At 34.3% G+C, this 144,179-nt stretch overlaps 4 protein-coding genes across 6 annotated transcripts in view; 3 read left to right on the top strand and 1 right to left on the bottom strand.

Moving 5' to 3' along the window:
• LOC136979767 (proton-coupled folate transporter-like) overlaps positions 1-13,281 on the top strand; it is a 29,690-nt gene extending 16,409 nt beyond the window's left edge. The window contains exons 4-6 of the mRNA XM_067275799.1: positions 1-88; positions 2,855-2,910; positions 12,832-13,281. The exon at positions 1-88 is cut by the window's left edge and continues 57 nt beyond it. Of these exons, the coding sequence (XP_067131900.1) occupies positions 1-88; positions 2,855-2,910; positions 12,832-12,866 (179 nt within the window). The 3' untranslated portion in view covers positions 12,867-13,281. The remainder of the gene's footprint in view (positions 89-2,854; positions 2,911-12,831) is intronic.
• Positions 13,282-14,720: 1,439 nt separating this feature from the next.
• On the bottom strand, positions 14,721-32,640 carry LOC136979765 (protein LLP homolog). Of its 2 annotated transcripts, XM_067275797.1 has the most exons (4): positions 32,544-32,640; positions 29,358-29,506; positions 20,934-21,062; positions 14,721-15,118 (listed from the first exon to the last, which is right to left on the bottom strand). In XM_067275797.1, exons 2-4 carry the CDS (start codon positions 29,500-29,502, stop codon positions 15,000-15,002), a joined length of 393 nt encoding a protein of 130 aa, XP_067131898.1. In that variant the 5' UTR covers positions 29,503-29,506; positions 32,544-32,640; the 3' UTR covers positions 14,721-14,999. The 2 variants fall into 2 exon arrangements, with proteins under 2 accessions (XP_067131898.1, XP_067131899.1); XM_067275798.1 differs by lacking the exon at positions 14,721-15,118 and having other exon boundaries at positions 20,895-21,062.
• Positions 32,641-42,627: 9,987 nt separating this feature from the next.
• Positions 42,628-45,957, top strand: LOC136979738 (uncharacterized; the record flags this gene model as incomplete). Its single annotated transcript, XM_067275759.1, has 3 exons — positions 42,628-43,256; positions 43,663-43,748; positions 45,657-45,957. Coding segments are annotated over 3 exons (954 nt in total), but the record flags the coding sequence as incomplete, so codon positions are not given.
• A 6,298-nt stretch (positions 45,958-52,255) lies between these two features.
• Positions 52,256-143,458, top strand: Hmgcr (HMG coenzyme A reductase). Of its 2 annotated transcripts, none has more exons than XM_067275790.1 (22): positions 52,256-52,385; positions 60,855-61,029; positions 71,794-71,905; positions 72,156-72,243; positions 75,090-75,174; positions 79,158-79,263; positions 79,963-80,069; positions 83,150-83,269; positions 90,361-90,515; positions 101,358-101,581; positions 117,459-117,721; positions 123,149-123,343; positions 126,669-126,827; positions 128,468-128,553; positions 131,123-131,194; positions 134,721-134,826; positions 136,802-136,908; positions 139,535-139,598; positions 140,503-140,643; positions 142,260-142,418; positions 142,969-143,123; positions 143,185-143,458. In XM_067275790.1, the coding sequence occupies exons 2-22, from the start codon at positions 60,868-60,870 to the stop codon at positions 143,240-143,242; spliced, it is 2,724 nt and encodes a 907-aa protein (XP_067131891.1). In that variant the 5' UTR covers positions 52,256-52,385; positions 60,855-60,867; the 3' UTR covers positions 143,243-143,458. The 2 variants fall into 2 exon arrangements, with proteins under 2 accessions (XP_067131891.1, XP_067131892.1); XM_067275791.1 differs by lacking the exon at positions 52,256-52,385 and adding an exon at positions 57,562-57,580.
• Positions 143,459-144,179: the final 721 nt, after the last annotated feature.

The raw sequence follows: 144,179 nt of genomic DNA, 5'->3' as shown, positions 1-144,179 counted from the left end.
TTTTCAATGCTATTTATCTTCATACTCCAAATTACTTTTGTTTTGAATTGGTTGCAGGATTTCAAGCAATAGCATTATGCATATTGATGTAAGTATTTTCAATTTTTAATTCTTTTAATATAGCAAACTGTGGATAAATTTAAAATAAAGAATCATTGATATACAGATGGATATGTGGTAAGTTGTAATCAATGTGTCATCATTACAAATATTAATTGAAACAAATCAAAGTCCAAAATGTCAAAGAGAATGGTCCTTGCATCAGAGTTCATAAAATATTAAACACTATTAATCTATAAATGACAGTACTGAGCTTTCTGACGGAAAAAACAAAATTTATAATAATTAACTTCAAAGACACCTAAATTCGGTAAACATAATTTAATAACTGAACTAATGTTTTTGACTTTGTTTAAAGATCATCATCTTCGGGTTCTTAGGATAGAACAGAAAACAACTTTAAAGATACAAGTGATTGAATGATTTAAAACCTTTAATCAGCACCAATTCCATAGCTAAACTTGAAGTTTAGCTTGCTATATCAGTTTGACAAGTCTTTTTATACATTGTTAATTTGCATATTGAGCATGCTTACAAGTGAACAAAATGTTTCCTAACTAGTGTTTTTACTATTATCTGGTTACAAAATATAGTACAGTATTATTTACTATTTTAATCATTTTTAAATCTTAAATTAGTGGGATACAGTTCTATTCATTATGGAAATGAAATGAAGTATTAGTTAGAAATTGTTAAAATAGCAGTTTGAGAATTAACATAACTTAACTAAACCCCAAACTAGAAATAACTGAAACAAAATGGAAAGTAAACAACCTAAATAACTAAATATAAAAAATAAAGTCTCTCTTGCTACTACCCCATGAAAACCATTATATTTATTTTAAATTAATATGAATTCATATAAAGAAATACAGAATATATTTCATAAAGCTGTCAGCTAAAATATTTATTCCTTAAGTTCTGTCTATTTAAAAATAAATTATATCTCAAAAGCTGAGATTTGTGAGATATAATGGTTTTAAAATCATAAAAATATACAATCCAAATAATAATAATAATTGTTATTGTGTAAGGGTAGGCTACTATTTAAATCACTATTTAAATCATATAATTAAAAAGTCATACTGAATAGAAAATGATTTGTGGTATATTGAAAATTTTAACAATTTTCTGATTCTCTGAAAAAATAACTGTATTACTAATTGGATACAAATAAATGATTAAAAGAATTTGGTGTTAAAATTAAGCATATTACTAGTTGTCAATAATTAAATTTAAGTTTTGAACTTATATTTTAATTAAATTTAACTTAAATTTAATTTAATTATTTATATTTAACACTTTTACTGCCATCATTAAAAGAAAAAGATGCACTAAATATGTCAATTTATTTTTTTTAATAAAGTAACCTATGTCACTGCTACAGACAGAATAAAAATATAAACTTTTTCATTTCAAGCAATATTTATGAATTGTGAGGGGCTAGCCGGGGATAGAGAGTTGGGAAAATACTCTTTATCACTTATTCGGCAGTTAGTCTGAAAGATGTTTTCTTCTAATTAGAGATATCTGTGACGTCCGAGCGACAACGTTCGTATTAAATCGTAGGAGGGTTATTTCGAGTGGAGCGTTACGTGAGTGGTAAATCTTCCGAACTCGATTAATGAGACCGTGTTAAAACAATAACAAAAATTTAATAAAACTAAACTAATGATTGAATACAAGTAAATACAAATGATATACAGCTTATGGGAATTACTAACGATATATTCGAGACTTATCTCTCGAAAAGATCAAACTATCTAAACTTAATCTTAATTAACCAATTATGCAAGAAATTAAATATCGAGAGAGAGAGAGAGAGAGAGAGTTGCATCAATCTAACATTATACTACCTTCATAGCATGAAGCTGTTCTTGTCTTCGCTTCCTTTCGGAGATTGTATGGAGTAGTTTTACTTACGGCCAGTTCTGTCTTCAAAGTGCGACGCAATTACACGTGGCTACCTACGTATGGAGATCTACCAAAGAGCCTTCCTATGGCCATCTTCATAGAGATCTGCCGGGTAGCCTTCGTCGTACGATAGTTTCTTCGAAGGACTATCTTACGTGCCGAAACCTTCCCGGTACGGAACTACCCCGACGGCGAGGAAAAGTCCCCTATTTATACCTTTTAATTTCTCCAGATCTCTTCCAATGGAGATCGAGCTTAAGGATCATCTGACCGGGTGTGGTTGATGCGTCTTTCGGATTTAGTCACCCTTTTAGTCACGGGAGATAAAAATCTCTCTCGGGAACTTAAACCACGGATTTCACAAAATTGTGTGTGCAAAAGTGAGTCACTGGCACCTACCCAAGGACAAATGATGAAAAATTATTATATTAATAATTAAACTTGTTATGAGAAAGTATGAAACCAAACAATACAAATGTAATCTCTACAATGTTTCTTACACTTCTATATAGAAAGAAAGAACATCCAAAAAATAATGCATGCAATTTACCAAAACTTTCAGTGTCCAAATGATGCAAAAATTACATCATTGCCATATGTGGTGAAGGTCACAACACAAAATTGCATTAATTGGTAGTGAAACCAAATTTTAATGGATAAGCCAGTCCATTAAATTTTGATGTATAGGTGTAGAAGAAAAAAGTGCTGATTTCAGAAATGCTTAAATTTATTTGAATACAAAATAAAATAAATTATTACATTTTATCCATACAGGTATACTTTTAATGATAAAATTTAATTTAACTTTACTAAACTGACATGTAGTTATATGTAAATTTATAATACTTCATGAAAATAATCTGTTATATTTATATTTCAGTTTTCTTCATAGGAATTTGGAACAGGAAAATATTAACTATAAAGAAATGAATGAAGGTAAGAAAAATATCAGTCCAAAGTAAATATATCTTGCTAAATTTATTAATTTATTACATCAAAATTGTGTAATAATATAAAACTAACAAAGTAATATTTGACAATTGTAAATACTATCAAATAAATTTAAAATTTTTAAGTACAAAACAAAATACGTACATTTGAAACAAAGCTAACGATTGCATTTACTGTTTAGTAGTTATTATTTTGAAAATAAACTTTTAAAATTCATTTATTAAAACTACATTTAGTAAAATAATTTTAATGAGTTTTACTTGACAAATTGAAAATATATTTTTGAAATTTTAATGAATTGAAAATATTTTACTGTATTGATAAAATTGCCAGGACATCAAGTATAAACATAGAAAATTTATAAAAAAATTCTCCAAATAAACAATACTTAAAAATGTCTTCACGTTATTCTGCCATTTTTTGTACATTTTTAATTGGTTGTGCCATTGCCAGAGGAAAGGTTTTAACATTTTACATATAGAGGTGAACGAGTAGCCTCTAAAGAAATGTTGACTCTGACTGCGAGACCGTTATTTCCCGAGATGTGAAGACACTTTTAAAGTATTGTCTATTTGGTGAATTCTTTATAAATTTTCTACATTTATTTTTAATATAGCTTATGTATTAATAAAACCAGAAATTAAATTTCATTAAATTGGGAATTCAAAATTACTATACTGTATTATAAAAAGTGTAATAATTTTTAATAATTTCTTTAAAAAGATAGTATTTTGAAGGTTAAAGTTATTATCTCAAATATAACTTGGATATCATAACTCAGATATTGAATGTTTGTATTAGATGAAATCTGTTCACATATATTTGCTGTATTTTATTTGCATTTTGTTCCAATAGTTGTTGATATATTATATACTATTTTATCTACAATACAACTCTTATAATACAAAGAATGTTAGCAAAATTTTTTCAATAAATCATAACAGTAATGTATGAAAGAATATGAAGTGTTTGAACCAAATGCTACATATCTAAAAATGTGTGTGTTTGTGCATGCATTTACACTCCTGCAAACTGAAATTGCAACACCATAAAAGAATGTGCGTAGCCACCTGCAAATTGCAGGACCAGTAGAACTGACAGAAATATGCAAATGATTAAGTTAGCGTATGCTTCGGATATAAAGACCGGCAGCTGGCTCGAGTCGTAAATGCTATCGACGACGGTTCGTAGCAGTCGAACTTTAGAAGAAAAGTAGAAAATGCCTCGGAGGTAACTGCAGACTGAATACTACCAGTTAACAGCTGGGAAATGAGATTGTATTCCAGAACTGCACAACCTTGGTTTGTTGATGTGCACGGTTGCCACGTGTGTCGGGCGCAACACGAGTACCATCTGGCAATGACATGATGGACACGGGAACATCTGCAAACATACTATCAATTAATCGCCTATTTGATAGTAGGCCTTACCATACAGTGACCTTTATAGTTGCCTGTGTAAGTCGTATTCATTACCAAATAAAGAGGTTTCTGTTACATGTCATTGTTTCTTCTTTTAATTATTTTCATTTCTCTGTCACCTCTACCAGTCCTTCAGTGTGCCCTCAAAAGTGCATTCCTTCATGGTGTTTAATTTCACTTTTGAGGAGTGTAAAAATGGTTGGAAGATCAAATATTCTGATATTAGATGACAGTATATTCTTGATTATCCATAAATGTTTTCATCTTGATAAAAATTGATGTCAGGAAGACAAATATTAGCATTAGAATTAAAAAATCTGCATTGTTAACTGTTGCCATTTAAAATGGTATATTGAACATCTGAACTACATTCAGAAAGTCAAGGTTTAAATTAAATGGCCTAACAAGTACAGTAAATGCAGTTGATTCTTGAACAATACAGCTTTACTTACATGTATACTGTATTTTTTCTTTTCATTAAATAAATTGTAAAATTTCCTGAAGAAAATACTTTGAATCATTTCCTTTTCAATAAATCATTAATATCACAAATTTAACGACATTTTACAGTGATATCTAGCTGGCACCTGCATTCTCGGTTAATAACGCAAGAAATTCATAGTTAACTGCAAGGCAAAATTCAACAAATTCTTCTGAATTTTCTGTTTATGTTGAAAGTTTTATTCAACTCTGATCACATCTAAAGCTTATTAATGAATTAATTATCTTTCTCAAAATGTATTTTATTCATAATATATAAACTATTATATTAGATTTAATATGAAATTAAAAACTAAATAAAAGAAAAATCAATCAGCTGTCATTAAAACAGACTTGTAGATTATCTGTGTTTTCACATTATCCATGCCTCCATTACCAGTGAATTAAATTAAAATACAAATACAATAAATACTACTGCACTCCCAATTACCCAGGCATTAGTCTGGGTAATTGGGAGTGCAGTAGTATTGTATTTGTATTTCAAATTTAATTCTGTTTGAACTCCAAATCATTCAAAGTCCAAATTAGTTTTTCCCATTAGAAATAATGGAAAGTCAATTAATCCATTCCTAGACCCTGAACAATACCCATTTTGATAAAATTAAAACAGCAAATTTGCATAATTTAAGGTGGAAATAACACAATTAAATACCCTAATAATAAATTAAAATGTGAAAACAAGAAATAAAATGTGAATACTGTATAATAAAATGCAAATACTGTACAATAAAATGAAAATTGCATTTACTGGTCGCACACAGTCAACTTAGGAATCTTAAACATTGCTGCTAGATCTGCCACACACTGCTTTCACACTTTGTGATAACTTTCTTTTTCACCAAAATCATTCATATTACAACCTTCCTTCTTAACATAAATGTGGATTTAATTATAACAGTTGTGAAATTTAACACATTATTGCTAAGGTGAGATTGTATTCTTTGTGTAGAAGGTTATTTTAAACTTTTACTTCACATTTTATTTGAATAAAATAAAGTTGAAACGTCTTCAGATGAAAAGCATATTGGACATATTATGCTTTGAGTTTTGGAAAGGAAATAATGTTGTACAAACAGTAAAAAGAATTGTAATGTGTATGGGGAAGATGCTCCTAAGCTTCAAAGATATCAAATATAGTTTAAAAAGTCTCATTTGGAAATTTTTAAACTAGAGGATACAAAATGTACAGAGTGCCCAAAAACTGTCTACAAAGAAAAATTGAGGGAGAAAATTATCAAAACTTGACAAATGACACACAATATACAGGGTGTTTTTTTTATCTCGAGACAATGAAATAACTTAATTGGATCTCATTATTTTGAGAAAAAGGTATAGACAAAAGTAGGATTTCGAAGGGCCAATCAAATGGTGACCTTGACCTTCAAGTCTGTTTTTTCAATGGAAACATATTTTCGACCCCAGCAATGGAAAGAGTGGGAAATTTCACAACCGATATACCTTTGACCTTATGATCTAGGTCAAAGATAAAGATTATTTTAAGGTTTAAATTATAAGCTTTTTCTAATGGGAAACCATACTTTTTATTACTGGAATAGGCAGGGAGGTAAAAGCTACATTTTTTCGTGACCTTACTACTTTGAACTTTAAAAGCATTCACTACTTTCAGCACTACCCAGGAGTAACAATGTGGACATAGTAGTTTTCTGCTCCTTTTGAGATGCTTATTTTCAGTCCCCTTGCCTCTCACTATCGCTGTGCTTGTTTTCGGTGAGTCACTTTATTTCTCATTACTTTTCTTACTTTACTTTTCTTTACTGTTGCTTGAGATGTTTGTTTCGGGGAAAAATTTTATAACAAATGTTCAAAATGATGCCCTTCCACTTTGATGCATTTGTTGAGCTGCGCTTAAAATTATCATGCTCGAGATGACCTTCAGAGGTCAAATTTGGGGTACTCGAGGTCAGGGCCGATTGTGAAATTTCCCACTCTTTCCACGTAAATGTAACTTTTACCTCCCTGCCTATTCCAGTAATAAAAAGTATGGTTTCCCATTAGAAAAAGCTTATAATTTAAACCTTTAAATAATCTTGACCTTTGACGTAGACCATAAGGTAGGTCAAAGGTATATCCGGTTGTGAAATTTTCCGCTCTTTCCATTGCCTGGGTTAAAAATATGTGTTTCCATTGGAAAAACAAACTCGACCCCGAAATGACCCCGAAGGTCAAGGTCACCAATTGATTGGCCCTTCGAAACCCTACAACTTTTGTTTATACCTTTTTCTCAAAATAATGAGATCCAATTAAGTTATTTCATTGTCTCAAGATAAAAAACTCACACTGTATTTTGAATATCTGTTTTCATATAATATAAGAAATATTGTACTGTATAAAACTTACTAACTTATTAAAGTCACGATTTACGATAAATTATTCTTTGTGCCCAGATATTTTTACGTTCCTTCTAATAAATTCCCTTTTCCCTTCGAGAAAGCAGACATTTTGTCCCATCAAATCAATAAAACAAATAATAATATTAAACGGCTTCAATCACGTGTCGTTACTGCAAATATATATTTAATCAATAAAACGTCATATTCATTTCATTATAATCTTGTATGTTTAATTGCAAAGAAAAATAAATTTGGACATTTACAAAGTATTAAGAAAACTTTTTCAATATTGGACAGACCATACTTTCTGTTACCACAAAGAAATATTACCCGCAACGTACTGTACCTAGAATTTCGAAACTTTCCCGAATAGGACCTCCAGAAACTCCGGTTACAGGCGAGCATTATACTTAGGGTTGTTGATATCAAAATACATTCATTCATTAGTTTTATTGTACATTTAAAACAAGGTACAAAGTCCTGCCCTGCAGTGAGCATTACAGGAGCATATCCGTTACATAGTTCCACCAAGTTACAGTATGCACTAATGAACAAAGCAAAAGGGAAAAGAAAAAAAATAAAAATAAAAAAATAAAATAAAACACAAAATACAGATTCAGATTCAGATTTCACATTTTTTATTAAATAAAACATACTACAAACAGTATATACTTGGTGCCGCTTTCACATAACCAAGTGTTGGTACAGAACAGGTGCACAGGATTTGAACAGTTGGTGTACAATGAATAAAAGTTACAATAAAAGAGTTGAAAAAAAAACAAAGAGAATAAATGCAGAATTAAACTAAGACTAAAACTAATAAGCAGAACATGAAAACAGTACATAAACATAAAAGACATAAAATACAAAAGAACAATGAAAATACAATATGTACATGACTAGCTTGTGGTTACAGGTAGAAGGGACATGAATAGGACAGACTAAACAAAGTATACATGTATATTACACTGCAAAACTAGTAGCCACTCACAGTGGTGCGGGAGAAATACATAGAGATGAGGTTAAGGAAGGCCTCATAAGAGTCTTTGTCGCGTAGGCAGGAGTCACGGTCGGTCCAGTTGTGCCCATGGGAGTCGATTGTCGTCCTTAGAAAATGGCGTTCTAGTTCGAGCATGGGGCAGTCATAGATGTAATGTACACTACTGTCACCGACACCACAAAGAGAGCAGGTAGAGTTGTTTGCACCAGCAAATCTGGCGAGATAAGACCAAAAACGGCCATGACCGGTGAGAAACTGCGTGATGTAATGACTTGGTTTGTACCAATTGAAGGACATAAAGTTACTGATGCAGAGAATGAATTTGTGGGTGACAGGATGGTTGTGGAATTTGGTTACTCAAATCTTTTAGTTAATATGTTCGTATTGAACATATTAACTAAAAGATTTGAGTAACCAAATATATCAATATATCAATTAAATCAGGAAATAAATTGTCTATAGAACTCAAAATTTCATAGTTGGTACTTAGTGTTGCCACCTTTACAAAATCGCTGACCCAGACGGCAAGTCAGGTTTGTTCTAACAGAAGTACCCGACACATGCGCAATGTCATTTTACAATGCAAAGAATAACATGCATGCCAGTTCTAAATCAGTTACAGTTAGGGACTAGGGACTTGTGTAGGAGTAACATATGTAACCTAAATCAAGAAAGAAAGACTAGATAATTTAGCTCCATAGAAGACGTGTTACGTACAAGCGAAAAAAAAAAAAAAGGTCGAGAGGCAGGTTGCATGTCACACGTCGGCGTAAACAGAGTAATGTGGTGGAATGATGAGTGTGAGGTCTTTCGTTGTTCAAATGGTGTAAATTTATAAAAGTATTTGCAAGAACGTTGTTTCGTCGTAATTTCACAATTTCTACGAAATTCCCAGACAACATTAATAGTTCACCCAGACAGTGAGTCAATTCCCAGATGTCTGGGTGGTAACACTATTGGTACTTAACTATTCAAAGGCTGGAAACTCAGATTATTTGTTTTTTTTTATTAAGTCTCATTTAAAATGAAAAGATTCTACATGCAAATAAAATTGAAAAGTTTTTATGTCATGATAGACTTATTTTTAGAAGGTTAAAAATGGTATGTAATAAATAATAAATGTCATGACCTTGACATGTAATGTCAAGGTCAATTTTCTATTTTTCATTTATGTTGTGAATATAAAGATTTACAAGATCTTAGAATGTAAATTTTCCAGTGAGTTGTGATTGCTTAAAAATGTAATGATACATTTTTTGTTTCAAAGAAGTTCAATCTTGAGTTTTATATATATATATATATATATATAGTGGGTGATAGGATAACAAACACTTTCGCGAAAGATTTTTATGTTCGGACAACGAACACCTCACAGAACAAACGGAAGAAGTGTCGTAAAATAACGAATATCGATTGGTCTTCCCTCGTCTTCGGGCAACAATTCGAAACTTTTCGGAGTGTGGGAGACGTCGACATCGACGCTCAACCCGGTATATACCGATCGGATAGTACTCCTCCGAACTTTGAAACTCTCCCTTGTAATTCCAGCCTTTTATTTTTCTAACAGAAACAATATTTTTATAGTATTCGCAAGACTGTCGGGCAGGCACTCATTAAGTTTTGCATGGGTTTTTCTTTTCGAAAGGTGAGAGTAAAATAGCAAAGGTAGAGTGGGCAGAAGATGCCCAATGTTGCTTGGCAGTATGGCACGAACAGGTTTACAGTAGACTGCAGTTTAATCTTATTTAAGAAAGATACAGTATAATCAAGAAGACTCGAGCAGCTAAAGGAATAACAAAAATCACATCTGAGAAATAATGAGCTCATAATGGGACCTGAAACGGATCTGACGAGAGAAGAACGCCAAGAAACTTGGAGAGATATGTTTTTTTAGGAGGATGTCAGAACAATGATCTTAGATTGGCATCCAAACCAGGTTGAGGATTGGAAATTTCTACAATTATAATACTATTAATTACTTCTGAAAAATCCTGAAGAAGAGAGAAAAGCAATCGACATTAGACAGATTGTTTAACCCCCACAAACAGAAAAAACATGACTAATAAAAAAGCAAGACTGTGTATATATATATATATATATATATGTAGTTTTATTATTACATATAAATAAATGTAGTAAGAAAGTATATATTTTTTATTTTTTGGGGTCTCCAGAACGAATGAATTAAATTCCCATTAAAACCCATGGTAAGTCGATAATCGGTTAACAAACAGTGTCTTGGAACGGATTATGTTCGTTAACCGATCACCCACTGTATAGTATTTTTTTACTGGTTATGTTAAAGTAGTTACAGGACCCTTGTTAAAAATAAAAGAAAAACCTCATTGTCTTAATGACAATGAGTAAGAGAGATTTCTTGTTGGGTTTTGAGTGGATATGCAAAGTAAGGTTTGTTTTTGTATAGTACTCATTTCTACTTTTAACTATTTTATCATGGTATAAAACAAAATTACATTGGGAAGAACAATTTGCTGATACAAAAATATTGGGAGGATATGTCTTCCTCTGTGAAATAGGTATAATAATAATAAGAAAAATCAGTTTATTGATGTCAATTAGTAATTCATTAATAACATTTGTTATTAATAAATTGCTAAATGACATCACAAAACAATTTTTTATCAGATTTATACATATTGCAGTGTAGTATTTGTAGTATACCACCAATACTATATACAGGTACTCCTCACTTTACGGCAGAGTTCTGTTCCGACGACTACGTCGTTAAGCGAATTGGTCGATAAGCGAGGAGCTTGCACCGGGAATATAGGATTGTTGTAAAATTATCCAAATTATGCGACAAACTTCAAATTTATTTATAAAAAGACTATTATAGTACGCTTAGTGCACGTGTCACCAATCGCCACTGACGGACACTTAAGCCGAGAAAGGGGATTCCCCGAATTGCAGGTCGAAACTCGATTGGTCATAAGTGCGAGTGGTCGTTAAGCAGATAGGTTGTAAAGTGAGGAGTACCTGTACTACAATTGATGTGCATTTTCATACCTTCATTTTCGAATTAATGACCATACCACATTAAATACAGTAATTCACTAGACAAGTAATTTAAGTTTGATTTTTGCAAAAACAAAAAAAAAAAAAAAAATAGAAAAGTTTAGTTTTTGTTCTTTGTTTAAAAGAAAAAAAACATTTAATTGTTAGGTTAAAATATTTGTAATTTGAAGATGTAGTAAAGACAGTAATTTTTAATTATTTAAAAATATTTTTATATAAATTATATTTTGGAGTACAAATATTGAAAGTATTAATTAACTAGCAATCTAACTAGCAGTTGTGTGCTCTGTTAACACTGTATTGGAAATCATGTATGTTTATTTCAGCACAGACCCTGAAATTCGTATTGCATTCAATAGACTAGTGACTAGTATAATGTTATTTATATAATCATTGTACGATATACGATATAACGAATGAAATATCTAATTACTAGCATGTAGGCCAGGCATTGCTCGGGCAAAAGTAACAGTAGCGAAGATTAAGATTATTACGTTATAGTCAACCTTACCCGTTTTCACAGAATGCAAGAATTGGGACCTCTGTTTCCAGACTAATTAGAGAATTTTTAGATGGGTCTAAAATTATGTTCAATTTCCTGCAAAAACGAAAAAACTGCATCTGCGTCTTGCACGTCGCTTTCTCTTAACACTTCCATTGTCGATATTTCCATTGTTGACACTTCCATTGTTACTTAACACTTCCATCAACAATGGAAGTGTTAAGACTTAATCCTGTCCCTCTCCTCCGGTGGGGAGAAATTTCGAAAAATCCCTTCTTAGTGTGTGTCCTCGTGACATGTACCAAAGTTCAACTTTCAACTCCTAACTGTTTGGGCTTTATTATTATTATTATTTTAATTATTATTATTATCATCATCATCATCATCATCATCAACAACAACTCGTCTCGATTACATATATATAGATTCTTAATATAATGTTTTGCTATATCTCCCAAAAAACTGTTTTTTGCCCCCAAAATATAAATTGTTACTAATCACCCCCAACATGGAAAATCGCCCACATGGGGGTGATATTGCCCCATTGAGAAACACTGGTTTAGAACAAAGTATCTCCATGCTACAAGAGAACAATAGACCAAGAACAATACTAATCTGGGCAATATGGCTTTGCTTTTATGGTATTATTTACATATTTTTGGGTGTCACCTTACTCACGGAGTACATTTTTGTTTCTCTTATCTCTAAAATACGGCCGGATTTCGGGATTGCAAGATTGGGCCGAGTAGCAGATCGAGATATTTGTAGGACTGTAGGCTACTATATTTTGGTCCACTTTAAATGTAAATCTCCGATAATTTGAAATCGCAATTATTTCATCCTTTGAATTTTGAACCAGTGAGGATTTCCTGTATCTCTAAATGTTGTTTTGTATTTATAACATTGATATAAGTAAAACAAATAGTACAAATGATTTGCACTAGTTTTTAAAAAGCAAAATTCTTTTTTAAAGTGAAGATTTAAAATATTTTAATTATGACTTTACGGTTTTTATGATTAATTTTTAATAAACTGTTTTGTTTGTATAATGTACAATATTAATTTCACAAAAAATTAATTTTTTTCTCTTTATAGAAATTGAATCTGCGCACACGGAAGAAATTTCTTAGACAACTGACTGAACAAAAACCTATGGGACCACGGTGTTGCAAAGTAGAATTCTATCTCCAATCAAGAGTTGTGAAATTGTGATTCAGATTCATATTAATAAGGTTGTTGTGATGGTATATTTTAAATATTTTTAAATTTTTAGTGTAATACTTATAGAGCTAGTGGAAGGAACGGCAAAACTAGATCTAGGTGCCTCTAGCGGCGATGCCGGGTAACGGAATCGGGGCTACAAAGGCGGCGCCAGTGTTGTCCCACCTAGTACTTTTGTACTAATCTAGTACCTTTTTACTTGTCCCAGTACCAAGATACCCAACACCATTTTCCTAGTACCATTCATGAAATCCTAATATCTTTCCTTTCAATTTAGTACCTTTCAAAACATTCATCTTTTTTTCTATATTTCTATATTTTTCACTTTTATTTTGGCAGTAAATAGATGTTTTTATTGCTTCCTCATTCATGTGCAGCAATTGAACATATTTTTTGCAATTAAATTTAATAAAAACTAAACTACAAAATAGAGTTCTTACCGATTCCCGTGAAGCACCAATTAGCAAAGAAGCTACTTAAAAGCAACGACGATAAAATTTTACACTCGGAAACCGTCGTCTGCTTCGACCGTACAAAAACATTCCAGTGAGGAAGATTCGGACAACGATGTCTTATCGGTGATTTTCCGACGTGATAATTTTAAAGTTTAGTACTTCGTGTTCATTACTTTTGTTTCGACATTTTGTTCATTTGATTGTCGTTGAGGAATAATAGCATTCTTGCAATATATGAATTTATCCTGTATGAATTTTGTATGTTACGTGTAACACTACATATATTTTAATAAATAGAAATTTGATAAATTATAAATTTATATATTATTTATAAGTATATATTAAAAATAATATATAATATATACATACATTCGGCAGTTTACGGTCAAAGTAATGCCTGCATTAGTCAATACAATCACTTCTCTACTTATGACGGGTTCGGTTCCGCAACTTCGTACGTAAGTCGAGATGCGACTGTACTTAACAACAGTTAGCCATCTTACACAAGCACACGCGAAGGGTAACTAACTGCAGAACAAAACTAAAGATGCTGCAATCAATCGCCAGAAATGTGCAAGATATATATATGCATATGATATATATTTGATGAAAACTATAAAAAATTGATACATTTTAAAAATTTTTTTATGAAATTTTTTTGTCGTAAGTGCAAATGGTCGTAAGTCGAGGTGGTCCTAACTCGAGAAGTGACTGTAGACCATTTTGATTTAATGTATTGATTCTGCACGTACGTATGTCGTATTATCGATATTAATATCAATTTAAAAAAAAAAAACTATCACACATTACTGGTTAACTTTGTACCTGGCAGTGCAGTAATATAGGTAACACTACAACCAAACATACAGAATGAATAAAACAGCTACCATAATAGATATTTCATACAACAGTTATTTTTTGAAGTTTTGTGTGGCAGAAAGCTGTGATTCATTATCACAGAGTTACAGAGTAGGAGGCTGTCTGGTAGACTTAGCCTGGCGAAGGATGGGGGAGAAGGATGGGAGAGGGTATAGGTGGAAAGTAAGAAAGGAAGGGAGTGGGAATAAGATCTCCTGAGATCTTACATCTCAATTATTTATGAAAATAATAATAAAATACATTTTAAGTAAAATTAAAAATGTATTATTGTGATTGTGGCTAGGACACCAGATGACGCTTTTATCATACTTTACATATTTTACTACGGAGGCAGTAGCCTACAAGGAAAGTCGTCTCCGTGAGTTTTGTGATTTTATGAACTGCGGATGGTGCAAACAACGGAATGAAGGACCGAAGCAAAGTTTAATCTTTGTTAAAAGTTGTAATTATATTTATTATATTATTAAAAATAAAATACATACAAAGTGCCAATTTGGCAGAGATGAATGTTGGTACACTTACATACAATATATGCAATCAGTACAGCGAGTTACATAATCCAATAATACATTGTAAGGAAGGAAGTAATACAGGAAGAAAATGCGTGTACAAGAAAAATTAAAACTGTAATATACAATGAGAACAAAACAAGAGTTTAACGGCTGGTACTGTACATGCATACACAGTATGCCGTAGGCCGGTTCGTTATCACGGGAAGAAAACAAGCATCGCGTTTCGGTGCATATCCAACCCAAAGACGCACATGTTTTCCCGAAGCAGTTTTCTTTGCCTGCGTACAAGTAGCGCTCGACTCGGTTCCACTAGCTCTATAGTATAAAAAACATACATAAATGTTGCTTAATTTATTTGAAGTAGACATTCTATTCCGTTATTTTAAAACCAGTTGATTATAAAGCAGAATGGCTCAAAAGCATTTCTGATAAAAGGACTTCTGTATTTGAATCTGTTTTGAGTTAATTAATTACATATATGTTGTACGGTACGTATGCCGTCTGTATAGTCGATTTTGTTTATGTCAAAAATATATTCTGTAAATGGAATATGATAATAAAAATACAAATAATCATTTCCAGTACAGATATATATGCAGTCATTCCCTATCTGTTGCAATAGGGGCATATCCAGAGAGTGCTTATGGTGTTGCAGTACCCCCCCTCGATATCAAGGCACTTGGGTTTGGTATTTTAAAATACAAATAAATATAATAATGTATATTGCATGACTTCAATGGCAGAAAGTAACCTTAAACAAACAGGAAAAAAGCAAGAAAATTTAAACTATTTTTCAGAAACATGTTGAAAAATGTTGAATACGGACTAAAGATAATTATGTGAATTCAAAATAACTGCAATTTCAGTAATTTCCAGTGAAACAGAAACGTAATGATTTTATACCGTTTCTACTCCTCTTTTTGAATTACACAGACGAGGAGAGGGTCAGATATTTGGGTCTCCGATTCGAGCAGAACTTGGCGAGCACGTAGTCATTAACACAAACTGCTGCTCGTCCAAATAATAGACTCTCGATCGCTTCCAAAAAACTTGCCTCTAAAAATTGAGCATTTAGCTTATAAGGCTTTGGAAGTTTCATATTCCCTTGGAGTGACAATAACGAAATAAACATTTTTTTTTTTTTTTTTTTGCTCTTTCTGCCCGTGGGCACTAAGGGCACAGGCCCACGGCCGTTAAAAATAAGCAAAACTTTTCACTCGAGCTAATATAGCAGGAAACAAATTTAACAAACATTAGCATTATAAATTTGAATTCCACAATTTACAATGCAGACATAATGCAATGTGTACTTCTGAGATACTTAGAAGCAAGCTTTTCTGTAAATCATTCACTGTTTTGTTTGACAAAGTCCATTTTTTGTGTTTTTGATTTGTGTAGTGTGTATAAACATTATAAGAGATCTGAGATAAAGATAATATTAATTATAATGTATATAAAATCAGGAATCAAGTAATACATTATTTTAATAAATAATTTTAATAATTACCGTGTCCTGTTTGTATTTGAAATTTATTTTTCAATATTTCAATAAACACTCGGAGTTTTGAATATTTTGACTCAAACACCTTATGCCTCCGAGAATTAGTATTTATTACTATGTTAAAAATTTATTATTTTAGAAAAAAATTTTAACACCGTAAAAGCATACGGCGGATAAATTTATTATTAAATGAAAACATGATTTTGAGGAAATTATAAACGGTGGAGTGAGTACAAGCGGTTGTTGTAATGTTGCTTCAAATGCATTTCGTACAGAAGACAAAATTAAATACAGTAAAATAAAGAAAATTAAATAGGCAATATTTGGACATGGAAATGCCCCTTTACTACAAAGCACTCAAGTCGTGCTTCGAAAACTAAAGATTATTTCAAAAGATTGTTAACCAAGTAAAATATTTTGCAAAAACTCGTAGCCGAGTTAAATGCCGTAAAGTTAAAACCACATACCGTAGCTAGGGTGACCGACCGTCCTCTATTTCTGGGGACGGTCCCCGTTTTGTCGTTTCCTCGTGGTACGAATACTGTATAAAGTACAAAGAAAATCATAGTATAATCTAATATAAAGGAAATCAGTTTTCTTCCATTCGTACAGACGTTTTTGCCAATTTGACAAAAAACTTCCTATTATCACGCAAAATTTCTTCGTAAAATATTTTATACATTTAGATAATTCTCAATCGTAATAGATAAACTCCAGCAGTATCCGGTGTGATATTTTATATTCTTTTGGGCTTTTAACCGATAAATTTTTATCCCGTTATGTTACGTTCGTACAATTTGTATTTATGGCCGACGGCGAAGTCGTCGTAACGTATTAACCAGTAGTCGAAGACCGATCGACGACGTATTTTTATTTCGATTCTTATCGGAAATTGGTCGTTCCGGACTCGGAATTACGTCACTAGGAACGATTACGCACCGAGCGTCGAGACGGTTCCAATCGGAACTACCGATGCAGTCTTCGTTTTGTACTTTTACGAATACGGTTTTTCGCGGAATGGCAAACTCTACTTCTATCTCTATCTGGATTTGTATTCGAAGTAAATGAAATGTTCCACGAGTTATTAGGAATAATCAGATTTGTTTAGAGTATTTTAAAACTTTATATTTTTATTGGTTTGAAATTATTTGTTTTGTTAGTAACTACAAATATGTCTGGCATTGCATGGCCACAGTCAAAAAATGTATAAAGATGGCTAAATGTTAAAACAAAAACAATAATATAAATTTAGTTATTTTAGCCTATATTTGTTGTTCTTTTTATCATAAAATATCAAGCAGATCAAACTCAGGAAAGGGTAGGGTATTTTTCTGAGTCCCAGAGAATAAGTATGAAAAATATGATGCAGATCAGACAAAGGGTTTAGGAGTTAACAAGGAATGAAATCAGGAGGGGATAAGATGTTCAGGTTTCGTGTTAGTCCCTACTTTCTTCAGAGTCTGAGTTAAGCAAGAATAATTTGAAGCAGATTGGCCAAAAAGCTAAGAACAGAGAAAGAGAAACATTCTAATTATATACATAAAACAGACAAGGACCATCTAGCCTAACTGTTCCAAAGAAACTGCCTGGTTCAACAGTTCCCAAATTTATGCCCACAGACCCCTTCTCACAGCAAAAACCTGGCCAGGAACTCCTGAGTGAAATAACTCTACACATCTACATAATAGTAAAATTACAAATTTAACTTTGATGTCTTGAATGGTTATGTAAAAATAAAATATTTTGATATTTAAAGTAATATTTATTGAAATTACTAGCTAAAGCTTGTCTGTTTAAAAAAATGGGTATAATGTATTGAAAACAAAAATATATATATATATATATATATAATTTATTTGTAATTGAGTTATTAATTACATTACAAAAATATAAAATTTATTATTTATGTATCTATTCTTTATGGTATGGTATAGTTTAATAATGACTACTTATTTATTTTTAACTTTCATAATAATGAAAATGAGTCTCAATCATTTTATTTTTTATTAAACCTTTTGCAGATATTGTCCGTGCATCCCCAAATTAATTTTAATTTGCCACGGACCCCGTCGACGGTTCCGGTGTTCTGTAGGAACCACTTTGGGAAACGTTGGTCTAGTCCAGCTGTTCCCGGGAACAGTCTACTGAGCAGTTCCTCATTCAGATCAGTTCCAACAGTTCCAGTTTCGGTTCTGGACATTACATTAAATCAGAATGAGTGATTTCTGTCTCTAATTCTAATTAATGTTATCTTTAACGTCTGGAATTTCTTTTGTCGATGCTTCTTAATTTTGACACTATACTATTAATTAAAGTTTACAATAGTCTTATTTTATATGGGACTGATCCTCTGAATTCTGGCATTCCAGAATACTACTAAATGCCATTTGGAGAGGCGATACCCTGGTTTGCATGTATTTTTATTCAGTGGCATACTCAATACAGTATAAGATTTTGTTCTGTGTATTCAAAAATGTTCTTCATTATAGTAAGAACATATATATACACATATTATAATTTTAGAAAATACTGCCAAGATGAGTATGTATAGTGTACAGTATACTGCCAAGCGGTGACCAGATTTCCACGAATGGAGCTCTCGATCATCTCGACGCTTGCCACGGCGAGGCAAACTTCCATTTGTACCATATAGTGTTACTATGTTTTAACCTCATTTTAACATTTTTGTTGATCGTAAATGGTTGCGTCTGGCTAGCCGAGAGCAACCCGCGGCCCGCGGGCTTTGCGTGGCTCCGAGATCTTAACGTGCAACCCCGGGGCTTTGGCAACAATTTCGTTTTCGTATTTTCTCCCCCATGACATTATATAATTCTAATTAACTAGATATTTCTAACAAAGAACATTGAAATTAATCTTGACCAGTAAAAAAATGAGAATGAACTATATACAGGGTTCCTATCAAATTTTTGTTTCAAATTCCACAACTTTGACTTCTCCCGACCCTTGCAGCCCCAAATGTATGGCACATTGACAAAATAAAACAGCATTTGATTTACTATGCACATAGGCTATTGCTTTTCCAACTTTTTAATTATCATTTATATATTTTTTATAATTGCCAAATTATTAAAACTAATTTAATAAAACATTTTATTTTCAAAGTAGTTTATTCTAGTGTTGCAACAAATAGTATATTCGGCCTCGGGCCGAATACCAAATATTCATCCAGGAGTGTGGCCAAATAGCCGAATATTCGACCAAACTGTTCGGCTTGATTAATGCACGTACGAAAATTGGCACACAAACCGCATTATGGCAAGGACCCTGCTCTCTATTGACCCGCTATCACTACGCTTCGTCAATCACATTAATTCTTGACAGTTGTAGCGGATAAACGAGCGTCACGGCAGTATGTTATAAGTGATGATATCAAATGTGGATAACAATGAAATGACCTACACGTGTAAATAATGGAAAAAGAACAGAGAAGGACCGCAAAGTGAAAATGTGAAAATAAATATGAAATTGAGTTGATAACATAATCGAACGAGTCGAGGCAGCTTACTGGTGCAAAATTTGCGGCCGTCAATGCCAAATAATTGTTCTCGTAGACTTCGGAAAGCTACGTGCTTGTAATAAAAGTCACTTCGAATGCACGGGCGAAAGCCTGGGGCCAATTAGGCTACCAAGCTGTCTCGAATCTGTGAAATCATAACTGTGACTTATACCCACGTCCTATCTGTCTCTTTTCTCTGTTATCACCAAGCTATGAGTCACGTAACTGTAAAATGGGAAATCTATGACAGAAAAGTGACGAATCAAAAGTATCGTGCGCACGCATTATGATGTATGCATAGGCATAGGTGGACTACAGCGATAGAGGAAACAGAAAGGGAAGAGCGCTTAAAAAGAAGGATAGGCAGGGTCAGATCCTCAGATGTGCGACAATTCTCGAACGAATAGGTGTGGGTGTGTGTGTGCGCGTGTGCTGATCTTTGTAATTATAAATTGTGAATACATGTGACTAATATTATTTTGTTTTTTATTTTATGCAGGTTATAAGTTATAAATAAATATAAACAAACACCACTAACCCGATAACATTAAATCTAAATACCAAAATGATTAATTTACTGTGTTTTTGTTATTTCTTACTCCCGTTTTTAGGTATTCAGTATTCGACCGAATAGCGAAAAACAGGCCAAATACCGAATAGTAACCGAATATTTGTTGCATCACTAATTTATTCTGTTATTAATTCACAACCATAAATCTAAATGGCTTTAAAAAAAACAATAACCAAAAACCTTTATTGTTGCCGAGAAAGTTTATTTAAAACAAACGCTTTTGACCTATTCCACAGGCCATCGTCAGGTTGAAAACCCTAACGATGGCCTACGGAATAAGTCGAAAATATTTGTTTTAAATAAACTTTCTTGGCAACGATAAAGGTGTTTGGTTGTTGTTTAATATTTTGCTGAGCACGTTCTATTTAATTGAATAAATAAATAAATAATGACTTTTTTCTTTTTTTTTTAATGACTTAAATCCCTCTAAAATTTAATTTTATCCGCAATAAATATGTAAAGTAAGATTTCAATGACGACAAATTCAAACACAAGAACCAAGCACAATTCTCATTTTTCTTTTATTTTTTTGCTTTTTTACCAGCTTTCTTTTTCCCTTTTAACTTTCTGATGGCTCTCTGATTCATCCAGACGGGATAGGTTCCATACTCATCCCGTTTTGTCTTGGAACTGTATTTTCTTTTGGAATCATCTTCCATGGGAACTGCCACTGAAAAGTTATTCTTTATAAATATTTTTATAATAATAAAATTGACAAATTAAAATATAAGTTAAAAATAAATTTATGAATAATTTTGTTTCATTGTTAAAAATTCATCAAGTATTAGTCATTACTAGACTTCATTCTAGATGAATGGGAAAACTTCATTGAGCTCTTAAATTACAACTAGCTATGTAAGTCTGATGTTGCTTGAGCTTTTGAGAGGGTGGAAGATTGGTTGGGATGAGTTGGGAGAGGGTGATAAAAACAATGGTCTTAGTAACTAAAATGTTCATTTACAATTTTTTAACTGCAAAACATAAAAAATTGCTTGGGCTAAAGTTAGCAGGAGGTGGGACCCCGACATGATTGTCTTGTAGATTTAACATTCGTACATTTGCCACTTTGTCACACCTGAACCATTGCACCTTTCTCAAATCTCTTTGGTGGCATTATATACAGGATAAGAGCTTTATTTTCATACCCGAACTGTATTTTTAGTCCTAGCAATTTACTCAAAACAAGTCGGACAAACTGAAACCTTCTTTCAATTAATACACTCCTCAAAAGTGAAATTGCAACACCACGAAGGAGTGCGTGTAGCTATATGCAAATTACAGGACCAGTAGAGGTGACAGAGATATACAAATGATTAAGTTTGAGTATGCATCCGATCTGATCGTGTCCAGTTTTGGGCTATAAAGACCAGCGGTCGGAACATGCCATAAATGCTATCGGTGATGGTTTGCAGCAGTCAAACTTTTGAAGAAGCATAGAAAATGCCTCGGAAATGACTGCAAGCCGAATACCACCAGTTAATGTCTGGGGAACTCGGGTAACTGAGGTCGTGTGGCTCTCGGATACAGAAGTGTGACCTTGGTTTTTCATATGCACAGTTGTCACGTGTGTTGGGCACAACATGATTACCATCTAGCAATGTGTGACACAATGGATGCAGGAATCTCTGCAAACACATCAAAGTAGGAATCCAAAGTGGATTGCATCGGTGCACAGACCGGCAGATTTGCCGAATGGCCCTTCGGGACCCATTGGCCTCGGCACGCGATGTCCGAAGCCACTCGTCACCGTGAACGGACGAATCTGTGTACACCCAAACCGTTCGCAATGGGATGCACAAAGTCGGGATGCATACGCGGTAACCAGCAATGGGTGTCGTCAACTGCACGTCCGGTACCACCAAATGTCATTGGGTATTGTTTATGGATGAATCCCACTTCCGTCTGTGGAGGAATCATGGCCATTAGTGGGTGTAGCAGTATCCCCAGGAACACTACATACTGACCCTTTTCACCAAGCATCACACAGGCCTCACACTGGGTATCCTTGTTTGGGGAGGCATTGTATTTGGTTGGCGGATAGCCCCGGTGCACATTTCCGGTACTCTGACAGCAGACTAGTACGTCACAGAAATTGCGAGGACTGTGGTTTAGCCACCAGTGTAGGCCTCATCTAACACGGTGTTCCAGCAAGACAATGTCCGACAGCACATCACATAGCAAATTTTCACCAGCCCGAACAGAATTCACATCGTTCCCCGACCAGACCTCTCTCTCGTCTAACACCCACGGGCAGTAGTCCCCGGCGACCCTCGTCCGACACGGAGGTGCACGGGAGACTGCCACCACATATCATAGGCAACATGCATGCCACAGTGGACTCGGCTTGGCAAGGGATAACTCGGGCACCCATTAATTGCCTCTTTGAGAGTATCCTTGCCATATAGAGGCCCGTAGAGCTGCCCACGGGGATCGTATTCATTACCGAATAAACAGGTGTCTGTTGCATATCTGTCACCTCTACTGGTCCTGCAATGTGTACGTGGCTACATGCATTCTTTTGTAGTGTTGCAATTTATTTTTGAGGAGTATATATAAAAGATAATTGGTAATATTGCAAGAATACAAATATATTTTGATTTTTGCAACGTCATTCACAATACAGGGTGATTCAAAAGTCACAGAAATTTTAAAAAATTAATAGCTCGCTAACTATTTACATTAAGACGATGCAGTTTTCACAGAAATGCTTAGAAAGAAGTAGGATTTTTTTTGTGTGTAATAAAAATTTTAGGACCAAAACAGTTACATTTCTTGCCATAGATAGCACTTGATAAGATTACATAATTTGTGAAGTTGTTACTAGAGCTTACACTAAGAACATTTTTATTTTTTATTCTTACTTTAACAAATTTACAAATCATTTCAGTTTTTTACAGCACCATCTACGGCAAGATACGTAACTATTTTGGTACTAAAACTTTTATTACACACAAAAAAAATTCCACTTTATTCTAAGCATTTCTATGAAAACTGCATCGTGTTACTGTAAATAGTTTGTGAGTTATTAATTTTTTAAAAATTTCTGTTACTTTTGAATCACCTTGTGTATGATGACTCCAGAACAAGAATGATTCAGAGATTCATTCCTAATTTTGAGATAATTAACAAAACCTCTTAAACAATATTTCCCAATTTTCTTCTTTTTGGGTCTGGGATATAACAAATTTGCTCGATCTGTTAGACTTTAAAAACTGAACTTGAATCACTCTGAAGTTGCCTTATATGGTTTCATCATATTATATAATAACCAAAAAGTGGAAATTAATTATTATTAATTATGTAATTAATTATATTCTAATCATTAAATTTACTACAAAATGGCAATAATGCCTTAATACCAAATCGTTTAATAAGTAATCTGAATTACAATGTAAAAATAATCTGTAATTTCTAGCTACTCAATAGACTATTGTTATAAATATCAGACTATAACCATTGTTCTCTATGGAATCATACAATACATTAATCCCAAATGATATTTATTTAAATTTGAAATATTAAATAATTAAAAATATTTATTTATCCGAGTCCAAAGGAACAATCACACGGGGAGGGCACGACCTGGGAAATTCACTTCGGGATGAGGCTTGGTATATAGGTAGTACTCCTTAAGAGTGTTCAATCCTCAAAACAAGAAAGTGCAATGGCCAGCCAATTTTGAGAAAAAAGCCTTTAAAAATTCAAGCTCAGCTTATGTACTAATAAGTTTTGTTAGGCCGGCAGCTACCGAACAGCTTGGTCGATAGCGTTCTTGGGTATTGCCAAGTCGTTCGGAGTTCAAATCTCGGTCTCTATTATTATTATTTTTTTTTTTCTTTCTAATAGTTTTTTAAAATAAGTATTTTTAATATATAAATATTAAAATTTTATTATTATAAATAATTTCATTTAAAAAATGTTTAATACATATTACATGTCATTTTAATTGTAATAATACAAAATAATTAATAAGTGTATTAATAATAATAGTTATAAATGGTTATTATAGCAAGTAAAAAGTTTAGATTGTGCTATTTGTTACTTTTACATATATTTTTTATTACATACAAAAACCTGAATGATAATTATCATAGAAACATGGGAAACAATACATTTTTTGGCATCTAGCACAACGAATAAATGACGAACACTTATAAGAGCAATGTTCTTTTAGAAGATCAGTTGGAAAGCAAACTTTATTCACATTCACAAATATCTCTCTGTTTTCGGCAAGTTTAGCAGCGTACCAAGCATTTCTAATCATTTTATCAAAAACTGGCAATGACAATTGATGATGAACTATTGGTTGTATTTTAATACGGTCTTCTTCAGAATTTATTTCTCGATTTTGTTCGAATAAATAAGCAGAATTTTGAAAATTTTTGATTAGATTTTTTACTTGTCTATAAAAATAGATGCCAGAAGATTGAACGAGAGGCGTACACTTTGGAGTAATCACTTTAATCGTACGAGTAGGTAATTTATTGTCATCCTGGACGATTTCGTCATATAATTCAGGTTTTGTTTGTCCTCCCCAAGAGTTGATAAGTAGAAGAAACTGTTTTTTTCCCATGTAAAGTTTTAAACAGTTTTGAAGGAATTCAATATATAATTCTGTCGTAAGTTTTCCGGACTTTGATGATGTTATTATAACATTTTTATATTTTTGTGTGTATTCTTCTACTGTTTTCTGCACTCTTGGACCAAATTTACCGGTCGATTCTTGAAGACGTACAAATACCCGAGGCAATAGTTTTCCAGATAAGGTGAGTGCATATTGTGCCGTACGTGAATGTGTCACTTTATTCGTATCGTGTCGTTTAACAAATACAGTTTTACTACCTTTTTCTGCAAGAGTCCTATTAAAAGTAGATTGGTACCGGCACCCTAAAAACGATAATAGCATGAATTATATAAAATGGATAAGTGTACAATTAAAATTGAGCATAATTTTAATACTTATTATTTTGTATCATTATAATTAAAATGACAAGTAATATGTATTTTAAATAAGTCGAATTTGTAAATTGCTTAAGTGTAACTACGTAAATAACAACTCTATACGATATTTATTATTATATGTGTATTGTACATATATTATTTGTTACTTTTGTAAACAATTCTTTTATACATAAGAGTGTCCAGTACACTTGTTTATCTGCTTGCAATTAGACTGAAAAGTAAAGGATTAACAGTGCAATAAAGTAATAAATTGGTAAAGTGCAAAAGAAAGAAAGGAAGAGAGAGGGAGAATGAATGAATGAATGTTTGAAATATAATAATTCTTTGTAAAATTACATGTTACTCTACTCAGATTTTTTTCCAATTTTTGAGATTTACATTTTACGTAACTGCAAATTTACATAAGTCGCAAGTTACATCACTCGGGGTATTGCCGTAATAATTGCAATAAGCACAATTTGACTATTTTGACTGAGACAAAGTCAAAATTGGAATAAGCCACTGCAGAAAGAGTAACAAAGAAATGCAGAACTGTGTTAAAAAAGCCTGTATACCAAAAAAGAAAGAGTCAACATTAGAAGACTAAAAAGAATTTGTCCAAGATAGATTTCATTCAAATTAAATGAAGATTGTCGTCGACACTAAATACGGAACCCGTTACTGGTGTAAATCGTGCGAAAAAACCTTTCCTCGCAAACATTTTCAAACTTTTTACCGAGGAAGAACTATTTTAGAAAGTTTGAAAACGTCTGCGAAGAAAGGTTTTTTCACACGATTTACACCGGTAACGGGTTCCGGATTTAGTGTTGATTTCACCCTCCCCGGTGTTAAGGTAATGTTGAATTTCTTATTGAAGATTGTCATATTCATAATCATAAATTTAAAATGGCAGATACTATTTGTTAGATAAATGAAGTGTGTTTTGGATTTGGAAAGTTAAAAAAAAATGAAAATTGATAAAGAAAAATGCACACATTCAAAATGTTATGGATACAACTCCACACATGCTTTCACCTGCAATTTTTGCATTTGATATGACAATGATGGATTTTGTGTTTTGTTTCATAAAGCAAGTTTTGTGTTTATTATATAAATACATTCACAGTCAAAATAATCTCAAGATATACTGGAATGAAAAACTATTTTACAATGAAACACGCCTTTTCATTTCCGGCAGTGTTTTACTAAAATAAAAATGTTTCGACCAATTCGTAGGTCTTCCTCAATTAGGACTAGTGCAAAGAACACACAATACCATTTTTAAAATAAAATTTGAACACAAAATTACAAACCTGGATGTTCTAAGACTTAAATTACATAACTGAGGAAGGCCTATGAATAAGTCAAAAATGTTTTTATTTTAGGAAAATACTACTGGAAATCAAAATGTGTTTCATTATATAATAATTAGTGATGTAACGAATATTCGGTTACTACCCGGTATTCGGCCTATTTTTCACTATTCGGCCGTATACCGAATATTTAAATCACTATTCGGCCGAATACCGAATATGTAGTCACTATTCGGCCGAATACTGAATACCTCAAAACAGGAGTAAGAAATAACAAAAACACAGTAAATTAATCATTTTGGTAACTTTTATTAATGCTGAAAATTAAATTATAATTATTAAAGTTAATAAGAAATAGCATCTAACTCTAGTATTAAATTATTTCATAATTAAATAATATTATAGCCTTTATCTAGCCCAATATCTTATGGCATTGATGGCGTGTAGGTTAGAACGTATCGGGCATTAATGTTATTGTTTAGTTAATTATGTTATATTCGTATTCGCGTATATTTTTATATTTTTTACGATATTTTAAAATGATTTACGAAACGTTTTATTGAAACTTATCGTATTTAATGAAAGAATTATTTATCTATTTCTAGAAGATGAGTAACTAATATATAATTTATTTTATATATAAAACAAAGAACGAGCATTTTTCATTATATGCAAAAGATAACATTTGAAATCGTGTTAATTTTAAAATATATTGACAAAAACGATAGCAACAAAATATCACAAAACTTCACAAATAGAAAACCCCGAATAATATATTTGAACTGTTCCACATCTGGGGAGAAACTAGACCATACGTCCCCACTAAAGTATATCCTTAAGGCACTATTCAGTCTACAAATACGTAGTAAAAACAAAATTTTAGTGCTTAATTAAAAAGGTTAAAAAGATCGATTGCAAATAAAATAACTTATAAGTTATAACTTACATCTAAATACCAACAACTGCCGAATCGTATCGGGCTATTTACGGCTATTACATAAATTATAAACCAATTTGGCCCTGGAGGTAGACGTTAGGCTCCATCTCGTATTAACTTTAATAATTATAATTTAATTACTTAATTTAAATAATTTAGACCTACCGGAAGAAAAAATCGTAGTGACAGCGGACAAATAGAGAGCAGGGTGCGCGATCCTTGCCATAATTTTTGCGCACCAATTTTTGTACGTGCGTTAATCGAGCCGAATAGTTTGGCCGAATATTCGGCCATTCGGCCACGCTTCTGGCCGAATATTCGGTATTCGGCCACTCTCCTAGCCGAATATTCGGTATTCGGCTGAAGTCGAATATACTATTCGTTACATCACTAATAATAATAAATACATTATTTGGTTTTATATTTTGTGTTACTTTATATATATATATTATTGGGGTACTTAGTCAGTTTTCCTAAATAAACATTGAAAACCTTTCATTAATTTTGTGAAATTTAGTAGGTTATGACAGCATTATTCTAATAAGTGGGGGACCTGCCCACAATATAGTCGTCATCCTCAAAATTTTTCTTTGTGGGAAAAGTGTTAGCACAACTTGCTATGCCTTTTTATGGGTCTTAAATGAAGGAACAGATCACATGTTTATACAAAATTTTCTGCGCCTGCACTATTAATATTTGGTAACGACAACTTTTTCTATAAGAGTGGTGCCAAAATTCCACTTTATCCTTACTTAAATAGTTTCAATTTGCTCCATTTTGCTTATTTTATAATTACATCAAAGAAAAAAAAAAGATTTGAGAAGATATCTTTTAAACTGCATACTGATAAATACCATGTTTTCAATCTCTTCAGAGATGTGAAGTATATAAATAGAATCTTGATTTAACAGATTGTGGAACAATGGATTTCCTTGCAATAACAGATTTTTTCCTAGTCCCATTTATTGTAAACTTCACTTTTTTCTTTTTTTTCGACATTTAGTTCATATTTGGATGTTTCTGGGAATTTGCAGAGTTCAACGAAGTACTTGTTACATCTGGGATATGTACAATTGAAGAATTGTACGAAGAGAGTCAGAAAACTAATAGAATCGAGGAGAAGCCATCTAGCGAACATTCCGACGTCGGTCCAAATTTAGTGCCAAAATTTATCGAGGCCGTCGGGTCTTTCCGGGTTGCGAAGACCTTCCCGAAGAGTTTCACGTAAACAAACAGGCTGTACTGTACGTGACATTGCCAATATCAAGCAGTTGTTGTATTCAATAGGCAGAAAAGAGACATCAAAACAAACCAAGGTGGATAAGTTTTTTTTTAACAAATTGTAAAGGGAAGTGCTAGTGAGCACATGTACTTTGCTTCTTTTTGTGCTTACAGTGTGTTTTTCTGTCAGCTTTGTCTTACACACATTTGACATAATATACAATCTTATAACATAAGTGTTTCTATAGCATAAAGGATAGAGATCTCAAGAGACTGAATAATTTCAAGTAGACATTTTTAATATGTAGTGTTGAATAACAGAATTTTTTATGAAATAATGGATATTTTTCCAGGTGTGTGTAAAATCATTGTTTGCAATATAACATTCTCAGAACAATGGATGATTTTTGGCAGCCCGAGCAGTTCGTTAAAACAAGATTTTATTGTAGTAGTGTGACTCATCCAAAAGTTTTGGTTCAGTTTTAACAATTTTCGAAACTTTACCTCATTCGTACTAAAATAAGATAACTTTCAAATATAACAAAATTGGTACCCGAATCAATATCTTTCATCAAAGTGTCTCTTGTTTCTTGCAAACTTAGAACTTTCTTCAGAGCCACCAATTCCTTCTGCGCATATCTCTCTCGTTTGATCTTTTTCATTTTGCGCTTCCATTTACTTCTCAAACTCTTTGCCATATTTCTGTAAAATATCAAAATTATTTAAAATTTTACTAAAATAATAAACAATCTTACGTAAGCCCAATAAGAAACCGATAAAGTCTCGGAAAAAAATTTTCTACCCTTACCATTTTTTACCCGTCTTTGAAGGGTAATAAACGGATCTAAAAAACATCAGTATATTTTCTAAAATTTCATTTGAGAAGAATGGAAAATTTGGAATAATGAAAGTGTCTAAAATTTAAATTCAAAATCAGTTTTTGTTTTCTTACATCACTTATCATCTTTTATAATCAACTAATCCATTTAAAACATACCACTACGATATTTGAATCGGAATACCAACACAAATACGTCGGCATCTCGATCGTCCATAAAACACAAAATAATCGGAATTAAAACGGGCAATCATATTATATTTGAAGCAGAGCATTAGCAAAGCCTCTTCTACATAACCTATGATGTTGCATTTGATCTCAAAATTTAATGGATCAAATTTGATAAAATCTTGCCACGATCCGGTCCGCCTAACGGAATTTAGGGGAGAAAAATAAAAAACGGCATTGCGTGCACCTAGCAGGAAACGGGTACAAAAACAAACGAAACACGAGGATCTACTCGTCTCGATTCCATCGCGACACGACAATGTTTCGGTACGGGTATTCCTCCTATATCCCGGTAGTTACATTCCGAAAAAATGCCACGTTATGCAAATCTGTGCTATACAGAACAAAAGACTAGTGCAAAACCTGGAGTTAGGTTCCAAAAGTTAACAAAAGTATACTCTTCTTTTTTGTTACATACAGACATTATGTTTATTAAAGAAAGTGATGATTTATTTCCAATCAATAATTAACTAACAATCACAATTAAAATAATATATTATGCGTCGATATTAATTTTAATTAACGAGGGCATTTTGTTTTTACAAAGTATCGTCGTTTTACGAGCTTTTGTCGGTCTCGATCAGAAATATCTGCACCGTTTTCGCATTTTTTATTATCCGCAGCTTTCTCCGCAGACGGATCGAACCGCATTATTTCGCCAAACCGCCTAAATTTTGCCAAGCATAAATATTTTTATTTCGCTAGCGTTTCAACCTATTTTCAATATGTCATCCCGGTATTTTCTTCTTATAAAATCTCTACAATGATTTATAAAAGAGCACCCAATATTTATAGCTCGCTACGCAACGATAAAGACTGTATAATAAAATATCATTTGAGAACCAACATTTACGAATTGCGAAGGATTATGCGGGTGTGACTAGACGAAACCTTGCAGTAGGTCTGCCAGAACATAGATACGACTTCGAAAAAGGACACAACCGTGCAATCTTGGCAATTACGTCACAGACCGGAGGGGCCGTCGTAAAGCGGGAGGAAGCAAACGTCGTTAAGACGACGCACTCGTCACCCATTGCATCGGATACGGAAAAGGAAAAATTTACAAAAGCAAAATAAAAAACCATTGCCTAAATGCTACGGATGCCAATGTGCTTCCAACAGCACAGGAACACAGGAACATACAATAGGAAAAAGAATGGGACTTAAAAACCGTTAAATCACGTATTTGTTGTGGTTAATTTTGTTTACTATATTTTTATTTGTTTATTTTAGTATATGTAGTTCTTTTAATTTGTTTTAAATTACATTTCAAATTTAAAAATGTTATAAATTCAAAAAGGGTACATTCCATTCCGAAACATTTACATTTTATTCTAAAATCCGAGGACGACGTATCGAAAATAGGTCGGAAACGTTAACGAAATAAAGTCTACGCTCGGCAAAATTTAGGCGGTTCGGAGAAACGACGCAGTCCGTACTTTTATTTTTTGTCATAAAAACATTTTTACGGACGACAAAGTAAAAATACGTTATTAATCAAAAATTTGTTCTAGAGGAACGCGTTCATTTGGTCGAGGACCGAGCAACTTTACCAAAATTTGAGTTCGAACACCGAATCGTCGGAGTCTCGGGAACGATTCGAATACCGAAATACTGCCGTGTTTCTTACCTACCGTTAAAAAACATTTAATAGCACTTACTTAAGAACATTTAAATAAACTTTACCGACACAAAGATTAATCTATAAAAACAAAACGCGATAGCGGTCTTAAAGGCTAACGTCCGAAAGCAACGACGGCAAAACGCCTCCTCTTCAATTTCCGACCGCTTTTAATGCAATTTTTGTTTCGGCACGGTCAAATTCGTTAGTACGTCGTCACTGCCGTCGTCGCATCTAATTAAGTGTTTCGGTGCATTCCGACAGATCTTCGACCGTAACGAAGAATCGGCCTTCGCCGAGGCCAGACAAATATATTAAATCGGCATTACGCTCCCCGAACCGGTCCGGTCCGTTACAAAATAAGCACGACGGACTCGTAAGCCGTCGAAGTAAAAAACGACGAGGGGGAACCGCGCGTCGTCCGGCGCTCTAAGGCAGTCGCGACTCGGCGACGCGTCGGGTAGCGACCCGCGGATCCGAACCGGACCGAGGACACACGCCCCGGGCCACCGTAGATTCTCCGGTGCCGGGAACGGTTCCTCGGACGCAAGCCAAATCCCGTCGTTCTCCACCCGCACGTCAACAAACATCGCAACAAAATCCGACGAATCCCGATTCACCACTCAAGTGACAGTTTTTCCAGTTAGCAACAAATTCAGTTTGCAGTCACGGGCAAACAGGAAAAAAAAACTCTCGCAGTCGGCAAACTGCAACAGTGACGTGCGAGACGCGTAACAGACATCGGAAACAACTCTATGCTCGATGCAACAATTTCAAAAAGCGACCAGGCGAAGACGATCTTCGTCAGATTCTTATCCCGTTCTCTCGTCCGACGTTAAGGCAATCGATCCTCGGCATTTTACTTAATAATCTTAACGGCGTGGGAATTACTAAACACCTATTTCCCGACACCACGGGTCTCGCCTTCTTACTCTTACCGGAACACGTCCAAACAATTAGTACAGAATGCGATTAATTAAGCCTTACCGGCGTTATTTTCTACTCGAATCTACAAACGCAATTCTAATCCCAATTTTATATTACATTATTACCTTTTCGACAAGGAACACGTGAATTCTCCCGCAACGATCTCTAGCGCTTTCTGCAATGTTGCCAGCTACTAAAAATGTAAAATTGGCATTAAAAAAATTATTTACTACGTGTATTTTTCTCAAATGTCTTCGATAATTTATTGTTGTAAATTTAAAACCATCGTTAATAAACATCAACGAAGATAGAAAAAACTTATCGCCATTCGACTTGGAATGGAGAGGTTATTATTAATAATTATTTCGCCGAGTACGTCGGTCGAATTAAAATAAAATACGGAATAAGAATTTCTGGTAGGAATACTGGACCGTCTCCGAACGAACACGGCTCCGCCGAAGGCTTTCCTATACTCCAGCTGCCTAAGCGACTCGCCGGTGTGCCCTAATTGCGGCACAGAAGAGAGATTTTACCAATACCGGCTCCACTACGAAGGGCCCGGACGTACCCTCGGCAAGAATCTCTCCATAAATCCCAACTTTTCGTAAATAAATGTCGCTACATTTTAAAATAAAAGTCGCCGATTTCGCCACAGATATTTTGAAAAGTCGCTACTCGATAAAAACCAAATTTTCAAATCGTCGAAGGCTTTATTAGAAAGCAAAACTTATCGATACAATACAAGGACGACGCCAGCCAATGGGTAAGGGGGGGCAAGATGATGTAAACTGATAGAAGATATGAATTTTATGTAGGTAAAATAGAAACGATTCATAAAGTTTTAATCATTTACTATGTACCGGAAAAGAATTATCTCAAATAAAACATTTTCTTTAACTTACAAGAAGCCTAAGATTATTTTAATTAAAACTTAGCATTTAAATAACTTTTTCGAATTTCTAGGGGAGGGCAACTGCCCCTCTGCCCCTCCCCCTGGCGACGCCCTTGATACAATACAAGAAAAGTTGTATACATAATAGTTGTGTTAAAAAACAATTAACAAAAATAATTGAATCGTTAACAACACGAACGATACATAATTATAATACATATATAACAAAAATGGAAAAACGAAAAAGTAATAGGTTTTAAAACAGACTTCAGACAGAGTTACTTTCGTCTTCCGACGACTGTATGCCAGTGTCGGCTTCTCTTATTTTAAATGAATACCGTACATAGTTTTGTTGATTTTTTAAATGTTCTCGAGTAGTTTCGTAATTAGTACAACACGAATTTGTACTATGTAACTCAATTTTAATTCTTAACAATGCCGAAGTTAAATTAACTGCGAGACGATTTCTTTTTTTGGTTTTAATGTCAGCCAACATTGAAAATACTCGTTCCACACCAGCGTTTCCGTGCGAAATAACGAAGGCACTTTGTGCCACCCGTACGATGTTTTTAAACAAATACTCGTCGTTGAAAATTTTTAATTTCTGCTATTTGGGTCCGTAAATAATATGTATTATTAGGAGCTTCATCAAATTTTAAATAAAGTTCAAGTTTTTCGTATTCATTTTCAAGTATGCGGACATTAAAATTAATGTCAATTTTCATAATTTCGGTAATCGGTTTTAAGTTGCATATTTTATTGGCATTAATAGTATTGTTTTTATTCAAAAAAATTAAATTTTTATTAAAAAAGATTTCCAATCGGAAGTCTTAAACGCTTCACTAACTGCTTTTTGGTAAAACTTTAGACATTTCAAAATAAATAATTCGGTGTCAGTTTTACTTAAATCATTGATCGGTGCTCTCGTGGTTATCCCAACATTAATTTTTAACAATTTGAAAAATTTCCGGGACAGGTTTATTTTTGTTACAAAATGTTACTTTTACAGATTTTTAGCTTTGTACACCATAGAAAAATCTAGAATTACAGTTTTGTTTATCGTGATAATATTAGCGTTGCCAGAGAGAGCTATAAGTAGAGAAAAGTCTGTAAATTTGAAAACTATAAAAATAAATTTATATTTCTGAAACAAAAAAAAAATCAAAAATCGCTATTTTTGGCTGATTTGTTTGCAGTCGCCGCTACGTCGCTACGTCCTTCTAAAAGTCGCTATTGTTGGGAATACTGCCAGTACATTACTTCCGATCTACTGGCCGACGGCCGATATACCGGCGAGCCAGCAAGTGGCTGCCTCGGAACAGTATACAGCGGAACCTCGCTTAACGAGCACCCCGCGCAACGAGTATTTCGCATAACGAGCAAAACAACTTCTAAAAATTTACCTCGCTTAACGAGCGATGTTTCGCGTAACGAGTAATAAAGAGAGGGGAAAATCCCGAATTGTTCGCACGCGGCATGCTCCATCAGTCTGTGTTTAGCACTCCTTCCGGTTCCTTGTTAGTGTCGCTCGCGATCACATTTTTCCAAACTTGTGTTCACACATATTACGTATAAAAATCGACGACCATAGCCCGTTATATAAAAACACGCCAAACGATACGTTACACACACGATACGTTACAAACACGCCAAACAATACGTAAATAATGACCGATTCCAAATTAAATTTTAGAAATGTCTGAGTTAAAAATCACGTATTTATAATTATTAAGTTTAATACTACACGGAAACAACTGCCTACCTTTAGTCAAATTAATTAATTTCTAATATTTAATTATAGCCAACCCAGCTTTCTTTCAAAAACTTAATAAAACACTTAATATCGCCGAGAAAACTTATTTAATCACGTACGTTTTCGGCCTAATGGAATAGGCCATCTTCGGGTGACTGGCAATCGAACGTATTTCAAAATTGTATTAAATTGTATTTAATACAATTTTGAAATACGGTTGAAATTTTGAAATACGATATTAGGTGTTTTATTAAGTTTAAGTTTTTAATTATAGCCTTTACATAACCCAAGAATTTGTCGTATCGTTTGAAGCGTTTATCAAACATATTAGCTGTGATTTTTTTTGTTTTTTTTTTGTTTCTGCAAATCGAATTCTCATTCCAGGATGGTTCGTTCCGCGCTAGAAGAAAAGATGACGACCATTCACGCTCCTTACCAGTGTATATTGTACAATTTTTTTGGATAAACGTTATACATAAAACATTTGAGTATTTTTTCTGCGTGGAACGCAATATCGTATTTCACGTTAATTTCTACGGGAAAAATTCTTTCGCATTACGAGTAAGACTCTGGATCGAATTACGCTCGTTAAGCGAGGTTCCACCGTATACGACAAACGGGCCGCTTCCAATAACCGCCGGGCGGCGATCATCGGAGAAGATAGCCAAAATGGCCGAAATCTCCAGATAAACCCAATACAAGATAGAAAGAATTTCTGGTATTTTGGCGAAATACGAGTCGGTGTTAATAAGAATTCTCACCCCGTTTTTACAAAAATTTTCGTTTTTTGCCCGTATTATTTTACAAAATCTTTCGTTTTTCCCTCTTCGAATTGGATGGTTAAAATACAATCTCCGGCTACATTAGTTACCACCGGACAAACGATTCCGATAAAATTAGATTTTAAAGTTATTTTCGGATTTAGACTTCGGAGATGTACGCAAATGTCTACTTATATTTGGTAACAAAAAAACAAATTCTAAAAGAAATGCCCGTATTAAATCGACGGTCGCCCGCATTTCGGCTCCTAGTCGATTTTTCTACGTCGGTTACCGTACAAAAACAAAATTTGGCTTCGGCATTTGTAAGATTAAATCGGCTAATTTACTCGTTTGAAAATTCCGATCGGTTTATCCAATTCTTTCGTACTTCCGACATTGCTCCGCGTCACTTCAGAAAAGTAAATTCGATTTCGATCGAATCGAGTTCGAAATAAGATCGATACGTTAATATATTAATAAATTTAGCTAATTAAATTTTTATATTTCTCCATTCCGTATCGACGTTATAGCAATTAATAAATAACAATTTTCCTGCCGTTTCGAAAATGGCGTTTACCAACCCAACGTATATCCCGATATTCCGGATAAAGAAGAAAAGGAAAAACTATCGAGGCCACCCGCATACGTAATATTTCCACTCATTCGCGGTAACGAAAAATAAAGTCGAATTTTCCAATTTTTCTTTACCCGTTTAATTCGAAACTTGCCACAAAAAAGGGGAATCCCCGCGACCATCGCAGTCGTTCGCCTCGCTCCCGTCCCGGATAACCGTCGGTGGCAGACGGCCGGACGCCCGAGCGGTCGAGGTGGCAGCCTACCGCTCCGGGGACCCGGAATCGAATCTCCGGGAATTTTTCGGGGTGGTCCCGTCCCTCGCCACCCGGCCAAACCCTTAACGGGCTAGCTAAAAGAGGCCCTCTTACCGCCCGTAAGGCGAAAAGTTTAAAAAACACCGTCGGTGGCAACTCGAGAGAAAATCTACTCGGTTCCCGTGTTGGAAAACGCACGCATACCCCGTTAACAGGTATACGCGTGATTTTTCTATTTCTTAAATATCAAATTATTTCTAGAAACTACTTAACAAAAACGGGAAACAGGACGGCGTGGCACGACGCAGACGGTACTTTTTCGATAGGAAGATATCGAAACCTCGGTCGGGTCTTCCTACAATTTTTTGATCGAACATTGTGTTTAGAGACGCGACTCCCGAGAATAACGTTGGCTTTTACGTCCGACGAGATAGTCTCTCGTCTCGAATGTCGAGCCTTCCGTTTAATCGTAAAGACGAATTTTTTCGTAGTCGTCGAACCGAAACCAATCCGTTGCCGTCCGTCGGAGAAACGTAAACGATTGTCATTTAACGAGTTTGGCTAAAAATGCAGAAACGACGAACGTATACCGTGCCCGTCGCGCTTCGATAAGTCCTAAGCCCCGTAAACCTAGAAGGCGCTCTCGGTGGCAACGCGGGGACCATCGCTTTTATACGAGTCGAAATATTCCAGCCGGTTGCCTTTCCTCGATAAAAAGGCAAATGGCCGACGCGCATTCCGTTTTCTGTATTCTAGCTCGTCGGTTTCCGAGAATTCTACCGAAATCTTCGGATCGATTCGGCCACTCGTTACAAAATTGCGAGTTTCGAGTGATTTATACTCTTTCGTGCGGTTAAAGAGTTGAAAGTCGGGTTATTAAGACGAGCGCCGCCGTATTCCGTCTTTGGCCACGACGTGCCGCACGATTCTCTAAGAACGAATTCGAGTGATCTTACGGATCAATTCCACCATACGGTTTTACATTTTTACGGTAAGAGTGGTTAAATAAACTGGGTTTTCCGTCTACAGGTAATAAACGATCAAACTATACGCGCTTCTACGAACGGCGCGGCGCGGCGCGGCGCGGCGCGGCGCGGGGCGGCGCGGGAGGCGAAGCCGCGACGTTCGATCGCGCCGGATGACGTTCGTCCGAGTTCTCTATAGACGGCGCAGTAAAAGAGTAGACTCCAGTCGGCGGGACGGAAGGAATGGAAGGAGACGCGGGAAAGTCGAAACGCGGATCCGATACATTTCGGCCGTTTTGTTTTTTTTACGTTTTAAAACTATCTTTGTCGTAATATTTTTACAAATATTACTGCAATCCACGTGTCCACGTGCAATTCCGGGACGACAAATATCGAAATACGACCCCGAAGATGGTTTTAACGAAAAGACATTTTTCTCCGACGTTACAATTACACGGACGGCGGGCGAATCCGTCGACCGCTTCCTTTATCCTCCCTCTCTACGTAAAACACTTAGACGACACCGGTTACGAAAGAAGAAAAATAGCCACCGGAGCCGGCGAGGAAATTTTCGAACCGGCGGGCCGAGCCTCCTTAATTAAAATGCATAAAACATTACCGAAAACGTTCAAATGTTAACAAAGTCGCGGAATCCGATTTTTTTCGGAATTAAAAAAATATTTACTAAACGAATTCTTTTTCATTCCGAACTTCGGTCCACGGCGGGAGGACGTTTCGCTTATAAATAAGTCGATCGCCGACGTAATCGTTTTCCGCTTATTTTAATATCGATATTAAAAATTTCCGCGGAAAATTAAAATAAAAGAGGCTTTTTAATTAACGCCGAGAAGGGAAACGAAAAGGCCGAACAATTATTTTAGCGAAAAATTATTCGCGCGGCAATTTTTTCCCAGTAGAAACTCCTAAATTGGACGCGGTCCTCGGCCTCCTCTCTCCCTATCGCGTACGAAAAAAGGAAATAGTCCTTCCACTTTCTTAAGACTTTTTTCCATCCCGCCGGACAAAACTTTAAAAACGAGCGACCGGGCCACCTAAACCATTTTCTTACGATAACGGGTTCCGACGGGCTCGTACGAAAGAAGACCGTTAGAAGATTTCTTCCAAAAAGTAGAGATTCGGCTAATTTCGGTCGACGAAACTTTAAAGACGACCGAAAATCACGCGGCGACGAATTACGTAACCTTCCCCGCGACAAGGTTAAAATTGTGTGGCGCCGTCCGTTACGAGATTTCGTTTTACAAACTTTTTGTCTCGTCGATTATAAAGCGGCAAAAAGCTCAATTTCGAGGGTAGAAGCGAGTTTTATAACAAAAATATTAAGCGCTAATAACGAATAAAACCTTGGTTAAGTCCTACCCCACCGGAGACACGATCGGCGACTTTCCTTTATCTCCCCATCCCCTCGATTTTTAACTCTTAAAATCGAATAGCGTAGCATCCGTACGTACAGGAATCCCCCCACACACTTTTTGCATTCGTCGACATTTCGAGGTGTCCGGAATACAAAAATGTCGAAATCTCGGGGATTTCCCTCCATTATATAAGAGAAAGTAAAAATGACCGTTAATAAGGGACCTCGCGGACCCTCCTTTTTCGGATATCCCGAAAAGCGCCATCCGAAATACTCGTAATAATTGTTTCGAGTGCGACGATCAGTATAGCCGTATCGTTTGCCGTCGGCATATACGGTCCTCGACAGCGCGCGCCGGATAATCTCCGCGGTGGCGAACGATTTAAGGGTGCGGCTCCGCGGAAGCCAATTTAGTGACCGAGGAAAACGAGAAATATCGCCGGCCGGAGCCAATTTTCGACTCGGACGTATCCGACGGGATTTGATATTTATCGACGACCGTCTCGAATCTTTCGTCTACCGTAGCCTATATATAAAAATATTTGTTTTTCCAAACTACAGATGTACTTAAAGTCGTATAGATTCTGTTTTATTAACGAATTATAATAAAGTTCTTTATCCTTTGGCCGTTCCAGAGAGGAGGAACGTCCTTTTTACGCGTTCCTTACGAAGTAGGGCTAACCCTAATAACGAAAATTTTTCTCGGCGAGTAGTAGAACCGTTTTCGTATTTACTTCCGTACGGTGCAATAATTCGGGCTTCTCCGCCACCGGTTCGACGCCGACGTGCGACCTGGTCGTCTCCGCTCCAATTTTGCTCGCGTCGGTGTTGTCGTATTGTACTGTACGTACCGCGCACCGAGAGGTAGTTACGGACCGCGCTCGAAGGTGTAACCCCGGAACTAGAAACGGAAAAAGAGGCTGGAACGAAGGGGAAATAAAGCGCGATAGGATAGTGGGAAAGAATTCGAGGGATCGTCGTATTGTACCGTAACCGGGCGAGAAACGTCGTCGCCTCTTCTCGCTCGGTAAATTTGCTGGCTGGCGTCCGCGTAGTCGCGCCCCAACGGTTTGACTTTTTCCGACGAAACCCAGACGAATAGACGGGTGCATCCTTTGACATAAAAATACAATTTTCTCTCCGCTAATTTTCGCAAATTTGAAAATAAAATATTTTCCAGTTCGTTCGTCAATTTATGCCATAGGAGAGTTTACCCGGCGAGAAACGACACCCACCCGTCCGTCGTCGAGATAAAATCCTCCGTTCCCGCGCGAATCACGAAAATAACGATTCGGACCGTCGGGACCGAACTATTATTTCCGTTCGAAAAAATACTCCGTGGCCTATCGGAATCCCGAGAGGCGCGTTCTCGCGCGTAAGACACACTTCCGGTTTTACGTTCTTCGGATAAGAGAGGTTTTCTTCAGTCGTCCCGACGATTTTATCATTCCCAACGGTACTAGGACAAATCTTTATTTAATTAACTCTAATTGCCTCGTCTCTCGCACTCGACTCGGTAGGTCTTCCACCGTTGTTTTTCAGTTGTTTTTTGAATATAACTGTAGGCAACGGCGCGATGGTAAAATATCAATTTGTCCGCATTTTTTCTCCGTCGGATCTATCCCTTTTCCCATTTTGACAGATTTTATCGTAAATAAATAAATATATATATATACAGATTAGCAACGAGCAATTATTTACTGCCACGCGATCGCGATGCCGGGCTGCAATTTTTAATCGTACTTTTAATTTATTCGACTTAAAACATATACTCTCTACCTCGAATTAGTACCGAAGGACACGTCGTACTTTCCTTTCGACGATCCGAATAATGTCACTTCCGATTTGCGCGGGAAGTTCGTATATAGTTGATCGGGGGCCTCCTGCCCCTAAGCTTTCGGTGTGTGGTCTCGCCTTTCGTCTATCTAACTCCGTTCTCGAGATTAAGGAAAGACGGAGTTTTGTAAATTGCGGACCAATCGCTTTACACCAGTGCGCATCCTTAATTATTTACATTTACGTAAACATTTTCGGCGGTTTAAAGTTTCGTCGGCTTAAAGTAGCCTTTCGGTATTGCGCTTTCTTAAAGCGTACGATCCGGACGCAACCAATAATTCTAATAAAATTGTTTAGGTAAACTCGTTGCCAGCCGTTTTAAGCGCTCGGAGGCCTCCGGCCCCACCACGCGGAACAAATGTAGAACGAAAACGCGAGTAACGAGCGGCCGGTGGCGAGAATATTTTTAAAGCGCGGTGGCGCGGTCGTTTCTCTGAGTTTATTAACTTTATTTACGCGAAACTTTAATTTAACGCTAGAAAATTATACTCCGTTCGTTTCGTGGTCTTATTTTCCCCGACGTTTAGCCACGGTTTTATCCAAACAGTCGGGAGATTTGCGGAGAAATCGAACGTTTTCCTATCCGTCGGAAAACGGACGTCCGTTTCCCGCGCCGGAGGAGGGAGATCGGCTAAATTCGGGAAAAACGAACGAGCCGAAGAAGTGGAAAACTGCAGCCCGGCGGGAGAAGAGCCCGGTTACGGGTGGTCGCGCCTAGTGGGAGGCGGAGAACGTTTTCGCCTTCTCTTTCGGAAGAAATCGCGCCCCTCGACGAACGATAAAGGCGAACGGTCGGAGACCCTTCTTTATTAGTCGAAAAGCGGAAAGGGACGTCCGAAGTTGTTACGCTTTTTCGCTCTCGGCCCGATTTGCTTTCTTCCCGTCGTTGTTGGGACGGGTGTCGTCTCCGACCGGCCGACTCCGGTTTAAATTCTGGTCGACGCGCCTCCCATTGGTCTAAAAAAGCCCTTCCGGCGCGCCGCCTCCCGTAAATTACCCCGACGACTTCTTCTCCGCCGTTTTTCCGGTAGCGCCCGACGAAACCGGTTACGTCGCGTCGCTTCGTCGCGGTCTCTACCCGGAGCGGAGGTCGCGCCCCTAACGTACACCGGCTTCCAGTTTCGGCGTCCGTTGGAGCCCGGAGAGGCGTCCTCCCGCCATTGGCGGATCCGGTCACGTGGTGGCCGGCGGCCACCGTTTCAACGGTCGTCGGCGGTACGGAGCTCGCGCGCGGTGGTCTGGCGCTGTCCCCTCGTCCCTTTAAAAGGACCTCAGGTGAGCCCTTTCTCTCTTTCTTCGGACTTTCTCCCCAGCGCGCTTTCCCCTCTCCCTTCTCCGAAGGAAGCGAGGTCGACGGTCGATTCCTACGGGTGCTTTCCTTCGCCTTTACACTCGGGTGGAAGAGTCGGGAAAATCCCCTCTTCCTCTTCGCGGACACCCGTTTTTAAATTCGGCGGTTCTTTCTCTCCCCTCGCCTCGCCCACCCGGGGCCACCGGAACCGAAACTCCGGCTTTCCGATCCGACCGTTGACGTCTACCTGCACGCGCAAAACTATACCTTTGTCGAACGCGGCGCGTCGGATCCACAACCGGAAACGGTTCTCCGTTTCGCGGACTCGTCGTCCGCCAATCTCGGAGTCGGTTAATTTCGCCGCATTCTTCGTCGCACCGCCCGATAACGATCTTTCGGATCGCGACCGGAAGCGGTAAACTATAAACTTCCGGCGGCGGGCTCCCTTCTCTACTTTCTCCTTTTAGAATAAAACGGGAAATTTCTTTTGCAGATCGACGGAAGAATGAAAGATTTCGGGCGGAAAGGATCGGGCGCCGGCCGGAGGACGAGCGCGTGGTAGGAAGACCCGGCAGCGCCTCGGCCGAGATGTCGAGCAGCGTCAGTCTGGAGGCTTCGGTCTCGCCCACTCCCCCCTCGCACAAGATGAACGGAGGCCTCCCGCATCGATCCGATTTGAACGTCGGGTCTCTGGGCGCCTCCAAGTACAGCCTGGGCACCGGCACTTTCGACGCCGGGCCCCCTCACGACGGCTCCTGCCGCCCCCTGCTGGACTTGTCCGTGGCCGGGCTCTATCCCCCTCGCTGGCCCGGAGGAAGACCGGGATCGGGCGGCCGCCCGAATCCGAGGAAGAGGAGGAACGGGGAGTGTACCGGACTCTGGCCTCGCTGGCCCTGTTGTGTCTGCTGTCTCTGCCCCTGTCTTTTCTGGCCCTCTTCTTCCTGCAGAGGGCCGGCCCGGCCCCTTCCCCGGACGGCTCGGAAGCCACCGTTTCGGGCCGGGACGGCGCCACCGTCCACCAGGTGTCGGTGGCCCTGGGCACCCTGACCGTGTGCCTGGACCTGTGTTGCCTCTTCGTCTGCTGCCTGCAGTTCCTCTTCGCTCTCAAATTGCTGCAGACTCCGCGCGGAGTGGACAGGTGAGTAAACTTCTCCGCTACCTCTTTCCTACCCACGTTTCGAGATCCGTCCCTTCCCTCGGGACGAAAGACAAAGCGCCCTTCTCCTTTACGGAACCCGGCGTCGGTCGGGCAAAAGTTTGCTTTTTCTTTCTAGCCCGGAAGCGGAAGGCGTTTGCGGTCGGAATACGGACGCCAATTTCTCCTCGTCGTCCGGTTTTGTAATTTTCGTTGTCGGTCCGTACCTTCCACCGGTAATGCCGAGGGTCGTAGTGTCTTTCCTCCCGTTTCCGTTTCTAACGTCCCGTCGATTTTCGCTCGGCATTTTCTTTTCCGCGGCGGTCTTCTTAGAATTTTCACGCTCGAAAAGCGGGATTCGGGCCATTTTTATTTTTTTCTTCGGCTAATCGGTGGTTTTCTTCCGCAGGACGGACAGGTTCCTGAAGAGAAGTTCTCACACCCGTCTGCTGGCCATCGGAGGCTTCTTCCTATCCATTCCCCTCTTCTTCACCGGTAAGTCTCCCCCGCCGCCTCCTTTTAACAATTTCTCCACTAATTAAGACCTTTATATCGGTTCCTTTTCGGCGGTTCGGATTCCGTCCGAGGCGAATCGAAAAAGAATTCTTTTAAAATTTATTTTGTATACTAGTACTTTCTATATATTAACAGGACTTATTATACTGGAAATTATGGATGCAGATATTTAGTCTTACAGATCAAAAATAATGTTCTTTATTTAGTTCACCCGAACACGTACACTTTAAACAAGTGTTTCGGACTCGTTCGTCCCTGCTCGGCAGGTCTTTAAACGACACTTTCTACAATTAAGAATAAAAACAAAAAAATTAAAGGCCTGCCGAGCAGGGACGAACGAGTCCGAAACACATGTTTAAAGTGTACGTGTTCGGGTGAACTAAATAAAGAACATTACTTTTGATCTGTAAGACTAAATATCTGCATCCATAATTTCCAGTATAATAAGTCCTGTTAATATATAGAAAGTACTAGTATACAAAATAAATTTTAAATAGAGTTAAAAAGGACACAAAGGCATAATAATTAAGCATTCTTTTAATTCCTCCTTTTTGAGGAAACGTTTCTTCCCTGCCCGGTCGCGTAGGGAAGCGGATCGTCCCGTACGGATCGTACTCCACCCCGGTTAACTCTAACCGGTAAGTTAATTGTATCGTTTAGCGTATAAACCTAATTTTACGGCAGGGAACGGCTTCTCGAGTATTTCTTTCGCGGTCGATGTCGACGCCGGTTGTCCGCGTAATTACGTACCCGATTCTTCCGGCCCGGCGTTTCTAAAACCGAGAAGGTTTAGGAATTTGCGCGAGATTCCCCCGCCTCCGTCTTAGATTTAAATTCCTTTCGTTTCGAACTGATTCGAAATTTTCCGACGTCTAAACCGGGAAATATACGGATTACGGGTATCCACCAAAGTCCGTGGCGACTTTTAACGGCAGCGATCGTATGTTTATAACTGCGGGATTAATAAAGGAACGGGCGGCTCGGCCACGCGTTTTAAAAGTTCGGAAGAAGGTCGTGGCGGTTTCCGTATCCGAACAAAGCCGAGTCGTACCTAAGAAAAGTCTTTAATGGCATTAAGTGTCGAGTGGGCTTCCTCTTTCTTCTTTGGCTTCTTCCTCCCGACGCTGAAGGCGACGGGAAATCTTTAATCCTCTCGCCTCTATTAAATAAATTAACTTTAAGCGACGATAAATGGATTTACTGGAGCGTCGTCGCCGTTTCTTTACGTTTTAAATGGCCGGGTAATTACCCTAATCTTTAGGGTTTTTTTACTGTCGTAACCAATGTCTTACTTCCAAAAATATCGTTTATCGTTACGACTTAATTTACACTTCGAAGGAATATAAGTCGATTTCTTTTGCCGAAATATAAATTAAATACGGGACCGAAAATATATCTTACGTCTGCTGCTATTTGGAAACGGTTACACGTACCACCGTAAATACTATAAAATAGAAGATAGACTTAATTTTAACCAGCAATTATTTATTGTGACGTGGTCGCGACGCCGGACTGCAATTTTTAATCCTATTTTTCATTTATTTAATTTAAAATACGTGCTCTCCCCTCAAATTAGTAGTGGCTTGCCCCGTACATTATACTTTTCCCGTCAGCAATAGAGTCGCGCCGATCGTCTATCTAGCACCTTTCGGGGGGGGGGAATTTTTTAATTGAAATAACCCGGCTTCCGGTTTGCGTGGGAAGTTCGTAGATAGTTAATCGGGGCCTCCCGCCCCTAAGCTTTCCTATTGCCGTCTATCTAACTAGGATAATGCATTCGATAAAAATGCGTTCGATATTTAAATCGTGATGGCCGTACTTACGCGCAGTCGGAGTTTCGCTGGAACGAAACGAGACCCCGATTTAACGTTGTCTTTATCGTTGCAGGCATCATCCTGTTCGGCTTCGTCCACTTCCAGGAGCTACCGGCGGCGGTGACGGGAGCGGCGGTGGGAGCGGGCATCGTCTTCTGCGGGGTGGCTTCGGTTCACGACGTGTATCTGTGGCAGGGACACAAGACCGACGCCAGTCGAGCCCTGATCGAGAGCAGATTGAGTCGAATCAGAGAAGCCAGCCTCCCTCCCGATTCGGGCCCGCACGTGGCCGAACTCTCCACTCTGGTCTGAACCGGCGCCGGAGGACGGAAAGACATTTTAATAGCGAAGTCGAGGCCGAAGTTTTCAAAGCGAAAACGTGTACGTCGGACGTTCGACGCCGCTTTCCCGTAAGCCTAGAAGTTTGGCAACGGCGTTTTGAATGTCGAGCGTGAATCGACCGACTTTCCAAACGCCATTGTCAAACTTCTAGGCTTAGAGGAAAGCGGCGTCGAACGTCCGACGTACACGTTTTCGCGTTGAAACTTCGGCCTCAAACCTCGCTAACGACATTTGTAAATAGTCGTCGAATAAAACCTTGTAAATTTTGTCATTTTTCAATTCTGAAATTAAAAATCCTTTATTAACGCGTCAAAACCCTGGAAAACCGAACACTTTTTCCTCGGTCACTTTCCTAAATCGCTGCAAAAATCTCGCGGTTTTGCCTAGGGTAAATTCTGCCGACGTCGCGAATCCCGGATGAAGTAGAAGCAAACACCGGAAAACATTTGGAATGGGAAACGAGAGTTCGAACGTCCGAAAATTCGGCCGTTTTCGAAATGATCCTGCGGCCGTACTATAGATTACCACCTACGAAATTTCGGGACTCGGAGTTCGACGGTACCCTACTTTTGGACCGGAGACGAAAAATAAGAAGGTCGTCATACTTTTTAAATGCTATCGTGCGGATGGCACCGTAGTTGCTCGTACCGTCTCTTGCGGTAAACTCCGCAAACCATCTCCCGGAAGGATAGGTTAGGTTTGTTGGACGAGCCGCGAAAGCCCCGCGTAGCACTAGCCGACCGCCAGCGACAGCGAGCGTGTCGGCGGCCGAGGGGCCGTAGGCTCCGAGGCGGAGGAGCGCGAGAGTGTGCGAAAAGAACTTAACTCCGACTACAGACGATCGGCGTGCTCGTGGATCGACATCTGCCTCTGTCGAAGGTATATATGGCCGACTTGCCGGACTGCCTGTTAAACACGCGATAGGCTTAGCGGAGAGAGCGACGCGACTCCCGATCGTCGCGCGATGGCCGAAAAAATACGGTAACTTTATTTTTCGTCTCCGGTCCAAAAGTAGGGTATCGTCGAACTCGTCTCGGTCCCCTCAGTTCAGACATATACAAGTCCCGAAATTCCATAGGTGGTTTTCTATCGTATCTCCGATTCTGCTCGAATGAAAAATTTGCCATTTCGACAGAATTCGCCAATTACAATACAGCGAAAGTTTATAAAATTGGTTTTAGTCGTAACCTTAATAACGAAGCTTCGGTAGACCAACTCCCGAACATAACGCGTTTGCCAGATTCTTGTAATTAAGGGACGAAAACCATTTTTAAGACGGTTTATTCTCTTTTTGAGTCAATGAAATCGCGCTAAAATTCCACATTTTTAAACGTACTACGTCAACTGCGTAACGGATATTAACACGAAGTGATTCCGAATTCAAAAATTGTACCTCTGATTCCGCGGAGTTAAACGGATTCAGTAAACGTCGAGTGCGGATTCTCCGTTTTCCGTTTCTTTGGTAAACTTTGAATTTTTCAAAACATTCAGTAAACATTTGTAACGAGTCACACAATAAATAATTGTTTAATCGGTACGATACCCTGCGCTCGGCTCCCTCCCGCACCCCGTTGGACATCGAAGTTATTAAAACGAAATTTGAAAAAAATTATAGACCTATAAATGAAGGACGTGCCCGCTAGGGGCAGGGAGGATCAGCCGCCCCTACAAGAAAAATTAAAGTGTAGTGATTGACGCGCAGACAAACAGAACAGACGTATCAATTTAGTATCGGTTTGAATAATGAATATCGTGACTGGGCTAGAGCCTAGAGCCATCTGTCGTAAAATCCTAGAACTATTTCGCCGTTCGCCGCTATCGCGTCGAAAAGAAACCGAGTCGGCCCGCTCTAGTTCGGATCCTGGGTATGCCGCTCTGTAAATTCCCACTGTCGTCCGTCTTTCCTTAATCTCGAGAACGGGAGTTAGACGGATGAAAGCCGAGATCAAATATTTCCATATCTGATCGGGGGGAAGCTCGGGGGCAAGAGGCCCCGATTAACTGTATACGATCTTCCCAGGCAAACCGGAAGTCACGTTATTTCACCGAATACCAACACTTACTCGTTAGTAGTCGGAATAATTATTTGTAACCGGAGCCGGCGCTACAGTTTATCTCCTCCGAGGCAAGACACGCATTTCGTGTCTCTAATCCCCCTATATAAAATTTAAAAAAAACAACAAAATATTTTAAAAAATAATACGCCTAAAAATTTAGCGCGCATTGGTGAAAATTTACCATCCTTGGCAAATACAGGGATTGAAAAGTCGCAGAAATTTTCAAAAAATTAATAGCTCGCAAACTATTTACGGTAAGACGATGCGGTTTTCACAGAAATGCTTAGAAAGAAGCGGAATTTTTTTAGGTGTAATAAAAATTTTAGTACCGAAATAGTTACATTTCTTGCCATAGACGGCGCTGTAGCATTTGTAAATTTGTTAAAATAAGAATAAAAAATAAAAATGTTCTTAGTGTAAGCTCTAGTAACAATTACACAAATTATGTAATTCTATCGAGCGCTATCTATGGCAAAAAATGTAAGTATTTTGGCCTTAAAATTTTTATTACACAAAAATCCCGCTTCTTTCTAAGCATTTCCGTGAAAACCGCATCGTCTTACCGTAAATCGTTTGCGAGCTATTAATTTTTTGAAAATTTCTGCGACTCGAATCACTCCGTACTTAGTTTGCCCGTACGGTAACGCCGACCCCGTTTGCCACTGCATTTGTATACGTGCGCTTTTCTCGTTTTCTATTACGGTTCGGCATAATTACGAATCTAATTACATTTTTAAAATTCTCCGTCTTACGGACACCGAGACCCGGTTTCGGCTAGCCCGTTAAGGGTTTGGCCGGGTCCGCCGCGGAGCGGCCGAGTGGCGAGGAACGGGACCCGACGTATTCGGACGGACCAATCTCCAAAAAGTTTCCGGGGTTACCGATCCCCGAGCCTCGGAGCGGTTAGAGTAGTCGTCTACCTCTCGGAGCGGGGAGTGATGGTTTAATTAATTGTTCTATTACATTTATTTAAAAATAACGTTTCTGTATTTATTAATCCAATGAATTAACGGTTTTGCTGATTATTCCCAACCTATATATTTACTATTTTTCTTGCCATGTAATTGTTTCGAGGTTAGTCTTTAAACAAAGCGTCTTAACGGTCTTAAAATATTGCCAAAATGTCGTTGTCTTTCGCCGAAGTGAGATTTAAATTCGACTCGCGCCATCGGCATTGACGTTACACTTTCGGAGCGACGGTGGTCCGACTTTTCCCGGCCATTTGTAATAAAATCGATTTAAAATAAAAATGGCCGGTATATGTGATTTTTTTACTTTCGATTTAATTTCATTTAAAATAACAATTTACGAAACTTTAGAGGTTACCTTTAAAACAACCTTCTATTTTCTTATATGTAGCGACGTACTTTTTAATGGGCAGACTTCCAGGCGGTTGCCAAACGATTTTCTAATTAGTTGTGCTTTGACGTGCGGTATTGCGACATATTTTTAAGTTCTGGCTTATTTAATACTATTAACACGCGCGCGTCAATATTTTCGAGAAGTAATCGAGTTTTCAATTCTGTGAAAATGAAATTCGTTCTACGAAACCTCTTCCGCATTCGGTTTTAGCTTTCGTACTATCTCACCACGTAGGATCTACCGTCGGCCGATGATCGAGGGGTTAAGGTGTCGGTCTACGGCTCTGGGGAACCCGAGAACGATCGGTAGGCCGAAAAACCCCAGAAAGTTTTCGGGAGGTGATCCTACCGGCTACGTCGAGGCCCCTCTTTCGCCGTAAGGCCATTCACCGTGGGCGTGATAAAAGAACGCGGAGGGTACGTCAGTGGCCGAGTAGAAAAAAACCACCGAACACTGGTATTGGTCGTAGGTTTGCGACTCGTCGACTGACTGGCCATTTTCCTCGAGTTACACCTAGATAGGGGCTAGTTTCCACAGAAATTCCTATGGGGAGGCATTCCCCTCGGCAGATCGCTCACGTATCGCGTTGCCGTAACCTAAAAAATAAATAAACTTAAATCCGCAGGGTGGAAAGAGACAATAGTAATAATAATAATCATATCTATTTATCTCCTTCCCAGCAATATTAGTTAATTATAATACCAACGCACCCGAATTTAATTTGCCGAGTTTTTTCTCTTTATTCCAAACGTTTTCGGCCTATTTTTGATAGGCCGTCGTCGGGCTATCATTCATCATTCCAAAATGGAACGTTTTGTTCAAATTCATCTTATTCGAATTTTTTAAAACAGAGTCGACAAAAAAACTTTTTGTATATTACATAAACAAATAATAAACATTACTAAACACGCTATTAATTAACGTTACATAATTAAATAACAAATTACACGAGTCTAATATTATTAATAAATTAAATTAACGTATAAGTTCCAGTTCGTTCCTTATTAAAACCCATTATTAAAACCCATACTTTTTTCGATCTTGTATTTCCACGCTGTTGGTAAAGCATTCGCATCATCTTTTGCTTTTAGGCAGCGGTTCCTCATTTTACTTTTGTATATCTCTATTTTTTCCATTTCCATCGCAATAGACTGTGAGTGTAACGTTCTAACGATCTTTGCCTCATTCCATTTAATCCCATTTAACCATTGCTCCGTCCGACCGTTCCACGCTTGCCAGGATCGTGTTATCGAGGCCTTTATTCACACTGTATTTGTGTTTCTTTACTCGTACTGCTAGGTTTCTTCTGGTCACCCCTACATATTCTTTATCGATCCCTATTTGTTGGTTTTCTGTACCCTCCCGCTCGTTCCTCCATTCTTATTTTGTCCTTATCATTCCTTAATAAACTATATACATTGGGCGCTCGCTTGTAAATTATTTTTGCGTTTTTGTACTTTCTCAGTTCATTCGCTACGCTTCTTGTTTGTTCATTGTATGTGAACTTGTTAAACGCAGTTGTGTCGTTATGTGTTGTAGTTGTAGTTTTCTGTTTACCGCAACTGTTGACTAGGCCTCTAATTGTGGAGGTTTTGTATCCTAAACTCCTCGCTACCTTTTGAAATAGAGATATACAAAAGTAAAATGAGGAACCGCTGCCTAAACGCAAAAGATGATGCAAATGCTTTACCAACAGCGTGGAAATACAAGATCGAAAAAAGTATGGGTTTTAATAATCCATAAGGAACGAACTGGAACTTATACGTTAATTTAATTTATTAATAATATTAGACTCGTGTAATTTGTTATTTAATTATGTAACGTTAATAGCGTGTTTAGTAATGTTTATTATTTGTTTATGTAATATACAAAAAGTTTTTTTGTCGACTCTGTTTTAAAAAATTCGAATAAGATGAATTTGAACAAAACGTTCCATTTTGGAATGACGAATGATAGCCCGACGACGGCCTATCAAAAATAGGCCGAAAACGTTTGGAATAAAGAGAAAAAACTCGGCAAATTAAATTCGGGTGTGTTGGTATTATAATTAATAATCGTATCACTATATACGTTGATGAAGATGGACATCATTCATTCTGCGAAAGGTTAAAGAATATTTCGTTCTCGTTAATTCGATCGATTTGTGGACATTAAGCAAACGGATACGCTACGGGCCACATACCATCCGATTGGCCACAGAGTAGGCTAAATCGAATGGCGTAGCGGTATACTTTTTCACTACTTTCGAAAAATTACGCAAACCCGAAAGGAATTCGAACTCGAAGACCCGGAGTCATCCGGGTCATCTCTTCGACGAGTTCCCACGTCGAATCTGTGGAGATTCTCAAATTATATAAAAAAGACGTTCGATTCGATAAATTTATAACAAAATACATAAGAGAATACCCTAAAATACCGAAAAGAATTTACGACTTTCGGTTTCGGTTTCGATTTGTATAATTTAGAACGATTTCGCACGCGACTCTAGTTTTTATTTCCCTTACTTTAAATTTCGTGTCCAGCAATAATTATTTAAATTTCGTGGAAAATAAACCGTATTTTAAAACTATTTTATAGTAGACCCCGAATAAGTCGAACTTCCTTAACTCGAATTTTATTTTCGTTTCGACTTAATCCCTCCAGACTACGCATGGCGCGCTTCTACGAAGGAAAGATGCTTGGAAATTTAAAATCCGGAGACTCTTTTTCGTCGTCCAGAAGACGGACAAGTCTAAGATCGGCAGTTCTATTAGAGCCTATTTATATTTGCTCGCTCGGCGATAGACGTATCTGGTTAAAACATAGTTTGCGTAACGAAAATATTTCCGTCCTTGCCGCTCCGAGTGGTAGAAAATGGTTCGGAAATTATCCGAAACCGAAACAAAAACGTCACGGCTTATATCCCGGGAAATCCCGTGGTTTCCCCGGGAATTTTTCTTCCAGTATATAAAGCGGCAGGTGGCGCTATTTTCGACCTCGAAAACGTCGGACCGACAGGAAGTAAACACAGTCGGTCTGTGGCCAGCGGCATCGGCAGAAAAGTAAGTTAAACGGTTTGTGGAAAGGGATTTCGAAAGGTGGCTAGTGGAGGGAATCCGGCTTCTCGTCCTTTTCGACGTCCCTGGCCGTCGGTCTCCGTTTCCGGGCGGAGAGCGGTCCGTTGGACGAATCTCCGTCCCGGCTTCGACGCAACCGCGTTCTAGATTTTCTAGTTCGGTTACGGTTATCGAACGACCTCGGACTAACCTTTACCTCGCTCTTTAACCATTCCCAAAGACTAAACGTCCCGATGCTTTCCGTCTGTACGTGTTCTTCGCTCTTCGTTTCCGCCTCCGCCTCGTTGGCGGAAAATTCTTTCGTCGACCCAACCTATTTGCTCCGCATTCGTTCGAGAATTGCCCCCAACCGTTTACGTCGACGAGGGAATCGACCCGGATTTTAAAGAACGTCCTCTAACGGGTCGCGAGGAAAGTTTTTATTTTCCACCGTCTCCGTCCGTATTCTCCCGCCGTTCCCGATTCGGACCCGGTTGCCGTCCGTCCGCGAGAGGGAGCCCTCCTCCGTTCTCGCGGACTCCGGAGGTCTTCGGCGGGTCCCGGAGGAGGGCCCGCCGCCTCCGCTCTTCCGGATCGTGCCGCGGCGTCGACGGTCCGTCGCGGCCGTCGTCGAGAGCGCCGGTCTCTCGAACCGCTCGGTCGAAAGGAATAGAGCGGCAGATTTTGATGAAGTTTAAATGCTTTGAGGTTAAGATTATTTTAATGCTCGAATACGAAGTGTCGGACGACGAATGCCGGCGGAACGGGAGAAAGATTTTTTCTCGGCCGGGCTCCGTCGGCGCTTCCTACGGCGGCGGTCGTCTCTATGCCGGCGAAGTGTCGAACGGAGCCGTGCGAAGCATAATCTAAAACCGTTTTCTCTTTTTAAAAGATACTTTCCGTAAATATCGGTATTATGTACAAAGAACTACGATAATTCTACTTTTAGAATTAGCTTATCGTTTGTACGTAAGTACGTTACAAATAGAAATGGCTTATTCCGATAATATAAAAATTCTTTCTGGCGAAAAGCTTTCTTGCGTCGTGGAATGTGTCTTTTGGATTTCGAATAAGTTTTTGGTCCGGAGGATACGTTTTACCGGAGCCGGAGAACGGACTCGCCGGAACGTCGGTCCGTCGAGCGAAAGGAGAAGAGTCGTGGTTGTTGCCGATAGACGTGGCGTAATAAACGATTCTCCCGATTATTAAAGAAGGAAGAGTTATCTCGACGAACTCGCATTCGAGAAAGTCTGTCTTTGATCCGGAAAGTCGAGTGCTTCGGACCAAAAAAGTGTTCGATTATACCCGTAATTCCTTTTTACGATTGGTTTTGTACTTTTTGTTTTCCTAACGTTAACATTTTTTTTTTTTTTGAAATATCAAAACAGATAGTGAACTGTATAAAAATTTAATTAAAATAAGTTCTACAGAACTTTATACAGTAAGACCCCGCTTGATGCTGCCTCGCTTAACGCCGATTGATATAATGTGGTCTGCTCGATGCCTAAAAATCGCTTAAAATTTATGCCGATTCAAATTAACGCGGTATTTTGTCGATTCGTGTATAATACGGTTATTCCCAAACACGAACCGATCGGCAAAAAGTGGCAATTCGTCGTAGCGCCGTGCTTCCCTTAAATCTATGTTTGTTTTGTGCAAATTTGGAAAAAATTTAAGAAAAATAAGAATTCTCGTCGAGAAGAGCCTATCGTCGATCGTTAGTTTGACAAAATTGTCAACTTCGTTGATACGGGAGATGTAGACGAGCCGGATATTGGGGAGTTACTGCAGGTTTCTGGCGAGAACCTTACCGACGACAACCTTCGAGAACTGGCAGAACAAGAAATTTAAGTAGAACTGAAAAATAGTGATTCTGAAAACGAAGAACCCAAAAAATTTCTCTACAGTTTTTCTTAGTAAAAGTTTGGTAACGATAACCGAAATCGTCGATCAAATTGTACCGAATGATCCGGATTTTGATAGGATGCCAAAGTAAAACCAGGTGTTTTGGATGCGATCTTCTGCTACCGACCTTTGCTTAAGGAAAAAAAAAGGCGACCAATGAAACTACAGGACTTCATTGCAAAAAACAAGAATTTCAGAAGAGCCAGGACCTTTGTCACAAAAAATTAACTTTACATTTCTGTGTGCATATGCTTATGTGTTATTTAACATATATTATTATGCAAAAATTAATATAAAAATAACTTTAAATTATAGTAAAATTTGCTTATTTTTTGGTCGTGTGTTCCCCTATCCCGATTTACTCTATTAAAATGGTCTTGCTTAGCACTTTGTTGTCTAAGAATGCATCCCCTGCATTAAGCAGGGTCTTACTACGCTTTACTAATTACATTTATTGTTGTTTTAACTGTTATAAAATAGATCATTAACTTGATATTTTTTTAAAAGAATCATTCATTTGTCATCTTATATTTTGGATAAACAATTATTTAAAATTTTCATTCCTTAAAAATACATTTTGTAATCTATATATATAATCGAGACGAGTTGATTAATAATAATAATAATAATCAGTGCAGAGCCCAAACGGTTAGGAGTTGAAAGTTGAAATTTGGTACACAGTTAGGGTACGTCACAAGGACGCACACTAAGAAGGGATTTTTCGAAATTCCTCCCCACGGGGGAGAACGTCAGGATTAAGGCTTAACACTTTCATCAACAATGGAAGTGTCAACAATGGAAATATCAACAATGGAAGTGTTAAGAGAAAGCGACGTGCAAGACGCAGATGCAGTTTTTTCGCTTTTGCGGGAAATCAAACATATTTTTAGACCAATCTAAAAATTCTCTAATTAGTCTGGAAACAGGGGTCCCAATTCTTGCATTCTGTGAAAAAGGGTAAGGTTGACTGTAACGTAATAATCTTAATTTTCTCTAAAACTGTTAGGAGTTGAAAGTTGAAATTTGGTACACAGATAGGGTACCAAATTTAAGTACCAAAGTGTTAAGTAACAATGGAAGTGTTAAACAACAATGGAGAACAAGAGAAAGCGACGTGCAAGATTTACGGGCGCTGGAGGAAAAAAAAAGAAAAAGAGTAATATGTTAGAATATATTCGATTTTCAAATTTAAACAGATTAGTTCGGTTTTTCTCGACTTTTCTTCTTTAGAACATTCGATGAAAATCGAACGATATAATCAGAACACGTCGTGAAAATCGAACAATATTAGAACATTCGATTTTCAAATTCGACCTTTTTTAGAAATATTTAGTTTGTTGATGAAATTACTCTTTTTTTTTTGTGACTATAACGTAATAATCTTAATCTTTGCTATCGTTACTTTTGCCCGAGCAACGCCAGGCCTACCTGCTAGTATTATAATATGATTTTACTTCTTGTAATATATGTCACTCGTAAATTATTATATGGATATTTTTTAATCTTACGTACGTATACCGATTTATCGACAACTCAATATTTATGTACGAATATTATGTTTATATTTCAAAATAGTGAGATTTTATATTCGACGGAGTAACGACGGCGAATCGATAGCGAAATGTGAAATCTTTAGTCCATAAAAATACTTTAAAATTCCATATTTTTTAGATTGAAGTAATTTCGAAAAGGTTATTTTCGACAACGAATTAAATTTATAATGAATTATGTGTCGTGCCAAAAATGTTTGGGACAGAAAATAAATTTGTAACTCCATGGCCATTCTATATTTATCATTTATGTATATACTAATTGTTTTAAAATAGATTATTAATTTATAGTTACTTTAAAATGTCCTTTGGACTTATAAATTAGAGAACAGTATTGTAATTTTTCATAAATTTGATGTGGTTTATTCATAAAATTTTTTATATTTTAAATATAGACTATTCCGAAACTAATTTTGCATTTCGGTGGGATCGGCACACATTTGGGAATACCTCGCAATTTATAAACTAAATGTGATAACTGGAAATGTTAGTTTCACATGTTTACATTTGAAGTTGTTATAGAACTTTTGCTTCTGCAATATACTTTTTGAAATATTTATAAAATGTTTGTGATGTATAGAAGAAAAAATGCACCATCTCTCGACGTTACGCTTATTTATTTACGAGTAGGAAAACAAATGTAAGTACTTCGATTTATCGTCGTCGTCTTTGGGTAAAAATTCTATTTACAACACGGAATAACTATTCAAACTGAAAACGGTAAACAAGTGTTCAAATGGACTTATCTATAAGGTGCCTGCAATAAGTAGCTAATTTACAATAGCTGTCAGGTGATATATATTTAACTAAATCCTAATATTATATTTTTACTTAATAGCTGTTGTATATGATTCCAAATTTTATACTTTCAAGTACATTATGTATAATTATGTCCATCTGAAAAGTTTTTGATCGGTTTTTAGTCTGCATACGGTTATTCTGTGTTCTAAATAGAATTTTGCCCGAAGAAGACGTCGATAAATTTGTCGAAAGTATTTGTAATTTTTTTTTCTACTCGTTAATAAATTAGCATAATGTCGAGAGACTGTGCATTTTCTTCTCTGTACCGACGGGCATTGTGTCGGGTGCACAAAAAGTCTTTAATATTTATGACCGATCACTCTACAAAAAATAGCAAATGCATGTTTTTCTACAGCTTAATTTTTAAGATGAGAATATTTTCATCTTGCTAATGTATTATAAGTTAAGATTATTTCAGGTCTGGTAAGGACAGGTATGGTTTTTGTTTCGTGTATTTTGTTAGCCAAAGCCAATCAGGCCAAAAATATTTCTCAAATAAATTTTTATTTCCTTGAAGAGCAAATTAATAACTTAACCTTTTTCATATCATCATCATTTCAAATTTTAATAAATTCTAGTCATTGATGGAATTGTAAAAGTTTTGCAAAATTTAGAAATTTTAAATTACTATTCATTTAAACAGTTACAGAATGAATAGTGTGAAGCACTGCAAAACAAGGAAAGAGGATAGTGGTAATAACCATTAAATAATATAGGTCACATATGATGTAGTAGGTCAACATAACTAGGAAGAACACTACTCGAATTTTTAACTACTCTTGAATAGCACTTTTAGATTGTTTTGTGAAAGGTTTAACTATATATTTTGAAGTTTTTATACGAACAGTGAAGTGTTGTGTATAAAAACTAATTTTTTTATTTAGTCTTGCTTTTTTATCTATAGCAGTTTTAGATTCAAAGACATTGATTACAAGTTCTGACAAGGTAACAGTCCTTAGTTATCAGAGCATTTATTAGTTGAATAACTTTTTTAAAATCTGTTAACTGTTGTATTTTTTAAATTAATGATTAAAATTGTTTATTTAAAAATATAATTTATATGTATATCAATAATTAATATTTAGTTTAAAATGACTTGAATTCGTTGAAGCAGTAGACAAAAAATTACAGTGGACAGTCCTGTTATGACTTACTTTATGGTCAATTTAGTAAAGTTACGGTGTCTCTTAGGGAACAATATTTGGCAAATTATTTATAAAATCTAAGAACTATCAATAAAGATACACTTTAAGAGATGGACACTTCCTCTTTTGGATAAGATGGAGAGAGATTGTTATTACAATAAATAATCATTCATTCACCTATTAAATTTTTGTTGTAATGTTTTGGTACTTTAATTTAAAAATATTTAAAATTTATTTATGGCATTGATTATTGTTAAATCATTGATTGTTTTTAAGTATAATGGAATTATATAAAAATTGGATAATAATTGAAGTTGAAATGAAAATTATTGTTCATTTTTATAAGTTTGCTTGGAATAATTCAAAATAATTGAACCCAGAGCACACACTCAAAAAATTTTATAAATAATATTTTATAAATTTGTTGGATTTGACTTCTTAATTACAAATTTAGTGTGATTTAAATCTGCAATATTGGTTTTTAATATTTGATTTTATTACATATATAACATTAGACAATTATTGTTATAAATTCTGTTGAGGTCGTGATCGATTATTCTTTGTTATTCATTTACAAATTTTACATAGAATTTATAAATGAATAGTAAAATAAATTTGTAATAAAATAAAATCCGGGAAAGCATTTCTCGGTAGTATATTTATGCATCCAGTTAAGTGTTTTCAAGTTTTTGGACAATACTGCTTTTTAATTATGAACTTGCACCTGTGGAGCAATGGCTGTTCCTATAGGTGCAGCACAAGACAAAAATACAATCTATTGTATTTTTGTGTGTATACCCCACAGTAAATTGCTAGGACAAAAATTAAATCTTTATGAAACTCATCCCATCATATATCCTGTGCTGCACCTATGGGAACAGCCATTGCTCCAGAGATGCAAGTTTGTAATTAAAAAACAAATACTTCACATAACTAAATGATAAAACAAATATCTAACCACAGTACCTTTATCTAGTCCAGCAACTTTATTTTTCTATAAAACAAATGTTTACGCAAGGAAGATAGATCTTAGAAGATCGAAAACATTTGTTTTACAGAGAGATAAAGTTGCTGGACCCTATAAAGGTACTGTGGTTATGTACAGGGTGTTTCACAGTTTCTCCACAAAGTTTTCTTTGAATAACTTTTGAACCGTGCAGTTTTCAGCCTCAATTTTTTGTAGGTGGCACTTTGAGCAAAAAGAAATTGCTTCTATCACAAAATCACGTTGCTTCAAAACATTAGATTTTTCTGTAATTTTTGGCAAAATGTCCAGATATTCAATCGAAGACCGCGTGAATATGATAAAATTTTGATACCAGTCGGGAGAAAACTCAACTTTGTTCTGTTGTAAGTGGTCTAGTACCTTTAAAAACTCTCCAACTCCTGATAGAACCACAGTCATGGCCTTCTTACAACCCTGATTTGAGTCCACTAGACTTCTTTTTTTGGGGATACACGAAGGATTAGGTGTTCAAGAATAACTCTACCACCCTCAGTCAGATGAGAGAAAGCGTCGAGAGCATCATTAAGGGCATCTCAGTTCAGATCACATCTGATCTGTAGTAATGTGATTGCTAATTTCCAAGAGAGACTGCACTACTGCATCTCCACAGAGGGCAGACATTTTGAAAATATCTTGCATTAATTTCCTTTTTCATCTTCTATCTTTGCTGAAAATTTCATTAAAAAATTCAAATTTTCAAAAAAGTTATTCAAAAAAAACTTTGTGGAGAGGTCGTGAAACACACTGTATTTGTTTGTAATTGAAATTTAAAATCAGTGTATGGTGTATGACCTGCCTCACTGCATAACTTGCACATTTCATTTCAAATAATTTAAAACGCTTATAACCTGCAGGTTATATGTATTTAAAAACAATTTATCAAATAATTTATTAATACAAAAATATGGTATGCATATAAGTATATATTCATATCTTTTGTATGGAATATCTACAATTATTTATTTTGCCAAGGTCTTACTAATCATGCATGTTCAGGCCTCAGTATATTGTACTGTCTACACCTAGCTACTTCCACCACTGATTACAATATCTTTTGTTTAATTGCTAAACTTTATTATTTATTTTCATTAAAACACATGGTAGCATTGTTTTGATGTTTATACACAACCTGTATTATTCATGTAAAAGTCTCATAGGTAGTGTTGCCACCTTTACAAAATCGCCGATTCAGACGGCAGGTCGGGTTTGTTCGAACAGAAGTTCCCGACGCGTGCGCAATGTCATTTTACAATGCGAAGAATAACGTGCATGCCGATTCTAAATCAGTTACAGTTAGGAGGAACTAGTGACTTGCATAGGAGTAACATATGTAACCTAAATTAAGAAAAAAGGAACAGATAATTTAGCTCCGCAGAAGACGTGTACGAGGACATACAAGCAAAGAAAAAAAAAGATTGAGAGGCACGTTGTGCGTCACACATTGGTGTAAACAGAGTAACATGGTGGAATGGCAGATGAGTTTCAGTAAGCGTGAGGTCTATTGCTATTTAAATGGTGTAAATTTATAAAAATATTTGCAAGAACTTTGTTTCGTCGTAATTTCACAATTGCTACGAAATTCCCAGACAAAATTAATAGTTCACCCGGACAGTGAGTCGATTCCCAGACTGTCCGGGTGAAAACCGGACGGGTGGTAACACTACTTATAGGCCTATTTTATTTTTAGAATAAATTATTCTCATTTCATTAACATGATAATTTTTAACTTAAAACTCATTTGAGATTGAATGTTCATTATATTATATATCATTTTTAAACATCATATTATGCAATGTTGTTTAAAAATGATTATTGTGTAAAAATCCATATAGGGTAGATGTACCAGTTTTGGCCAGTGTACCAGTTCTGGCCAGAAAACAAATTTAACTTAAAAATATAATTACCACATATTCAAATCTGTCTGGTGAAACAAACTTTTATTGTTAACAACTGTTCACACAGTTAACAATAAAAGTTTGTTTCATTTGTGATTATATTTTTAAGTTAAATTTGTTTTCTGGCCAAAACTGGTACATCTACCCTATACATATATTTTTCTTTTTTACAGAAGAAACATCAGTATGCTTTCTCATATATTTTATTCTCATGGCCACATGTGTGCTTCACATCCTTGGGAAGTCATACTTGCTTTTATAACTGTTACAATTAGTATGTTATTTATGGATGGTGCTGTATTCAATCATCATAAAATGGACTGGAACTGCAAAGCGTCTATGATGCAGGTAACTTTGGTTTAGTCTATATAACTTTGGTTTAGTCTTTATGTATGTATGAGATGTTTAGTATTGGGTTAATTTTTAGATAAAATTTAATTATACTTTATAGAAATATTAATGATTTTGATATTGTTTTTTAGATTTCAATAATTTTCTTATTTGGTGTTCTTTTATATGTATTTAATCGAGGATTATTGTATGTTTATTAAATAAGAAATAATTATTTTATTAAAAAAGCATTGTATTCTTTTAATAAATAGTAGAATTTTCTTTTTTTTGTCCTCGGGAACTTGTAACTTGTTATTAAATTGGCACAAGAATCCAAGCTAGAAGTTTAATTTTATGCATTTTTTAAAAAATTCTTATAAGCATTCTAAGATTTTTTTGGAATAGCTTTTTTATATATTGAGAGTAACTGAATTTTATAGATAAATATATACGATGGTTTTCAAAAAAAGCATTAAAATGCTAAAAATGCATTTTTCAATAAAGTAGGCCTATTTAGTAATTGATTGAAAAGCAAATAGTTCACAAAACTGGACTTCATAAATAAATAAATAACCACAGTACCTTTATCTAGTCCAACATCTTTATTTATTTCTTTAATTTTCTATGTTCTTATTTCCTGTAATTAAATTATATATTCTCTGATTTGTTCAACAGAGATGTATTATCTCTACTGAACAACTCAGAGAATTGGAAACCCTGGAGATTTTTAAAGTGGACCAACTCGGAGGATGTATTATTATAATTATAAAGAAGAAAAAATGTATTTTTCTTGAATGGCAAGCAATTTCAATAAACATTTATAATTTAATTAAGTCATTCTTATACATGCATCTGATTGGAGTTTTTGAATTTGAAATACATTGTATTCTTCAGACGTTTCTATTTTTTCAAATGATACCTGAAGAATATTTTAGGGCAAGATCAAATACATTTGTTTTATAAAGAAATAAAGCTGCTGGACTAGATAAAGGTACCATGTTTATTTATTTAGTAATTGTTAGTACTATCCTATACGGGCGGTAGGCAAAAATATTGCGTTGGACTATATCTTGCTTTTGATGCACACGAGAGTATAGGTAATTGGTAGTGGGCTATTTGACGGAGTAGTTGTCGTGCACCCCGACCTCCTTTTAATGGAACTGATAACTATCGTCGTAGAGTGTCTTGGAATTAGTACAAAATGTTTTTGTTCGGTTAAAATACTCGGAGGAAAGTGGCCGAACACCATAAAAAGTGGGTGGGAGAAACTGTGCAAGGCCTTTTTGCCAGACCTCACACATTCAAGACTTGCCTTTATTTGAATGTTTTACTATTAAGAATCGAGATAAAGATATCGATTTTAAAAATTATATAATTAATATATTCTGAATCCATTCTGATGACACGATACTTTCTAATAAGCAAAATATTAATAACAAAGATATTTAGTTTATTTGTTATTACTTCAAAATGTGTTATAAATATGTGCTATAAATAGTATCAATATATTTTCTGTGGAATTGAATTTATATATAGTATTTTATCTTTGAAAATTAATATTTACATTAATTAAAGATTTATAATAATAAATGCTTACTGGAACAAACAAATCAGAAATTAAATCTATTACACGCCTTTAAAGTATCTAGCATACTATTAAATTTTCATAAGAACGTTTTCGATCACTTTTAGAGATCTTCTTCAGTTACCCATTAAAAAGAACGAACAAAATTCGAATTTAAAAGATCGAAGTTTCGTTCATAATGACGTCATCACTAACGTGAAACATTAAAAAATTAAAATTAAACAAATCAAATAATTCTAGTTCCCGTGTGTAAATAACTTAACGGTAAAAACGAAAAAAGATGAGAATGGAGAGAAGCGGCTAGTGCGTAGAAGTGAAATTACGTCATATCTGTTATATGGAAAGACTTCCAGGCAGTTGCTAAGCTGTCCAAGTCTCTATGATTAAGGCAGTGTTTGCTGAGGTGCGCTGTGTGTATTTCCATTTTTTCTATGTGTTTTATAGCTTGTGTTGATCTGGTAGGTTTAATAATCGCAGCCTTGTCCCAATAAACCGTCACGTCCTGCTCCTTGGCGAATGCCGCTAGTACCGTACTATCAATGTTTTTATTGACTGCGTATTTGTGTTCCTCGATTCTTTTTTTCAAATTTCTCATGGTAGCCCCTACGTACACAAGGTCTGAGTTGAATCTCTTATCTCTCAACGGTATCGAGTAAACTCCCGTGAGGGTGTCGTATCTATATCTTTCCTTGTCGTTTCTCAAAAGTTTATAAACCGTGGGATTACGTCTATAAACTATGCGGAAATTCCTTTTTCTGGCTACTTTCTTAGTGACTTTGTTTAAAAACGGTATGTAATTAAGGACAATCCTTTCTTTCTGCTCATTTTTCTTTATACGTCGGCTGTGTGGCTGGTAGGTCTTAATAAGGGTATCTATCGTTTGTCTTCTGTACCCATGTTGTAACGCTATTTCGCATATGTAATCTAACTCTCTGTCCGTATCATAAATGCTAGTACAGTGCGTATGAGCTCTCTTTATCCATGATTTAAAAGCCGTTAATTTTAGGTGTTCCGGGTCTGATGAATTCCTGGGAATGATGTAAGGTTGATAAATCGGCTTGCGGTATACTTTTGTTACTATGTGTCCCTCTCTGCATATAATCTCCAAATCAAGGAAATTAACCCGTCGCTCACTTTCTAGTTCTAGCTCCAGTGTGAGACCATAGGAGTTATTGTTGACCAAGTTTATAAAACGGTTTATATTCTGTTTATTTTTCCACAAAATGAAGATGTCATCCACGTACCTTGTGTAAATCACTATATCTTCTTGGAAGAAAGGTAGGATGTAGTTTTCCAATTTATGCAGGTCAAGCTCACAAATTAGAGGCGAAGTGGGGCTACCCATTGGAACTCCACGTTCCTGTAAGTATGTTTTTCCTTCAAAGCCAAAGAATGACGTATGAGAAATTAAATGAGCCAATTCTAATATGTCCTTATGATGTTTCGATGGATTCTCGATGTTATTGAATAGAAAATTTCTCAGTTCACAGAAACATGGAGGTAATTTAATGGATGGGTGTAACGCCTTATAATCTAGTACAGTCATGTATTCGTTATCCATTAGAATGATGTTCTCAAGTTTCTGGAGCAGTTGTATGGAGTTCTTAATTGAAAAGGGGGAGTACGGTATTCTTTCTCGCAAAAACTTAACTAACTTCTTTTCTATTAAGTAGGTAGGCGCATTGCATTTCTCTACTATTGGACGTAACTGTAAACCCGGTTTGTGTGTTTTACCGAAGGCAAATATTCTAGGAGTCCTCGGAGATTGTATGGTGGCCCTTTCCATGTGTAAGATACGTGCCAAAGGAGTAGCGACAAATCTCCTGACCCTTCGCCCTTAGAGACAGTACAACGAAGGGTCAGGAGATTTGTCACTACTCCTTTGGCACGTATCTTACACTTCTACGCACTAGCCGCTTCTCTCCATTCTCATCTTTTTTTGTTTTTACCGTTAAGTTATTTACACACGGGAACTAGAATTATTTGATTTGTTTAATTTTAATTTTTTAATGTTTCACATTAGTGATGACGTCATTATGAACGAAACTTTCGATCTTTTAAATTTGAATTTTGTTCGTTCTTTTTAATGGGTAACTAAAGAAGATCTCTAAAAGTGATCGAAAACGTTCTTATGAAAATTTAATAGTATGCTGGATACTTTAAAGGCATGTAATAGATTTAATTAAAGATTTAATGATAACTAGTCTGTTACAAATAGAATCTAGTAATAGTTAAGACATTCCTAAAGATTTTTGATGTTAATATTTTCTTAATGTCCACAAAGTGGAAAGAGTTGAAAACTGAAAGAAACTAATCCAAACGATTGCCATAATTAATTGGACTATTATTTTGCTATAATTAATAATTAGAAACTAAGTAATTTGGTACTAGATGTAGACATTAGGTGCCATCTCTTATCTAAATTAATAATTATAATAATTTAATAAATAATTTGGAACATTCTGGAAGAAAAGAACTAGCCTGGAGCGCGATTCAAACCCGCAACCTCTTCTTACCGTACGGTGCGCTTGCCAGTTACACATTTATTATAATAATTTAATAAATTATTAATTTAGATAAGAGATGGTGCCTAACATCTACCTCTAGTATTAAATTACTTAGTTTCTAATCATTAATTATAACATAATAATAACTCGAGTAATTACGGTGATCGTTTGGCTTAGTATCAATACGTCGGGCATCAGAATGTTGATATATGATAAAAGAAAGAAAAGAAAAATGTATTAATTAATTTGAGTAAACCGTTAGTGATTTTTGTTTAATAAAATGAAGAAAAGAAGCAATAGAATCTACTTAACTTCAATGTAGTAAGTATTATGAATTTAGTGTAATATTAAACACTAAAATATTTTTAATGATTTTAATAAAATCTATTAAATTTTGCCTTTTCTAAGAAATTATTAAGTAAAATTAATGCTTTTTTTTAATTACTGATAATTTTCAATTTAATGTTTAAAGTCACTGGAATCAAACTTTTTAAACTTTTAAAATAATTTATTAAAATTTAATAATATTGTGTGTATTATTTCAAAAATATTGTTGGAATGACCCTGACATTATCATTAATATACAACCCCTGGCAAAAAGTATTTGAACATGACATAAGAAAATAAAATTGTTTAGTTTGAGCTCATTTTACAAAAAAATAAAAATGTGTATTTTTGTTTCCAACATTACATTTTATTCACTGGGTTAAGTGTTAATCACTTTTAATTTCAAATGAATAAATCAATTTTTCACTGCTTTATGTAAAAATTCATTTTCCAGAAAAAGAATTTTTACATAAAGCAGTATTGGATAAGTTTTTGAACATCAACAATAATAAAAGTATATGAAAAATAACAGAAGTTTATATTTTGTTGGTCTTCCTCTTATTACAGCTTTTGTGTGTCAAGACACATAAAAGCTGTAATAAGAGGAAGACCAAGACTGTCAAAATTAATTCATTGTCGCCATTGGATCCTTGACTGTGGGCAGGTTTTACCGACCTGTTAACTGAGAAAAAGGCGGAACAGTTTGGACATGAAGTTGTTTTACTCCGGCTAATTTTAATGGCTTCTTTAAATTCATCTTTATTAGTTGACTCCCTTTCATCAATCAACATTTTCAACTTTGCTCATAAATTTTCAATAGGGTTTAAATCTGGGCCCTAGATTTTAAAAATTCCTTACTTCAAATATACTTTTTAATATATACTGGATGAATTATAATTCTTCACTCCATGAAAAAACCTTTACAATCCAGTGATGCGTGCATCCTTTTTCCGGTTCAATAACAAAATGTATGTACAAAAACGAGGTGTCCCCATGGGCGGCCCTCTATTGGGGGACTTATGCGAGCTAGTGATCAGGAGACTGGAACAACAAATCATCCCTTCATGCCTTCCTAACATCCTCCTGTACAGGAGATATGTCGATGACATCCTTATCATATGGAAAGCGAAGCCGGACATCAATAAGTTTATCAACGTAATGAACAACAACTCGTATGGGCTAAGCGTTAAATTGGAACAAAACAACACCTGCGTGCATTTCCTCAACTTGGACATTCAAATAAGGGATAATAAGACCACTCATAGGGTATTTTATAAAAAATGCCATGTACATTTGTTCATCCTCGCTATCTCAGAAGATCTGTATTCGTATAAGATTGCAGCTTTTAGGCATTAATTAAGCACGCGTTCACACGCGGCTCAAAGTATGAAGACACGTTGGCCAAGCTTCAGCATATCCAGGAAGTGGCATCACAACACGGTTATGATAGGAACATAGTGTACAACATAACTCGCAATTACACACAGAGAAATACTCGTAACAACCTAAATGCCGGGGTGGGATCCGTTGATAATATTGCAAGAAAAATAGTAGAGTACAACCACCATCTGGATGCGGTATACAGAGAAATTTCATCCATCGCCCAAAATAAAATAGCTTATAGGAGGCCAAGGTCGATATACAGCTTACTTCGAAATGGGAAGGGCAGTTTGGACATGAAACACGCACCGGGGGTATATGCGGTTCCGCTTTGGGATGACAGATTTAATAGCAGTTTGGTCTATGTGGGTCTGACCAAACGCTCTCTCCATCAGCACCTCCGGGAGCACAGGTACAACATTGCCAACAATAAACAATCTATCACACTGGCAACTTATGCCACAGAACCGGGAATCACAGCAGACCTCCAAAATGCTCGTATAATCAGAATGTCACACCGTACTGACCAACTCAGAACATTGGAGACTCTGGAGATATATAAGGTGGGATTGCAGAACACATGCATCAACTACAAGGATGCAATTGTGAGAATCTGAATTGATAGACAAAACAAAGATTTAAAATTCTGTTATTCCATATTATTTTCTTCATTTTTTTTTGTTCTTTGTACAAATTTCGACATCAGAAACTGAATTCAGAACCAAAAGTTGAAATTTCTTCAGAGTATGACTGTATTTCCTCTCCTCTTGAAACTCGAAACTGAGTCAGGGGAAACTATGGACAAAATTTGCTAATTGGCGAGAAAAGTAATGTGACAAGATGAAATAAAAAGAAGGGGCGCGAGGACAGAGAGGGCGTTTGTGGCTCCCACCTCCATCCGAACTCGAAACCCTACAAGTCCCACCGACGCCTCTCTGCCGTCGACGATTCGATTCTTAACGTACTCCATCCGCTCCGCCGACGATCCCTTGATGAGGTATGATGACCAATATTCTGTAAGCTTTCTCTCGGGTTAGTAACCCCCTGTATTAGTATGTAGGGCTAATATATTCCTATCGATGTTAGCATGTGTAACCGTTCTCTATTGTCTAGTAATAAATTCTGTTTGTTGTTTAACTGGTGTCATTTATTCGAATAGCACTTCTGTCTTATTGACAAGCCCACTCGACCTGACAAGTAAGTCCAGACCGGAAACTGCCATCCTTGACTTTGGGCAGGTTTTACTAACCTGTTAACCGAGAAAAAGGCGGTGATGTTAATTGTGTGGGATCTCCCGGTGATCCCACACAATTAACATCTCGCACGCCTGGAAATATTGTTATGGGGGAAATGCACATCCCAACACGAGCATAATGTTCCATCTTATTTTCCAATTCCATGATTTCAAATATTGAATAGAATTCGCTTTGGTTATTTGTTCCGTTCCATTGGTATTTGAAATCTCTTATGAACTGTGCCCGAGGAAGACCCCGAAGGGGTTGAAAACGTTAGTTGTTGTAGAAACATGCATCACTGGATTGTAAAGGTTTTTTTATGCAGTGAAGAATTCTTTACTTCATTTGGCTCGATGGAATGTGACATTATCATCCTGAAAAACAACATCGGCATCACCAAAGTGATCTTTGATTCTTGGAGTCAGAAACAATTCTAAAATTTCCTCTACACTTCTGCTATTACAGCCTCATTAAGAATATATATACAGTAGAGCATCGATTATCCGACCTAATTGGGGACTGGGGTTGGTCGGATAACCGAAAAGTATGAAAAAATACATTATTGGTATAGTGTATTAGGCCTGGTTTAAATACTAGCCTCCCTTTCATGGTCGAGCCAGTGCTGCCAGCTAAAACATGCAAAAATTTAACAAAAATAATATTAAAGTAGCCAAGACATAACCAAATATTGTAGCGCCACATCACTAGCGGACATTTGAATTTGCCGACTAGAACATGGTCGGTTAACCGTTAAGTCGGTTAATCGGGGGTCGGATAAGCGATGCTCTACTGTACTTTCAAGTTCAAAACCTGATATGCAGCCACAAATCATTAAACTTGTTGGAAACTTAGTGTGCCTATTCAGGCAATCTCCCTTAAATTTCTTATCTGGACATCTCCAAATGAATTTTCCTGCATTATCACCGCATTCAATGCATATATGACTCTCATATGAAAAATTAACCCATTTCCAGTCTTATATGGTGTAATTTTTGTGCCGTCTTGACTGGCAAGACGGCACAAAAATTAAATAACTTTTAAATAACTTTTTGTTTTTTGGCCAAAAAGAGTTTTGTTTTCACTTTGCAAATGAATATCCCATGTCATTCACTCTATTTCTTACTGTTCTGTTACAAACATTTGTTTTATTTTTCTTCCGTTCTACATTTAATTGTTTGGAAAATATTATTTGATTTTTTTTACAGCATATTTTTTCAATAGGTGATCTTGAGCCTTATTGGTTTGTGTCAACTGTATCTTAAACTTTACAATAGATCGTTAGCTGTTTTTGTATTTAATTCTATCCTATTTCACATTTATAATTTTAATCATTTTTTTAAAATGTGGCGTAATCAAAATTATTGAAGCAAAGAATGAGAATTATAATTGAATAATAGCGAGGTTGAGGCCGAAGTTTCAAACGTGAAAACGTGTACGTCGGACGTTCAGTGCCGCATTCCTGTAAGCCTAGAGATTTGACAATGGTGTTTGGAAAGTCAGTGGAATTATGTTCAACATTCCAAATGCCATTATCAAACTTCTAGGCTTACAGAAAAGCAGCGCTGAATGTCTGACGTACAGGTTTTCGCATTTAAAACTTCGGCCTCAACCTCGCTAATAATTCTTTGGCTCTTTCTTCAATGAAAACTGTATTTGAAAAGCCAGCAAAAACATTGCATTTATTGTTAAAGTTATAATGAAGGATACAAAAATTTTGTCTTCACTACCAACCAAAAAAAAAACAAATATTCACGGCAGATAGTGAAGACAAATTTTTGTATTCCTCATTATAATTGTAAAATATAAATTACTGTTGTCCATTTTAAATTAATTACATTTATTGATCAACGTTGTTATGTTTATCTTTGTATGAAAAGTGAATATCTTTTATTTACCTATTGTTTTTAATAGTTTTGATGAATATTTCAACCATTAAATGAAACAATTTAATATTCATCAAGATCAATCATTTTAATATTTAAATATTGTTACTGTAGTCATAATATATATGTTCTACTGATAATAATATGTTTTTTTTTTTCTTCTTTAATTGATAGTTTCTCATGTGTTTCAAAAGAATTATATATTTATTACAAAAACTAACAGTACCCACCACACATTGCTGTGGCTCAAAATGTATCTATTATAAATGTATAACACTTCCCCTGCGGGGGAATTTTGAAAAATCCCTTCTTTGTGTACATTCTCTTGACATACCCTATTAAAATGCAATCAAAAACGCAAAAAGCCACAACTAAAATAGTATAATAGAAGCCCAGTTCTTCACGGTAAGCCTTAATTTTGTCCCTCTCCCTGCGGGAGGAATTTTGACATTACATTATATAAAAACACACGTATTCGAATGCAACAGTGTGTCAAAATTTCAAAACAATCGGTGAAGAACTTTCGGGGATTAACTATTAGGAACAAACGAACATGTACATTTTAATTTATATAGATTAATTTTTATATAGATTATTCTAAGACATAGTTTGATATAAGAAAAATGTTTAAATTTAATACTTTTAAGTGAACTGGAAAGTGAAGTTAATACTGTGCTTGTGTGTAGTTTGTTTTAACAATTTGGAATACGAATGTGTAGTTTTAAATATAGTTTGATAATCAAAAATAGTATAAAAGTACAAATTTGGTTTGAACAGTGATTTATAATTGTTAGGAAGCTGAAACTGTCCTAAAACAGCACAAAAACATTCCTTTATGATAATGTTAAATAGTTGTTTACCTGAGATTAGCATTTAATACAGGTAAAAATATGAAGCCAGAAACAACACAAGATGATATTGGATTTCACAAAGATCATGAAAATTCCATTGAATGTAGTTATTAATTTGTATTTTAGATTTAATATGATTATATTTGTTTAAGTGCATAATGTCTCATTAATTAATATAAAAATTTTAACTTACATTTCTAACTTGAAGCAACAAACACACAGCCATTAACAGTGCATTAAGTATTTACTAATCAAATGTTTTCAGTCTTCGTAGACCTTCTTTAGGAGATATATGCCTTTTACAACTTAAAAGGAACAAAACTATCCACTATACTAAAACGGTTTTACAACATTCCATTTTTGGAATAAGACAAACTTTTAAATGTACTTGCTGGATGTTTTACATATTGAATGAAATTTCACACAATATGAAACAAAATATATATATAAAACAATGTGTATATTATGATATATAAACCAGGCAGAAAAAACTAAATTATATAGCATGTTCCTAAGCTTTATCTATCAATAATTTCCACGATGGTGAAATTGTAGTGCTTTCTCTCTAAATTACTGGCTGGCCCCTCTCTAACCTTACGAATGCGCCGTGCATATTTGATCCATCACTTATCCCGAACCTCTCGGATTAATTCTGCTCAATTCCTTTATATCGTTACGGAATTTGGGTCCACTACCGCGTAAGCCGCTAATGCCGTAACTGGCTGCTCCTTTGGATGTTATATCTGTTTCTTGATCCTCTGTTTTAGTGATCTTACAGTGGCTTTGTTCTTTTTAAGTTATAAATATTTTGTGCAGTTATGGAAAAGATCTAACTTGAAGCATTCAAAAAATGAAAAATAATATTAAATAGCTAACAAATAAATATTTAAATTTATTAATATGCTTTATTTAATTTATAATTTTAACTATTTATATGAAATAAAATTAGATATTGTAATTAAAATTAAGTATAATATTAAATAACAATTAATGCCAATTCCAAAATACTTGTAGGAGGAAAAAGGAATTGAAGTAATATCTTTGACAATTACTCGTTGTATGGCTTTGTTATATATTTATCATCAATTTAGAAATCTTTATAAACTTGGATCCAAATATTTAATAGGTAAATATTTATAGATATATTTTTTATTAAAATCTGATTGTTTTAAATTTTAGAACAATACCTTAATGAGACAAGTGATACATAACAATTTTACAGCATAGAATTTTATTAAAATTTTATATTTTTTCTGCTAAACTTGTTTTTAATTAAACCATATTTCGTAGCATTGGATATTCAAAATTTTTATACCCCTTTTTCTTAGAATAATTTTTTTAAATGTAGTAATTTAATTCTGAAATTTGTTTTACAGGTATAGCGGGACTTTTTACCGTATTTTCCAGTTTTGTCTTCAGCAGTAGTGTCGTAAATTTTTTTCGTGGAAATTTTGCAGAACTGAGGTATATTAATTTCAATATTTTGTAACTAGACACTTGAGTGTAAATTTTCAGTTAAGTGAGAGATTCTTTGATTAAATCAACATTTTTGTTTTGTTTGCTTTGAAGATTAATGATTTTTATTCTTTCAGATAACATATAGGTTTAGCTCATATGATACAAAGAGCTGAAATTGTTGTTTTATTTTTTTAATAAAATGAAGAAAAATGCTTGCTATTTTAGAATTTTAGCAAAGAGAAGCTTTACTGAGAGAATATTCATAATTACTGATTTACAATACTCAAATTTTATATTTCTTGTGCAGTTGCAGTTGTAGTCTTTTGTAGTTGTTTTTAGGATATTAACGTAATTTGGATTAATAATTAACAAAGGTTTTTGTTTGTTGTAGTAAAACATTAAATGTGTTCAATAACTGCAAAATCACTTTTAGAATAATAATATTACTTTTTCATATACCATATTTTATGGCGTATAAGATGCACCTCCATTTTGGCACAAATTAGAGAGGTTGCGGTGCAAGTACAAACATTACTTGTACGCGGCAAACAGAATACACGGTTTACGTTTTAACTCCAAGAAAAAAATTGTTGCAGTGCACGTTCGCGTCGCGTGACTCGGTGAATGTCGCGCATTGACTCGCGGGAAATTTGTTGAAAAAATGGCAGATACGTTTAACGTCGAGGGTTACCGGTGAAGGTAAATAAACAAATTAAATTATTTTAAAGTATTTATAGGACGTTTAATAACACTAAATAATTATTTTAAATTAGTGTGGTGTCTCCTACCGTACGATCGGACGATAGGACTACCTCGTACTTTTGTCGAAGAAAGTAACGGCTTACGTAAATTTTAAAGCGGCTCGGAAAATTAATTTTTAGAAAATTTACAAGCCGTCGATGGTAGAAGATGCCGTGGAAGAACAAACCTACCTTAAGATAAGCTATTATGAAGGCAAATATATGTAAATTCTATAGGCACTTTGCATCACTTGCTAAAAAATTGAATAATTAAATAATTTCTGGATTAAAATCGTCTGTTTCTTTACAATATTATTTGTAAATGCTTAAATAATCATTATTTTAATAAAATAGGTCATAATTTTAACCCCAAACACAAAAAAAATGAAGTTTAAACCAATCTTCTACTCTCCATTCTAGACGTAGAAAACGCCGTTATCGACCGTCTAGAATTGCCAGATGGCGGTGCTCGACGGTCCGCCGTTCCCATTTCGGGCCGAATACGACGGCTGCAACCTTCTCTATTATTTCGTAAAAAGTATTTAATGTATTTAAGTCATCGTGCACCTTTGGCATTTGGCACCAATTTTTTTACTCTGTTCCAATTGAAAAAAAAAGTATAATTAGAATGAATTTTTTTATTTATCAGGGGAAAAAACAGTTTTAAAAAAGTCATTTACTATTAAAATATTCAACATGAATACAATCAACACGATTACAATCATTATTATAACATTGTTTAATTAAACATATTATGATAATCATTTTTTCAAGGGTTTGAGTTAGGTAGAGGTTACCTGTAGCCTATCGAAAGCCATTTGGGGAATTTATTAGTTTACGAGAAATTGAATATATATATATATATGATACAAGGGGAATTTTTGATTTCTCCTTTAGTTAACAAAAGTTACGTTTTATAAGCCATATTATGGCATATATTATGTTTTGAAATTAGGCATTTGTCTTATGTATTTAAGAATGTGCAATATATCTACAACTGAAAGTGATTTTATGTAGTTTAATTATGAAAACATATTAAGTTTTTTGTTTCAGTATGTAAGCTTTATTACTATTTTATTGATAGTTTGATATAGTAATCTCTCACTTAACACACATTTGATTAGTGCATTTTTTGAATAACACATTTTATAAATTAATAACAAGTTTCAAATAGCATAGGAAAAAATTTAACTAACACTGTTATTTTTTGAAAATAGATTTACATGTTACGTGAAAATAGCTATGGCATTTGGCTCGAATACTTGCATAACGAACAGGGTTGCTCGGGCCGAGTTTACGGCCAAATTTCTCTTAAACTAGTTATAAGTAAAATTTTATGGCTGTGGCCACACATGATAGAATTTTGGTTGTATTTGGTAAAATTATCATATTTTTGTAATTTTGTGTTTTTATTATAATAAATTTTTTCCAATATTTTTATGATAAATAAATTAATATTTTATAATTTACTAGATTAAATAATTAATAATTAAAGTTAATAATTAGTAAAAATTATTAAACTAGCTTAAAAATAGCCTGATAATTTAGCAGATCATTTGGATTTAATTAATTAAATTAGGTTATGAGGAGTTACTATTTACATAAAAAGTAAGCTCAAGGGTCTAATTCCATATTTTTCTTTATTGTGTAAGGGAATTCCATATTTTTTTAGAAGAACAAATTTTTAAATTATTAATTTAAATAATAATTTAATTATTACTATAGCCAAATTAAAAGCATGGTGTTGCAGCAGCTACTCAGATATTTGATAATCTGTGTTATGAAATAAAATTTGTATTTTCACTAGGTTACTTGTTACGTGACTGAAAAGTTAATAATTGAAAGCCTTGGATTAATTAAATACGGTATTGGATTTTCTGTTATTTTGATTAGCGTACACTTTTAGTGGGATCGTTAACCGAGTTCGTCGAGGAATTACTGCATATAATTTTTACCCATCAAATTTGAATCTCGGTAGATAAAGAAAATTAAATTATATATTAATTAATTCTAATTATGATCATTAAAATTGTTTTGTCATATATTTATTACTTTGATAAGGTATTTAAAATGCAAACTTAAGCAATTCTTAAATAAAATATTTATTTACAGCGAAGCCCTTCCCGTATTTCTACTTTTAATCGATTTTTCAAAAGCCGGTCTTCTGACACAATTTGCACTCAGCTCTGTTTCGCAGGTAAAATAATAATCAACATTTTTTCTATGGTTATGAAGTCTGATCATATTTTAATTTATAAAGTTCTGTTATTTATTTATAATTACTAAAATTGATTGTTGTCACAGTAATAAACTATCTTCATTGTAATTTTGGAGAAGAGAGAGAATTTTTAAAGTAACATTAACAATGAAATTAAGATCAATATTGTAATGATGATTAAAAATGAATGTCACAACTACAGCTTAACAAAAGCAAATTCAATCATTTTGTTGAACAATAATTGCTAAGATGATGATCTTGTTCATAGAAGTAAGAAATCAATCATGGGTAGATGATCACATCTACTATTCTTTGATATAAAATACAATAAATATTTTAATAATAAAAAAAAATTCATTTGAACACGTTTAATTTAAATAGTTTTCCTAGGATAATACATTTTTTATTTCAAAGATATTTTAAAGTAATAAAGTTTACATTCATATTTAATTTAAAATAGAGTTTAAATATTTAGATGATAATCTTTAATTGTTTAATTGAAAAATAAACATAAATAAGAATTTATAAAATAAAATAATAGTAATTGGTAAATCAAAACATTTTTAAGCAAATACAAAAGTTTTTTCCTTATTAAAACTCCCATATTTTTATCAGTTTCAATTTCCTTTACATAATTGGATACCTCTTAAGTAGATATTTCCTAGCTATTTTAATTAAGTTTTCGCTATAGATTGATTATATATTTATATGAAAAATAATAAAAACACTTCCAAATCATTATAACTTAATTTTTTTCAATATTATTTGAAAGTATCAATGACCATTCAGTTTCTATTTATGATATGTTTTTGATTTAATAAAAAATCAATTCAAAAATTTTCATGTAATTACAAGTTTAATTATATCAAATGCTTCAAATTATTAAAAGTTGTTATTAAAAGAAAAGTTTAAAAATTAAGTTCAAAAAGATTCAAAAATGTCTTGAAAATTTTAATGACTATTCTTATTTGACTGTTTTCTCTGCATTTATTTTTGCATTGTTTCATTTCATTTCTTTTTGTTACATGGCAATATCCTTTTCTTTACATTTTCTCAACTTCAGGGACTAAAATATAGGGAATAATTACTTGTTTTTTCCCTCTGGATGCTGTATATGGCTTTCTCTCTTGCACAACCCTTTGTGTTTTTCTTCTTATTTTTTGAACGAGGACTCTCCCTTTTTCTCAATTCACTGGATTTCTTCAATTTGCCAATGATCATCACTTGTAATAATCATGATTTAAATGACTATAATCAGAATCTCCAAAAATCTGTTAATAACATCATAATTTCCAAATTGAAGACAAGTCTGCCCAAGAGGGACCACCATTTATTTTGCGCTCCAGACTAAAAACATACACATATGGCGACAGGCCTTCCTTTTTAGGCTTCATGTCGCCAAAGGTAAAAAAGTCCTTTGGCGAAAAATCGACAAAAAGAAAATTTAAAATACCGACGCCAGGGTGCAGCTTTAAAATTTGCATTTTCCAGCGCTTGTTCCAGCAGATAAAAAAGCGGAAACACCCACTGGCTGGATGGTTGAAGAGTAAGACGTCTGTGTGTCACCGACTCCTAGTTTTAACTGGATGTTTGTGTTTTTTAAAGGACTTTTTTACCTTTGGCGACATGAAGCCTAAAAAGGAAGGCCTGTCGCCATATGTGTATGTTTTTAGTCTGGAGCGCAAAATAAATGGTGGTCCCTCTTGGGCAGACTTGTCTTCAATTTGATTAATAATAATTTCGCCATCGGTCGGAAAAATCGATCATAATTTCCATTATTATCTGCTTTTTCATCTATTCATGTAGACATTGAAGAATATATTAATCATCAGCCATCATGTTTTTTTGTTTCAAATGTAAGAGTTGTTATATGTGTACCAAACAGCTACAGAAACTAAGCTCAAGTAAAATGTACTTATTTACTTATATTAGGTTGCCACTAAAACACTGGGAATTGGTGACAGGTGTGTTTCTTTTACAAAAGGATATTACAGACTGTGTTAATGGAAATCTGGGAAAGTGGGGTTAAGGAGTACCAAAGGGAAATCAGATGAAGTGAGTAAATTTTACTCACGGTTAGTATCTTAGGGTTAAAAAAGTATGTTTTAGAATTGCATAAATATAATAACATGAATGAACATCCAGTTTTTTTAAAGCAAAATATTTTGGCACAAAAATGGACTGAATTTTGGAAGAAAGGATTACTTTGCCTTAAATCAGCCTCAGTTGTCACAGATTACTTGAAGAATAAATTTGATTTTATTTACAGATATATTATGTGACTAGCTGTTAAACTTGTAAAAAGAATACATCTATTTATCAGTAAATCTAAAATATAAATCTAAAGCTTTTCATTTTTGTTTTATGATCTATGGCTTTACGCAAAAAATCCAAGAATCGTTGCTTGTAGAGAAAACAGAATCAAAACTGAACAAAAGTAGTCGATCAGAAATGAAGCAAAAACTAAATACAGTGGAACCCTGGTTAACAAACTTTTATTTTGCAAAAATTTTGTCTTGGATAACGAACTTAATGGTTTTTTGTGTCAAATTTGTAAGCTTGCCTACTTTTAGGGGGGAATCGGTTAATCGCATGTTGGTGATGGTCTAGGGTCCAATCGTATGTTGGTGGTGGTGGAGGAGACAAAGATGACAAGTATTTTACAGTGAAAATCGTTTATTAGAATGGGAAGATGCTTACATATTTGAGATAGTTGGAAATGATTTATGTACAGTATTTTTTCCCGGCACTGAGAAGTGGCGCATCAGTGGACCTATGATAGTGCAAGCTGATCGGTCGTAGCCCCGGAGTGAACTAGATGGGTTCGCTCGGTCACAGAAGCTATGGTAGGTGATGGAGCTGCGGCGACCGGAGCACTCCGTGAGGCACAACACAAATTTTAGTAGGCACGACTTCAAGCTTAATCCAGATGAAGACGACACGGATTAATCGCAGTAGAATTTTTAGGAGAACTGAATTTTGACCTTGAGATTTGGAGTTTTTATAGTATTTCTTTCTTGAATCTCGCCTTTTGATTGGTTTTGCATCTCATTCTTTGCTTTCCAATCATTTTCTTCTTTGTCTACAGGTGAAAACCGAAGTCAGATCGGGTCACGAGAAAGATCCATTCCGAGGTGTCTATTTGACACCTGTTTGTCGAGTCTGATTGGAGATTGTCGATAAACCTATAAGCCTTGCGCTCATAATTTAGCCCGTTGTTTCTACTATCTGTCATTTTGGAACTTTAACGATCGTATGCAATGTTTTTATATCTGTCAAATCTTTCCCCTTTTCTGAAAATTTAACCTAGATCGACTGTTTATGAGCCCATTTTCCTATATTTTCATCAAAGAAAACCCATTTTACAAATAAAATTACAAAAATACTGGCTGCTAGAATGGATAAATTGTATCTGCATTAATTTCTATGGGAAAAATTGCTTCGGTTGACAAATGAAGTCGTGGAATGGATTAAGTTCGTTAACCGAGGTTTCACTGTATAATGTAAAAGTCTATGCTGAAAAAATGATTATAAAGTAAGTTTTATATTATTTTTGTATTTATTTTTTGCAAATAAAGTAAATATGACAAAACTATGACAAAATAAATAAAACAATGACTGACAAAATAAAACAGCAACTAAAAAGTTCATAACAACAGAAGGATGGTGGTCTGTGGAACCCAAAAAATAATATGTAATAGCAGTAATCCATTATGTGAATTAATTTTCTTATAATTTTTTATACTTTTGGCTGGACCAACATTGGCCGTCTATAATAACACAAGGTCTGTAAAATCAAGCTATCACTGTAGTTAGTTGTAGACTTCTTATATAATGTGAATTTTGAAAAATTTATATGAAATTCAAATTGAATATTTAGTTTTTTGTTATTTTTATTACATACTTACATAGTTAATTATTAGTTTTTATTAATTAATAATAATTGATATTTTGCATTTCAGGCCGAAGTACAAGAAAATATTGCACAGGGAATGGCAATTCTTGGACCTACAATAACATTAGATACAATCGTAGAAACATTGGTCATCGGTGTCGGAACTTTATCGGGTAAATTATAAAATAAACCTAATCGAGTCGCTTTAAGTTTGAGAATATAATAAAGGGTTTTTATGTTTTATCAAATTTTGCTTGGTCACACACAAATTGTAAGTTTAAAGTTTTGAAATTGAATAGGAAGAGAATTAAACTAGCATTAAATTTTTTATTAATAAGTTTATAATTATAATTTATAATCCTATGAATACACTGACACTTGCATGATTTTTCTATTACAAAAGAAAATACTTGGTTTGTTGTTGGTTACAATAAAATCAAATTATAAATTAAAATTATTTTAGCAATTATTATGTTAGAATAGCTAATAATAGTTGTAATAATAATTACAGTTTTTTAAAATTAAAAAAAACTTTTAAACCAAAATAATAAAAGGTAAAAAATTAATAAAACTGTCAATTCAATGATAGATCTTAATTCTAGTGAATGTCAAAATTATTTCTGTAAATAATGTAACTTAAAATAATAAATATTCATAACCTCTGTATGTGATGATAAAAAAAAGAAACTTTATAAAAATAAAACATTGCAAGATACATATGATACATTACTTTGAAGTAATCCAAAGAGAGAGAATATCCTTAACTTTTAAATCTATGTATTTTTAATATTTAATATGATGAAATGTACTATATATGTATGTATAATTGTACTATGTTTTATCTTATTAAACACATTACCATAATTTTATAGGGGTTAAAAGATTAGAAGAAATGTGCTGCTTTGCATGTTTATCAGCTGTGGTTAATTATATTGTGTTTATGACGTTTTTTCCTGCATGTTTATCTCTTGTATTAGAGGTAAGTTGATCTTTCAATATATTAAATAAAAGTATAATTTTTATAATGGAACTAGGGGGCTTTGCCCATTTGTTCCTAATACAGTCAAACCTGTTTTTATGCGGGGGATAGGGACCGCATTAAAAAAAACGCATTAAAAAAAATCTCACGAAACTTCACGAATGGCTGTAAATAATAGTTTTCGCGACACAATTAAAAAATATTTTTTTTTATGCGGTCAACAGGGACCGCATAAAAAAAGTCTCACATAGAAAATAACTCAAAACCGTACGAAATAGAATTTATTGACAACAGATGTCAGCACTTGACTGCATCGTCTGGTCTATCGTCTGTTTTACATATTTTTGTCCAGGTGGTGTTTTGTTGACTTAAAAAGTAAATTATTTCATTTTTCGCATATTCATGCAATAATATTACTATAATAAGTGCATTTATGCTATAATAAGTTTATTTAGCTATAATAAGTCAACGTAAGACATGACGAATCGCACGAGACTAGTCGCCAACTATACCGCACAAATTAAAAATTCGCATTAAAAAAATCGCACATAAAAAGAGCGCATAAAAACAGGTTTGACTGTATAGATTATTCTTAACAAAAATTTCAACAATAAGTATATCTTCATCTGTCTAATTCTGAGTAAGGATTTTGTAATGTAAACTAAGTTCAGATTTTCTTTGAAATGCACCTCCACACTCAAATTAGTTGGAAAATCACAGTTATTATATAAATTAAATAACTTTCAGGTTTTCTGCATCAAAATTGAACATAGACCAACTTTTAGGTTCCAGAATTAAAAAATTTGTTTTATTTCAAATCAGCAAATGTTACAATGTGTTTGAATGTTCCACCGAAAAATGTTCCAGTTCTGTGGTTACGGGGTTTGTTATGCTCACTTGTCCCGTGGGCTTTGCCCGCTTGTTCTCGGTGTAGATTATTCATAACAAAAAATTTGTGACAGTTCGATCTCCCACAAGGGCCCAACCGTGCTTGGACCATCCTGCACTTGTTTTACTTCTGTCCTCACTCCACTCCCTTGGCTTTATATCCCATGAAGCAGTTGGCCCCAACTCCTAGTCTTCCACTATCTTTGCTCCCATCTCGTACCCTACTTGCTTTGTTTCCCCTTTATTTCACTCAACCCTGCTCACTTCATTCGCTTATTCAAAAATTTTGTAAAGATTTGTAGATTCCTGGTGTCACTTTTTTTATGATGGAAAATGTATCGTGTCAATTTCAAGCTTATTATTTTATATATATATATATAAAATAAAATAACAGGTATCTTTTTATCTTTTATATATAACATTATAGTTGTTTCGAAAATGTGATATGCTATGTGAATCTATGCTATATGAAACAAAAGACTAGTGCAAAACAGGGTTAGGTTCCAAAGTTAACAAAAGTATACTATTGTTTTTTATTACTAAGAGACATACATTTATTAAAGCAATTGATAATTTATTTTCAATCAAGAATTAACTAATAATCACAATGAAAAATACTATATTAATCATGAATATTAATTCTAGTTAATGAGGCCATTTTCTTTTTATAAAGTATTGTTGTCTTCTGAGCTTTTTTGTCAATCTCAAACAGAAATATCTATAACATTTTCATATTTTTTATTTTTATCATAAAAAAATTTTTATGGATGACAATATAAAAATATGTTATTAAAAATTTGTTCTAGAGAGTCACGTTTATTTAGTTTTGGACCGAGTGATTTTTTTCCAGAATTTGTGTTCGAATACCAAATTGTTTGAGTCGGGAACAGTTTGAATATGAGATACTACTATATTTTGTTTGTCATTTTTTTATCAATGATTACTTACCTACAGTTAAAAAAAGGTTAATAACACTTACCTAAAAATGTTTAAACTTTGTATTTAGTAAAGTTTATGTAACATCAAAACACAGTGACAGTCTTAAAGGCTATAATCTGACAATGACGACACCTGGTTGATAGAAAAGCAAGGGCAAGGAAGAAAATTTTACTCTAGGTTTAATTATATAAACAAGATACAATTTAGTTAATATTATTCTAATTGTGTCATGTTTGCAACTTTTGTTATTTATTTACCACCTCACAGAATCAATTTTTCTGTTTATAAAGAAAATTCAATAATAATGAGTATAAATGATTATAAATATATTTGTATGAAACAATTTTAAACAAAACAATGTGTTTATTAAAGACTTGCCATATATATATATACACATATAACTGTCATAGGAGAGCAATGCTGGAAAGTTTATGCCACATGTGAGCAGGGTTTTTTGTGGGCATGTGAGCAGGCTTTGTTGTATGAATAGAGCAAACCTATCAGTTAATTTGTTAATGCCAGAATTCAGTGTTGACAATTGAAAAATGAAACCAAGTTAAACAGTAATTACCGGGTAGTATAAGATAGAGTACAGAGTACAGATTACAGGTTTAAGTATCATTACAACTAAACACTGGTATCTGATCTTAGTAATGCACAAGTAAAGCCTGTGTTCTCAAATGAAATCTTGGCTTAAATTACTATCTCATTTGAGCACAGGCTTTACTACTACCTCACTGAGGGTGGATACTAGTTTGAACATTGGCTACTATTTTTGATTCCAGTCTGCAGCACTACTCCTTTTTTTCACCATGTGGACTCCACAAAAACCTAAAACTCCCAGTCCTCCACACACTTTCCTTCGCCCTCACGTCCTCGGGAGTTTTCCCACTCCCGGGACACACAGGTTGTCCTCCATAGGTTCTTTCACTTAGACCAGACGGGGGTGTTGCCAGTATTAAAGACAAGACATACCACAATCAGAATGGTTAGGTGGTGAGGAAAAAAATCTAACATATCCAAGACAGTCTACTTCAAAAAAATTTCCAGGGTTTCTCGACCATCCGGATTCGGTTCCCAGTTTCTCCATAGTGGCAGGCCAACGTCTTAACTGCTTGGATGTCCAACCTTTGTCATTTTCACATTATCCATTTACATAACATAGAATTCATTGAACCAAATATAATTAGAGTAAGATACATAGGATTTGTTGTAGAGATCGATATTATTATTAATTTGTCGTTTTGTTATAGTTATCAAGAGATAGACAAGCAAGTAGACCAGTTTGGCATCTCAGTTCTTTGACTAAAGTACTTCAACAAGAGGAAGAACAGAAACCTAATCCTGTACTTCAGAGAGTTAAAGTTATAATGGTAAGAAAATTATTGTAAAAAATAAACTCTCATCATTTTTATGTGAACAAAAGATTTTATCATGCTCGCTGGCCCAAATGAAATGATTAATGCTTGAAACTAAGTGTTAGTATTAAATAACCACAAAGATACAAATCTGATTTTAAATACTTTTTTTTACAAAATTTAACAAGTTTTAAATATTAATAAGTATTAGTTGTTTTTTGGAGGTGAATTATAGTTATCCTTGTGTTTTGCTACACATTTATTTTAAAAAATTGTTTGAATGATGATTGAATAATTTGAACTGTATATAATCTAAAAATATTAAAAAATTGTTAATATTTTTAATGTTTTAATATTATATACATTTTGTAAATCTTATATTTTATTCTTAAGTTTTTACAAGGATTTTATTATTTCAATCTTTTGTTATTTACATTTTTATGGGCAAATTATTTGTTTTGTTGGTGATAGTTATTGCATGCTATATAGCATTACCTTGCAGATGTAAATAAATAAATAAAATATTAGAACAAAATTGTTATGATTTAAATATTAAAATTTGAATATAAGCATATTGATGTAATTACCTTTTAGTAGTTATAAGATTTTTATTATATTTCAAGTATAAACAACCTTTCTGTAGTAAAAATTAACCTGATACTGTTTTGATAAGAGATTTGGCTAAAACATTAAAGACATTGAGTGTTACGGAAGTTTTATGTAAAAGTTGATTATGTAAGATTATGAAGCGAGTAACAAATTATAATTTTTCTTTAACCTATTCCGTGTTATTCCCAACATATCTCGAGGTCGTGACCTCTGACCTCGACCGGTCGACCCGAGATATCTCGTTTTGGCATCGGATTGTTTTCGAAACTAGATGTCGCTAGTCGTTATAATTTTTATATTAAGACTAACTTTCGAAATATTATTTTTTGGTTATTACATTTAATTTATATCTATTTTGTTTGAGCAAAATAAAAAAATAATTTCAGATGATACAATAGCTACAATTATTCTTTTCAAAAATGTGTAATTTTTGTTAGGCTTAACATTGATGAAAATTCAACGTGGCGTCAAACGCAATGGAGAAAACTTTCAACGTCGGATAGGTTAAAACTGTACATCTGAAGTTTTTCGCTTGGCTGACTAATTCTTCATAAGCTGGCCGAGAGCCACAGAGGGCCATAAGTACTGAGCCATCTCTGTGCCTTACGTGACAAGTATTGTTATCTCTAAATTAATTAATAGTTCTGGAAGTGTAGATTGGACAGAAGTCCTGATATCATAACTGCACCATTAGTGGGATTTATGGGTTAGAGTCCCACTCCACTGTAGGTCTATTCTTTTCTTCCACAATATTCTAAATTTAAAACAAGCAATTATTTATTATGACATTGTCACAATGCTGGGCTGCAATTTTTAATCATATCTTTAATAATTTTTCAGTTTAAAATATATGCTCTCCACCTCAAATAAAAGTGTCTTGTCCCCGTACATCATACTTTTTTGTTAGCACTAGAATCATGCTGGTCATCTAACTCTCTTTCAGGGAAAAATTTTTGAATTGAAATAATCTGACTTTTCCTTTGCATAAGACATTCGTATATAGTCAATTGGGACCATATATAAAAAGATTAGGGGCAAGAGCTCCCTAATCTTTTTATATCTGGTCTTGGCTTTCATCTGTCTAACTCTGTTCTAGAGAGTAAGGGAAGATGGACAGATGGACAAAAGTGGGAATTTATAGGTCTACAATTTTTCAAATTGCAGCCCGATTAATTTCATTTCATTCTAATTATTAAATTTATTAAGAGATGGCATCTTAACTGCTTGCCTCTAGCCAAATTGATTTGTATCTAATTAGTTATTACCCTTGATATACCCCAATAGATAATCTGGAAGATCATTTGGCATTATTAAGTATTACCCTACTTCTTAGATTAAAATGGTTAGCAAGAATTTTCTTTTGAAATCTGGAATTTCAAAAACAACATTAGTTTTAGCATGTTACGTAACTCCTGATATGTAAAGAATTCATTTTTAGAATAAAACACTACCCTTGCCAATAGTGCTGCAGTGGAATGTTTGTTCTTCTTGTTGAACAAATTTTAACACCTAGATAATGCAGAATGTTAAATGAAAAATTTCAAAAATTGATATCCTCGTTAAACAGTAATAAGTTTATCTATTAAATAAAATATTTGTTTTCATTATAATCACATTATAATATTCTTTTCACTTATATTGCATTTATCATTTTTTTGATAGAGATTAGAAAGTTAAATAAGCAAAAATGCTTAAAAATATTACTTTATTTTTTTAATATGTTCACAACATTGTGTGTCATAGATGATGCAATGGTATACCACATTTACCTGTGTATAAGGCGATTTTGCGTGTAGGACGAGGTGTGACTTTAACGATCAAAATAAAGAATTAGATTTATTAATACAATTCTGATTTTATTTTGTTTAATCACAAATAAAATATCAAATGCACATAAATGCACACATCGTCCTGCAAAAATTACTGGCATTTTAAACTTTAAGGAAAAAACCTTGTAAAATCGACATGTAATGCTGGACGATCGGGAACCTTTTTTGCCAATTCTTAACAGTCAAATCCACTCTCCGTCAATTACACTTTCTCTGATTTCTGAATAATCATTGTTTTCACATAGGAATGGATTAAAACTCATTTCAGGCATCTGTGTGATTTTGCAATTCAATTCAAAAGCTTTGCTATTCATCTTTACTCTTGACAATACACAAGAACGATTCAAACAACCCAGATAAAATACTTTTGTTTTTAAACACGAGAGTGAGCATACAGTAAAAAATGTGAATACACGGTTCACAAAAATTATTGCAAAATCGCGAAGAATCCTTTGTTTGTGTGTATTGGATGACCTAGGTTTTTGCAGCAGTGAAAAATGAATAAAAACCTCATATGTGAGTAAACATGGTATTTTGTATTGTCTGTCGTCTTTCACCATTGGTTCACCTCCACAGTAAATGTCATCATTACTTAGCTTGGCTGTATTTATTATTAGAAACTGTAAAAAGAAATGTTATATTAGAAGCTTATCTTGATTCGCAGCCAAAAATAAAGCACCTTTTCAATTGTGTACTGTATTTGTAACACAAACATTTTTAGTAAAACAAATTATATATGATGTGAAATTACCAGATACATTTATGTTGATTAAAAAAAAAACTGCCATCATTTTATAGTACAGCACTACGTGTATACCAAGTAGGCAACCAATGTTTATTTGAAAATTATCTAAAAAACGAAACAAAACATAAATCATTTTGTTTTATTTTTCCAGGATAATTTTTGGTCAAAGATGAAGGCCTAATTGCCTAACTTCATTAATGTAGCCCGAAAAATCCAGTGTATAAGTTTGCTTTTTCTTTTTATTATAAATAATGAAAATATTTTTAGTGAGAGCCACAAGAGGTATATGACTGGTGAAGTTTAAAAAATATAATGAACTATCACATATGTGATCACACAAAAAAGGACCTATTGTAAACAAACTCTTCAGAAACATCATCTTTCTGCTCAAAAACTAATTTTAAATGCACAAAATCCAACAAATAGCAAAAAAATTTATGGAAAAAGCAAAAAAAAGGTCATTATTTATTAAATGTGTTAATTAATCAAATTAAATATTTGACTCGTGATTTGGAATTACAAAATTATTAATTCAATTTTGACCCACCTTTGCCACTGCTGTTCTGTGGCATGCAATTAGACCACAACTGTAAGCATTTACATATATGTTTGAGATATAGCTGTATGCAGGGTTTTACAGTAATCAAAAAATTCTATCTGGGTGTATATAACTTCTTTGTCAAGGATGTATTTGCTATTTATGTGTTGTTTGCTAATCAGTAATGTTTTTCTACTTAAGGAAAGTAAATATTAATTTTTTTTTTTAACTCTCTACCCCACGGGCACTAAGAGGGCCTCTTTTTTAGCAAGTTCATTAAGAGTTTGGCCAGGCCCACAGTGAGATGGTTGGGTGGTGAGGGACAGGGCCAACGTATCCGGACGGACCATCATCCAAAAAATTCCCAAGGCTTTTCGATTCCGGGTTCCCACAGTGATAGGTTGCCACCCGGACCGCTCGGCCATTTGGCCAAGAGTGTTTTTGTGGTTGTGAAGCATGTGTGAAGACATCAAATTTTTATTTGTATTTAGTCTTCAATTTGTAATGTTTTTAAATATCTAAAACTATTGGACTATGAACCCAAAGTTGAGTTTTAAACTAAACAATTGGCTTTTTTTCCATCTTTATTTAATAAAAAAAAGCCAAGTGTTTATTGTAAAACTCAACTTTGGGTTCATAGTCCAACAAATTCATCAAACACTGTTTCAAAGAGAAGATAAAAAATCTAAAACTATTCTTTCTTTTAAAATTTATCTTTCTCCCATCCTTTCTCCTGCGCATTTGATATTTTATTTGTGATATTCTCTCAATTCTTTACCATAAGCTTCTATTTAATTACCATATTTTACGGACTATAAGACGCACCTGAATTTTGGAAGCAATTTTTTGAAGAAAATAGTGCGTCTTATAGTCCATAAAATACGGTAATTGATAAACATTAATAAACTCAAAAATACGTATAAACTGTAACAAATAACTTCTAAAGACAGTTATTAATAAATTTATTAAGATTAGCTTATTACATACAGACATTAGTATTGATATAAAATTATATTTATAAAGAGTTTTATCATTAGAGTCGGACTGCTTAGAGGGTAATGAGGGTGCAAGACAAAATACATATTTTGAAGTCCTTACTGCAAATTGAATTAAATTACTATGGGGCTACTCGGGTTATGGGCTTAAGGGGTTAATGTGAAGGAAGTAAATGAAAGAACTGAAAAAAATGAAGCAAATATAAATGCTCTAAACATTTTCAAATCCTAGTAGAAGTGTTTTTGAACATAAAATATTTTAAAAATAAATAATACATAAATGTTTGTGTAAATATAATCAATTAATTTTAAGATAAAAATTGTTCAAACAAGGTAAAATATTCAATACATTTCTAAATTAGTTAAAATTTGTATAAAATTTAAAATTTAGTTGTAAATATTTTTCAAATGTTGTTTAATCAATATCGTGTAGAGGTCTACTTATTAGTGGCTCAGAGCAATTGCTCCTTTTGTCCTCCTTTCTGTGCATCCATGCAGTACAAAATATGAATGAATATAAATATATGAAGTCTGTTCAAAAAAGACCAGACTTTTGTCATACAAACTGTATTACTGTGATTACAATATTTTATTTGTTTGTCCCCCTTCAAAGTACTCCCCTGCTTGCAAATCACCATTCCCATTATTTTTGCCACTGTTGGAATTCTCCTTGAAACTTGTTTTGTGAGATGATGTGTAGCTGTCTCTGTGAATTTTTTCAAATCTCACCTACAGTTTGAAAATGATGCCATTTTCAACTTTGGAAAAGTCTGCAGGGGCCAAGTCTAGAGAGTACAGTGTGGAAAAGGATGGCCACATTGTTAGTGGCAAAAAATTGGCCAACAAGTAGAGATGTGTGACATGGTGCATTGTCATGATGCAGTACCCAGCTCTTGTTTTCCCACAGCTTGGTCCTCTTTTGGCCCACTTCTCTCAAACCTTAAAACTTCTATGTAGAACTCCTTGTTAACAGTCTGACCTTGTGGCATAAACTCATAATGGATTTTACTTCAATAATAACAAAAAAAATCAACATTGGTTGTCCTGATCTTGAATCTTCCTCAATCAATATTCTGCTCAATTTATAAACCACTTGTGACACTGCAAATGACTCACACAGTCCTCTTAGGCCTCCAAATCAAAGCCTGTTTCAGTAAAAGTTTTACTGGTTTTAAAACAAAATTTCATCCAAACATGTTATTCCCGAAAGTCTTTCATCTTCACTTCATAGAGTGGTCACTGTTCGTGTTTACTTCGACAACTCTAGATTGCCAATCAATCAGAGTACTACAATGTGTTAAGTGCTATTTTGTTGCGAAAGTTTTTGGCCACGTGGCACCACTTGCCAGAGTTTGATAAGTTTGACGGTTTATGTACTATGACAAAAGTCCAGTCGTCAGACCTCGTATATACAGTATAACCTCTGAATAGTGGACGCAGTCGAGACTGGGAAGTTTGTCTGCTATTTGGAGATACATGTTGGCAGCCATACTGTATTTTAATTCGGTCATTATACGGTAAAGAATATGATGAATTACGAAAACATAATTCATCGTATATGTATATCGTAAACATATGCATTAGGAATGTGAAAATACTGAAAGGTATATATAGTATATGTAATTAAATGTATATACAGTATTAATAAAATCAAAGACAAAGTCTGCCCAAAAGGGACCACCATTTATTTCTTGTGTTCCAGATTATACTCGTTCGTGGAGACAGACCTTCCTTTATAGGCTACATGCCGCCAGAAGTTAAAAAAGTCCTTTAAAAAACACAAACATATCCAATTAAAATTATAATTATAGAATTTCTAAAAAAGGAACTGGTGATATACGGACGTCTTATTTTTTAATCCATTCATCCTACGAGGGTTTCTGCTTTTATTCACTGAAACAAGTGCTGGAAAATGTAGATTTGGAAGCTGCTCCCTGGTGATGATACATTTAAATTTTTCTTTGTCTTCGATTTTGCCAGGGAAAAAAAAAGTCTTCGATTTTATTAATAATAACCTCCATCGGACAAAGAAATTTACAAGGTATATACAGTATGTTATTTATCTTTCCAGCTGTAAAAAATCACATTTTAATTGAATTCTGAATAGTGAACAGATTGAACAGGGTACTTTAAGTGGAGCATAAAAATTATGACAGAACATTAGCGTCGATTAATTATTAATTCATCAAAAACAACCCGAGCCGAAGTAACAAAAAAAACGAAACTGTTGTTATGAACAGAAGGGTGGACAAAAGTCGGTTTCTGCGACGAGAATTTGTTTATTTACAAAGGCGATTTAACTCTCTGCCGGTACACATACGATAAAAAAAATCACTCGAATTACCTCATGTAGATATTAGATGTTTAAGTAAATGATTTTTCTTTTTCAGTCTGCCGGTTTAGTAATCGTGCACGCTCATAGCCGGTGGACCGTAACTATAGATACCGGAGCGGGTTTCGAATCACCTTCTTCGTTATCTACGTCGTCGGAGAAAGACAGAAATTCGTTTCAGGATTTATCAAGCTGGTGTTTCTTTTTTTACAGGTATTTTTTTTTGTTTTAAATTTGCACTGTTTTAAAGATCTTTCTTCATTATTTGTGTGTTCCATGATTATTGCATTTGTTTAATGTTTTCCTTATTATAATTATTACAATAAATTTTTTTTGTTTTTGATTCTGTTCTAATTTAAAGTGTTAAATAAAGTGACTGATTATATGCAATGATGTAACTAGAAATTTTAATCTACTTAACAAAATATACCAAAGGGTTTTTTGATGCTTTGGGCCTAGCCCTTCCACATTTATGATGGTGTAGGAAGTTTACTTAATTTAGGAAAGTTTCTGATTTTAAAATGTCAAACTGTAACAAAATATTATATAGTAGGTAATTATGTTGAAATTTCTTCTGTTGTAAATAAATTTAAAATCAAACAAAAAAGGAAAAAACATTTCAAGGTAATCAAGAAAAGATTTATAAACAAAATGTAAATTATTAGTTATAACAAAAGAGTAAGAAAGATAAGAATTATAAATTCACAAAAACAAAAAGACAAGGAAATTACAAAAATATTCACAGCTGTTGCATAAGGTTATAGCCAGTATTTTGATTAATAATTGGATTAATAGATAAATAATAAATATATGTTCCACATTCACCAAATTAGAATTTCAAAAATATTTTCTACTATTTCATCCTCAAAATTTTAATTAACTCTATTCTATCTAATTTTTCAGCTTCTTCAATTACAATTAAAGATAGATAATATAAATGTGTCTGGTATATTAAATTTCATAAGTAGTTTTAATAATTTTTAATGTACTAAAAGACCTTTCTGTTATTGCCACCATCACTGGCAAAGTTAAATATAAAAGTCCAGGGAAATTGCGCAACAACAACTTACATTTAGGAAATTGCACAATAAATTATTAAATTTTATGATTAATAATTTGGCAAATTTTCCTATTGTTTTTATTGTATGTATTTGCAATTTCATAAAACTATTTTTTACAATTTGTAAAAGTTGAAATGAATTTTTAAGAAGATACCACAAAGGTGGGTGAGATTACAATAAAAGCACACACTAATATCTGTAAACCAGTTAAAAGGAATCAATTTATTATAACAAACATTTTCAAATGTCCTTAGCATTATCATCAGGTTATAGTCTAACATAGAACAAAATTTAAATAAAATGGATCTCTTTAAATTCGTGCTTGTGGTTGCATACACAGAAGAATGGTAAAGAAAAATTAAAATAAATTACAAAACAGTAAAACAAGGGTGAAATAAAGTACACATAAATAAAAGTAACAAATATAAAAAAAAAATAAAAATAGCTTTTCAAGCATGCAATATGGAAGATGTGTCCTTAAAATTAATTGTAAAATCTTTCTTAATCACTTCGTAAATTTTGAGGTTTGAGATACTCGAGCTGTGCGGGAACAGACGTGCATTATCAAAAGCCGGTCGGACGTCGTTTTCGTAAGAAAGGCTGCAAGGGCAGTCTTGCACAAACTGTGTGATAACGTTCCTCGAGTCTAATATTTGGTTTCCTGCAGTAAGTTCCAATGTACTCGTAGTGTCGATTTGCCTCGTTATCAAATGAATCATGTAAATGCCAATTAGTGAAGATCGTTTGTGTGTCTTTATCAGTCAGCAAGGAAAAAACTGCTGGACTTCTCTTAAATGCAATACTAATGTTGGCTAGCCAAGAGAACCCTGTTAAAAGTAATGGTCTTTTAATTTTGGAATAAAATATTCTTTGACATAAATTGTTTTTTAAATCATAACATGTGTTTTGATTATCCAATATAACCAAAAAATTATAACAAAATAAAATAGAATACAATTAAGAATAAAGTAAAAATAAAAATGAAATGAAAATAAATGAAATAATTTTACTGGGTATGATGACACCATGGTATTTTTTACAGCGTGTGATGTGTTTGATACCCTCCTGTTTTAGGGGTTATCGAGTAACGATCGTCGTATGAAAGATAGTTTCTGTATAGGACATATGCCCAAATTTTGGCTGTTTAAAAATTTAGTTGGAGTTTCATACTTGATTTGGTATTCTGTTCTTTAAGCTTATGTAACTTGAAAATGTCCAATTGATACAGATGAAAACATTTGTTATATTAAATATTTTTGGTGTTTGTTTAACTGGTTTGGTGTACTGGTTGTTGTTAGATGATATATACTAGGGAGGTGCTTAAAATAGGGAAAAAATAAATTGCTTACTTTTTTGTGGTCCTACCCTCCAGAACTGTTCCAACTGGTCTCAAATTACTACAGAAGAAATCTGAACTTGATATATTAATATTTAGAGGTAGCTCAATGACTACAAAGATTATAAAAAGAGCAATATATGACAAATGAAAACATACAAGTCCTGTTTTGGTAAACCAGACTTGGTTCACTTTCTTGAACAATTACAGACAAATTAAATAATCATGTAGACTCTACAATATTCAGAAACTTGTTGGATTACAAGCCAAAATGCAACAAAAAAATTTTTAAATGTCACAATTCACAAAATTTGAAATTTTCGGTACTATGTTCAATGTAACTTTATCAGTTTATTTTGGTAGCGACAGAGAGTGTCTCTTGCTGTCTGGATAATCTGCCTCCAACTGCTTCCTCACTAGTTACTCTGTCTTCTTTACAGCTTGCATCTTCTTCTTCAGTATCTGTGCTGCTGTTTGAGGATATTAGTTCTGCTATTTCTTCACCACTTCTCTTTAAGTCTTCCATTCTACATTTTCTGTTAAGCATCTGTTCCTGTCTTTGTGCCAATCGTTTCTCCTTTGCAGCCAATTTTGCATCCACACCTACCATTGACCCTTTACGTCCTTTCTCGCGCCGAGCTAACGAGAACGCACGATCCTCTGGAATTTTTATCATTTCGACTGCTGTAAGATGAGAAACATCAAAAAGTTCGTTTAGTTTACTAACAAATTCCATCTTATTTGTTTGCTGTGTTACAGATTATTGCCTCCTATTTTTCTTCAGTAAACACCATTCTTTAAATATTTGTTCTAGTTTAGCTATGCAGTTTCTTGGATTGGGATCCTTGCCATTTCATAAAATATTGCCAGCTTTTCGACTGTAACAGCTGAGGACTTTCTGTTAGTTTGTTTCAGTTAAAGATGGTGATGTAAAAACAAACCAAGAGCCTGACTTAAGGATGGCAACTTGTTGCCGATTAATTCGGTTACTGTCGAACCAAGGAGGTACAATTCGGTTTTAGATTTAGTTGCAGCCGCCGCCATATTTATTATTTAATAACTTTGTTGAAATGAACAAAAATGTATTATGTGATTTGCTTGAGCAGTTTCTGGATTATATAGTCTGTGCATCTGATGATATCAGTGATGTGCCTGAACTTGTCCATACAAGCCGAATAGCCAATAGATGCTGATGTAAGCAGTATGAGTCACTGAGTCAGCCTAAACCAGAAACAGGGAAAAACATTTGCAGCAAGACTTCATGATGTCAGTAAATAAAGATTACGAGTCACGACAGAAATTAATTTTGTGGGAATGTCGTGTAACTAATGTGTGATTAATTTAATGATTTATTTATTGAGATGACCAACTACAGTTTTACAAACTGTTGTACTAAAATGGATACATAGTGGTTGAAGTTTGTGATTGCCACATGCTCATCCTAACTATTTGGAACCTATAAAACTTCAGTGACATTGAGCTACCAGTAAATGGAGTCCCACATTAACGAGATAAATTTTAAAAATCGGGACAAGAATATGGAAAAACTTTTTATTTATTCAAAGTACACGTAAGAAAGATATTTTTGGTTCGGTTTTAAAAAATGATGTCGTCCAATTGTTGGCCTTCACATGCAATGCACATTTGGAGCCGTTCCTTGAAGTTTTCTTCAATTCTCACCAGCATATCTAGAGGAATTTTGGCAATTTCCTCTGAATGGCCTCCTCGAGTTCTTGTAGGGTTCTCCGCCTCGAGATACCCCCACAAGAAAAAGTCACGGGGGCTCAAATTAGGGAAGCTAGGGGACCATTTGACGGCTTCTCGTAAAGAGATTAGTTGACCGGGGAACATCTCTGTCGAAATGGCGCGAGAACGACAGTTCGTACGGACCGTGGCTCCATCTCGTCGAAACCAAAAGTCACTCGTATCGTATTCTTTCGTTTTGGGATGCAAAAAATTCTCTAGCATGTCGCAGTATCGTTTGGAATCACAGTAACAGTGATGCCATCCTCTTCAAAATAAAATGGCCCCACGATGCCTACAGAGGACAAAGCACACCAAACAGTGACTTTTGGGCCGCGAAGAGGCGGTCGGGCCGGAGTTCTCGGAGTTCCCGGCAGCCCAATAACGAAAATTCTGGTCGTTCACCGTGCCCGACGGAGGAAAACGGGCTTTGTCGCTACTCAACACAATACCTCTAGGAAGCACGTCTGTAAAGATTTAACAATATCATTTTTAAAACCTAGCCAAAAATAACTTTCTTACATGTACTTTGAATAAATAAAAAGTTTTTTCCATATTATTGTACCATTTTTTTAAATTCACCTCGTAAATGCGAGATTCCATTATGCCCCACCCTATATTAAGAACGCATCTGCATTTGGAAAGTAAAAATTGCCAACAAGTTTTTGCATTGTATTAAATCTTATAATTTGTACCATATAAAAATCTGAAATTTTGGAAAACATGTGCATTCTAAAATTACCTTTGGCTTTTCTAAATGTGATATACAGTCAAACCTGTTTTTATGCGGGGGATAGGGACCGCATTAAAAAAAACGCATTAAAAAAAATCTCACGAAACTTCACGAATGGCTGTAAATAATAGTTTTCGCAACACAATTAAAAAAATAATTTTTTTATGCGGTCAATAGGGACCGCATAAAAGAAGTCTCACGTAGAAAATAACTCAAAACCGTACGAAATAAAATTTATTGACAACAGATGTCAGCACTTGAATGCATCGTCTGGTCTATCGTCTGTTTTACATATTTTTGTCCAGGTGGTGTTTTGTTGACTTAAAAAGTAAATTATTTCATTTTTCGCATATTCATGCAATAATATTACTATAATAAGTGCATTTATGCTACAATAAGTTTATTTAGCTATAATAAGTCAACGTGAGACATGACGAATCGCACGAGACTAGTCGCCAACTATACCGCACAAATTAAAAATTCGCATTAAAAAAATCGCACAAATAAAAATCGCACATAAAAAGAGCGCATAAAAACAGGTTTGACTGTATTTGCTTTATTCATCAAAAAATTTCTTTGGTATGGAATTTTGTTTTCGTTAAAATAGTCATAAAGTTTTTATTTACATGCAATTTTTTTAGCTTCACTTTTACACTTTTTAAAAGATTCTCTTAACTGGTGCTTCAGATGTTGATTTTATAGCAACTGATGATTTTTTGCACATCTGCATCTTTAGATTGTAACAGTTTCAATTAAATATTCACTTTATTTTAATAATTTCAATAAAAAGAGTGCAAAGAAACACAAATGTCATCTTTTTTTATTTTATTTGCTTTTTCACATTCTTTTTTCTTGTTACTTTTTAATGTCATATCTGTCAGAATATATCAGCATAGTCATTTAGTATATCAACATATCATATATCATGTTTTATCTTCAATAGTGGCATCTTGTAGAATTTAACCATTTGATTGTTGTAATCTGCAGTTTTACATATAAAGCTAAAATTTCTCATCTATTCAAACTAACTATAGCCAAAATAGTTAAATATACTTTTAACAGTATCAAAAAAAAATTGATGCTTTTACAATGTTTTTAATGCAATTATTTATTACTAAATTTAAAATATGAACTGTCCATTGTGTATACTTTGGCATTAGGTTAAATGTTTGAATTTTTTTCTTTTTTGCACACTGTTATATAAATCACTCAACATTGGCAGTGTCAAAATTTTGTCCTCTTCATTTGCTGAGATCTATTTTGTGAATTTGAAGTAATTGTATTCGTTATACTAGAAACTGAACAATTATTGCAAGCTAAAAACATCTAAAAGAACTTCTCTAACTTTACTATTAATCGGAATACCTTCCGAGTTATTTGATACGTAAAGTATCGGTAAATGTTATTTAATTGATCAATTCTCTTAATATCTTGAGTAGTATACATAATGATTGCATAAAAAGCAGCAAATTTGATACTTTTGATCAGCTTTTTTTGTTCTAAATTTTTTTCCAACTACATTAGTAAGTTCATTTTGAATTTTTGCACTTAAATATTTAATAGGTCCCATTTTTTAATTCGGAATCTGATTTACACCATATCATACTTCACTAAAACTTTGACCTGTTTGAAGAAAAGTCTGTTTTATTTTCTTTCTATATCCTCTGTTTGTCCCCAGAATGGAAACAAATTTTTATCGAATGTCGGTTACGTTTATCGATCTAGCACTTATTATAACCGCGCGTACTCCTCGTGCCCGACGGCTCGAATTCCCTCGAAGGACGGACGTTTTCGACCGACGAGCACTTAAAGTACGGATAAACGATTCGAAAGGTAATTTCGAGTCTTATTTTTTCTTTAAGGTCTTCGTCTATCGTTTCGTTTCCGTCTTTCACACGTACGGCAAACACGAATACGAGCTCGTAAAATTTCGTGATCTGCAGTTTTTAAAGACTGGGTTTTTCGAGTTGTACTGCCATTTGTCCAATTACTCAAAAACGAAAAAACCCGGTATGCTCGCAATATACAATGTCTAAACCAGAGGAATGATGTAACCACACCTTATTAATATAATCATTAGTTACTTTTACTTTATAATGACTTTCTGAAATTGATCTGTTTTTTTGTTTTACATTTTTTGGGAAAAGGTCCTCCTGGATTACACAGTCTTGAACTGATTATTAACCAGTTAATTTCATCTTTCAATATAGAATTTGTAAATACTGTTTCAAAAGCTGTTTCTTTATTGAAAAAATTCAACTGTATTTATCAATTCTGATGTTTCTGTGGATTTCATTTCCTCTAAAATTCCTTTTATTTCTGACTGATTTTTCTGTATCATTTAAAGGTTTCACATACTTTTTATTTTTGAAACGATTCTTCTGACAAATTTAAAATAGATGCAGAAGCATTTTCATGAAGAAGAAAACTGAAATTTTTGGTATTTTGTGTAATCTCTCCTTTTCTCTTTCCTTCCTTCCTGTTTGTAACTTCACTAGTTTTACTTAAATGTTTATCAGCCTTGGATGACTGAACTTCAATAAATAATATGGGGACATCTAAAAATTATCTTTTATTATTAATTTATATTAGATATTACTTTTGCAATATGTATTATAATTAAAAATTTAGGAGTCAATAACAAATATTTTTTGGCCAGTAAAAACAAATAGATGAGTAAACAAACCATTTGAATAAAAATATCGATTTAAGTGCGAAAAAGGAAAAAACTGACGAGTAAAGCATTTTACCGATTGCAAGAAACTTGTTCGTTTACGTGGTTCCGAATCCAAACAGTTCTGGGATGATTGGTTTTGTGGAACAATTCTGGATCGCTCAGAACTGGTAAATATTTGTATATATTTGTATTAATACTTTGTATCTTTATGATGATAAATTTAAGTCTGATCTGACAAAAAGTTTTATTAATTTTTTTATATCAATGTAATAATGTGTAATTATATAGATAAAATATTCTGCGTCGGGGACATACGAAACACCTATCAAATTGACAATGAATTAAATTTAATCGGTGTATCAATCTTTAAATAATACTGAAATAAGGTGGATTTCATTTTTGTTAAATATATCTCATATTAGTGATGTCATTCTGTATTGTCACATTATTGGCTACTACTGTGATTGGACCACGTTGTTCTTCAAAACTGCAGAGTGCAGCATTTTTGAGAAAAACAATAAAATAGTTTTGTAAATGAAATTGCTATTTGCATTATATGTTTAATACACATTATTATAATTTAGTGTAAGGTTGTATCATTTTTATTATGTTGAAATCTATTTAACTTGTAAGCCAAATTAATAATAATTTTGATATTAGCCAGAAAATAAAATTTGTTCGTAGAAACAACGAATGCGAGTTTGTTGCAGTTAGAGACTAGTGACATTTGGAATAGAAGGTTAATACCAAAATTATTATTAATTTGGCTTAAGAGTTAAAAAAGGTTTTTGACATAATAAGTTACAATGCAAATCCCAGAAAAATGTAATTAATGTTATTTTGCAATTGTGCAAAATGACGAGCATAATCGGAAAAATAAATTGTAAAAACCGTCTAAAATAAATAGTATATGTTTATTTAAAATTCATCATTCCTAGTCATAACAAACAAAATAATATTAATATTTTCCTATATAATTAAAGAAATTTTAATATTTTTAGTGTTCTGTAGAAATGGTGTCGGGGTCTGGTCTAAACCACCTTACGTCACGTGTCATTAAGCATCGCTTAACAGTAGTTACATTACTATATGTTAAATAAAATAACAAAGAGAAAAAAGGATTTACGGAAGGAGAGATTGTAATTAAGTAACTCGTCGACGTTAAAAATAGCTTTTTAGTTTTTTATCGTTTAATAGTTTATCATCACAATTCCAAGAGTGGCAGAAGAAAAGAATTTTATTTAGAATAATTCCAATTTATTGTTTTAAATATACATAATTATTATGTCTTGTAAATGAGATACAAAAAATTACCTTATTGACTTCCAGCAGTGAGTTTAATACATTAAAACATTTTTGACCTATTCATAGGTCTTAGAACGCTCTAACATATCAAATACAAAATTAACATTCTAAAATTAAAAGAGAAAAAATATAAATAAAAATTTGATTATCAACATTTAAATTTTAAAAATTTAATGCCAAAAAAAATCATTTTTCTCACATCTAGTTTGTGCTAAGAATATTTTAATTAAATCTTCTCAAAAGCAGATAAAGCATTTTTCATTTTTGATAGTGAATACCCTATAAATTTAAAAACTGTACATAGTAATACAATTGAAATAGTTGTTTGTATGTTGTAGAAAATGAATTAAAAGCATAAAAAGCTTTTTTTTTTTATTTTGGAGGAAAATTAAAAATAAATCTTGTATGATATGACTGTTATGCATGGTAATTTGTAGTCATTTAAAATCATTATTGTTGAATTTATTTTATAAACAGTAAAATTGATTCTACAAGATGGGAAAATAAATGCCGGAGGTTGCAAACGTGATCTGATAACGATAATATCGATCAATTTATATGTTGTTTTGTCTAACGTCGGTCTCCGAGAACCTATCGAGGACATAAAGCGAGGATTTGCAGTATATCATTTTACAAACTTGGTGTTTATTTTTAATGCATAATGATTTATTTTAACAAATTTATACTAAAGTAGACATTGTGATTTCCTTAGATTACAAAACTGTTATTGGGAATGGTGCTCAATAGGAAAAAGCATCAATTTAACAGACTAATGTAATTGTTAGCACTGATTTTTGTCTTTAATCCTTAACATTAAATAAACAATGACTATACATAACATTTTTCAAATTATATTTATATCTTTTGTTGTATAGAGGAATATATATATATACTAGCAGATAGTATAATAAGAAATGCTTACTGGAACTATATTCGTATAAACTCTATTTTCCGCCTTAATTTGTCCAGCATACAGTTAAATTTTCATAAAAAACGTTTTCGATCACTTTTAGCGATCTTCATCAGTTACAAAGAACGAACAAAAATTCGAATTTAAAAAGATCGAACGTTTCGGTGAAAAAACGCAACTCCGTTCACAATGACGTCACCACTAACGTGAAAAATTAAATAATCCTCGTCCCGGTGTATAAATTCGGCAATAAGTTTTCACATCCCCTTGGACATGGGGAACACCCCATTCAAACAATATTGTAACAGAAATTCGAATTTCTGTTACAATGTCGTTTGAATGGGGTGTTCCCCATGTCCATATATCGCATTAAGCTACCAAGGGGATGTGAAAACTTATTGCCGAATTTATACACCGGGACGGGGATTATTTAATTTTTCACGTTAGTGGTGACGTCATTGTGAACGGAGTTGCGTTTTTTCACCGAAACGTTCGATCTTTTTAAATTCGAATTTTTGTTCGTTCTTTGTAACTGATGAAGATCGCTAAAAGTGATCGAAAACGTTTTTTATGAAAATTTAACTGTATGCTGGACAAATTAAGGCGGAAAATAGAGTTTATACTAGCAGATAGGCCCGGCGTTGCTCGGGCAAAAGTAACAATAGCAAAGATTAAGATTATTACGTTATAGTCACAGAAGAAAAAGGATAATTTCATCAACAAACTAAATATTTTGAAAGTCCGAATTTGAAAATCGAATGTTCTAATATTGTTCGATTGTCACGACGTGTTCTGGTTATATCGTTCGATTTTCATCGAATGTTCTAAAGAAGAAAAGTCGAGAAAAACCGAACTAATCTGTTTAAATTTGAAAATTGAATATGTTCTAACATAGTACTCTTTTCCTTTTTTTTCCTCCAGTGCTCGTAAATCTTGCACGTCGCTTTCTCTTGTTTTCCATTGCTACTTAACACTTCCATTGGTACTTAACACTTCCATTGTTGATGGAAGTGTTAAGCTTTAATCCTGTCTCTCTCCCCGTGGGGTGGAATTTTGAAAAATCCCTTCTTAGTGAGCATTCTCGTGACGTACCCTAACTGTGTATCAAATTTTAACTTTCAACTCCTAACCATTTGGGCTCTGCGCTGATTATTATTATTATTATTATTATTATTATTATTATTATTATTATTATTATTATTATCAACTCGTCTCGATTATATATATAGATGAATGATTTCTATATTAGTGCGTATTAATTTAAAATTATGATAATTTATTTTTATGCAGATGGTTATCTGTCAGTCCCGAACAAATGGTTATGATAATAATTGCCGGTGCCTTAGCCGTGAAATATGTATTTTTTGAAAATCACGAATTATTAGAACATCTTTCGTCGTCGGCAGTAACTTCGTCAAATAGAAATATTCGAAACCAGAACAACCAAACGATGTTTTCGATAAACGACTATCCTTCGAAATTAGAATATCGACCATTTTCTCCCGTTCGAAAAGGTAATTCTTAGTATAAGTTAACGTAGTTTCGAAACGTGTTTACGGTAAATAATTTAACAGATTATTAACCGTTAATTTAACAGATAAATAATAACTAGTTATTAAAATCCCTATTGAAATCAGTTATATTTATAATTCTTTCTTTGATGAAAAAGTACTTTAATTGAAAAGCAATATTTTTCTTCAAAAAATATTATTTTCACAAGGATCAAATTTTCTGTAATTTTATTTATTTTATTTATTTGATAGTACGAAGAAAGCCCTGTATGTACGGGCAATAAGTGAACAAACAAAAAAAAAAATATTACAATTATACATAATAGTGTAAGAATACAATTACAGTATCTTCTACCCGAGACACGTGACAATCAATCTATGAACAAAAAGAGGTATAAAATTATTCGCATCACATCCCTGCTGAAGTCAATAAATGTTCCTTCAAAAAGCAAAATGACAGATAACAAATAAACACACAAAACAAGAAAGTGGCAACGATTGGTCGACACACACAAAACTAAAAGTAATTATTATTTATTTATTGATGAATATACATAAGGTACATGCCCGGTGCCATTAAGTACAAAACCGGGTGAGAACATGAGATACATTAAGCAGTTTTCTGAAGAACAAGAATTATCTATAGTGGTATTAATAGGTTTAAATATTATAAAATACATAAAATACATCAAGAATAAAGACAATTGTAAAACGCTTCATCAAGAAGATGAAGCAGTATCACAAGACATGGTGCACAGATTGAGGACGAGACAATAAAGGCTCGCGTTTAACATATTTCGATAATGCATTGCAGAAGATGGTAACAAAGGATTAATGCCTTGTAGAATGTCATACATAGATGTCATTAGCACACGCGTATGCGACATAATTACACGTAGTGTACATTTGAGTTATTACATATATAGCAATTGATTTACATCTTATGAGCCAATATAAAATACCAACCAGTGCCAGTATATCGAAGCATATCGTCAGCACATATCTTATTATTCAATTTAAAATTAACAATTCGGCATTATATAGACATTTAGAGCAACAGCACATTCATGACATCGAACATCATAACATAAAGAAATAAAATATTAATTGAAATTAACAAATATGGTAATATCTTTGTGCAAGCGTCATCTATGTGAATATATCACATAGAATAATTTATGAACCATATAAAGTATTATAAATATATATAGCATGAGAAAATAAATATCATGTATAAGTAACAACAAACATATTAACTATCATCAAATAAAATATTAACAGCAAATAATAACACATATATACAACATATATAATATAGTAACCTGAATTTAAATAACAAAACTTAAAATAACACCTAAATGTAACAAGTGAACAACTTTTTGTACAAGTTAAGCTGTACAGTCCATCACTCTTCTGTAAAGATGGGTCGGCACAGGTAGAATTCTGTGGAAGGTTGTAAAGCAGAAAAGAACAGCCAGTGTGCAACTGCGCCGTCCAAATTGAGTAGTAGGTTCTGTGTTCACGTAGATCTGAACAGTTCTAAAGTTGCATAATGATGGATCATCATCTGTCGGAGTCTGAAGAGTTCCTGTATGAGTGAGTCAGCACATGTCAATCTGTGCAGTCCAAGTAGTTAAAAAAAAAAAAAAAAAATCTTTGTACAAGAAATCTGTACAGTCCGTGAACAAAGTAAAGCGTGTATCTTGTTCACTCAAACCAATCTGCAGTGCTGTCAATGAGGCGGTATTGAAGTTGGAATCAGCACTAATGTGCAGACAAGCCAGCTCGGTCCCTTGATGTTGCCTTGCAGAGTTTGCAAAGATGATCGGTACAAACGAGGTGCGAAGCCAAAATTTCTTCTTCTTCTTGCTTGTATTCTGAATTAGGTGGTCATCGTTGAGAATATACATCGAACAATAATTGAAGAATCATCGTAAAACGATCCAATTGTGTATTCCTGAGTTATCTGCTGATGTAGGCTGGGACAGTAGTTCTTTTGAAGTACATGTTGACAAGCCGGATAAATGCGTCGTATGTGTCTTTAAAGATAAATAAACTTTCCAAGTTAGGGGGTGGCCAAACAAGGTTATGCGCTGCAGCAAGAGTTTTAAGCACAAATCTCTCAGGCTCAAGCATGGGGCATTGTAGAATGTAGTGTTTGCTTCCATCCAGGCACTCGCAAATAGTGCACATGGTAGTGGTGGTGCCCATAAATCGAGATTGGTATGTAAAAAATCTACCATGGTTAGTTAACATTTGTGTCAGATTGTGATTTGGGTAATACCATTTAATAGCGAGAAATTTTGGAATATCAGGAATAAAGTGATTGGTAATTGAATTATTATCCTCCCATTTTAATTGCCACTTGTCGATCACTTCCATCCATAAACTAGATTTGATTGTTTGTATGCTAATGTTTTTGTACGCAATTGGAAGATCAGTGATAGTCGAAGCCAGACGTGCAAGATTATCAGCCCGCTCATTACCAAAATGACCCTGATGGCTTCTAATCCAATTTATGAAGTATTGGCAGGTCGAAGAATTCATGATATTTTGGATTTCATTTACAAGTGGATGAAAGCTTCTTGTCTTAAGAGAAGCTATAGCAGAGGCACAGTCAGTTATAATGTTAATTTTTTGCTGCGAAAAATGATCTCTACACCAGGATGCAGCCATGCGTATTGCATATAGCTCAGCCTGAAAGCTTGAGCAACTCTCACCTAATCTGAATTGTTGATGTTCAATTTCCGTGCCTTCCCGAAAAGCCACGAAGCTGCATCCTACCAATGCTTCTGACTTAGATCCATCAGTAAATATTTCAATATCCATATTATCGTTAGAATCAAATTGGATGTTGTTTATCATAGCAGGGTGACTAGAGCGAGAGAACAGAACGGGTCTTTCAAAATCTGCTGCATATACGATTTGGTCGTTGATGTTAATATTCCGTCCCCATCTGATGTACCAAAGTTTTGTATAATATTCTACCACATTCGTTATCGGAGGTGTTCTAGCCAAGACCTGAATGGAGGCATTCGGTGAAGTGCGATACGCTTTTGTAATTTGAATAAGAGCTCTCCGTTGAGCAGCAATAAGTTTTTTGTAAATGTGTACCTTGTGAATGTCGTGACCCCAGCTACCACATGCGTAGGTGACGATAGGTATGAAAATCTGTTTATATATTGTACTGACTGCCTCTGAGGCTAAGCCCCATCTTCTTTTCGCCATGCTAGCGAAGGTATTGAAGATTCTGCCAGTGCGTTCATTGAGATATGACACATGTTCCTGCCAGAGCAGTCGGTGTTCAAGTATTACCCCAAGGTATCTGATGGTTTTTTCAACCTTCACAGTGTTTCCGCCCATTTTTATAGTCGGAACCCTCCTATATAGGTGCTGGTGTCGTGGCTTATTGAAAATTATGCATTTAGTTTTCTTGGCGTTAAAACTGAGTTTATACTCTTTCCCCCAGAGTAAAATGTTTTGTAAGATATGATTGCCATTTTGTTCAAGTGCAGATCTTGAGCGTCCCCCATACAAAACAAGCGCGTCATCCGCATAAGCAATAATATGATGTTGTCCAAAGTCTTGTCTCAGAAAGTTATCAAATACTACATTCCATAAGATTGGGCCGCAAACCGACCCTTGCGGGCATCCACGTTCGACTTTCCTTTGAATGGTGTGTGCCCCGCAACAAAGATCTGCGTATCTGTGATCTAAGTAGTCAGTTAATAAACGATATAAGTTTCTAGGGCATTGTCGGCTCCTTAGGCTATTCAGTATCGACGGCCACCAAGCGCTGTCAAAGGCCTTGGCAATATCAAGGCTAATTGCTAAAACGTATCGGTTATCTTCAAGTAATGAGTTAATACATTTGATTACACTCTCAATAGCAGCTGGGGCCGAGCGTTGTGGTCGGAACCCAAACTGACAACTATGTAAGTATTGATTGGTCTCGAGGTGCCAATGTAGTCTGTTGGCTATTAATCGTTCTAATATTTTACCAAGTACCGGTAAAAGTGAAATTGGCCGGCATTCGTCTGTAGTTGCAGGTTTAGGTACAGGCACAATGCGCGCGTGTTTCCAAGAGTCAGGGAATATACCTTGATCGAGACATTTATTATAAATGTCTGTCAGTTTTTGTGGTATAATTAGCCATAAGTATTTAGCCAGTTCCGGCGAGATATCATCATGTCCTGCTGCTTTCCTGATGTTAAGATTAGCAAAAGCCCAGGCAATTTCCTCCGTTGTAAACTGAGGAGTATTTGGTGTATGTATTTCATTGTGAATATTTGCCCTAGTTTCCCGTTGATTGTCAGTGTCCTGCGACTCGGGATCCGGGATGCAGAAGGTGTCCATCTTTTTGTTGGCAGCCTCGGTAAAATTTTGACCAGCATGTGTCGAATGTAAGATTTGTCGATGTTTTAATTTATTAGTGCAATAGCGTGTAATAAATCCCCATGGATTGGAATTTGCTGCAGCACAAAACTCGTCCCAAGAGCGTAGCTTAGCCTGTTTTATTGCCAATTTATATTTCTGAAGATGATCTACAAATTGTTTCTTTAGATTAGTGCGGAGTGGCTCTGTATGACAATTCTGAAAATTTTTCCTTAACCGAACATTAGTAGCTCTCAAAGATGTCAGATCGCTATTCCACCATGGAACAGAAGTTTTGTTATTCCTATATTTAGGGATAAATTTCCTGCAGGCCTCTTCGATAACCCTAATAGAGTTATCCAGTTGTTGTCTAGTCATCTCAGTGTCAGTATGATCACCCAGCTGAAGATGTAAATCTAGATGTGTTTTCAAACCGTCCCAATCTGCTCTTTTTAAGTTGTATTTGAGGCGGGGTTGCCGTAAGTTAGTTGCATTATGGTGTTTGATCTTAAACGAGATCATAGCATGATCATCCAGAGAATCGTCCAGAATCCTCCAATCGCCCACAAACGAGAGACATCCCAATGAGCATGCAGTGATGTCAACCCAGCTTTCCCCGCGGCTGGACACAAATGTAGGAGGGGAGGACGGATCGTTAATTATTTGTATGTCATTCCGGGCAAAAAATTCCTCCCAACATCTCCCACGAGGATCAAGTCGGTCACCACCCCAACATGGAGAGTGTGCGTTAACATCCCCTGCCAATATGAAGAAAACATTAGAGAAAACGTCCATAATATTCTGTAGATTATGTAAATATTCGTCAAGATCACTATCATTTGGGCAGTATATATTTATAATAATATACCGGTGTCCATCAACAAGAATTTCAGTACAACAGACGTGTTCGTTACTGATATTACTGTGGTGTAGCATTGAAAGGTCTGTGTGTGGGGCAACAGAGGCAGCCCAAGGGTATTCCTCAGTACCAGTCAGCATTACACATGAGGAGGGAAGACAGGCTAGTTTAAATTTGATACAATATGGTTCTTGAAGAAGAACAAAGTCATGATCATTAACGACAGAGGCTAACAAGGAGGTTGCAGCTATTCTTCGTCCCGTGTTATATTGCAGAATACTTATTTCGTGAATGTTATGTGCCATAGTCAGTTCTCTTAATCAAATTGGTCTTAATCCTTAGAAATACAGGGCATTGGTTATCTCTTGCATTGTGCGCTGTAGATGTATATCCTTCATGTTTACAGTTGCAACAAATTGCAAGTTTATCTATGTGACTGCACTCCTTAAAGGTATGCTGACCCGAACAATGGCTACAAGTAGATATCTCCTGGCTACACGATCTCGTGGAGTGTCCAAATCGACAGCACCGGAAGCATTGCAATACGGGACAAAAGTCCGCTACTTTGCATTTAGACCATTGCAACGAGACCTTTTCCATGCTTAAGAGAAGTTTCCGCAGGCCGGGCGCAACCTGTATGACCCAGTTGTAAAAGTGCTTATTTTTCCTGCCCATTTGAAACTTAATAGTGCAGGACGCATGAAATTCCTCAATACTGTAATTGTCACTTATGTAGTCATTTTGCCGGTACAAAAATGTAAGTAGCTCCTCCCGGGTAATCTGAGCAGGGACGGAAAAGATTGCGAGATGTGGGAGTCTCTTTTTGGGTTTTCTAAGCAATAGTTCAGGAACTTCCTTACGTATGCACTGCTCTAGCTTATGAACTTCCTCTGAGTTACTCATCTCGATAGCAACACCTCCACCACTGATGTTTCTGATTTTGTCAATTCCTATTCCGAGTTGGACAGGTTTAACTCTTTCATAAAGAGTTTGGCGCAGTTTGTTACAGCTTCTTTCCTCATCAGTGCTGTATAAGAGCAGAACTTCAGTGTTCGCGCCATTATCTTTACGGCGTTTATTAGTAGTGTTATGTAGCCCTGTCAGGAGTGCTTCACTATATGTTTTAGGTGGAGTGTTGTGAGCATGCATGCCCAGTTTGTCAATTGTGTTCAGTATATTTCTTTGATTGTTAACAATTTCCGTCATTGGCCCAGCAGTCAGTAAATGTTCCAAGCTTGTTGAAACCTTGTCCGTGACCCCTTGGACAATGTCAATGTGCGAGTCACTTGCTATCCGAGTGATCCCATCATCAATTCTGGTATTTACCCTAACCTCCATCTCTGTTAACTTTTTCATCACTGCATTATGTCCGTTTATGGTTGTGTTCAATTTATTTCCAATTTCACTAAGTGTTTTCGAAATATCCCTATGCATTTCAGCTGGATTTCCATCGGAGGCAATTCGAATAAGATTCCCTTCCATTTTGTCCAGCCTGTCCTGGATAGCATGTTGTGCCCTGTCAATTCTGTTCAGAATAGCACATTGTGTGTTATCAGAATCACCAGCCCCAATGCTTATTGTAGGGTCTTGCATATCCGTTTTTCCAAGTATAGATGCATTCAAATGCGCTGAATGGCACAGAGTGTCAAAGGCAGTTTCAGCAGAATCAATTATTGTATTAAATTGATCAAGTATGAAATTCATGTGCTTTGTCACATGGAATGTCCCATTTGGGTTGGCAGTAGCATATGCCTTTATTTTATTTAAAATCTCTTTAGCATTTGCACGGAATGTATCTCTGGCAGATTCCATAGTTTCAATTATTAAATGAATTTAAAAAAAAAAAAAAAAAAAAAAGAAATAGGCCTTTCAACTATTTAAAATGCGTACGTATGAATATAATACTCCAGGGGCCTAAAAATAATCAATTAATTATAATTAACGGGTTATATAATTATCCAATATTATTATAATCCAGCTAAATGGAATCCTTGGGTCCTCCCGATTCCAAAAATATATAATATGTATAATGTTAATTAAAAACTAAAGCTAATATATGCCGTTTAATAATTTATGGGCGAAGAGAAGGTCAATGACCGTTGCCATGACGACCAAGTTCAGCAGAGATGTTGAAATAGAACACGATTTAAGAATGGCCATAATTTAAATTCTAATGGGTGGAAATTAATGAAGATTTACAGGGAGGGTGCATAAAGGGTGTAGAAAGAAATGCCCAAGTATGATTTAAAAATATTTAGCAGGGAGCGAGAAAACTGCGTTCCATGGCCGACCGGAAGTAGCCCCAATAAGCAGCGATATCTCGGTTAAAAATGGTCCAAACTCGGCAAATTTTGGGGATGATATTTACAATTACGATCCACATTTAGTGCCAACACTAAATCCGGTTATCCGGCAGCGAAAATCCCGGTTAAGCGATAAAGGTGCGTTTCGATCAGAATTTATAAGTTATTAGAAAAAAAAAGTCATCCTACTTGACAGTATCTTGTCACCATATACTTCCGACATAAAATTCAACATAATTCACAGTGTAGAAATCAATTTTCCGCACAAATATCCAAATTTTTAAGAGCACAAACACAGCAAACCATATCAGACTCGAGACATCGAACATCATTCCAATTCGTAATAATAAAACAAACTAAAAGTAATAATAAAACAAAGTAAATTAAACAGATACCTGAAAAATATTAAAGTGTTAATTAATAACCGCCCAAAAGCGCCGACCATAAACGCTGCCAACTAGCCAACACCCAGATGTCCTCTTAAATACTGTAATCACACCACCTGTTGGACAAACTTCTGAAAAAGGAAAGAGTAAAAAATAGCTTATTCCAATCAAATCAGTCTTGTTGATCGTTTATCTTAGTAATAAACCTATAAATACAGTAATATTTGTTATGGTCTTGCAACAGTTGCCTATATGATTGAATTGACAAATAATCTTCTCCAAAGCACTTTTGTCTATCTGCAGTTAAAACTTTACATTCAGCTACCACATGGTAAGCATCAAAATTGACGCAAGAATCACAGAACTCACAATACTCGATACACGGAGAACTCATTTGTCTAAATGTATTACAACGAACGTGTAGCACTGCTTGTATCATAGAAAATGGTCTTTTCATATTTAAATAAGTCAGCGACCCCCAATCATTAAAAACATCCCGATACCACTTATTATATTTATAGTTGGCCGCTCTGTCTTTGAATTCGTTTACATAATTGATCGCAAGCCGCATTAAAATATCAGAGGCAATAGTTTCATTGACCATTGTCTGATCCATTCAATAACCGAACTTCTGCATCAAAGACATATGAACGAAATTAATAATAATTTAGCCGACTCAGTAAGCTTACTAGCAGCCTGTTTATATACCCATCTTAAATTACTTTTTATTATATTAAAATAAAGGGGAACCCTTTGAAACTCCAAATATATAATATACGATGGAATCCATCTTTTTAATGAATATAGACACTTAATAAAATTAATTTGTAGATTATCATCTCTGTCTTTCCAATCAAAACCCCACACCTCAGACCCATGTAACACTACTGACTGTATAAAAGCCTCAAACAATTTTAACTTATCTTTCCACCGTACCAGTCTACCAGAAACACATACCCTAATAATCTTATCTATTCCTATATTCACTTTATTATGAATATACTTTAAATGTTTAGAAAAACGACCGTTGGACTGGAAGAATACACCCAAATATTTATACTCATCAACTACTTCTATTTTACCCTCTTGTAAAAACCAATTTTCCCTTTTAGAATGTTTTCCTCCGTTTCGAAAAACCATAATTTTAGATTTATTAATATTCACAGAAAGATTTAACTCTTGTAATGCCATTTCCAAAAAATCTATCAATCTCTGTAGGCCCAAGGGCGAGTCTGCCATGACCACCAAATCATCAGCATACGTCAAAATTTTCACTTCAGTTCCCAAAAGATCAATACCCCCTAATTCAGAAGCAGTCAATTTGCTCACCAGTGGAAATAAATATAGATTAAACAATAATGGGCTCAAAACACAACCCTGTTTCACACCCTTAAACGTATAAAAAAGATCAGAAATACCATCTTTACCGGACACACCTGCCTCTGTATTAGTATATAACTGCATCAAAAAATTTACAAATTTATAACTCAACCCAATCTTCAATAGCTGTCTCCACAAAATGTCTCTATCCAAGGAATCAAATGCAGCAGTCAAATCCACAAAAAAGACGTAAAGTTTGCCTCGTTTCTTCCTTAAAGACTTCTGTATTAAAGCATATAAAACAAAAATATTGTCCAATGTTGAAAAACCCGACCGGAAGCCAACCTGGAAGTCCGAAAGAACTTCAAACTTATTCAACCACATTACCAATCGCTTACCTAAGATTTTACAAAACACTTTAGAAATAGTCGGTAATAATGAAATTGGTCTATAATTTTCTGGCAAATCTCTACGCCCCTTCTTAAATAGAGGAATGATCTTACATATGCGCCAATCCAAAGGAATTATTCCTGATTGATAGACATTATTAAACAAACCTGCCAAATATCCAACCAACTCTGGATGATTCTTATACAGCTCCACCGGAATACCATCTATACCTGGAGCAGTCCCATTTTTCATGGAAACTAAAACCTTTTTGACTTCCTGTTCCATTATCTCTGTATCCAACAACTCGTCCTGCCAATTCACACACCAATTATATACAGCGATATCTGGTAAATACTGCCTAGAACAAAATTTCCGAGCAAAATACGATACCCAATCAAGAGCCGGAAGTTCACTACGTTTCCTACCAATAAAGAAATTAATAGATCGCCAGAACTGTTTACTATCACCAGATGCCAGATTACTATTCAACCTTTTCAAAAAAAGCTTTTTCTTAGCTCTACATAAATTACGAGTGATATTCCGTTTCTTAATGAAATTACCCACAGCAATACTATTTCCAATCTTGGCTCGCCTCATTCTTTTCAATGCCTGGTTTCTCCTCGCAATACTCAATCTACAATCAACATCAAACCAAGAAATACACATACCAACCGACCTTTGATACCAATCAGAAAATGATGATTTAATTAAATAGTCCAAAATCTCAAACGTTAATACCGACTGACTCCGGATTGCAGACAATAAATCACTATATTTATGACTCATCACCTCCTTACTTTCTTTCCTCCAAAAGATTCTCACTCTACTATCTCTAGACCTGTTCCACCGTTCTTTAGTTTTCTTTTTGACTTTACACTCCAAAGTCACTCCAATTGGAAAATGATTACTATAAACTTTATCCAGTACAAAAAAAGTAGATACATCAACCAATCGAGTCAACTTGACCAAAACTAGATCAATAACAGAGCAACCTATTTCTCCTACATAAGTATAATAATCTTTAGAGTCCGCTGTACCTGTATCATTCAAAATTAAATATCTGCGGATTCACAAAATTTCAACACTAATCTACCACGATTATTTATCAGAGTATCCCGCGATACTCTTGACGTCCAAGTCCAATCAAACTCTTCATTACTATCAAAAATCCATTCCTGTGGCTCCAAACCTGTACGAGCGTTAAAATCCCCGATCAAACAATCCAAATCATAACAACCAGCCAACCTAACCACCTCCATCCAAATAGTATTCCATATAGCCGGTCTTATATACACAAAACAAAAGGACGTCACTAGATGCGCTATTGTCACTTGCACAACAACCCAATACCTATCTTTTTCAAGTATATTCACTTTCAACGAATTTGCTATCAATAGCATCCAACCGCCAATGAAACGCCCTCTATCAGTCTCACGATACCCTGCTTCCTGAATAACCATAAACTTGTCCAAACTGTCAACATTAGACAAAATAGTCCTACCATCCCACCACATCTCCATTAAGAAAACAATGTCAAAAGTACACAAATAATTCCAAAAAGAGTTAGGTTTATTGACGACCCCTTCGCAATTCCACGAAAGTACAGTCGTACCTGATCCCAGTCAAGTTGAGGTTAGCTCTTCCATTGTCTTGGAAACAATGTTATATTTATAAATTTTATCGTCAACTTTAACCGCATTTCGATTATTTAAATAAGTAATTACAGCTCCCATCTTCTTTTTTTCTTTAGCGAAATTACTAGTTATTTTCCTTATCTCCCAACGGAGGAAGGTCATCCATTAGAAATATCCTAGAACCCTTTAATTTGAATGCCATTCTTCTAATCTTACATTTATCGCCATAGTCCAAAAAACTTCAATAAATCAATCTAATTCTATTTATCTGTTGCTGCCCTAATCTGTAACACCGGTCCAAACTGACCTGATCGACATTTAATTTATCACGAAAAAACTCCAACACTACTTCCTTAACCGGCAAATTCTCATTTTCCGATTCAGGTAATCCAGAAATTATCAAATTATTACGTCTTAAAAAACACTCAAACCACTCCTGACTTAGAGAAAAAATTGGCTGAATTTACATTAAGTCTATTCCATCGACCGATACAATCTTACCGGCATCACGAGTAAGTTTTTTCTCTAGGACCTCGATTCTCGATTCTAAATTCACAATGGCTTCATCCAAATTTTCCACCCAGGAATAAATTCTATCGATTTTGTTAATCATTCCTTCCAATTTCGAGTTCTGTTTTAAATTTAATTGAATTAATAACGATATCCCGTCCTTGATGTCCAGTTTTCCCTGAAGAAGTTCCAAAATCCTCGTTTCTTCCAAGGGGTCAGGATGGAACACCTTAGATCTACTATCCATTTGACTAACCGGAGAATAAGTCTTCCTTTTCGACATCACGAAAAAATCCAATTATCTTACCTGAAAAATATTAAAGTGTTAATTAATAACCGCCCAAAAGCGCCGATCATAAACGCTGCCCCTGTAATTTTATAAAATCCTAAAAGTGATTTTTTTTCTTAATAAAACAATACAACTTTTAATAATTATAATGAAAGAAAGATAATAAAAATGGCAAAGCATTGTGAAAAAAATATGCCCGAATGTGAAGGTACTTATTTAAAAAATTGTTAAATTGATTGCAGGCAAAAATAGACGAACTGTCATATTTGTTCTAAATGATAGACAAATTATTATAATAATTTATATTATGAATATATTATAAAATTTTATGAATAATTTATATTAGTCAAAATTTTCATAGACTTTAATAGGCTAGTAAATAAGTGTAACTTCAGCACAAGTTTCCATGCATATTCTGAATTGTTCCAAAAATCTGTTTCATTATAAGATAGGCTTTATGAAAAATGCATTTATTTATTTATTCTTTATTGAATGAAAGAAAATGAAACAGAAGGAATAATTAAAATTAATCGAATAGCAAGACTTTCATTTTTCGAAAAAATGTCATTTCTAAATAAAAATATAATTTAACATTTTCGGCCATCCCGCTTTATTAGTTAAAGGATACAAAGTTTATAATATCCCCCCCCCGCGACTCCGGCCGCCGGGAAAGTACGATTTCGGTTCGCTCGTTAAGAAGCTAATTTCCGAGTTTTCTCTCTTTCGGTTTATTTTAATTCCGAATGTTATTCATTTTATTTTATGTTAATTTTTAATGTTGTAGTGTTTATTTTTTAATTTATATTTCAATTTTGCTTTATTTTAAACTCTATCCAAAACTTAAGAAATCTATTTAAATTTGTATTTGTTGTAAGCCAAAGATAGCGACAAAATGACCGAAAATATTTCTAAATAAAAAATGAATTTAAAAAAAGAAAAATGAAAAAATTCGGTTATAAAACATAAGACTAGTGAAACTTCACATTTTTTTTCTTTCCCAGTAATGGAGAAAACAAGTTGGATGACTTATGTATCAGAAGCCCAAGGAGGGATTAAGAAAAATTTAATCCAAAATGCATTGCAGTTTATAAAGGAAAATAATAAAATAGCTGTGTTTTAAAAAATCTTGGTCTTTGATTTAATATGGATATTGGAAAAGAAAAAAGATGTGAGATATCATTAGTCTTATGTTTTATAACTGAACTTTTTAATTAAAATTTATATCTGTTCCATAAAAAAATTTTTTAAATTGGTTTTATCAATTTTATTGAAAAGAGTTTTTTAAATAAAAAATGAATTTGATTTCCTGGATGCAACAATTTGTTGATTCCAAATTTCACTTAGTTTTATATGTTACATAGTATATACGAGAAATTTGAAAAAAACACGGAGAGAAGGAAAAATACACAAAATATGGAAACAAGAAAAATATATACATAACCACTTTGTAAACCTAAATTTTTTAATATCAAAATTAGAAATTTCATTGTCAAACTTGACAGAATACTTTTTATAAGAAAGTAGAGATTTTAAGAAATTCGAGAAGAGTTGCTAGTATAAACTACTAAATTTGTAGAAATAATGTCTGTTGTAACGTAAAGAGCAGGAAAACAAAATTTTGCCTGGAGTGTTACAAAAGAATAGGAGTTATAGAGAACACACAAACAAATTTAGGCCTTTATATTAAAAAAAATATTAAAATCTTGCTTTTTTACACTACGTTCTGAGTAAACATGCAATTGTCTTTTAAAAAATTTCCTTGCTGTTTTCCTTTAGTAATAGTAGTTAGTTAGTCAGTGTGGATTACACTGATTATCTACTGGGACTGTAAAAATAACACCTTCCTCCCAGATCTCGCACAAAACAGATGTTAATTGGTGTAAGCTGAGATAATTTACAGCTGCTTAAATTTAATATGTTTATTTTTGTGTTTTTGAATCAAATAACAATAAAATACACATTGAAAAAAGCATTTGGAATTCCAAGAGTATTTTACATTGCTAAAAAGAAGACGAAATGAAGAAATTAAACATATAATCATAGTTTTTGACGTAATGCGGACAGTTTTGCAGTTTTAGAATAAAAACACATTCGTTTTTATGTGATGTAACACGTTAATTTTTTTTAATGCACCCTCTAGAGATGGATGTATACACTCGCCGAAATCGGCATGCCGGTTTTTACCGTACGGAAATATTTGATTTCCCGGTCTTCCCCGGATAGAACGGCAAGCCGGTCATTTTGCGAAACTACAGTACAAGCAAACAACTACCGTCTATTAGAGAACACGTGCACGCTCGTAGCGGTTTTTTAATTCGACAGTACTCGTCGTCTAAGCTGTAAAATAGTTTTCTTATATTTAAAATTGCATTCTGTGCCTCTAAGGAAAGTGAAATCGAAACTTTACATTATATGCCTACATTTACTAAATTGAAAAATATGAATAAATTCCTTTTATTTTGCCTTGCCATCTGAGTACTTTTAATGCAAATCTGTTTGTATTTTGCCTTCATGGTAACCCTAGTAATAGCTGCTATAGAACAGGTGAGTTATTCCAGTAACTATTTTTGAAATCAGGTAATCTTTGTTCTGCTTCATTAGTTGAAACTTTCAAACTTTGGAATTCAGGTGCATTTACTCCACCCAATCTTAGCTCTTTAAAATATTATTTCTTATGTTGAAATATTCATCATTATTATTATTTTTTGTATTGTTTGGAACAATGCAAAAAAATCAGTTTTCTATTTTTTCCTGTTAGTAGTAAATTGATTTGGTGCAGCTTAAATTTTATTTAGTAATTTATAAAAGGTATTGTGGCATATTATGATTTAATGAGTTAGGTTAATTAGTTTTGAGGATATAAAAATTATGATAAGCATATATACAGTCAACTTGCATTAATACAAATCTCTAGGGGAACAGTTGGTAGTTCACTTTATCAAAAATTTGCATTCAGTTTTTAGGGTTAAGGTCAAGGTTGTATAATTTACAGAGTTAAGGATTAACAGGCAGTTGAAATCTCTCAATTATTTAGTAAATTAATTTACTAAATAAAGTTAAATAAAATTTAATTTATTTACAAAAATGAATAATCTAAATGATTTTCAATCAAACAAAATGAGGAGGGGACAGTATTTGCTATTTTAAGTTTGAAGCAGTATACCAGAGTGGTTAAACAAAACAAAGCTATTGTAACTATGTTCTTCACAAAGCTAAAATAGAACCATGATTTTTTTTATGTTGAAGATTTGGCACCAAAAGATTAAAAAAGGGGTCAAATTTGGCATCACTGTATGTACCTTACTGATATGCAAACTAGCACATATCTCTGTGGGACCACTTCCATTTAAAGGGGTGATCGTCCTTAAACTTTAACCCCTACTTTCTGAGTACAGTAGAAAGATTCGCTAAACCCAGATGTTTGAATTGCTCCATAGTTGGAGGTCAAATCCATGTTTGCTTACTAGGAGAAGAAAATTATTCTATTCAAATTAGAACATTTATTACAGTACCACTTCGCTTTTTAAACTTTTTGACATGAATAATAAAATCATTATTGGAAATAGGGTTATTTCTTGAGGGTTGTAAAGTTAATTTACAGTTTGGTTTAACAAATTCTGATAAAATTTTTTGTTTGCTTTATTGGGTGAAAATTAACGTTGCGTCGATGGCATTTTATCGGATCGTCGGCAAAATTTGCTTTATCGGTGTTCGTTTTAAGGCGAGTTGACTGTATTATCTTTAGTTGTTTTAACGTTTTTAATATTTTTTTGTTACAATTGTTTTTATAATAATAATTTACTATATTATATTAGTAAGCTGGCCATTAACAAAGCAGGAATATCAAGGAAGAAATCCATATGTATCGTCGTCGCCATCTTATTTGTCACATCTATATGCAAGTAGGTCGTTGTCATTTACACTGGACGACAGCAATGAAACTGTGATTACTCATTTTAAAATAGATAAGGAAGTTCAGACAGAAGAAAATAGCAATTTAAACAAAGTTGAAAATATGAACAATCAAGTATCAGAGCCTCGCACTTTGGAAGAATGTCTGAGATTGTTAGATCTGAGGGTGAGATATGATGTTATTAACTGTTTTAGAAATCTTTTATTATTTATTAATACTATTTTAAATTATATGATTAAAGTCTGAAGACTAGAGATTATTACCTCCAATAATGAGATCCCTGATAAAATCTAATAAATAACAATGCAAAAATACAATAAAACATCAGGTTCCTTAATCTAACATTTGATTCAACTCACAGTGCCAATTCTCCTTACCAGAAGTGGCCCACTTGACACATTCATCATGAAAACTGTTTGGGTCAGGTAACCAAACTTCTCCCCCATTGAAAGTTTGATAATAAGGTGAGGTCATTTCGGTTCTAAGGCCTCTAATCATTTGCTTTACAATAAAACATATAAAGAATATCCTAGGACATTGCATGACTTTGTATCATGTTAGAATTGAGGTGGAGCCAGAAGGAAAGAAGTGCAAATGAATGCAGACAGATGAACGTTGCATATGCTGTCACAAAAAAGACATTTTTTGTACTTGCTGGCCATGGGAGAAGCGATCCTTGCACTGGCTGGGTACAGAGAGACTATCCTTGCACTTGCCAACATAAAGAAGTGATCCAAGAACAAAGCAATTGTTCTTGTGTTTTGTTTATTTTTGATGCTTATTTTTCAGTAGGTGCACATAATGCCATTCTTATTGTTTACCCTATGCCTAAATTCTGTTAGATGTGCTCAGTTGTGCTAGAGAGCATAGACGTTGTTACTTTAATACCTCTGTATGTTGAGTCTGTACATTGAAAATGAAGTCCTATTTTTTTACATTTAAATGGGCTCTTATTGCATTTTTGGACTCATTGTAATTAATGGAAAATGGCAAAGTTTTATCAAAATTCTCCCATTAAATTTTGAGAAGAAACTCAATTCTATAAGCCAGGGGAACCTGTACATTAGGGATCTTGAGGCATGTGCCCCCTTTTGTTGTCAGGTTGCTCTTTTCTTAATCCCTAATGGAGCTCTAAGATTTCATTTTATTTTTAAATTAGTTACTCATTTTTATCACAGAAAACTTTTTTACCAATGACGAAATGAAAATATTTGTTATTAACCGAAAATTTGTTTTAACGGGTCATGATTGTTTTGTAGAGTGCCAAGATACCAGTGTATTTGATATACACAATAGCATCAAGGGATTAATTAACTGAGTTAATCAAGGAATATCTGTGTTTTATATATATACATACATACATATACATACACAGTAGAGCATTGATTATCCGAAACAATTTGGGACTGGGGTTGTTCGGATAACTGATCATTTACAAAAATATATTAAACACAAAACTGTACTGTATATATTTTGTATTGCACGTCTTACAAATACATACCTTACATAAAGTAGTACATTAAAGTACGCCTACAGTTTAGGAAAAGAAGTCCGAAATTGTCTTTTGCTTCGCAGCTGAGACTTGTTTTTTTGCCATTAAATTTTGCACACATTTTAAAGACAGCAATTGGACAGCATTGCATTCTTCTTGCCATTCCAACCATTACATAGATGTCTCAAGGCAGTGAAAAGCTTCCTCACTGGATGGTCCTTTTTTAGCACGGTCATCATTGCTAGGCTCTTCCTCATCATTACAAGGGTCTTGGTCTTTGATGACACTGGCAATGATTTCATTTTTTGACAATACTTGATAGTCAGGGTCGTCGATGCCACATTCAGGCCAGTCTTGAATGTTTTCCATGTCACGTTCTTCAAATCCAGAACATTCTTTAATCGGTCCAAACAGTTGTGATACAAATGAGCTGTTTGGTGGTTCTTTAGGTGCAGTGATGGACTCATCTGATGGTAGGAGCTTATTCCAAGCTGTTGCCAGTATAGTGTTTTTGACAGTAGCCCAAGCTTCTGCTGCCATGTTCACAGCATCCTTCAAGTTAATTTCAGTGTACACTTGCTGAATTTTTTTTTATGTTCTTCCCAAATTATTACCATATGCAGCAATGCCTTTCTGTAATAACGTTTGAAGCTTTTAATGACCCTCTGGTCAATCAGTTGGATGACTGAAGTAACAATGGGAGGCAAGAAAACAACTTTAAACTTTCCATTTTCTCTTTCTAGTGAAATGTTTGAGGGATGACTTGGGACATTATCAATCAACAACAAAATATTTCTAGAATTCCCGGTTTTAAGCTGAAGCTTTTAACTTTAGGATAAATACAGTTGCATATTATTCTATAAAAATGGTTGTATCCATCCATGAATTCTTTTGATTTTTGTAGGTGACCAACAATTTTTTCTATTCCCTTAAAGCACCATGTATTTTTAGACTTTCCTATGATAGCAAAGGTAGTCTGTGTGTTCCAGTAACATTTCTGCATACCATAACAGTGATGCATGATTTGCTTGCCTTAAAACCAGGTGCTAACATTTCCTTCTTAGAAACTAGGGTTTTTCTTTGCATTTTCTTCCAATACAAACCAGTTTTGTCTGCATTGTAGACATTGGTTTTTTTTGTAGCCCTCCTTATCAATCATGTTTTTTAAAAGACTCTTTCAAACATTCAGCTGCTTCAGTATCAGCTGACAGTTTTTCACCCTGGATGTCCAATTCCCAAATTCCATGCCTAGATTTGAAATGCATAAGCCAGCCGGTAGTCGCTTTAAAATCAGCATTACCCCCTAGTTTCTTGTTTATTTCAAGAGCTTTTTCACTAATCAAAGGGTCACTATTGGTTGTCCTTGGCTACGTACCTACATGAACCATGTATAAACTGCAGTGTCTAAATCCTGGTTTTCTGCCATTTTCACTGTTTTCTGTGCAAGCATTTGTCTTCACTGTCAAGTACACTCACAAATTTTTTAATGACATCACTGTTCTTTTTAATGTCCGATACTGTGGCATATCCAAATCCATATTCCCGAGCTAAACTTGATCCACTAGCACCACTCTTCAACTGGTCTATTATTTTAAGTTTATCGAAAACACCGAGAACAATGTGTTTATGTTTAGTCACCATTGCGAATGGTACAACAACTACAGTACATATAGCATGATCTGTTACAAGTGTGGAATTCACAAACCCAAACTTATTGTCTCTAATGAAAACAGATTCTGATTCCATCCTCTATACATGCACGGGACACAGTCATCAGAAAAACACCATACAAAATGAGCAAAACTCACCACTCCACACAAGGGGAAAAAAGCCTTGTTCAAATACTGGCACATCTTTAAGTACTCTCTTATGGTCATGCCAGCTGCCAGCTAAAACACACACACCAACAAAAATAATATTGGAGTAGCCCAAGACGTGGCCAAATATTGCAGTGCCACAGCACTAGCAGAAATTTGAATGTGCCGACTGGAATGCTTTCATTTAACCGATGTTTTGGGTTGATTGGTATTTGGATAATCGATGCTCTACTGTACATAGATCTTTATATATATATTCCTTGATTAACACAGTTAATTAATCCCTTGATGCTATCGTGTATATCAAATACAACGATACCTTGATACTCTACCAAACAATCGTGACCTACTAGAACAAATTTTTGGTTAATAACAAATATTTTCATTTTAACTTTGTCATCAGAAAAAAGGTTTCTGTGATAAAAATGAGTAACTAATATATATATATATATGTACAATGTCCTTTTTTATAGCTTGTCTCCTTTTTTTTTGTAGTTTGCAGGAACCATTGCTATAAAGCCAAAGAAGACATGCTAGCGGCCATGGAACATTGCCTGACAAAGTCATGCAATTCATGTGGTATTGCTTTGTCATGCATGCTTGTGCTATGACCTTATATCTCAAAAACAAAGTCATGGACCCCCATTTTTTATTATGTTTTTGGATTCTTCATTGCAATTAATGCAAAATGGCAAAGTTTAATCAAAATTGATTGAACAGAAAACAAACAGAATTCTGTAAGCCATGTAGAAGAGGCTTTGCTAATGTTAAAAAACAGCATAGTTTTAAAGTTATAGGATGTTTAATATATGCATAGACATCAATCAATGTGGAGGATGATATGTTTATACAAACTTTTATTGTTGAAATTGTTTGAAGAATCAGCCCCTGAAATTTCTCAAATAAAAATTGAATAACCGTATTTATAGATAAAAGTGCAGCAAGACATTTATAGATATACTATATATACACAAAGAAAGGGAAATAAAAGTATAAACAGCAGCACTAGAAACCAATGAATCATTACAAAATTTTTATTACAAATGGTCTATATTGGGAATAAGAGGTAGACTTATGAGGACTAATGAGCAAAGTGAGCAGAGAGCAAAGCTCCCTAGTATCTATATATCTGTACATGTACTGTACCTCTAAAAGCCTGTTACCGGTGTGTAATTAACATCAAAATGAAAAAATTAAATTTATATTAATTTTTCTTTAAATACAAATAATAATTGTATTTAAAGACGTTTCGACAGAAATTTGTTGCCTCTCGAAAAAGAACCTCGGAAGGTTCTAAAACATTCGTGAAATTTAATTTTTTCATTTTGATGTTAATTACACACCGGTAACAGGTTTTTAGAGGTATGTAATTGATTATATTCTGGTGTTAGATGAAGTGAAGTTATATATCTATAAATTTTAATTAGAAGATTTCTGATAAATATTTATAAAATTATGAAAAACTTTGGTATTATTAATAAGATATTTATTATATATTTTCTGTTATGATGAAACCTTTTGAATTTTGTTGGTATAACAATATGCATAATATGTAAATATTGGAAATTATTACAAAGGTTTCAAAGACATTTTTATCCATATTCATTGTATTCCTGTCAGATGTAATGTCATGTTATACTCTTACAGATTAAAAAAATTTATCAGTATCATCAAAATTAATCTGAAGTAAGAATAAAACATAATCCACTTAATTTGAGAGGGGTCTTCTATCTCTGCTATTTTTATACAGTTCATTTCATGGAACCAAAGAACCCATAAAGATGATTTATTGATTATTTTTGTTGATCATAGATCTTATTTCAAAATTATTTTTTCAGAGAGATTTTTCAGCTGGAATTACTATAAAAAGTATTGATAGCCAGTACTACTAGTTGCTCCAGCAGTTCCAGCAGTGTTTACCAGCAATTGCTCAGTAAAAACAATTCTGTCATCATAAATGTGTACTGACACTAATTTTTTTTTAGACAGAGATGAATCTCTGTTTTTCGTTCCAATATTTTTCTGACAGTGTTAGAGTGGAATTTAATGCACTAGAAGTCTATTCCTTTAACTCAATCATATTGATAAAACATTTATTGTAGAATGTATTTTGTGTGTTCTGAAATAAAGCATATTTTACTTTCCCAGTGACTTTTTGGTTAGATTCAGAAAAATTTATCCAATAGAAATATATTGTCAGAAACAAAAAGTGATTGAAAATTAATAAACTGATAACTTATAGAAAGATTATTTTATAATAAATTTATTTTACATTTTATATAGGCTGATATTCAAAATTTCACAGATGAAGAATTATTAATTTTACTCAAAAATAAAAAGTTGTCCCTTCACAAACTGGAGAGTGATCTTGGAAATTGTGAACGTGCTGTCGTCGTTCGGAGAAAATTTATTTCTAAATTAGTAAATTGTGAAGATGCGTTAAATGAGCTTCCTTTTACGAATTATAATTATGAAATGGTAAGTTTTTCTTCCCCAGAAATAAACTAAATAATCTATTTATGTAAAATTTAGAGTTTAGTAGTAAAAATAAATTTTCACTGTGTACGGCACTATTAATAGTTTTCTTTTCGAGCGCTTTCGACAAATATACTTTTGTCGTGTTCGGGCAAAATAAAAACTTTTAAATCGAACATATACGTTCGAAACGGAAAAGGAATGCATGTAATTTTAAATAAAATGGTTTTGGAATAAACTCGATATGAATCGGCTATAAATTTCGAATACGTGCGATATTATTCGTGCAATGTAATACGGTGCATGCGTGGTGCCGGTCCACGTCGACGGTGTGACAGACGACGTAAATTGCCGTTTAACCATTTATATAGGGCGATCCACGTGTTGGGCAGTTCCAGAGTGGGTGTGTTGCACGTTTCCGAGGTTCTTACGAATAGAGCCTCCCATATAAAGAGGAATTTTCGGTCTGCAGGCTCCGAGTATTGTAGATTTGGTCCACAACGGGTCGTAATTCAGATCGTGCATCTTTCTTGCGAGCTCTGTCGTATACCTTCCTTTGGCCACATCATCCTGGTGTTTGGCTAGGCAGTTAGCAAGCATTCTTGCCGTGGCCCCAATGTACCTCGTATTGCTCCCCATTACGGGATTTTCCAACGGTACTGCGTAAACTCCTCATTTCTTACCTTGCTCTATTCGTAACAACCTCGGAAACGTGTAACACACTCACTCTGGAACTGCCCAACGTACGGATTACCCTATATAAATGGTTAAACGGCGATTTACGTAGTCTGTCCCACCGTCGACGTGGACGTGGACCACGCATGCGCCGTATTACATCGCTCGTATAATATCGTACGTATTCGAAATTTATAGCCGATTCGTATCGAGTTTATTCCAAAAAAATTTTATTTAAAATTATGTGTTCCTTTTCCATTTCGAACGTATATGTTTGATTTAAAAGTTTTTATTTCACCCGAAGACGACAAAAATATATTCATCGAAAGCACTCGAAAAGAAAACTATTAATAACTCCATACACAGTGAAAATTAATTTTTACTACTATTATTACTCGGTGTGAGTATAACACTAAAACTGTATTTAGAGTTTAATTTAAGAAATTAATTTCTTAGATTTTTTTAAGCTCTTACATTTTAAAATAAAACTGAGTTAAAATGCAAAAAATGCACAACTTACAGAAAAAATATTAATCTTATTATATAAAAATACAATACAGTTAATTTAGAAATTTCTAATTAGAAACATTTTGACGCTATAGTTTTGAAATTTTTAGAACCAAACGAACTGCTGAATTATTGGATTCAAATTCTAGAATGTTCGAAGTTAGAGTTGTTTAAAGTTTGAGGTACCACTGTATGTTTTGCTGAAGTAAATATCATTTCTTACAAATTATAGATAAAATACTCTTGAAATGATCTCTGAATTACAAAGAAATAGAATTACAAGAGAAGTACAAATTCTCTTCCAAATTAATTTTCAGTAGAACAAGACAAATACTTTTATGGTAGAAATGAAAACATAGCAGATTTATCTGTTGGGGAAAAAGATCTGTTTGGGGATGTACTGAATTCTTTTGATATTTTTAAGAATTTAAAAAATTTTAAAAAGGATTTTTTGTAATAGAAAGCCATAAAGATTTTCAGAAAGATATTATTAATTAATAAAAATGAATATCTTTCTGAAAATCTTTAAAAACACTTATTTCAGATATGAAAATCCTTGATAATCAGGACTTTCTGTAGGAACCTTTGTCTCTTCAACTTCAGTTGTTTTAAATAATTAGCTAGTTTTAGATTCTTTGGTAATCTTTCAATTAATTCTCTTAAATCTGCTTTAAATTAATGTGTTTAGCGATTGAGAGATCATCAGAATCTCTTTAAATATAGCTTTTATAAGAAAAATTATTGCTATTAAAAAAATTTAATGAAAATAGTTGTGCAGTGTGCAGTTCATTATGACATATATGAAAAGTATTTGTAATAATTTTATAAAGCTGAATTGTTGTTTTTATTATTTCAAATAATAATTGTAATATAAAAGTAATAGATATAATCCAGTTATAATTTTATTATTTATCTGCTGATGAGAAAAGAAAATAATGAAAATAAATCTAAACATTTTTGAATGTTTAAAATTGTCTTTTAATTGTACTATTGCAATTTTTTTCGATATTTGTTTAAAGTTCTGTATGATCTTGGTAATCCGACGCACGAGTCTGGAACAGTGTTAGACTATTGGACGTTCACACATTTTGATAAAGTAATGATTTAAACACAATAAAAATGTGATAAAATTCATCACATTTTTATTGTGTTTAAATCATTAATATGACTCGATTGACATAATGAAATAATTGAGCACATAAATGAATTTAAAAGCATGAAGTCAATTATTAATGCAATGAAAAAAGTTGGATTATTGATAAAAATATTTGAATGTGCTGTTATTGCCAAGTTGGTGGATTCCACTAAATTTAGTGGGAGATACAGTATTTTTGGTGGAAAATTTTGGAGGTCAATACTATATTTATATAGTATTGTGTTTTCTTTTATGGTGTGCCCAACAATCTTTAATATCGTGCCCAAGCTCGGGCTTGATATCATTCCATGTTTAGTAGAAAAATGGTCAAATTTAGTAGGAACTAGCATTTTAACTACAGATAAGAATTACACAATGCAAAATTTCTAGCAAAAATTCAATATTCAAACGTTTTCGGCTACTATTTCGTCGGCCCTTGTCGGGAAATGTAGAATGGAAAAATCGTTCTATAAATAGAATGCCATTGCATTTTATTTTTAAAAAGTTTCAAATACGTTTTGCATTTTAACTAGCAGAAAGCTTGTCTATCGTCCGACGGCTGTACCGGTAATACCCGAGAGTCTAGTGTCGGATTATTGGTATGCCAAATTAACGTATGGTCGGATTATCGAGATTGTACCGTATATTTGCTTTAAAACTAAAGCAAATCGTACACTTTTAACAATTGTTAACAGTTTATGGAAATGCAAATGTTTTCTACACAGTTATTGGCCATCTTTTGCCGTAAAAGAATGTAAGAGGACTGCCAAATGTCTTTTATGTCTAAAGATGGCCTGTTGACCAATTCAAAAACTGGAAACTGTTATATATTGTCAAAGATGTACAGTTTGATTTGTTAAGTTAATTGCTGTGGCTAGTTTGACTTAGTAGAAATTTTGTAATATAAATTTGTAATAAATTAATATTTTGTAAAAGTTTAAAGTAATCTTTTTATTTTTAAATTGTAGTAGAAATATGTATTAATATGAAGATATTTAAATTGTTAAATAGGTAATGGGTGTCTGCTGTGAAAATGTAATTGGATATATGCCACTTCCAGTGGGAATTGCAGGACCTTTGTTGCTGGATGGAAAGAATTATTACATTCCAATGGCAACGACAGAAGGTTGCTTGGTTGCCAGCACTAACAGGGGATGTCGTGCAATTAGTGTAAGAGAACTTTATTAAATTTCTTCTGATGATTGATAAATTAATTTATTTTTATTTATCTTTAATGATAAGTCTGTTAAAAATTGAATTATGAATTCTGTCAACGTAAATTATTAATATCCTTAGCTTTTATTATTGAATTATAAAAGTAATGTTTTGATAGGTATGTGTTTATGCAGAGGATTGTGTCTGTTATGCCTATATTATATGCTTAACAGATAAAACAACTAATCTTGTTAACATAATATATGTTAACAAGATTAGTTGTCAACATTAGTTGTTAATGTTAACAGTACAGTAGCATGTTTTAACATTCTAATACATGCATACAAAAACTGGAATATAGGTAGTCCTCAACTTTCTAAGGAGTCAAGTCTGAACATTAACTTTTATTTTTGGGGCTTTTTAGTTATTGTTACTATTTATTTTGGAAACATGTTATTTTGTTTAAAGGATGAAAATTACACACCATCTCAACAAAATTGTAAAATAATACATTCTAAAAATTCTTACCATTCACGTGACAGACACTTGTAACACTGATGTCATCAACCAAACAAGGCATCTCAGAATAGAGTAATTAAGCAATCTCTGAATAGAGTTAAAGAATTGTTTTTTAATCCTTTTGTCACTGATTTACAAAAATGGAGAATTTCTTTGAAAAGATAGGAGACTAGTATAACTAAAAGATTGCGAAGAAAAGAGGATAATTGGTAATGCATAAGTATGTAAATGAGTTAGAGTGGCATAGCTAATTGTAACATCACACCAAGGTGTATAATAACCCCAGTAACGATGAAGACAACGAGGTGAAGCTTTCGAAACCATGAAAAAATGTTTCAGAACGAGTGAAAAGAAGGATTTTCTGATGTTTCTTTGGTGTGACGTTAGGCGATTTACACGGTAAAAATTTTCTTTTGTTGATTTTAATCAAGTTTCTGCCTTTAATTTGTCACTATTTTATGGAGAATTAAATTTTAAGTTAGAGTTAAGTTTTCTTACTGTCTGGAAGTTTCCTGAATGTTTGTTTTGGTTTCATTTTTGATTGAATTAATTATAGTTATGAATTTTATACTTTTTATGTAGTTTATTATCATTAATGCATTTTTGGGGTTTTTTTACTAATTCGTTTACTTATAATAAATTTTGTTTTTCATTGATACATAGTCAATTAATTTGGGACTTTTACACTGATAATAACAAGAGTTGTTATTGGTTAGGGAATGATAATTTTGTAGGTATTTTAAACTGTATTTACTCTGTTATTAATTTTCTAACAAATCTACATCTATGAGTTAATATTAAAAGTCTATCAACATATATTATATATGTAAATAACTAACCTCTGTAATGAGCATATGCTTAATACGTTCAATAAAGATTGTTGTTATTATTGTTTATCTTTTATAAAATAATAAGTAAATAAAATTAAAGCATTAAAAAATAATTATATAAAATTTTATCATTTGCAGATGGTTTAAAAATTACAAAATTTATAATCAAGTTAAAATAGGAAAACAAAATATTTTTTAAATTACATAGAATTTTTATTAATTTTTTATAATCTTGATTAAGTTTTGTATGTAGCACTTCAATATTTTTATATAAACAAAATTATATTTAAATTGATCTGTATTCAGCTTTCAGGTGGTGTAAAAAGTAATGTTACCGGAGACGGCATGACAAGAGGTCCCGTCGTAAGATTACCTTCCGTTCAACAAGCCGTGTATGTTGTTTTCAAAATTATTTAGTCTTATAAAAGTTGTTTAATTTTTTTTTCTATTAAGGTGTTAGAAAAAAATTATTCAAATAATTTTTTTTCTTGAGATTAAATAATTTTATCTTATCTGAGATTAAATAAATTGAATAAAGAATTTAAAATTCCTAAACTTTTGTATGTAGGCCTGTAGCATTTTTTATCTGTTTATTGTATTGACATTAATCCTATCGTGCCATTATTTAAAAATAAGAATTAGTCTTTTGTTATCAGGTTTCTACCTACATAAATTGAGTTCTTTCAGTTTCTTTTTGGATATACACATGTGCAAGTGAGCCTTATTGGTGATAAAATGCCTAAAAGAAATCTGCAATTGTCGTAAAATACATCTGTATCAAGGGACTGTTGGAAAGCTTACTGCAGTTCGATTTACATTACGTAAGATACCTTAAAACTCTGACTCCTCATTCCTCTCTGATTTTATCTTCTGTACAAACTCCCAATTTGTTTGACTAATCTGGACTAGATTCCACATAGTTATTCTCCCGTTCCCCACAAGGAACATAGACTACCATAAAACTAGGATCCCTTACTCTTTCTCTCCAATTTCATCTCCTATCTCCCAAATATTTTGAGCGAGCTGGACAAATTTTGCATAGTTAGCAATCTCTGCAATCCTCCAAAAAAATATGTTACTTTGTAAAACTTGAACCCTCATTTTTTCCTGATTTCATCTTCCACAAATTTCCAAACCCTTTGACTGAGTTGCACCAAATTTTGCATAATTACCCTCTGTTAGTATGTGGGAGACATATACTCATTACAGGAGTTATGTGTGATGTGGGAGTTCCTACGGGGACAACTCGACCCCTTCCCCGAGTTCCTGGGAAACACTGGGCATTTGTCGCTAGTTTAATTTTGATTTGTTTTACATCTAGGCCAAATTACTTGGCATTTAATTAGTAATTAGTAGGAGTAATATAACGTGATGTAATCTTGTTGTCATTTGGCATTAATTTAAGTCAGGTTTATGGATGTTTATATTTGTGTAATTTCTATTTCTGTTTGAAAACATTGAAAGCTTTTACTATTTATACAGTAGAGCATTGATTATCCAAAGGATCAATTAACCAAAATTGGCTTCATATAGTACAATTTCAAAAATGACAGTCTACGTAATAACGATTGTCGACAATTTTCTATAGGCCCACTACTGAACTATCTTGTTATTTTACTATTATGTATATTTTATTTTGAATTCAAAGTTTCATTGCTACATTATAGATTGAAAGAAAAGACTTGTGCTACTTTTTAATAAATTAGATGAATTTTTTATTATTTCTAAACAAATAGACACCACAATTGCCGTAAATAATTGGGCTATATTTTGGAAATATTAATTATGAATAACAAATAAATTTGGCACTGGAGGGAGGCGTTAGGCACCATCTCATATTAAATGTAATAATTATAATATTTAATTAATTAATTTGGAATAAATTGGGAGAAAAGAATTGGCTCGAAGCGGGGCTCGAACCCGCAACTCCCACTTACTGCTTACTGCACGGACGCGTTGCCAGTTATGCTGCCCGGACCTTCGGCTGATCTCCTCTTCCAGTATGTATAAGCCCAATGTACAATCATTGACGGTTAATATGGTGCCAATTTGGGACACATCCATGCCCTCTGCCATAAACATCAACTTTGGGTGGTTAATACGGTTTCCGGTCGGTACCATATTAACCATTGATGGTTGTATACATTAGGCTTATATGTACTGGAAGAGGAGATCGGCCGAAGGTCCGGGCAGCATAACTGGCAACGCATCCGTGCAATAAGTGGAGTTGCGGGTTCGAGTCCCGCTTCGGGCCGATTCTTTTCTTCCAGTTTATTCTAAATTAATTAATTAAACATTATAATTATTAAATTTAATACGAGATGGTGCCTAACGTCTCCCCCTAGTGCCAAATTTATTTATTATTCATAATTAATATTTCCAAAATATAGCCCAATTATTTATGGCAATTGTGGGTGTCTATTTGCTAAGCATTGGGTTTTGGTAGATGTTTATATATGTATTATTTCTAGTCATTTGTACATATTAAATTTCTATTCCTTATTTTTTTTTTTTACTTTGTACTGGAATTGAATTTAATATCTTCACTTTATTTTGGTATTCATCTGTACATTCTTTCCCTGCTGAGTGCAATTGTTCTTTCGAAAGTGTTCCATCCCAATTATTTCGGATACTCAGAATTATTAATTAATTATTAAAAATTAGTCATAATATAGCCCCATAATCCAGTAGTTTGTTTGGTTTTAATTAGAAATTGGGTAATGTTTAAATCTTTATTATTTCAGATAATTAGTGCATTGAAAGCTTTTTCAATTTAATATAGTAATGTTGAGAAACAGAAATGGAAATTTACATATTTTCATTATTAATAAAATGTGTTCTTATTCAAAATAATTGAAGAAAGATTTTTTTCCTCAGACTTTGATAAATAAAATATTAAACATTTTGAAGAATTTGATATAATTAAAATTATTTAATAATAATTTCTTTTATAATTTATAGAAATGTTATGAATTGGTTAAATGAAGAAGAAAATTTCAAATATTTGAAATCAGTGTTTGATTCTACAAGCAGGTAATTTTGTTTATCTTAAAATAAACATTTGTATATTAATTTATTAGTCAGATGCTAATTGAAAATCTCAATCAACGAAACCTTTAACATCCAGTGATGAAATTTAATGTAAAACTTGACATATGTTTTCAGTCTTAAACAAGATCTGCATTAAGTAAACATTATGTCCAACTAGCTTCTACAAGACAAGACATTACCCCACGTGTCTAGCCGAACAATTCCATTGCTTTCATCTTAATACTAATTATCTTATCTTTAATCTTAATGCTTTTATCTTTATGCTAATTAGTCTTTTATATTAATTCCTTATTGCTTTTAGTATTTAACACTATTAATTCCCTATAAAATGTGTTTTTGGTATATATTTTGGAGTGTCTAGAATGAATTAATTGGATTTACATTGATTCGTACGGAAATAATTGCCTCGGTTTTCGTCGGTTTCTGATTTTGCCGATTGTTTTCGGACGGATTATCGACGAAAACTGAGGTATCGCTGTGTATAAAATACAGAAGGTACAAAAACGTTATTTCTGCCCTTTTCAATACCAGGAACTAAAAGTCTTCTTTGGCAGAGACGACCTTTTATTGTTAGATCGAATTTTGTTAAAATATTTATTAAATTTATTTTGATAGAAATTTATCTATTTTACAAAATTATGTGAAGTTGAAAAGGGAACTTCCTGTTTTGATGGAGGAAAATGTCCCAGTTCCTCCAAAAGCAATAGTTAGTGTGGGATTTCTCACACACTATCGTTTAACTTCTGCCATTTGTCGGAAGTGTGGAGGGCTTATTTTGAATAATTCAATTGGATGGAATTTTTTCATAAAAGGTGATACGCACTTGGGGACACAACAGATTGCATTTACACTTTGAGTGCATTTTTTGTCACTACACACAGTTTGAACTCTGAGGCAAATTTTTGATGAATTTTTCTTTCAAACTCTAAAGCGTTTGAAATACAAGGTACCACTGTAGTTAATTTTCTATGGATAGCTGATTAAACTTGAGTATATAATAGAATTTTAAAATATGAATTTTGGAAAAATACCAGTCATCTTGAATTAATGCATACAATCCTGCCCCAAGAACTTAAACCAATGAATAATAAATTATCTGTAATGATTGTATTAATTACATTTTTGCAGTTTTCTTTTCCACTTTTAGTTTGTTGCAGCTAGATTCTGATCTTGTTTTTTTTTTTTCTGTTTACTGTTTAAAAATTAAATTATGTTATAGAAGCAGTGTTAAGTAGTCATAAATATAGTAATTCTTAACCAATAGAAAAGCAGTGAAAAAACTTAATTAGTCAAATTAATCAAATTACACATTGATATTCGAAGAACATCTGAGATGTAAACAAATATTGCACTAAAAACGAAAGTCAAATTTTTTTAGGAGTTACTCTTTGGTGAAGATAAGCTTGGCACTTTGACGCAATACCATAAGCTTTTTATTATTGTCTCTGCACTTTGCGTTCATGCTATAGTAACTGGTTGAAGCTTTTGAGAACAAATTTCACAGACATTCTTTGGTTTTCTCAACACATTAAAAGCTGGCTTCATGACTGTGCAATAGTTCCAGACTGCCATTGTGAAGAATCTGGAATCAAATTTCGATCGAGACTGAGCAGTCTCTCGTTACGATAAAGACTGATGCACCAGTGGCTAAGCAGATTTGATTCCTAAACACTGATAATAGGCTTGAGTTCAAGCTTGAGCCAAGAAGCTGATTTGTGAAGTTGTCCAGGTTTTCTTCATGTTCATAAGGAAAACTGGTCCATTTCCAAAAATTAAAAGATCTCCAGGAAGACACATACCAAGATAAGTGCCTTTCTGGAGATCTTGATTGGCAGATCGCGCTCTGTTGCATGCCAGTGTTTAAAATCTAATCAATCAATACACTCACATATTGAATGTACATATTCTGTCATACTCCAGTGATCCACACGCATATAAACTTTCAACTTTTCGACCACTGATCAGAAGAGCTTTTCTGTATTGTACTGGCATTAATGACAGAATAAGCTCTCTTATCTAAATCACCGTAACATTGGAATACAAAAAGAAATTGGTCGAAGATCTCGTCAAAAGTTTAAACTTATCTCGTCTACTAGTACTTTATGAATTAACGGGACTTATTATACTGGATTTATGGATGCAGAAATTAGGTCTTACAGATTAGAAATAAATTCCATAAATCCAGTATAATAAGTCCTGTTACTTGATAAAGTACTAGTAGACGAGATAAATTTAAATTAAGTTAAGGACACAAAGGCATATTAATTAAATCTCTTTAAAAGGTTTAAGAAAGACGAATGAAAACAAAGAAGGAATGAAAACAAGAAATAATAAGATATCTAAGTTCACATATAATAAAAACTTAAAGAGCATCATGAATGAGATTGCAGATTGTAAAGAATCGGAACTGGTATTCAAAAGAGTGCTCACCATTTACAGACATCTTAGAAATGACAAAGGAAAGACAAAAAAAAAAAGAAGCACGAGCAGGAGTCTATAGAATTCTGTATGAAAACAAACAGTTAGGTTCAAGAAAGAATCAGGGTCACAAAAAGAAATCTCAAAAGTATGCTTTAAAGAACATAAATACATCATCAAAAAAGACAGTGTTGTGCAGTGTTGTCCATCGTGGCACACGTTGAAGGCTCAATTGTAAGGGGAAGGGAGTAATGGGAGAGGACTGACATCATAAAACCAGTGCATTCACTATTGATAGCAATGAAAAAGTTAGAAATATACAAAGCAGGGTAATGAACAGGTGTTCTGAACACTAAGGATGCTAAAGGGTTACAGTCAGCATGGAAGTACAGTACATTGTGGAGAGAAAACTAAAAGATACCAAGTTGTAGATTGCCCTTGGGTCAAAGTAATCTTTCTATATATTTTTCATATTTGGCTTCTGATTGTATATTTACACATTGTAATTATATTATATGTTTCATCCTTTATAATTAATTTGAGTGGTTTTGTGTTCTATAATTCATATTTAAATTTGTTTTATTTAAAATTCCATTAGAATGTTATATTCTAATGATAGAGTGTAATGTAATGCTTGAAGATGGCTTGTAGACCAAGCTGAAAACATTTGTTGTTATTAAACATTTTCCTTGGCAATATAAGGTGGTGTATGTGATTTACATTACTGCTGAGGATGTGTGGTTGAGAAATTAATTAATTATAATTAAAATTAAATCAACTGAAAATTAAAACAATGTTTTTAAAAGCCATTTAAAAGTTATTTGAAATTATCAACTTATAAATCAAATTAATTTTAAAATTTACATTATTTGCATGTGGCAGTGACGGAACATTTTGCTTTTAATATACATACAGATTTTATTACTTATTATGTTTATTTAATTCATTATTTATCTTATGCTAATTAATTCTGTGAATTTTAAACTTTTTAATGTTTTTGATTACTGTAGATGAAAATTCCAACATGCTTCATTTTGTTAATGCAGTAGTTATTCACAATAAACAATAGTATTTAATTTAATTTTTGCAGATTTGCCAAGTTGAAAAGACTTCATGTGAGAGTTGCAGGGCATTACGTTTTTATCCGATTTATTGCCACTACTGGAGATGCAATGGGAATGAATATGTTATCAAAAGTAAGTAATGTTAACGAAAGCCAAATGCAATAAATTTTATGAAGAAAGTTACGAATATACTTTTTATTTAATCTTTGGTTTTTGGTGCTAAGTTTACAACAGACTTGTCATGCCCATTAGAAGTCTGACATACTCAATAATTTTATTATATGAAATACATAAAAATATAATTCAAAACAATATTATAAAATATTTTAACAGATAATTTATAAGAAATTTAATATAAAAATCAGTAAACAAAGTTAATGGAATTTAAATTTATTCAACTCTCAATTTAAATTCAAAGTTTTACCCTTTCTCTGGGTAACTTCTTATTTTTAACCTTTACAAAATGTTTTTTGGCCCTATTTATGGATTTTTCTAAAATGAAAAAGAACACCTGAAGAGGTGTTAACACCTTTTTCATTTTAGAAAAATCCAATTTCAACTGTTTTTAAAAATATTAAATTTTGGGATATCAAATTTTTTACAATTGATTATGTGTTTTGCAGAAAATTAAGTGGTTGTATTTTATTTTTATTTTAATTTGTTCTAAATATTTTTTTTTGATGGCATATATTTATGCTGTTGGAAACTTCTCTACGTCCCTGGCATTTATGAATTTCTGCAACGTAAAGGTGAACATTTTGAACCATAGTGTGAGCAGGACAAGAATGAATAAACTTAATAATTTAAATTTCTGTTAATTTTCTTCTCTTTTGTTTGCCGAATTCAAACAATTTGAAGAAATTAACAGAATTATTATAATAATACTCACTCACATAATTTGAGAACGGCAGTTAGATAGATGAAAGCCGAGACCAGATACGGAAAGCTTAGGGCAAGACTATTAACTATATATACACTTCCAATGCATGCAAACAGAAAATCTCATTATTTCAATTAAAAAATTTTTCCTGTAGGAGTTAGATAGATGACCGGCATGATTTTATTGCTAACAGGAAAAGTGTGATGTATACGGGCAAGACACTACTAATTTGAGGGGGGAGCAAATATTTTAAATTAAATAAATTAAAAATATGATTAAAAATTGCAGCCTGGCATTATGATGTCACAATAAATATTTGCTCATTCACAATTAAATTCAAATTTACATTAGACTTTTCTTGTTAATTCTCAGATGTTTAAATTTATTTAACATATCTAACTTGCAAGCATTTTTAAGTCAGTGCCTTTAACTTGTTAATTAAATTAAAAAGCTTGAAAACTGACGAAAATAATGTTTAATGTTAGTATGTATTAAAGTGTGAGAAAGTTACAAGTACATTTGTTGGATTATTCTGATGAGGAAGAAATTTGCATCTAAAAGTATTTAAAAATATTTAATATTTTTAAGTAGTATTAAAAGTGTTCCAGAAGTAGTATTAAATTTCTACTAATATAATACTACTACTGGAAGTAAAAGTTTTATATTTAAGATTAGAAGTATTGTATTTATATTAAATTAAAATTTATTAAGATTATTTAAATTAGCTTGTAAAATTTTGAAATACATACAATAAATGAGCTGTTATTTGTAATTTTGCAATTTTTAACCCATTTTATTAATTTATTTAATTTAAAATATATGCCCTCCACCTCAAATTAATAGTATCTTGCCCTCGTGCATCGTACTCTTTTATTAGCAACGGAGTCGTGCCAGTCGCGTATCTAACTCCTTTCGAGGGAAATATTTAAATTGTAATAACTTGAAATAATACAACAGTTTGCATCGGAAGTTCGTATATAGTTCGTTGGGATCTCCTGCCCCTAAGCTTTTTATGTCCGGTCTTGATTTTCGCGTACGTAACTCTGATCTCGAGATTAAGGAAGGACAGACGGGCGACGGTGAGAATTTATAAGTCTACAATTTTTTTAAATTGCAGCCCAATTATTAAATTATTTTGATGTAAAGATTTTTATGTAAAGCTTAGAATTTGTAAGAATGACGATAATTTTTAATGTATAAATTTAATAGCATTTAATCTATATATAGGGCACCGAAGTTTGTTTACAAAAATTACAAAACAAATTTCCCGAAATGGAAATATTAAGTATTAGTGGAAATTACTGTACAGACAAGAAGCCTTCGGCTATAAACTGGTAAGGAATAATTTTAATAAGTTTAATACAAGCTACAATCTTTTATTTTTGAATTATGAAATTTTTAATTTGTATGATTTTTTACAGCATTTTTGTCTAAAGACAGAATATTTTAATTATTGTAAAAAATTAAATAATAAATATTAATTATTTTAGTGGAATTTAGATTATAAATGTATTCTGTTGTTTCTTTCTTAATTTGTAAACCAAGTGATTTTGGTACAGATATTCTATTCTGAATTTCAATTGTGTAGAACCACAGCAACCCAAGTAACTACTCTGGCATTTGATTCATTTTTTATTATTCTCTCTCTAATATAATTGCATTTCGAATCACAGTGTCTTAGTGATTTTTTTCGGTATTACATCTAAAAAATAATACAACAGAACAGAAAAGAAGAAACGGTTCTATCGTTCGACAGAGAATACCGTTACATTTAAAATAGAAATACCAAACATTCAAAACAATGCTCGACACGAGCGGCGGCGACGGTTTAAATTATAATAATAAAAATAACCGGAAGGCTTTCGCTTATTTTTATTTTTATCCTTTAAATGCTTCGATTCGAATCGCGCGGTCGCCATTCCCGTCGAACCTCGTTTCGAATATTTCGGATTTCTATTTTAAACGCGACGGTATTTTCTGTAGAACGATAGAACTGTTACTTTTTTGTTTCGTTTCCAGACGAGGGCCTCTAAATTGCGGAGGAAAGGTAGAACACGACAGTTATTTGCCGGAAATTACACATAGGTGTTAGTTTCACTGTTGTACAGTTCCAGTTTTTAGGTATGCTGTTATTTAAACTTTCAACATTTAAAACATTTCACAAACAAACAAACAAACATCCAAAAAATTTGAATGATACCCTTATCGGAGGTTGAGACTTTGAATACGGTTGCTACACTATGCGTGTGTGTGCATCTGTGAATAGCTGTTTAGTTTATTGAAAAAAAGGAAGAAAATGCTACGAATGTCATAACAAAACTATTATTATTTGATAAAATAAAGTTCACACCATATATAAATTCCAGCAACAAGTTTTTAATAAAGCAAAAACATCTTCAACCTAAGTTGATAGATGTTTCTCAATTGTCCAACTGTTGAACATACAAAATTTTGAATGAAAAGAACAAATAAAATTTAAAACATAAAATAGATCATATAAAATTTAAATTCAATGAAAAAGTAAATGTTGTGTATTATGTTTTAAATTTTATTTAATTTTATATTTATTTGAAATTTATTCAAAATTTCATTAAATTTAGATCTTAAATCAACTTGGGGCAAAAACATTTTTGCTTTATTAAAATCTGTTGGTGGAGTTTACATAAGGTGAGAATTTTATTTTATTGTTGACATTTTTTTAGTTTCTACGATACTCTCATTTTTATTATTTGGTAGAATCATTTTCTCTTGTAATAATGAACTGATACAAGAACTTGGTAACTAATGTATTTATAATGTTTTACACTAATAGATCCGTTCATATTTTTTTTGTGGAAATTTGAACGGACAAAACTTTCTGGAGTTTATAAGAGACGGACTAGTGGTTTTGCTCGAAGATGTCGATCTTCACGTAAGGCAAAGAACGTGGATTCGGTTAGACGGAGCAGAGTCCCACTATACACAAATTGTAATAAGTTATTTAAATAGGCACTCGCTTTAATAGAGGGTGGAGTGCACAGTGAGCACCGATACAATGCCCAGCATAATTGCTGGATTTGACTTGCTCGACTTTTGTTTCCGGTGATATTTAAAAAATGTCTGCGAACAGGAACCAACAAGTAGAGCAGATACGAATGTGCAAACATACCTCGAAACGTTTGATTCTCTGTCGGAAATATTATTAATAAATCTGTACGCTCGGTATAACGGAGACGTCTTCGAGCATAGTATGCCATAGGCGAAAACTACGACGGCTACTCGTGCTAATTTAGCATTCTGCTAAAAGTTTAATTAAAATAAAAAATGTATTAAGTAAATTTAAAACGACCTCAAACTGTGGCACAACTTTTTATATCGGTTCATTATTTGAAGAAAAAGAATAATTCCACCAAATAATAATAGTTTTGTAACGATTATTTTTAGTATATTACTTCCTTTTTTCTCAACGAAGTTCACAGATATTTAATTGATGCAGACTCGCGAATAGTGTGGCGACGGCATAAAAGTTCAGACGGTGGTAACTTCCGACAAGAGCATCTTTCAAAAGAATATTTTAGATAAAAGTTTTCGTTTTTGATCTAGAATCATAACGTGCAATAAAAAAATTGGGGTTTCCATTTAAGAAAATGAAGTCGACCCATTTTTACCGATTATAGCACCATCTATGACAAAACCGGTAGTCCCATCTTGTGGCCCCCTCGAAGTTAACATTTTCGGTTAAATTTTTTTTATTAGGATGCACATTTTTTGAATTATTCCAGTGGATTGATTAAAATGGACCATCCCGTATATCGGTAGCATTCGTATCGGTACGAATACCCGATACTTCTTTGTATTCTTTGAACTTTATTTAAGAAATATCGATTTTTGAATAGTACACTTAATCGCGAATGTTAAGGAATATTTTCTTTTATTACCGTTAAAAATGAATTATAGTAACTTTAAAATTTCTTTAATTAGGATTGAAGGAAGAGGAAAATCTGTAGTGTGTGAAGCAGAAATTCCTGGAAAAGTTGTTAAAGAGGTGAGAAAATTTCGTTAATTTTTACACTACAATAGACTCCCCCTACAACACGGTAGATACGTTCCGTGTTATACGAATTCGGTGTTGTACGAGTCACTTAAATACACGAGCCGATCACGGCCCGGCACTTGTGCAGTTTAGGGGCCACGGCCGTTCGAAAGGTTTCCTTCCATAAAATTAATCGATTCTAGACTAATTTGACTCAAAATTTCCAAATCGCATCTAATTTTTTGGGAATAATCCATATAAACTATTCTATAAACAAAAAATTGTAGGATTACTTACCGAATGTGCACCGTTCGACGACGCCATCGCTTAAGCTTGTTTTCGGCGCGGAGCGGTTCGTCGAACGGCGGGCGCGTATTTCCCGATAAGTTATTTTTCTGCGAAAAATTCGTCGAACCTCGGAGACATCATTAATATATATATAATTTTTATGGCCGTTAAATAATAAATGGCATTTAGTAGATCCGCCGCTCGTTTAAACTCGACGGTTTGTGCAAAGTCCCGTATCGGTCCAGATTCGACCAATCCTGTCGCGGCACGAGTCGGCGATGATGTTTTACCGTGTTATACGAGTCTCTTTAGCGTGTTATACGAACACGATGGCAATTTTTTCGCCGTGTTATACGAACCCGTGTTATAGGGGTCTACTGTATAATACAGTCAAACTTCGGGGTTAAACAAAGTTTTGATTTCGTGTTTGACCCCGGTTGCCGTACGACCCACTGGGTCTACCGACTACTAAATACAGTACTGTAAGTAGCCAGTTAAAAATAATAAAATAATAATCGAAACTCCGGTTTTTACACCGAAACTAAAAAATAAAAACATAATTAATTTAAAAAACGTGAAATAAGAAATTGCCGGAAATTTAATCGTATTTTTTAACGACGATTTTAAGGTTCTGAAGACAACGGCGCAGGCCATGATCGACGTCAACACCGGTAAAAACTTAGTGGGATCGGCCATGGCCGGAAGCATCGGAGGTTTTAACGCTCAGGCTTCTAACATCGTCACCGCAGTTTACATCGCCACGGGTCAGGTGAGCGGCGCACAAAAACCAAATACGGTATAAACGGAGTAACGCGATTAAAATACATCCCGGCTTAAATCTGTTTAGGGGTGACGGAGTCGCCGTTTCGGTAGTTAACGCCGGCGCCAATCGAGACCCACGGTACATTTATCGTTAGGATACTCTTACGACGTTTTTCCGTCGTCGTTGTCGGTTCCGTTTGATCGCGTCCAATTTTTTCCTACTTAAATTAATAGTCGAAAGGAGTGCACCGAGTAACTTCTTTGGGACGAAGGCCTATTTTAAAGACGCCAGTGCCCCGGCACGGTCGGCGTTCGTCTCTTAGGTCCGAAAAACCCCATTCCCTTTTCGAAGAACTTTAATGCGGGCGTGCCGTTTTATAAATCGAATTTATGTCCACAAACGTAACATACGTAGGAAAGTTTTTTATTTACTTCAGTCGCTTCACTTTCTATTTTAATATTCGATAAACTCGTGTTATACGGTAAACCCTTTGGCGCAAATGAATTGAACGGAACATAGACTTCACTTTCGTTACTAAGTGTTGTCCGTTCTAGACGGACGGACAAAAGTTGTAGCGTAAGCGCTCGACCACTATAGTGGAGCGTGCTAAAAATGAATAAAATGATCATTTCGATGGGAGCGAGGGCGCTACGATCTTAAAACCGACTGCGATAGTGCGTCCCAACGGCCAAAAAATTAACTATAAAATAATTTCGAAGAAAATTCGGAGGAAAAGATAAAAGTGTCGGAAACGGTCCCGAGTGCGGGAGATTTTCCGGTTTAAGAAATCGGAAGGAATCTGTTTGAATATTTCGAAAAACTCCTTAAAGGAGGATGCACACGTGCGGGGTTGCGAACGCGTCTTGGCCGCGCGGCAGCGCAACCACACAAGCGGCAATCCGCTTACGTTTCGGCGCACGCGTTCGGTATTCGAGACGCCGAACGATACCCACACCGCCGCTATCCACGTGTTTACAAATTTGGTTTTGTACGGCAGATTTTGGATTAGAGATATTTTCTTGGATGGAGAAAGAACTGGTGTACAAAATAGGCTCATTCCTCGATAAAGAATACTATTTCGAGTAAGATTCGGTTGTTTCGTTCTTCGAGTTAAATTATATATGATTATTTATGTAGAATTCGTGTTATTTATTATCTTTTCCTCTTTATTCTGATATTTGTTATCTCGGTTAATCGAGTCGAACTTTCCGCCATTAAAACGCCACGTGGTTGTATTTTCTCACGTGACTACCAGACGAACTGTTATTGGCCGATAGAAACGCGTCTTGGTGGCGGTCGCCGCAAAAGATAGAATTCGACCAACTTTCGAGGCACGAGAAAAGCGGCACAACGTCGACTTCTGCGGCGTGAAAAAGTGACGTCGTTCTGCCGGTTTTCCTCGCCGCGCCGCACGTGTGCATCCGGCTTAATATTGCGAATACCGCGGGAAGAATTAGAGTTAAATAACGGTCTGGAATCGACCGGGTAACGCGATTAGGCGAGTTACGGGCTAACGTTTTTTTTTTAGACTTTCCGAAATAAGTCGACGAGGCGGTAATCTTAAAATTACCCGGAAAACCTGGGGTGGCTTTTTACCTTTAGCGTTTACGGATGTCTTTCAGGATCCGGCGCAGAACGTGGGAAGTTCCAATTGTATAACGCTGATGGAATGTCGCGGACCCGAGGGGGAGAATCTGCACGTCAGCTGCACCATGCCGTCGATCGAGATCGGGACGGTGGGCGGCGGAACCAATTTACCGCCCCAGGCCGCCTGCCTGTCGGTAAGACTTTTTCTCTACGTTTCTACCGTCGTCGGGTGCCGGCAATTCGGTCGAAATATCTCGGATTTTCTACCCGAAAGCGCGGCTTTCTTTTAATTAACGTATATTAAAAGACAGTTTAGTAATTATCCCCGTAGCCGGTCGGTCGAGATAACTTTTAAATTAACGTTTCGAGAGGCGACCGGCCGACGACATCGAAAGACAATATGTAACGAAACGGTATTGGAATGCCGCCGGCTTTAAATGGTTGGACGAAGATCGCTCCATTAGTAAATCCGTTTAATGTATTAAACGGGTAGAGCGAGTTAATTCCGCTAAATTGGCGGGTACCGAAGGAGCCGGCGGTTTCCCACGGTCACCCGTTAACTAAAGTTTCGTCGATACCCGTATTAAAATTTTAGAACGGAGCGGTGCGGGAAAGGGGGAAATTTACCGGGTGATAATCTCTGCCTGCTAGAAATAAAACGACGGAAAGAAATTTAACGATATAGGGAAGGAGGAAAGGGCATTTCCGCCAAAGGGTTTAATCGAAGATCGGTTTTTATTGCAGCTTCTGGGCGTCCGGGGTCCCTGTCGGGAAAATCCCGGAGAAAACGCGGCGGTTCTGGCTCGCATCGTCTGCGCCACCGTCCTGGCCGGAGAACTCTCCCTGGTGTCGGCACTGGGCGCCGGACACCTGGTCAAGTCGCACCTGACCTACAACAGGTGAGTCCGTCCTTCGTCTTCTCCTCTCCGGACCAATTTAACCTCCGGTTTCTCTTTTCAGGCCCCCCACCGGAAAAGAAAAGCGACCAGAATGCGGCGGGAAAGAAGCCTCGGCCTGAACCACTACCCCCGGGTGCTTTTTCCTTCCCACACCATTGCACGCCGAGACTCTTAGCGGGCGTTTGGTTTAAGAAGAAGACGACGTTTGGAACACCGTTACCGATTTACCGGGCGCGAGTGTAAAATTTTATGCCGCCTTTCCGGTACTCCGGTGGGAAATTTAATTTCCCGGCCGTATGTTTTTTAACCATCCGATTAAAATCGCGCTTATTTTATTTTTTTACCCGTTTCGTTTTTTTACCATTCCAATAAAACTGGTCAAACCTCCGTCCCCAATCTTCCCCGTCCTTTCCCTTTTGTTTATTTCGCCCAACGGCCCTCCTCCGTTTTTCCTACGGCGGGAGAAAGACTGCGCCCCCGACAGAAATTTCGGGTTCGTCGGGTCTCCGACGGACCGGAAATACTCCCTAAAACTAACCGGATGCGATGCGTATTAAAAAAATATTCGTTCTTCCGTCCGCGGAAAACGGTACCCGTTGCGAAACTCCGTTACCCGGGCGGCAGACTTTACCTTTCTCCCTAAATTTAGGTGCAAACCGTTTGTCGGCGGCGGCGGAAGACGTATCTTCGGCGCGACCGTAGTATCTAACCGGAGCGGCGGCGCTCTTCCGGCCGGAAGCCGAATTTCCGGCGAGGAAATTCTCTTTCGAACTCGACGCGGGAAAAGACGAAGACGTTGGACTAGACCGATTTATCGTTGACGTTTCCTAATAATACGTTTAATGCCGTATTTTTTAAACTCCGCTCTGTGGGCGCTAAGAGAGCCTCAACCAGCTCATTACGGGTTGGGCCAGCCCACAATGGGGCGGCCGAGTGGTGAGGGACGGGCCCGACGTATCCGGACGGACCTCTCCCGAAAAATTCCCGGGGATATTTCACCCGTTCGGATTGGAATCCGGGTCCCCCAGAGCGGTAAGCTGCCACCTCACCTCGATC

This window comes from Centruroides vittatus, unplaced genomic scaffold (assembly GCF_030686945.1).
Source record: "Centruroides vittatus isolate TY-2023 unplaced genomic scaffold, ASM3068694v2 contig_634, whole genome shotgun sequence".
Lineage (NCBI taxonomy): Eukaryota > Metazoa > Arthropoda > Arachnida > Scorpiones > Buthidae > Centruroides > Centruroides vittatus.
The sequence above is the reverse complement of the archived record's forward strand: the minus strand, read 5'-3'. Positions and strand labels throughout refer to the sequence as shown.

Bases quoted from the DNA above. Each gene is read 5' to 3' on its own strand.
- LOC136979765 (XM_067275797.1), bottom strand. From the start codon at position 29,502: ATGGCAAAGAGTTTGAGAAGTAAATGGAAGCGCAAAATGAAAAAGATC. The intron at 21,063-29,357 runs GTACCAATTTTG...ATAACTTTTCAG, and splicing joins GATGAAAGATATTGATTCGG to TGGCAGTTCCCATGGAAGAT. The intron at 15,119-20,933 runs GTAAAAAAGCAA...TTTATACTATAG, and splicing joins AAAAGGGAAAAAGAAAGCTG to AGCTAGTGGAACCGAGTCGA.
- Hmgcr (XM_067275790.1), top strand. From the start codon at position 60,868: ATGCTTTCTCATATATTTTATTCTCATGGCCACATGTGTGCTTCACAT. The intron at 72,244-75,089 runs GTATATTAATTT...ATTTATTTACAG, and splicing joins GGAAATTTTGCAGAACTGAG to CGAAGCCCTTCCCGTATTTC. The intron at 90,516-101,357 runs GTATTTTTTTTT...ATTTTTATGCAG, and splicing joins TGGTGTTTCTTTTTTTACAG to ATGGTTATCTGTCAGTCCCG.